Consider the following 144179-nt stretch of genomic DNA (forward strand, 5'->3'; position numbering starts at 1 on the left):
TTTTATTCTCTTTGAAGCAATTGTGAATGGAAGTTCATTCATGATTTGGCTCTCTGTTTGTCTGTTACTGGTGTATAAGAATGCTTGTGATTTTTGCACATTAATTTTGTATCCTGAGACTTTGCTGAAGTTGCTTATCAGCTTAAGGAGATTTTGGGCTGAGACAATGGGGTTTTCTAAATATACAATCATGTTATCTGCAAACAGGGACAATTTGACTTCTTCTTTTCCTAACTGAATACGCTTTATTTCTTTCTCTTGCCTGATTGTCCTAGCCAGAACTTCCAACACTATGTTGAATAGGAGTGGTGAGAGAGGGCATCCCTGTCTTGTGCCAGTTTTCAAAGGGAATTTTTCCAGTTTTTGCCCATTCAGTATGATATTGGCTGTGGGTTTGTCATAAATAGCTCTTGTTATTTTGAGGTACGTTCAATCAATACCGAATTTATGGAGCATTTTTAGCATGAAGGGCTGTTGAATTTTGTCAAAAGCCTTTTCTGCATCTATTGAGATAATCATGTGGTTATTGTCTTTGGTTCTGTTTATATGCTGGATTACGTTTATTGATTTGCGAATGTTAAACCAGTCTTGCATTCCAGGGATGAAGCCCACTTGATCATGGTGGATAAGCTTTTTGATGTGCTGCTGAATCCAGTTTGCCAGTATTTTATTGAGGATTTTTGCATTGATGTTCATCAGGCATATTGGTCTAAAATTTTCTTTTTTTGTTGTGTCTCTGCCAGGCTTTGATATCAGGATGATGTTGGCCTCATAAAATGAGTTAGGGAGGATTCCTCTTTTTCAATTGATTGGAATAGTTTCAGAAGGAATGGTACCAGCTCCTCCTTGTACCTCTGGTAGAATTCAGCTGTGAATCCATCTGGTCCTGGACTTTTTTTGGTGGGTAGGCTATTAATTATTGCCTCAATTTCACAGCCTGCTATTGGTCTATTCAGGGATTCAACTTCTTCCTGGTTTAGTCTTGGAAGAGTGTAAGTGTCCAGGAAATTATCCATTTCTTCTAGATTTTCTAGTTGATTTGCGTAGAGGTGTTTATAGTATTCTCTGATGGTAGTTTGTATTTCTGTGGGGTTCATGGTGACATCCCCTTTATCATTTTTTATTGTGTCTATTTGATTCTTCTCTCTTTTCTTCTTTATTAGTCTTGCTAGCAGTCTGTCAATTTTGTTGATTTTTTCAAAAAACCAACTTCTGGATTCATTGATTTTTTGGAGGGTTTTTTGTGTCTCCATCTCCTTCAGTTCTGCTCTGATCTTAGTTATTTCTTGCCTTCTGCTAGCTTTTGAATGTGTTTGCTCTTGCTTCTCTAGTTCTTTTAATTGTGATGTTAGAGTGTCAATTTTAGATCTTTCCAGCTTTCTCTTGTGGGCATTTAGTGCTATAAGCCCATCAGACTAACAGCAGACCTCTCGGCAGAAACTCTACAAGCCAGAAGAGAGTGGGGGCCAATATTCAACGTTCTTAAAGAAAAGAATTTTAAACCCAGAATTTCATATCCAGCCAAACTAAGTTTCATAAGTGAAGGAGAAATAAAATCCTTTACAGGTCAGCAAATGCTTAGAGATTTTGTCACCACCAGCCCTGTCTTGCAAGAGACCCTAAAGGAAGCCCTAAACATGGAAAGGAACAACTGGTACCAGCCATTGCAAAAACATGCCAAAATGTAAAGACCATCGAGGCTAGGAAGAAACTGCATCAGCTAATGAGCAAAATAACCAGTTAATATCATAATGGCAGGATCAAGTTCACACATAACAATATTAACCTTAAATGTAAATGGACTAAATGCTCCAATTAAAAGACACAGACTGGCAAACTGGATAAAGAGTCAAGACCCATCAGTCTGCTGTATTCAGGAGATCCATCTCACATGCAGAGACACACATAGGCTCAAAATAAAGGGATGGAGGAAGATCTACCAAGCAAATGGAGAACAAAAAAAAGCAGGGGTTGCAATCCTGGTCTCTGATAAAATAGACTTTAAACCATCAAAGATCAAAAGAGACAAAGAAGGCCATTACATAATGGTAAAGGGATCAATTCAACAGCAAGAGCTAACTATCCTAAATATATATGCACCCAATACAGGAGCACCCAAATTCATAAAGCAAGTCCTTAGAGACTTACAAAGGGACTTAGAATCCCATACAATAATAATGGGAGACTTCAACACTCCACTGTCAACATTAGACAGATCAACGAGACAGAAAGTTAACAAGGATATCCAGGAATTGAACTCATCTCTGCACCAAGCAGACCTAATAGACATCTATAGAACTCTCCACCCCAAATCAATAGAATATACATTCTTCTCAGCACCACATTGCACTTATTCCAAAATTGACCACATAATTGGAAGTAAAGCACTCCTCAGCAAATGTAAAAGAACAGAAATTATAACAAACTGTCTCTCAGACCACAGTGCAATCAAACTAGAACTCAGGACTAAGAAACTCAATCAAAACCACTCAACTACATGGAAACTGAACAACCTGCTCCTGAATGACTACTGGGTACATAACAAAATGAAGGCAGAAATAAAGATGTTCTTTGAAACCAATGAGAACAAAGATACAACATACCAGAATCTCTGGGACACATTTAAAGCAGTGTGTAGAGGGAAATTTTGGGGATTCTCTAAGGAAAAACAGAGTTTCTCCTCAAAAGGGAACTCGTGCCTTCTCCATTTTCTTTAAGGAACGCCAGGCAGTTATAAACTATTTTAGGTCCCCCATGCAGCAGAGGGTGCAAGAGAACGGAGAGACAGAAGTAAACAAAGAAAACAGAATTCAGTCAACTGAGGAAAAAAATACTTTTGCTCAAAAAAAAAAAAAAAAAAAAAAAAAAAAAAAAGACTAGGTCCTAGTAGAGAGAAAAAAGTACAAAAACATGAAGGCCTTTTACATACAAACACGTACACATACACACATTAGCTTTTAATTAAGCTGACTTTTAACCATTTGAGCTCCTTTTAAAAAAATTCTTCTTAAATCTCATTACCATATTTCAGCTAGGACAAATTGTTGCTATTTCACTAGTAGCAAGTATCAAATCAGAATGGGCTTGATTTAAGAACCAAACCCAGACTGTTGTGGTAGAAAAAAAGAAGGCAGAACTTGAGCTATCCAACTGCAGCATGGGAGCGACCGCCATTGCTCTTTCAGTTTGACTTGGCTAGCAAAAAAAGAGGCCTAAGCTATGTAAATAAAGTCTCTTTAGTAGTAAAAATCAAAAATTTTTCCTTTCGCTGGTCGTTTTTCTCCCCAACCACAGCACCTTCGCGTGTGTGTATTTGTGAGAATTTAGCCAGTTTAGAGGCCTTGTTTCTCATAATTTGGAACTTTCCAAGTCAAATAAAGTTGTTCAAATCCAACGGGAAAAAGACCGAAGCAACAACAAATACAGAAGCAAACAACAATAGCAACCATAAAAACAGTTAAGCAAAACAAATGATCACATAACTTTTATGATTACTGAGTGCTCCAATGGTAAGGAGAAATTAAGACCAGCTGGTTGATAACCTTTACCCAAGGGAGTTCAGTAAGTTACCTAGGGATAGGTCTCAGGCTGAGGACAACACTCTACCATCCTAGAAGCAGGGGGAAAAAAAAAAAAACCAAACACATCTTTCTTGCTGTGGAAAATGATGGAATGGTAACTTCATAATGGAATTATCTGCCCTCCATCATTATGGAAGCAGGAAATCTTGCCTCTCTTGTTGAAAGTGAGTAAAATTCCAAAAAAGGGGGAATTGTATAGTAAAATAAACTTTACATCTCAACCAAATTTTGAGAGATCAGGGATTCTCTGGAGGGTGTACTCCCAGAGCTCAGCAAATTTTCCTATTTGTTTGAGCCATAAAGTTAGCTAATGCTGGTACCAAGTACTGAAAGGAAATTTGTCAAAGGTCAGGGGCATATCCACTCAGAACCCCATTGTAGTTACCAAAAGGTGAACCTCAAATATCTGAGAGAGGTCTCAGCTATTTTAGAAAGTTTATTTTGCCAAGGTTGAGAGTGCACACTTGTGACATAGCTTCAGGAGGTCGTGACGTATGCCCAAAGTGGTCAGGGCACAGTTTGGTTTTATGCATTTTAGGGGGACATGAGACATCAATCAATATATATAAGATGTACATTGGTTCTGTCCAAAAAGGTGGGAAAACTTAAGCGCTGGGTGGGGGGCGGCGGGGCTTCCATGTCACAGGCCGGTGAGAGACAAACGGTTGCATTCTTTTGAGTTTCTGATTAGTTTTTCCAAAGGAGGCAATCAGATACGCATTTATCTCAGTGAGCAGAGAGATGACTTAGAATAAAATGGGAGGCAAGTTTACCCTAAATAGTTCCCATATTGACTTTTCCCTTAAGCCTAGTGATTTGGGGGCCCTAAGATTTCCAAGATTTATTTTCCTTTCACATATATTATACTCTGTGAATTATAAGAATTTTCTCTCTTTATTTAGGGCCCTGAGTCTCCACGAAGCTATATCAACAATTAGACTTATGATATCAATTGAATATTAATAAATATTTAATATTAATGTATTATCCAATAGTCTTAATTTCAGAGTTCTTATACATGTACAAATTGATCTCATTTAATGTTAATACTAATATATATGTTAATATGGCAATTATTAAAATAGAATTACTAGACTCTTCACTAACAATATAATATTTGTATTTGGAGAGCAATCTCCACATTTTCACCCTAAGAGATTATATTTACCTCCATGTCTTTGAATCACACCTTCAGAGTGATAACTTTCAAGTAGATGCTTCTAGATAATACCATTCCTCTGTGCTTCAGGCTAATCTATCCAATTACCGAAGTGACTTGTCCATTTTAGTACTACATTACATATACTTCTAAAATTATCATTAGTAAAATTGACCTCCACTCCTTTCCAAAACTGCTCCACTGCCATAAATGGTACCCTTCTCACTAAATTGTACCAGTTATTCATGCTAGAAGCTGGAAATCTAGGACCATCCTTGATTGCTCCTTTCCTTAAGTCCCTTACATCTGATCTTGTCAGCAAATCTACCTCAAGACCACATTTCAAATTCATCTCCTTCTTTCCACACCACCTCCAGCACTTTAATCTAAGTAAGCATCACCTCACACCTGGACTTCTGTGTCAAACTGCTAATTCATGTCCCTGTTACCACTCTTGCCTAGAAACATGGCAGGGTATAGAAAATGTTTTATTATTTTATTTTTCCCAAGTAGTCTTGTTTGGGCCTAGTTCTTTCAAAATCCAGTGACATACAACAATTTCATGTTGTGTAGTATAGACTGCCAAGGTAAAAGAGGAAAGACAAATTGAACTAGCATCTCAAATAGCCAAACAATTCCAAAAAGAGAATTTGCTAGGAAACCAATGACCATAGTGAACCATGCCCAATGTCAGGTTCCCTATTTATAAAACCAAGATGTTGGATTAACCCACTTGAAAATCTGCATCACCACTTTAAAAATCATATATTTCAAGCTTTTAAATATTTCTCTTGTTTTTTTCCTCCTATTACTGCTGTATTAATGGCAGAATCATATGGTCATCCCATTATGAATTGAATTCTCACAACTCTGTGTGTAATTTTTTCCTCACATTTTGATGATTTTTAAAACTCAGTATCACCTCTTGCATCTAATATACAGAATAGATATTGTCTACACAAAATAAAGTAAGAACAGAAAAAATGTAACCTCTGTAAGTTTCCCTACTTTCTCAAAAAAAAATTGCAATTCAAATAATCTTATAACTAAACAAAAACATCTTGACTTTTAAATGAGGCAATTTAACTAAATCATTTTAAATAAATCAGCACAAGTCAAAATGCACTTTTCTACTGCTGATGTTATAGATTGATATAAGTTCATAAAATGTTATGATGAAGCTTATTTAAATCATAAAATGTCACAGACACTTCTCAGATTATGAGAGAATAGTTCATCAACATATAATATGCCAAAACTCTGAGAAATGCAATAACCTGATATAAGGAAATAGCTGATGATTTTTCTGATAATAATACAATTATGGTAAAGTGTCATTTTAATGAATTACTTTATCATTGTCATGGATACTGAATTATTTATCTCTAATATACTTAGTTACACATAAATGAAAATGGAAAAGATCCCAAATGGTTGTTGTGTAAATTTTTGCTGAAAATTGGTATAAAACTACATTTTCAAGGATGTTTAAATACGAAACTTTATTATTTCTCATGAAACAGTAGTATTTGTTGAAGTCTCTCTAGGTTTCTAAGTTAGAATTAAATAAGAACATTATTTTTAGGTGTAAATAAAAATCTCTCTCTCAATGTCTATCTAAATATCAGTATATAAACTTACATACATACCTATTCTGGATGTACAATAAAAAATTGTACAGCAAAATTGTAACAATTATTATTAATGCTAATTCTTCTGTTCTAAGCCCCAAATTGTCACTAATGGCCTCTTCTAAAAGATTCTGGACATACAACTTGAGATTTGCAAGATAGGCACATCCCTGATGTCAGTTACTCGATGTGAAATGCCATTTTTTCCCCTCATGTTTAGGAAAGTAAAAAGAAATACCTTTCAAAACATTCATAGCATAGCTTTTGTCTGTTTCTATTGTGAATGTCAAGTTGAAAAGAAAATAATCATGAAAATGCAGGAAATAAAACTTTAAAAATAAGCTATCTTTCTCAGTGTTATTTAAAAATTTTAATCACTTTTTGGGATCATGTTAATAAGAGTGAAAATGAGTTTCAATTTTGACAATTTTTCTAGGTTTCTTTTGCACTGACATATTAAATGTGTTTAATGATCTTCATTTGTGTTGATTTCTCATACCTTTTGTGTTTTATTCCAGTATAAAAAAATCATACGTGGCTGAGTGTGGTGGCTCTCACCTGTAATCCCAGCACTTTGGTAAGCCAATGAAGGAGGATTGCTTGAGTCCAGGGGTTCAAGACCAGCTAGGCAATAGTAAGACACTATTTCTCCAAAAAACAAAAATAAATAAATACAAATTATCTGGGAACAGTAGCATGCACCTGTAATCCCAGCTACTCGGGAGGCTGAGGTTGGAGGATCGCTTGAACCTGGGAGATGAAGGCTACAGTGAGCCATGATCATGCCACTGCACTTCAGCCTAGGTGACAGAGCAAAACCCTGTCTCAAAACCAAAATAAAACAAAGCAAAAAATCATATACTATAGTGTGATACAGTAATGATTAGAATTCACACACATATATACATTTTTTTCCTGAATTGTAATTTATTAAAAAGGATTCAAGATTGTATCAGAAATACATTCAAGAAAATGTGTTGTAGTGCTCAAGAATGTGAGCTCTGAGGCAGCATTATTATCTGACTCCACTTTATCTGACTCCATTTCTTAATAACTGTTTGGCTTTTTACCATTTTTTAATCTTCTCTGTGCCCCCAGCTTCCTAATTTGCACATGGGAGATAATAGTACCATAAAAAGCATGTAGAAGAACTCTGGGCTCTTAATAAGAACCCAATAAATGTACCTATTTTGTTATATAATGTTAAAAACGAATAATCTTAGTAATCCATTCACATTTATATTTGTATCTTTTTGTTTTAGGATGCTATAGAATAAAAAAAGAAAGAAACATTAAAAAAAAAAACAGATTCCATAATATGCTAGTCTCTGATAATCTGTCTTCATTTGATAGAAGCACAATTTTAAATATTTGAATAAAAATATTTACCCGACATAGATAATATAAAATCTATCTGTTGCATTTAAGTGATAAGATCATGAATAGTTAATGTTTAATAGCTAATTTTTTGCTGAGCGTTTTTTAGATGTCAATCACTTGCCTAAGGATTTCACATATTATCTATGTAAATGGCATTATAATTTATTGGAGGTGCTTTTATCCTAATTTTTCAGATGAGAAAACCGAGGCGTGGAAAGTTTGGGGATTCTGTTCACATAGTGGGGGACAAATGTCAGTATAAAAGCTTAATCACTGTGACTCAAGAACTAACAACCTTTGGTCCTCTAATGTGCCACCTCCCAGTAACAGTGACTATGAATACAGTTGTGAGGATATCAACCTCTGTTTAATAATAAAGATTTAAGGGTAAGTTATCCCATGACAAAATATTTGTATCTTGAGACAATAAACATACTTGAGAAGGCCGTTACAAAGTTGTGGATTCTTCAGGGTAAAACTCTAAAACAATGAGATGAATTGCTTTTTAGAGATTTTAAAGTAACGAGATTAATGATTTTTTTTTAAGTAGATAACCTAAACATGTAAATGAATGCTATAGTTTTAAAAACTAAGAAGTCATGATATCTTTCAAGTGATTCTGTCATAGTTGAAAACATTTTGGGAAACTGGTATTTGAGATTGTATCAGAGATACTTTCTGAGCAAATAATGAACATGGATCACAGCATTTTCAAATCCCATACTGGCTCGTGTTTTATAGAATAGTATTACACACTTTGTTCTCTGTGATTTACACATCAGACTTAAATCTGAGTAACATCTTTTATCTTTTCTCTCTCTCTCACACACACACACATGCAAGTGCAACAAAATTACCCACAAATGACCTGGATTTGACATCAAGGATATTTATATGTGGGATGACAATGGTTCCAGACAAGAAGAATTAGAAACACTTTTCCTTATTCATCTAGTAGGTACAGCTAAAAATCCTGGAAATCACATATAAAACAAATACAAGAAGACTCTGAAAGCTAGAGAGAAGTCAGGCTGGTAGGGACCTTTGGAACCAAGGAACGACACTACAATAACTTGCCTACATTTTTTTTTTCAGATTTATTTATCTTAGGATTAGTGCTGGAGAAGTCAACAAACTAGAAATGCCAAGGAACACAAGTTAAAAAGCTGATGAAAAACCTGCTTTCTCTGGCTTAATGACCAAGTAAGGGGCAGCCAAGAAAGACATAAGGCTTTTAGACAACAGCCACCCTATTCCAGGGAATACCACTGTTTCAGGTCCACTCCCCACTCCCACCCCTGTAAGCAAAAGCTGAGTGGGGAGCCTAGACTTCCACCTTCCATCTTCACCAGGCCATAACAAGACACTGTTAAATACAAAATAATATTTAATAATACTTCTTAAAGTATGATTGGGAAGTCTGTATTCAGGATCATTACATGATCCCATTGCATGGCCAAGTTGGAGTAGAGTGGAGTCAGTGGATGGAAAATTACTAAGAGGAAACATGAAGTGTAAGAAGGATTCTTGGCAAACCAACCCAACAGGGCTTACGTTACTTAGAGAATAGTGGAAGATGAGGGACTGGATCAGACATCAAAGATGATCAGATATTGAGGAAAGAGATGTCTTGTTAGCAAAATGTAGATTTTTGCTAAAACTATACTTTACAAGGGAGTGCACATATGGACCTAGGAGAAGGTTCAGGAGCCTGAATAAAGTGTGGTGAAGCAGAGAATCTTGTCAACATGCCTAACTCCCTAGCTCCTTTGTGCAGATGCCAGAAAAGAATAAGTACAAATTGGGATCCATGACTCTTAACCCTGCTGGGCAGTAATTAGCCTCTCCCTTGTTAATGGGGAGTATGTGGGAAACCTAAATTTTACCTCACCCAATACTAACAAAGCAGCCTTCCCTCTCCCCACTGGGGGTGGCAAAGGAGGCATAGAGGAGATTCAGGATTCCTACCACCACACAGCATAATGAATCTGCACCCTATTATTTCAGCAGTGGTAACACATGGAGCTATAATGAGACCTCCCTCCTCCTCCCAGCAAGGATAGTATCAGTGGAGGTCTAGTGTGGAGCCTCAAATCCCAGCTATAATAAGCCACTCCTTCTTTGCTGTCAAAGGAGGTTGAATGAGGAACCTGGACTTTCATCTCCGCCTGGTAATAAAAATGAGGGTTCCCCTGATGCACTGATGCAGTATCCTAGACCTGCTAAAAGACAAGATTTACGTAAGACCCAGCTTTTCATAACATCCCAAAAGTCCAGAATACAATGAAAAATTACTCATCGTACTGTGAAGCAGGACAATACTAAAATGACAGATGGCAATAAACAGATGCTAGCACTGAGATAGCACAGGTGCTAGAATGATTCTAAAAAGAATGTTAAAGCAGCTGGCATTCTTAAATTTGCAATTATGAACATGTTTGAAGCAAATAAAAACATTGAAAATCTCAGAAAGAAATACAAATTCTCAGGAAAGAAATAGAAGATGTAAATAAGAAGGAAATGAACACTTTAGAACTGAAAAATATATACTCAAAATAAAAATCTGAATGAATGTGACTTACAGCAGAATGAAGAGGACAATGGAAAGAACAAGTGAACTCAAAGACAAAACAAAAGAAAACAGCCAACATGAAAGAAAATAGACTTTTATAAGAAATAAGCAGAACTTCAGCAAATTGAAATTTTCAAAAGATTTAACATTTTTATCACTTAAGTATTAGAAGGATAGAAGGATAGGATGGTATTGAAAATTTCCCAACCTTGTAAAAAAGACCAAAACCTACATATTCGAGAAGCTGAGCAAACATAAACAGGATAAACAAATTCTCATCAAGATTTATCATAATTAAACTTCAGAAAACTAATGACAAAGAAAAAGTCTTGAAAGCAGTGAGAAAGAAACTTCACTTTACCCATGAAAGGGGGGGTGGGCATTCAAATAACAGTCAATTTTTAGTCAAAAATTGTGAAAACTTGAAGGAAGTGATGCAAATTTTTCAAGTGCTAAAAGAAAAAAGGCAATCTATAATTCTGTATCTAGAAAAGATACCTCATAGGATGAAAAAAACAAATACATTCTCAGATAAATTAAAAGTAGGGAATTTGTGATTGGAGGATCTACCCTAAACAAATAGCTAAAGGAGGTTTTGAAACAAACAGAAACTGATTTTTAAAAATTTGGAAAATCAGAAAAGAAGAAAGAAGAATATAGGAAAGAGCAAAGCTGTGGGTAAACACAAACTGCCAGATGAAACCACAAAAGACCCAAAATAGCCAAAGTAATCCTGAGCAAAAAGAACAGAGGTGGAGTTATCACAGATTTCAAAATATACCACAAAGCTATAATAAATTACAACAGCATAGTATTGGCATAAGAACAGACATACAGATCAATGGACACAATAGAGAGCTCAGAAATAGATCTGTAAAATTACAATCAACTGATGTTTGACAAAGATATCAAGAACACACAGTGTGCAAAGAACGGTCTCTCCAGTAAGTAGTGTTGGGATAATTAGATATCCACATGCAAAAAAAAAAAAAAAAAAAAAAAAAAAAATGATATTGGGTACTTACCTCAAACTGTATGCAAAAATTCAGCTCAAAGTGAATTGAAGACTTAAATGTTAAACCTGAAAGAGTAAAACTATGAGAAGAAAACAGAGGAGAAAACCTTCTTGTCATTGGTCTGGACAATTACTTTTTTACTATCAACCTAAAAGCACAGACAACAAAAGCATAAACCAACAAATGGGATTGCATTAAACTAAAAAGCTTATGGGAAGCAAGGAAAATGATCAACAGAGTGAAGAAACAATCTGTAGAACAGAAGAAAGAATTTGCAAACTGTACATTTGGTAAGGAGTTAATATCCAAAATACATAAGGAGCTCAAGCTATTTAATAGTGAAAAAAAATAATAACCCAACATTAAAAATTGTCAAAGAACCAAAATAGATATTTCTCAAAGGAAGACATCTAAATGGCCAGAGAATATATGAAAAAAAAAACTATGTTCAACATCACTAATCATGTGGAAAATGCAAATTAAAACCACAGCGAGCTATCACCTCTCACCTGTTGGAATGATTATTATCAAAAACAAAAGAGGGAGGTGGTTCCAAGATGGCCAAATAGGAACAACTCCAGGCTACAGCTCCCAGTGTGAGTGACACAGAAGACGGGTGATTTCTGCATTTCCAACTGAGGTACCAGGTTTATCTCACTGGGGTGTGTTGGACAGTGGGTGCAGGACAGTGGGTATAACCCCCCGAGCAAGAGCCAAAGCAGGGCGAGGCATCACCTCACCTGGGAAGCACAAGGGGTAAGGGAATTCCCTTTCCTAGCCAAGGGAAACTGTGAAAATCGGGTCACTCCCACCCTAATACTACGCTTTTCCAAGGGTCTTAGCAAATGGCACTCCAGGAGATTACATCCCGCGCCTGGCTCAGAGGGTCCCACACCCACAGGGCCTCCCACATTGCTAGCACAGGAGTCTGAGATCTAACTGCAAGGTGACAGCAAGGCTTGGGGAGGGGCGCCCACCATTGCTGAGGCTTGAGTAGGTAAACAAACCAGCCGGGAAGCTCAAACTGGCTGGAGCCCACCCCAGCTCAAGGAGGCCTGACTGACTCTGTGGACTCCACCTCTGGGCACAGGGCATAGCCAATCAAAAGGCAGCAGAAACTTCCGCAGATTTAAATGTCCCTGTCTGACAGCTTTGAAGAGAGTAGTGGTTCTCCCAGCATGGAGTTTGAGATCTGAGAACGGACAGACTGCCTCCTCAAGGGGGTCCCTGACCCATGAGTAGCCTAACTGGGAGATACCACCTGGTAGGGGCAGACTGACACCTCACATGGCTGGGTACCCCTCTGAGACAAGGCTTCCAGAGGAATGATCAGGCAGCAACATTTGCTGTTCAGCAATATTTACTCTTCCGCAGCCTCTGCTGCTGATACCCAGGCAAACAGGATCTGGAGTGGACTTTGAGCAAACTCTAACAGACTTGCAGCTGAATGTCCTGACTGTTAGAAAGAAAAGTAACAAAAAGAAAGGACATCCACACAAAACCCCCATCTGTACGTCACTATTTTCAAAGACCAAAGGTAGATAAAACCACAAAGATAGGGAAAAAACAGAGCAGAAAAGCTGAAAATTGGCTGCATGAATGTCTTCTTTTGAGAAGTGTCTGTTCATATCCTTTGCCCACTTTTTGATTGGTTGGTTGTTTTTTTCTTGTAAATTTGTTTGAGTTCTTTGTAGGTTCTGGATATTAGCCCTTTGCCAAATGAGTAGATTGCAAAAATTTTCTTCCATTCTGTACGTTGCCTGTTCACTATGATGGTAGTTTCTTTTGCTGTGCAGAGGCTCTTTAGTTTAATTAGGTCAGAAGACATTTATGCAACCAACAGACACATGAAAAACTGCTCATTGTCACTAGCCATCAGAGAAATGCAAATCAAAACCACAATGAGATACCATCTCACACCAGTTAGAATGGCAGTCATTAAAAAGTCAAGAAAAAACAGGTGCTAGAGAGGATGTGGAGAAATAGGAACACTTTTACACTGTTGGTGGGATTGTAAACTAGTTCAACCATTGTGGAAGACAGTGTGGCAATTCCTCAAGGATCTAGAACTAGAAATACTATTTGACCCAGCCATCCCATTACTGGGTATATACCCAAAGGATTATAAATCATGCAGCTGTAAAGACACATGCACACATATGTTATTGGGACACTATTACACAATAGCAAAGACTTGGAACCAACCCAAATGTCCATCAATGATAGACTGGATTAAGAAAATGTGGCACATATACACCATGGAATACTATGCAGCCATAAAAAAGGATGAGTTCATGTCCTTTGTAGGGACATGGATGCAGCTAGAAACCATCATTCTCAGCATACTATCACAAGAACAGAAAACCAAACACCACATGTCCTCACTCACAGGTAGGAATTGAACAATGAGATCACCTGGACATAGGAAGGGGAACTTCACAAACTGGAGCCTGTCATGGGATAGGGGGAGGGGGAGGGTGGAGGGATAGCATTAAGAGATATGCTTAATGTATATGACAAGTTAATGGGTGCAGCACACCAACATTGCACATGTATGCATATGTAACAAATCTGCATGTTGTGCACATGTATCCTAGAACATGAAGTATAATACATAAAATGAAATAAAATAAAATGATTAACAAAATGAAAAAAAAAAAAAGAAAGCTGAAAATTCTAAAATCAGAGCTCCTCTCTCCCTCCAAAGGAATGCAACTCCTCGCCAGCAATGGAACAAAGCTGTATGGAGAATAACATTGACGAGTTGAGAGAAGAAGGCTACAGATGATCAAACTTCTCCGAGCTAAAGGAGGAAGCTAGAACCCATTGCAAAGAAGCTAAAAACCTTGAAAAAAGATTAGACGAATGGTTAACTAGAATAACTAATGTAGAGAAGTCCTTAAATGACGTGATAGAGCTGAAAATCATGGCACAAGAGCTACACGACAAATACACAAGCTTCAGTAACCAATTCAATCAATTGGAAGAAAGGGTATCAGTGATTGAAGATCAAATGAAAGAAATGAAGTGAGAAGAGAAGTTTAGAGAAAGAAGAGTGAAAAGAAATGAAAAAAGCCTCCAAGAAATATGGGACTATGTGAAAAGACCAAATCTGCGTTGGATTGGTGTACCTGAAAGTGACGGGGAGAAGGTAACCCAATTGGAAAACACTCTGCAGGATATTATCCAGGAGAACTTCTCCAACCTAGCAAGGCAGGCCAATATTCAAATTCAGGAAATACAGAGAACGTCACAAAGATACTCCTCAAGAAGAGCAACTCCAAGACACATAATTGTCAGACTCACCAAAGTTGAAATGAAGGAAAAAATGTTAAGGGCAGCCAGAGAGAAAGGTAGGGTTACCCACAAAGTAAAGTCCAACAGACTAACAGCAGATGTCTTGGCAGAAACTCTACAAGCCAGAAGAGAGTGGGGACCAATATTCAACATTCTTAAAGAAAAGAATTTTCAACCCAGAATTTCATATCCAGCCAAACTAAGTTTCATAAGTGAAGGAGAAATAAAATCCTTTACAGACAAACAAATCCTGAGAGATTTTGTCACCACCAGGCCTGCCTTACAAGAGCTCCTGAAGGAAACACTAAACAGAGAAAGGAACAACTGGTACCAGCCACTGCAAAAACATGCCAAAATGTGAAGACCATTGATACTACGAAGAAACTGCATCAACTAATGAGCAAAATAACCAGTTAACACCATAATGACAGGATCAAATTCACACATAACAATATTAACCTTAAGTGTAAATGGGATAAAGTCTCCATTAAAAGACACAGACTGGCAAATTGGAAAAAGAATCAAGACCCATCAGCTTGCTGTATTCAGGAGACCCATCTCACATGCAGAGACACACATAGGCTCAAAATAAAGGGATGGAGGAAGATGTACCGAGCAAATGGAAAACAAAAAAAGGCTTGGGTTGCGATCCTAGTCTCTGATAAAACAGACTTTAAATCAACAAAAGATCAAAAGAGACAAAGAAGGCCATTACATAATGGTAAAGGGATCAATTCAACAAGAGGAGTTAACTATCCTAAATATATATGCACCCAATACAGGAGCACCCAGATTCATAAAGCAAGTCCTTACAGACTTACAAAGAGACTTAGACTCCCACACAATAATAATGGGAGACTTTAACACCCCACTGTCAACATTAGACAGATCAACGAGACAGAAAGTTAACAAGGATATCCAGGAATTGAACTCATCTCTGCACCAAGCGGACCTAATAGACATCTACAGAACTCTCCACCCAAATCAACAGAATATACATCCTTCACAGCACCACATCACACTTATTCCAAAATTGACCACATAGGTGGAAGTAAAGCACTCCTCAGCAAATATACAAGAATAGAAATTATAACAAACTGTCTCTCAGACCACAGTGCAATCAAACCAAAACTCAGGATTAAGAAACTCACTCAAAACCAATCAACTACATGGAAACTGAGCAACCTGCTCCTGAATGGCTACTGCATACATAACGGAATGAAGGCAGAAATAAAGATGCTATTTGAAACCAATGAGAACAAAGATACAGCATACCAGAATCTCTGGGACACATTTAAAGCAGTGTGTAGAGGGAAATTTATAGCACTAAATACCCACAAGAGAAAGCAGGAAAGATCTAAAATTGACACCCTACCATCACAATTAAAATAACTAGAGAAGCAAGAGCAAACACATTGAAAAGCTAGCAGAAGGCAAGAAATAACTAAGATCAAAGCAGAAATGAAGGAGATAGAGACACAAAAAACCCTTCAAAAAATCAGCATATCCAGGAGCTGGTTTTTTGAAAAAATCAACAAAATTGATAGACCACTAGCAAGACTAAAACAGAAGAATAGAGAGAAGAATCAAATAGATGCAATAAAAAATGATAAAGGGGATATCACCACCTACCCCACAGAAATACAAACTACCATCAGAGAATACTATAAACACCTCTAGGCAAATAAACTAGAAAACCCAGAAGAAATGAATAAATTCCTGGACACACACACTATCCCAAGACGAAACCAGGAAGAAGTTGAATCCCTGAATAGACTAATAACAGGCTCCGAAATTGAGGCAATAATCAATAGCCTACCAACCAAAAAAAGTCCAGGACCAGATGGATTCACAGCCAAATTCTACAAGAGATAGAAGGAGGAGCTGGTAGCATTCCTTCTGAAACTATTCCAATCAACAGAAAAAGAGGGAATCCTCCCTAACTCATTTTATGAGGCCAACATCATCCTGATACCAAAGCCTGGCAGAGACACAACAAAAAAAGAGAATTTTAGACCAATATCCCTGATGAACATCAATGCAAAAATCCTCAATAAAATACTGGCAAACCAAATCCAGCAGCACATCAAAAAGCGTATCCACCATGATCAAGTGGGCTTCATCCCTGGGATGCAAGGCTGGTTCAACATACGCAAATCAATAAACGTAATCCAACTTATAAACAGAAACAAAGACAAAAACCACATGATTATCTCAATAGATGCAGAAAAGGCCTTTGACAAAATTCAACAGCTCTTCATGCTAAAATCTCTCAATAAATTCGGTATTGATGGAACGTATCTCAAAATAATAAGAGCTACTTATGACAGACCCACAGCCAATATCATATGAATGGGCAAAACCTGGAAACATTCCCCTTGAAAACTGGCACAAGACAGGGATACCCTCTGTCACCACTCCTATTCAACGTAGTGTTGGAAGTTCTGGCTAGGGCAATCAGGCAGGAGAAAGTAATAAAGGATATTCAATTCGGAAAAGAGGAAGTCAAATTGTCCCTGTCTATTTAGAAAACCACCATCATCTCTGCCCAAAATCTCATGAAGCTGATAAGCAACTTCAGCAAAGTCTCAGGATACAAAACCAATATGCAAAAATCACAAGCATTCTTGTACACCAGTAACAGACAAACAGAGAGCCAAATCATGAGTGACCTCCCATTCACAATTGCTTCAAACAGAATAAAATACCTAGGAATCCATCTTACAAGGGACATGAAGGACCTCTTCAAGGAGAACTACAACCCACTGCTCAAAGAAATAAAGGAAGACACAAACAAATGGAAGAACATTCCATGCTCATGGATCGGAAGAATCAATATTGTGAAAATGGCCACACTGTCCAAGGTAATTTATAGATTCAATGCCATATCCATTAAGCTACCAATGACTTTGTTCACAGAATTGGAAAAACTACTTTAAAGTTCATATGGAACCAAAAAAGAGCCCGCATTGCCAAGACAATCCTAAGCCAAAAGAACAAAACTGGAGGCATCATGCTACCTGACTTCAAACTATACTACAAGGCTACAGTAACCAAAACAGCATGATACTGGTACCAAAACAGAGATATAGATCAATGGAACAGAACAGAGCCCTCAGAAATAATACCACACATCTACAACCATCTCATCTTTGACAAGCCTGACAAAAACAAGAAATGGGGAAAGGACTCCCTATTTAATAAATGGTGCTGGGAAAATTGGTCAGTCATATGTAGAAAGCTGAAACTGGATCCCTTCCTTACATCTTATACAAAAAATAATTGAAGATGGATTAAAGACTTAAATGTTAGACCTAAAACCATAAAAACCCTAGAGGAAACCTAGGCAATCCTATTTGGGACATAGACATGGGCAAGGACTTCATGTCTAAAACAGTGAAAGCAATGGCAACAAAAGCCAAAATTGACAAATGGGGTCTAATTGAACTAAAGGGCTTCTGCACAGCAAAAGAAACTACTGTCAGAGTGAACAGGCAACCTACAGAACGGGAGAAAATTTTTGCAATCTACTCATCTGATAAAGGGCTAATATCCAGAACCTACAAAGAACTCAAACAAATTTACAAGAAAAAAATAACTCCATCAAAAAGTGGGTGAAGGATATGAACAGAAACTTCTCAAAATAAGACATTTATGCAGCCAACAGACACATGAAAAAATGCTCATCATCACTCACCATCAGAGAAATGCAAATCAAAACCACAATGAGATACAACTCACACCAGTTAGAATGGCGATCATTAAAAAGTCAGGAAACAACAGGTGCTGGAGAGGATGTGGAGAAATAGGAACATTTTTACACTGTTGGTGGGATTGTAAACTAGTTCAACCATTGTGGAAGACAGTGTGCAATTTCTCAAGGATCTAGAACTAGAAATACCATTTGACCCAGCCATCCCATTACTGGGTATATACCCAAAGGTTTATAAATCATGCAGCTATAAAGACACATGCACACATATATTTATTGCGGCAATATTCACAATAGCAAAGACTTGGAATCAACCCAAATGTCCATCAATGATAGACTGGATTAAGAAAATGTGGCACATATACACCATGGAATACTATGCAGCCATAAAAAAGGATGAGTTTGCGTCCTTTGTAGGGACATGGATGCAGCTGGAAGCCATCATTCTTAGCAAACTACCACAAGAACAGAAAACCAAACACCGCATGTTCTCACTCATAGGTGGGAACTGAACAATGAGATCACTTGGACTCGGGAAGGGGAACATCACACACTGGGGCCTATCATGGGGAGAGGGGAGGGGGGAGAGATTGCACTGGGGAGTTATACATGATATAAATGATGAATTGATGGGTGCTGATGAGTTGATGGGTGCAGCACACCAACATGGCACAAGTATACATATGTAACAATCCTGCACGTTATGCACATGTACCCTAGAACTTAGAGTATCATAAATTTAAAAAAAAAAAAAAAGAAATCTGGAAAAAAAAAAAAAAGAAAATGTGGCACATATACACCATGGAGTACTATGCAGCCATAAAAAGGATAAGTTCATGTCCTTTGTAGGTACATGGATGTAGCTGGAAACCATCATTCTGAGCAAACTATTGAAAGAGCAGAAAACCAAACACTGCATGTTCTCACTCATAGGTGGGAATTGAACAATGAGATCACTTGAACACACGAAGGGGAACATCACACACCGAGGCCTGTTGTAAGGTGGGGGAAGTGGGGAGGTATAGGATTAGGAGATATACCTAATGTAAACGACGAGTTAATGGGTGCAGCACACCAACATGGCACATGTGTACAGAGATAACAAACCTGCACATTGTGCACATGTACCCTAGAACTTAAAGTATAATAAAAAATAAACTAAAAAAAATATATTAGCAGGAACATGGAGAAAAAGGGAATGCTTATACACTATTGGTTGGAATGTAAATTAGTAGAGCCATTACAAAAAACACTGTGAAGATTTCTCAAAAAATTAAATATAGAACTGCCTCGTGATCCAGCAATTATTCTCTGGGTATATATCCAAAGGAAATGAAATTGCTATGTTGAAGAGATATCTGCACTTCCATAGTTACTGCAACACTGTCCACAATAGCAAAGCTATAGAAATAACCTAAGTTTTCATGAATGGATCAATGTATTAATAAATGTGGTACAAGTATTTTTTTATATATAATACAAATATATACAAGTATATATAAAATACAAGTATATATATGTACAAATATATTCAAGTATATATATGTACAAATGTATACAGGTATATATAAAATATACACTTATTTATATAAAATACAAGCCTATTTGGCCATTAGAAAAATTCTTATTTGCAACAACATGGCTGAAACTGAAAGATATTATATTAATCGAAATAAACCAGGCACAGAAAGACATATACTGCATGATCTCAACTACATGTGGAATCTGAAGAGGAGATCAAATAATACAATATATTGAACTTTAAAATAAGAAAATAAAAAGAAAAAAAATAGAGAGGAGACCCAGTAGTATGCTGTGGTGGTGAATATTTAACAATAAGCTCTCCAGAGTTGGGAAACATTGATTTATAGTATTTGCCAATTTCTATGATATGCCAATTTTAAGTTACCTATGTGGAGTAGCAGCAAACACAGAATTGGGAAAAATGTGCATAATTGCCTCTTGAAATGGTGCCATTAGCTCCAGTCCACCACTGGGTAGACACTGAAAGCAATACTAACATAATGCTTTAGCAATGTACCAATATTACTAGAACTGCAACAGAATTGTTTTGCATGTGTAACATTTATTTTTCATATTTTTTATTAAAATCATTTCTATTATTTCATAGTCACTTCAAACAGAAATCCATTTGAGAAAATGGTTGATCAGTGCCTTCAACAAATGCACGTGTAACACATCTAAACTATGTCAGCCATTTGGGTTCCTGATATACTTCACAGAAGGAACATAACTGGCAAATAAGCTGACAAACATGCCTCAGGTTGGACTTCAGGTCTTGGTTTTCCTGCCAGATAATAAACTCAACCAAGGAGCTTTGAAAGAGGTACAGTTGGGGAACATGTCTGTTCTTTGTCAAAATTTGTTATAATTTTCATCACTAAATAACCAGAATAAAGCTTGGTGCTAGTATCTTTTTCAATCTGGAAGAGAAAAATTATGTTGACTGAAGTATCTCCCATTATCACCAAGATTATCATATAAACTGAAATGTAATGACTGTGTATGGATCATAAGTTATAATAATCAGAGTGTAGGTGTTATTACTGGCTACGTAATTGAACCGGGTCCATTCTCAGCTTGTAAGAGCAGCTGGGCATCATCTCCAGTTGAGAAAATAAAAGTCCTATCATAGGAATCTGCAGAATAACTACTAGACTTAGAATCACAATGCGGAAATTACAGCTTATCAAGAAGAAAGATAGAAAGACATAACCCTCTTTCTCTCTTCCCCTCCCTCTTTCTCAACACACACAAACACACGCATACACACACACAAACAAACACAAAATCATTAAAGAGATGTAGTCAGAGATCTTATGTCATAGAAATTGTTTAAATTTTTGCAGAGAGGGATATCATTTCTGAATGCAACTAATGCATTCAGAAATAACTAGTTAGGCTTTTTGAACTCAAGTAAAGAATTCAAGATAAGTATTTAGTCTTCTACATCTCTTCCAAAATAATTTTTAGACTCATTTTCTATATGAAAGTTAATGATCTGGAATTATGCTGTATTTACATGATGTATAATGCAGCCTTTTTTCTAAAATATTATTATTAATTTTCAGAACATGTGCCAGAAATGTCTCTTTCCAAATTCACATTTCTGTAATAAATCTGAAAATATTCACCCCAACATATTATAATATACTTTTAATTTCTTAAATTCTTATATTAAATTTCTAGGTTCGAATTTATCTACACTTCACTACAAGATTAATACATAGTAGTTTTTCCTTTCAGTGTTAGCTTATATATACAGAGTATGACTTTGCTTTATGCAAAAATATACTCAATATTGGATTTGTAATAATAATTTTAATTTTAATATGATCAACTTAAAGTCAATACACCTGTACTACTTGGGCTCAGAAATATAGTTTTTAAAATTTTTGATATATTTACTATTTAAATTGAATTTATTTCTAACAAGCAATATAAATGCCACAATCTTACAATGTATCTTTCTAATCCTATTATTCTACATTATCCATTATTAAAGAACATTTTTTCCTCTTGCATAGAAGACCTAGATCTTATTCCTTAGGCACTGATTGACTTCCCAGTTCATTGGCCTCTGCATCTCCAAGGGAGGAGTTCTTAGTTCATTGCAGTGGTCTGTTCCCTGAGTATAATTCTGCATCAATGTTCTCCATTGCTCTTGGCTCAGACTTCTGCGCCCTTTCATCTAAAAAGAAAATTATCATGATAAACTATGCACAGTGACAGATTTCTATCTGAGGACCAAGATGTTGGAGTAGGACAGGGATCAGTAAGCTATGAAGGACCCCTGTCACAACAGGAAACACATAGCTCACAAAGCCTAAAATATTTACATCCTGGCTCTTTACAGAAAAACATTTACTAACCCATGCAAAACACTCATTTTTTTTGTTACATAGAAAAAGTTATCAAACAGAGAAACATGGATAAATTATTTTACTGGGAGTGGGAAAAATTATTCTAATTATGATTAAGATTTCAGACAATGTAAGATAAGTGAGTAGTAATTTCGATGAAATAAAAATCAAAATGTTTTGCATGAAAAAAGATAATAAATGAGAAAAATACATTTTCAAATGATATCACTGATAAAGAGTTAATATCCCCAATATGTAGACCCCAAAAATAAAGAAGGAAAAAGACCAATACATTCTAAGCAAGAAAAACAGCAAAAGATATAAATAATTTAAGAAACATTTATTATTTCACATGAAAATTATCAACCTTGCATACAATTAAATAGTGCAAATTAAAACTGCACTAAAATATGATGTCTTACTTATCTACCCATTTGTCCCTATACCCTTCTAGGATTTTGGCTAATACTCTTGGTAGGTTCTCAGCGAACAAATACTGTGAACCACCAACCTCAAGATTACTCCAGCCCTCAACATCTTGTATTCTAGCTAAGGGCCCAGGAATTATGAAAAGGGACAAGCTACCCTGCTATCACCTCTCAACTTTCTGTCCCATACAATCCAAGAGCATAATGCTATAGGTCAAATATCGCTTATCTGAAACATTTTGGACCAAAAGTGTTTCCGATTGTGAATTTTTTTCAGACTTTGAAATAATTGCATGTACATAGTGAGATATGTTGGGGATAGCACCTAAGTCTAAACATATAATTTATCTTTTATAGACATCATATACACATAGAGTTAAAGTAATTGTATATGACAAAGTTTGTATCCACTGAACCATCAGAAAGCAAAGGTATCCCTGTCCACTGAACCATCAGAAAGCAAAGGTATCCCTATTTCAGTCACCCATGTGGACAATTTGTGATTGTTGGACATCATCATCATTTCTGACTTGTAGTTTATAAGCTACTAATAAGCAATCATTTTCCTGCACTTCTTCACACATAAGTACTATAAGTAAAAATTACAACACACTATTAGTAAAGTGAAAAATTCAGCAGCACAGCAGCAGCACCAGAACCCCTGTACCAGCTGGTAGACAACAGCCACAACCATCACCAGCAGGTTTTCAGTTCCCACCTACAGTCCTGTGTTTTAATTAAAAGGTTGCTGTATGCTGCATGTTAATTTTTTTTAGGTGATAAGAAATATCAGAAGTAGTTGAGGAAAAAGAAAGTGTGTCCCCTAAGGATAAGAAGGTATTCTATCAGATGACTTTTGAAAATGTGTCTTTTAGGGTCGTCTGCCTCATTAACAATGGTATTTGTCTTAGTAGTCTCTCTTTGATTTCATAAGCTGACATGGTTTCTTGTCCTATCATGCATACTGCTCTAGTGCTTCCTAAGCTCATCACACATTTTTAACCATGTCATCTACAGGCCTGCAGTGTTAATGACATCATCTTCATAGTTGTGTGCCTGCATTTTGACTATGACCCATCCCATGAGGTCAGGTGTGGAGTTTTCCACCTGTGGAGTCATGTCAGTGCTCAAAAAGTTTTGGTTTTTGGAGCATTTTGAATTACAGATTTTTGGATTTAGGGATGCTCAAACTGCAACTGTTTTACATCAATAAGTTTCAAGTAATTTTTTATGAAGTCATAGTAATTGGATATTATATTTCCAAAAATATATCAAGAAAAATCTTGAGGTAAAAACTTTAAAAAAATAAATTAATATAGGCATCTAAAATATAACTACCATATTCTGAATTAGGCTAAAATGGTATTTCCACATAGCAATAATTTTCTAGTGGAACATAAATTGTACACTACTGTAAATGATATATCACTAGAATCTGATACATCACTAGAATCTGATACTATAAAGGTAATATCTTAAAATATGGAAAATAAAGATGAAAGTAATCCTAAGGATTATCTTCCTTTAGATTCCTTTTTTTTAATTAGAAGTCATTTTTTAATAAGAGTAGTTATGCCATCTGCATATCATCATAATTCAGTATACTTTATAAACCTATATATAACACTTTCTGTTTTAAGATTTTTTTTATTTTTTTATTATTATACTTTAAGTTCTAGGGTAGATTCCTTATTTTACTTACAGAACAGTAAAATAAGAAATAGGAAATGTGAAAAAATTATTTCTGAAAAATCCTCTTCTGTTTTATAGAAATAGTTTTTAAATGAAAGCAATATTATCCTGTTTATTTGATATTAAAAATTTTTATAGAAACAGTCACCTAGGCAACAAAACCCCATAAAAGAATAACAATTTGGGATATGTTTTTCATCTTTCTTCTTAAGAATAAGCCAAGAAAAATAGTTTTGATTTTAAGATGTTAGTGGGGTCATTGTTAGAATAATTTGATTTAGAAAATAATAACACAAATATTTAATAGAAATAAGCTTCTGAAAGAAGGTAAGATGCATTTCAAAACATTCCATCTTCGTAGATGGAAAGTCTTGGATAGCCATGATGTGAAAAAAACCAAGGCTAGAAATTTAATTCTTTAGCATGGAGGAAGATCATAAGGATACAAATATAAGCAAGATACCTACTTTTGCATGGTGATAAACACAATTCTCAATAACACATAAAATGTCATAATGAAATTACAGAATTATTTATAATTAAAATAGGATCACGGAATTTATGTTGTTTATTTTAAAAAAGAAAATGATAAATATATTATAACATATACAGAAAAGTTTAATTTACTTTCTCAGCTCAAACTAAGTCAGCAGAGATCAGGATCTTGATAACATTATTCATATGACCTTCAGATGTCTGGCTGCCTTCTAGGTTGATGGGGTAACTGGGCCACATGTTTGCAGATTATTCAGGTTAGTCTGTCTTTTTTTCACGTGGTGGTGGTCTAAGACTTTCTAGTATCATCAAGTTGACAAGTTGTAATATGCATGTACTCTACAAACCTCTGCTCATGTCCCAGTGGTAATGTATCATTGGTCAAAGCAAGTCATATGGCCAACCCAGAGCCATTATTATGTCTTTCTGGGAGATCAAAATTTGTAGTCAATTTTACAACATACAACAGCTGAGTGTTTGGCTACATATAATTATACTTCTCCTGTAAGCAAAGTAGCGCAACACAAAATAACTTAAAATAAATTCCATGCTCCTGTAAGCAACATTCCCTAACACAGGACTCTCTCATTTAATCAAATATGGCATGAGAATTGCAATTTGGATGCATAGGAGGATGCTCTTGATGTGGAGGCCTATGAGAAAGTGACCTTTTATAATATACTCAACAGGCTAGATAGGCACGGAAACACCTGATATGCATTCTTATTCAGATAGAAGAACAAAGGAAGTCACATAGTCACTGGCCATAGCAATTCCAAAGTCTTGTTGGGAGAATATTGCCAGGGCTCTCTATACTGGGGACAAGAAATATTCTATGAGTATGGCCTAGCAATAATCCCTGGAAATAGGTCCCTGTCCACTAACCTCTTTACATTCCTCAGATTATTTTCCAGTGTCATATTTTTCTGTTCCTTGGGAGTGCCTCTCTATTTAAATGTTCACCACGGCCCATGATTTAGGTTTTTGTATTGTGTTCTCTCCCCTCTGAGATATACTTCATATTTCATAAAGCGTAGACCATCTTGGTAACTGTTGCAAATTGAAGAAGGCAGTCAATTCTTTGCCACCTTTTCCACCTATTTGCTTTCTTCTGGAATTTGTGCTGGCTCTTGGGACTAGATTTGATTCATAGAGTGCAGCAGAAGAGATGTTTAACCACTGGGCATGGGCTGTAAGACATACACGGCTTCTGCTTTTTCCCACATGATACAATCCCTCTCAGAAATCAGATGCCATGTAAGAAGTCCAACTATACCGAGATAACCTGTAAGGAAGGCCAAGTTAACCATATGGAGATAGAGGCCACTGTAGGAGCAGCAAGGTGCCCGACATGCAGGGAAAGCTTTATTGGATTTTTCAGGCCACTACAGCTTCCTGCCGAATGCAATCAAATGAATGACCCCAGTTAACAGAACATAGAGCAGAAGAAACATCCAGCTAACCCAGTCCTAAATCTTGACCCACAAAATCAAGGGTTAATTCGAGTAAATTAAGTTTGAGCAATTCATTGCATAGATATAGATAACAACAAGAACAACAGCAAAAACTAGGGTAACATTCTCAAAATGCTTGCTGCTTATGAAGAGTTAGAGGCCCAGAAATTTCTTTTTAAAGAACTATATTCTTTTGTATGCCAAGATTGTGATACTTTAATTAGTACAATTCCTTAAAAGCTTTATCCCCTGTCTATGAATATGATCCAGGTGCATGTTTATTGCTTCAAGGCTAAATCTATCATTTTTTTGAAGACAGGTGGTGCTCTAAAACTTTCTCTACAAGGAATGTATCAATCTTCAGTAGGAAAAAACACACATACAATTCTGAGAAGCCCTCTTTTTAGGGTCTTAGGCACTAACTTAAATCTAATAGAAATTTTTAAAAAGGTCTTGAAATTCGTTCTGCACCCCAGACCTTGTTTTACTTTTTGTTTGGGGAGATTTTTACTGACCAAAGAGTCTGAAGATAACAAACAGATTCATTTGTAAATTTGGTGATTCTCTATTACCTCTAAATTCGCTTGCAAACTGAATAGTTTATTCTTTAGCTATTCTCTTTTTGTATCTTTTCATAGACAACTAAAATAGATCAATTGATATTTCATATATTTATTTGGCCTAGAAATCATCTTTCCAAGGTGGCTACATTTATTGGTCAATTTTATGTCTTTCCTGTTACTGTACTTGACAGTTGCATTTTTCTGCAACTACAAACACAGGTCACCAAACTGCTATAATAGTTTGTGTATTATTATTCTTTCCTCTTTCTAAATGGTTAGTATATCATTTGTATTGCTATACTAACAGTTTTCCAGACACTTTTTTCTGCCTCATCCAACGTGCTCATTCCCAAATCAGTGCTGTTTTATGTTTTTGTTATGACAGTGCCTGATTTCTAAGTACTAACTTCTTCAGCAGTCAAGAAAGCAAGAATACTATGAGCATTATAGAGATACAGTAAATAGTAAAGGAATTAACCTTGAAAAATGATGACTGAAGCTGAGGAAGTAAAGTTCTGGAAGCGGAAATCCGATAGTCACTACTGAATTCAACTGAAACACTCACAAAGGTGGACATGTCAGAGTTTGCAAGGTAATAATGCAAGAAGTCAAGCATATCCAGTTACAAAAGTGGAGCAACAGAAGGGGAATTCATGGAGATGTCTATGTGCCTTTGTAGTTTCTGCTTACAAGTTTCAAAACCCAGTATCTGGTGGTGGGTATGAGACTGCTTCATCCAGCAGGATTGACACCTGGAGCAGAGGAGAATGAAGCAAATCCACTGGGCATCTCTTTGTACATAACCATATGTGACTATGACAAGTTTGCAAGAGTGATTGTTGTTCCACTTACTCTTCTGGATCTTGCCTTAGTCTCTCTTTTGGCCAACACTAATCGACTCCAGGTGAGGAGATTCTGGGGAAAGCGTAGCCCTGTCTCAATCACGTTAAAAGCACAATCCAACACAGACTTGTGTGGCTCCATTTTTAATGTTTAGATCTCTTATCCATTCAGAATATATTTTGGGGTATGATGTGAGGTATTGGATACATTTTATATTTTGATGTAAATATGTACTAGAAAGTATTTATTTTGACCACAAATTTGAGATGCAATTGATATATTATGTATAATATGGTATATCACATATACCATATTTTCATTATTTGGGGATTATTTTATATTTTTCCATTGGCCCATCCTCTATTTATAAGTCAGTGTTACAATGTCTTAATTGTAGAATTTTATTGTTTGCTTTAATATCTAATACAATGAGCTTCTACTTTCAAACACACACACAGCTGCTCTTTGAATCAAGAATTTGTATTCATGTTACTAGATTCTTGGACAGAACTCTTCAGCACTACACACACTATCTATAATCTGACCATGAAGATCCAGGCTTGGAGCAAACTGACAAAAGAAGATCTGATCTCTGTATCTCAAACACCAACAGAGTATTTAGGATAAAAATGAAATAGCGAAAAAGAAGTAGAAATAAAATTTCAGTTATTATTTAGCTTAATGAGTGCCTGTCAATCCTAAAAGAAAAAAAAAAAAAGCAGTGATCAGATTTAAGGGGCATATATGAGACTGATGTCCCTCAGAAAATTCTAGCTCTTTTCATTTAGACTGAAATATTGAGTGACCACTTAACTCCATTGAGCATAGAAGGTGAGTTTCAGAAATAAAGTAGATGATGCTTGTGCTATTTCATTTAATAAAACTAAATCAGACTATATCAATTTGTTGGTGGCTTTTGACAACATACTAATATAGTAAAGTACAGACCACACTGAAATGAAATAAACTCATATATTACCACTAAGAAATACATATTTTCTTGGACTCTAAATATTTCTTCCCTCTGAAAGCACTGAACTAATAATGTCTTTAGTGTAAGACTAAACAAGCATGTCTACTCAGATGATTCTACCAGAATTCTCTTTCTGCTGAATGTGAGCACATCTGATTCTAGGAATAAATGTTTTAAAAAGTGATAAAGAATATGGAAAATAAACATATTTAAACCCAACACAAACTCCAAGGTTTTCCCAACTCTTCTGCAGTTTCTATACTTGCTCCCTTTTCCTGCACATATGGACCTTATTCGATCTAGTGATTAAAGCACATACATGTGACTACCATCTTGGTTTTTCATTATGATATTACTTCCTACTATTGCAGAATCTTCCCAACATGAATTTGAACCATCTTAATCTCAGAGTTGTCTTCAGAACTTTGGACATGACTTTCATGTTCCCAAATCAGATTTTCTGGAAACACTGTGAACTTTATGATTAAGCCCAATATTGGCAAGACCCCTGTTTTCCATCTAACCGTTTAAAATATGTTCTCTGCCCTCACTTTCAAAACCGTTTGAAGTATATAAAACATTCCTGAATGTTCTCTATAATATTTATGTTTCCCATTTCAAAACAACGATTTCCCAGGTTTTGTAAAATTGTTTCATTTCTTAGCTCCTCCTCAGCCTTTGTTTAATCCATATACTCTTAAATCTTTGCTTAGATCAATAAGATTCAGTACCGAATGAAAACAGTCTTCATCCTGGCCAACATAGTGAAACCCCATCTCTACTAAAAACACAAAAAATTAGCCAGGCATAGTGGCAGGCACCTGTAATCCCAGCTACTAGGGAGATTGAGGCAGGAGAATTGCTTGAACTCGGGAGGCGGAGGTTGCAGTGAGCTGAGATTGCACCATTGCACTCCAGCCAGGGTGACAGAGCGAGACACCGTCTCAGCAACAACAACAACAACAACAACAACAAAGCAGTCTTATGTTTATTTTCCAATCAAATATTTTAATGCTTCTCTGAGATATATGTACTTCAGAAAAAGTTGAAGCCATTTTTCTAAGCTTCTAATTTCCTATTTTGAGTAACCTGAGGATCTTGAACAACTGTAGTAAACCGGTTTTCTTAATTCCCTCCATTGCCTTCTTCCTTTCTTCCATGTGATCTAAGTTGTTTTTGATGGAACTGTAATAATTTATGTGATGAAAATGATTTTATGAATTTTGGACACCCTGAGGAACTTGGACATGACCAAAGTTTATCAGAAAAGTTTAGGCATGAATTCAATACTGATTTCCTAAATAAGAGAATATTAAACTGAACATTGATTCCATGTCAGGAATATTTCTCTCTATGTGGAATATGCTGACTCACTCAGTCAGATTCAATCTAACAAAGTACAGGAGGATGCTGCCTGCGTGTATAAGCATGTTGGCAACTTAGAGCTACTGTGTAAGCAGAATTATTTTGAAAGATAATTATTTTCATTGACAGCCTAAACAGGACATAGAGTCATGCCAGATAGAAAATACTGCATTTTTAAACATCTACAGCAAAAACTACATGAGAGACATCAATTGTACTTGACTCATAGTATCCTCAGGAATCTGGGTTTTGTTATCTTTGGTTTGATTTTGATCTTATATAGGGAATGAATGTTACTTGTAACTTGGGCCATTTTTGGAATCCTTGATTAAGGCAGTTCAACAAAATATGCACCAGCAATTATGTTAACATTTAACATGTTTTGATTATAACAGATTGTATAACACCAAAATGTCCTCAAGTATATTTATAGATATGTATTAACTATAGGTTCAACTGTGTGTGTGTGTGTGTGTGTGTGTATGTGTGTGTGTGTGTTCTTAGCAAGTTGAAACGTTAAATAAGTAAATAGAGAAGCAATTATTTAGTGGAATTCTAGAATATGGACCAAAGAGCTAATATTATTGCACTTAGATAATATGGATTTTTGAAAAGAATAACCTTAGAGGAATAGCCTGAATATTTTACTCCGATTTTAAGGCACATGGATGTTAAATGTAAACTAAATACTCCACACATGCACAGTCATGTCTCTGAAAAGATAAAGGAAAACATAATTAAACCACAATTCTCAAAATTGGCATACCCTTTATTTAAGCTAATGATGGTTTAATTCTAATGTAGCAAATATTAAATTAACCATTTTTTTGTGAAACAACACATTTTATCGAAGTAATAGTCATTTTATTAGTTTGCTTAGCTATTGCAAAGTTGCATATACATTAAAACCAGAATTTTAGCTCTAGAATGAGTCTAGGATACTTTCAAAAAGCTGTTCATTTCACATTGCCATTTAAATTTCCACAGCTAGATTTGAGCATTTGGTATTTTTAGAGAGCAATGATCATGTACATTGTAAAAGCTGAAAAGAGAACGTAACAATTACAATTCTAAAGTTATTTCTAACATGTCTCCTACTTTGTTATTTTTGCCCTCAGCAAGCATGACACAATGATGTACAGAGAATATCTCAGAAAATTAATATATAGCCTTCTTAAATAATTTCAGTGCATTTGGCATTTAATTTTTTATTAAATTTATTCTAAACTCATCTACTGCTTATTTTTTATCCCATTTTGTACGCATAATACTATTTTTACCCAATAGTGGTCATATTAACAGGACAGTAATATGAATAACATCATGCTAATGTCATTAAATGAGAGGAGGTATCTGTGAGCACTTGGGGACTGGGATTGAAGCAGGTCTGTAGGAGAAAATGAAGACCTTGTCCTTAGACATGTTAGGTTTTTGATGCTTAGTTAAAGTAGCGAACCAACTTCCTTTACAAAAACAAATCAATGAGGTAATCTCTAGTTCTTTTCATCCTTCATCTCTGCTGAAATGATTCCTTCTCAGTGATGTGACTTCATTACTCTGTCTTCTTTATTTTCATCATAGCAATTAACACTATCTGAAATTACATCATTTGTTTATCTACTTGTTTTTGGTTGCCTCTCACTAGAATACAGTCTCCATGAAGATAATCTATTTTGTCTTCTGCTATATTCTCGGAATCTATAATAGTATTTGAAAGATAGTAAGCATACAATAAATATTTGTTGAATAGATAATGATGAGATGAATTTCAGATGTTGAATAGATAATGAGATGAATTTCAGATGTTACTTCAGTTACCTCCGGCAATTTGTTTGCAGGACACCAAATCTAGAGTTTGCTGGTAAGTCCAATCAACTCTTTAAACAGAACATAGCTATTGCTTTAATAGTTTGTTGTTTGGGATATATATACATATCTAACATATATATGTGTGTATACATACATATCCAACATATATATGTGTGTGCTTGTATATATATGCATATATATATAGTAGAAAATGGGCCACAGATAATACATAATTTTTATTGTTTTATCACTTTGAGGTAGGTTCAATGATTAGTTCTCTGTACTCTAACAGTAACATTCAACAGTGAACAAGCACTATCAGGGGAAAGAGATACTTCTCACAGGTATTTAGTAAGTGTAATATGTCCTATTTTTGCAATGTGTAGATATTGTCTGAGAAAAGATACCTGCAAATTTTAGTTTTGCTTACTTAATAAAATAGACAATATAAAAATTGCATTTAATTTAACTCTCAATGAAAAAGAATAAATTATATGTGGCATGATGAGCTGTTAGGAAGTATTAGGCTTATAAGTGGGAATTTAACTCACTTTGACTTACCTTTCATAATCATGCCTATATGTACACAAAAAGTCTCAGATTGTTGTCCAGCTGAAAAATTACAAACGTGCTTAATCCACAGAGCAAAAACAGTAGCTCTATTACTATTTTAGTAATAGCTTAGTAGTCATGCTGTACTGTTGAAGGAAAAATGACAAGAAGGAAAAGGTTTGTACATGTTCAATACTGGCAAAACCATTCATTTTCCTTTTGTTATGGTCACAAATAGTTAATATTAAAAGAGGATATAATAAAACCATAAGAAGTACAACTTCTTAAAAATGTCTAAATAGTCCCCATTTACTCCAGGGATTTGATAGTTATCTTAAAAACAGAATAGTTTAAGCCAGTTATTTGGACTATAAACATTGTTCTTGTCTACTCCAGTTGTTCCTAGCTTTTTGGCACTCAAAATAATGTTGTCTCTCAATATCTGTAGGGGGTTGGTTTCAAAACCCCCATGATTACCAAAATCTACAGGTGCTCAAATTTCTTATATAAAATGATGTAGTATTTGCATATGACTTATCCACATTTTTCCACTTTCTTAAATAATCATTAGATTAATTTTAATATCTAATACAATGTAAATTCTATAAAAACAGTTGTTATACTATATTGTTTAAGGAACAATGATAAGGAAAAAAGACTATATATGTTTAGCAATGGCAGAACCATCCTTTTTCCATTTGTTTTCCTTTTATATTCCCAAAAAATATATAGTTTATTCTTTCTTACTAAGAGGTAAATGGAATGGGCAAACATTTTCAATCCATGGTTGGTTTAATCCATGGATGTGGAACCCCTGGATAGGGAGGGTTGACTGTATATATTTTACAAAGATATTTAACTCAAGTATAACACACACACACACTACAATATACACACATGTGCATATATTCTACTACAAGTGTTCATACACACATGTTCAGTATATAGAACCATGTATTTTTTACATATGTATAACCCTGTGTTCCACCATATTGAAAGAAGATACAGGGCAATTTTTAGCATCACAGAATCCTCCTTTAGGTTCCTACCCAACAAACACCATCATCCACATACAGTGATTACTACTAATCTTATTTCTCACATAGTAAAAATTTCATTTGCTTTGAGCTTCATATTAATATAAATGCAATAATAAAGAATATACATTAAAAAACAGGTCTATGCAGGTATAATTTACATATAGTAAATCATCCTTTAAAGGTGTACAGTCATATGAATTTCACACACAGTCATGTAATCACCACCACAGAGAGATGAGATATAAAGCATTTCACCGACCACCACAGTTCCCTCGTTTGACTTTACAGGCAATACCCCTCCCTAAAACTTAAGTTCTAAAAAACACTGGCCTGTAGTTTGCTCCTATGAGTTTGACTTTTCAAAATATATAAATGAAATCATATTTAGCCTTCGAATCACATAAGTCATTTGTGATTCATCCCAGTTGGTTGTATCAGTATTCTGTTTCTTTTTGTTATTGAATAGCATTTAATTCTATGGATGCACCAGAGTTTATCCTTTCACCATAGTTGATATACATTTGGATTCTTTCTAATTTGGGGTGATTATGAATAAAACATCTGCAGATATTCACCTACAGAATTGCATGTTGATGTATACTTTCTTTTCTCTTGAGTTAAAACCTAGAAGAGAGCTTGTTAGGTTGTACGGTAAATACATGTGTAATACATATGTATAAATTAAAGACTGTTCTCTGAAGCAATAGACCTTTTTGCATTTTGCATCAATGATGCTTGATAAAGTTGCCCTTCATCCTCACCAGTATATAATTGTATACAATTGTAGTTTCAATTTTATTTTTCCCAATGACTAGGGATGTTAAGGGGCATTTTACATCCTTTACTTCTGTCTTTATATATTACTTAATAAAGTGTCTGTTCAAATTTTTAATTTATTTTAATTGAATTGCTTGTCTTAATGAGGTGTATGTTATCAATTAAGGGTGCTATAAAAATATAACACAAACTGCTTGGCTTAAACAACAAATTATTTACTTCTCACAGTTGTCAAGGCTTGAGAATTTCAAGATCAAAGTGCTAGCAGATACAATCAATGTATGGTGAGGACTCACTTCCTGGGTTGCAGGTGGCCATCTGCTCTTTGCATCTTCATATGGTGGCAAGGAGGGAGTGGGAGAGCACATGGTGGAGGGAGGGGGAGAGTGCATCCTTATATGGTGGCAAGGAAGGAGGAGGAGGAGGAGGAGAGAGAGAGAGAGAAGCCCCTCTTATGAGGGCATTAATCTTATTCACGAAGCTCAATGCTCATGACCTATTTACTTTCCAAAGACCCCACCTCCTAATGCCATCACATTGGTTAGGGTTTTAACAAATAAATTAATTTTGGGTATACACAAACATTCAGCCCATAATTTGTGATAGTTCTTTATATATTCTGGATACAAATCCTTTCTCAGATATGCATTTTATTTTCATTTTCTTACAATTTGTTTCAAAAATGAAACTTGATCAAGTGTAATATATATTTTTTAAAGTTTGTATTGTGTTTTGGTGTGCTAAGAAAGCTTCAGTTTTTCCAAGGTCTCAATAAGTTCTGCAATGTGTTTTCTGGAAATTTTCTTATTTTAGTTTAGTTACAGTTTTAAATCAATGATATGTTTCATGTTAATATGGAACTTGACACAAAGTTTGATTTTTATTTATTTTACATGTAGATGCCCAATTTTTTAGTGACAATTTGTTTTAAAAAATCCTATCCCCATTAAATTCCTTTAGCAAATTGTTAAAAATCAGTTGAACATTTTTTTAACTCTATCTTTACTTTTTACTATTTTTTACTCACTACTCTGGGCCATTGGTCTGTGTGTCTTTCTTTTGTCTTAATTTTTTAAAGGCATTTTTGTTGATAAAATTTTGTTTTTCATTAAGCACCTCAAAATGTCAGTTAAATGACACTCCATTGTTTTCTGGCTTGCTTAATTTTGACGAGAAATTTACCATAATTCTTGTCTTTGTTTTACTATATGAGATCTATCTTTTTTCCGTCTTCAAGATTGTTTCTTTGTATTTGATTTTCAGCAATTGCACTGTGTCTAGAAATTTTTGTTATTAATGCTGTTACTGTTGTTGCACTTGTTTCTTTTGAAACAATCTGCATTTTTTCAGTTCGATGTATTTTATGTATTATTCTTTTGAAAATTATTTGTTGTTATCTCTCCAAATATTCTGCTACCTTCCCTCTTTATTTCTGGATCTTGAATTATGCATATGTTAGATTGTTTGATATTATCCCATAGCTCTTATATGTTCTGTCTTTTTTCTTTATGGTTTAAGCCTTTTTTGGGTGTGTTCTATTTTCTTATTTTTTAATTTTGGTAATTTCTATTAACATGTCTTCAATTTCATCCATTATTTTCTTAACTGTCTTAAGTTCATTTGTGAGCCCAGATAAATAATTATTTTTCATACTTTGCTACAATTTTATAATTTTCACTTGATACTTTTTTTTTTCTCTCTCTCTCTCTTTTTGAGATGGAGTCTTGCTCTGTTACCCAGGCTGGAGTGCAATGGTGTGATCTCTGCTCACTGCAACCTCCACCTCCCAGGCTCAAGTGATTCTTCTGCCTCAGCCTCCTGAGTAGCTGGGATTACAGATGTGAGCCACCACATCCAGCTAATTTTTATATTTTTAAGAGACGGGATTTTACCATGTTGGCCAGGCTGGTTTCAAACTCCTGACCTCAGAGGTTCCACCCACCTCAGCCTCCCAAAGTGCTGGAATTACAGGCATGAGCCACAGTACCAGGTCTTTTCCTTTTTTTTTTTTTTTTTTTAGATTGGGTCTCACTCTGCAACCCAAAGTGGAGTGCAGTTGCACGATCTTGGCTCACTGCAACCTCCGCCTCTGGGGCTCAAATAATTCTCATGACTCAGCCTCCCGAGTAGCTGGGACTATAGGTGTGTGTCACCGCATCCAGCTAATTTTTTATATTTTGGTAGAGACGGGGTTTTACCGTGTTACCCAGGGTGGTCTCAAACTCCTGAGCTCAGGCAATCCACCCTCCTTAGCTTCCCAAAGTGCTGGGATTACAGGTGTGAGCCACTGCGCCTGGCCAATACCTTCTTATAATTTCCTTTTATCCTCTAACATTTTCCCATCTGTTTATGATGTTGTCCTCTTTAACATATTAGTCATTGCTATTTTAAAATACTTTGTCAAATAATTTCAGCACCTTGGTTATCTCTGTGTCTTGTTATATTTATTGTTTTTATCCTCATTATTTTTAAGCCTATTTTCTGTGTGCACTTAAATTTTTTATTAAATCCTGGATATTAGGTGCAGAACAGTAGAAACTGAAGTAAATCATATTAACACCTGAAAATAGGTACATTTCTTCTCTCAGACATTCACCTTGGTGGTTTGGGTGAATCTTGTCAGGATTTTGCTGGGATGATATTTTGTTGTTGCTATGTTTAAATTCTGCCGGCAGTTAGCTGCTATTGCTTTGAATTTGAAGTGAAAACAGGGATGCTGGAATATTTTTCTTAGTGTTTTACACTCAGAGTTTTACTTCTATCTGTGTATCTTTAACATAAAGGGAGTTTCCTTGTATGCCCTTGCCCCTCCGAAAACAATATGCCTTTATTACTTGCTACTTGATGATTATTAGGCTGACGTTAGGTGGCCAACATGGTTGTTCATTGTTTTAGTCAAGTCACAGTCTTAGAGCTTGGGAATGTCATTTATTTATTGTCCCTGTCCTGTTCCCTGTGGTAGAAAAATGCTACCCTTTATCTGTGACAGATCTTGTATATGAGAGAGTTTCTTGCATCTCTCATAGTAGTAGAAGATTTTTAATGGTACTGGTATAAAGTATTGGGTCCAGACCAGGCACCATGGCTCATGCCTGTAATCCCAGCACTTTGGGAGACTGAGGCGAGTGGATCACCTGAGGTCGTGAGTTCAAGACCAACCTGACCAACATGGAAAAACCCCGTCTCTACTAAAAATACAAAATTAGCCAGGCATGCTATCACATACCTGTAATCCCAGCTACTCAGGAGGCTGAGGTAGGAGAATCACTTGAACTTGGGAGGTGTGGAGGTTGTGGTGAGCTGAGATTACGCCATTGCACTCCAGCCTGGGCAACAAGAGCAAAACTCCATCTCAAAAAAAAAAAAAAAAAAAAAAAAAAAAGATATTGGGTCCAGGATTGTTTCCTATTTTGCTTTGTTTTTGACCTGTACTTCTGCTAGCCACGATCAATCTTCTCCTATGCTCTGAGGGCGAGATGGCTTGCTGTCAGTTTCTCAGCATTTTAAGCCTTTTGCTCTGTATGAGAGAGAGTAGGGTCTAGGCAGGTGGCTGAGGTTTTTGTGCCCTTCAACCATCAGCTTCCAATTATCTATTTTACACCACCACCATACACAGAAGTTCTCTCTGGTCTCCTGTACACCTCCCAGTCTTTCTACTGAGCACCTTACAGAGTTTCATAGAAAAGAATCCATAGGTGAATGTGAAGTCTCCCTGCATGGGGGTCTTTGTTAGGATTTTTTGTTTTCATCTCTATTAATATCCTGAATGTGAGCAGATGAGCTCTTGGATCTGAGACAAATTTATTGTTAGCTCTCTTTTAGTAAATAAGTGTGCCAGTCCCTCTCTCTGTAGACATTACCCTTTGTGCAATGAGATAAAAGCAAGAGGTGAAACTCTCCTGCATTACTAGCCAAATACCCCATAGGCAAGGGGTAAAGAGCAATGGACTCTCTCAATTTACAGACAGTAAGAGACACAGGTCCCCTACTCCTCCCCAAAATAGAGAATATAATAATATAAAAACTTTTGCTCCTTAAAATTAAATGGAAAGCATCCTGAATTCTCACCCTTATTTTTGCAAGGTAAAGACATCTTTCCATGGGAGAGTTAACCCCAAGAATCTCTGGCTTTTACAACCTACAATCATATATAAAGTCTTGCTTATAGTATTTGTAATGTGAATATTAATATCTGTATAGGAAGAGAACATTCCAAGCTTCCTGGCACCTTAGGAATTCGTTTAGGAAATGGATCGAGGCTGGAATCATTTGGCTGTATCTGGAAAATAAAAGAAGTTTTATTATCCTTTTAGATCAGAGCAACACACTAGAAAAATGACTACTGATCTAATATGTGAAGAGTAAAATGTTCCCAGGGGAAGTGAAAGCAAGTATTCTCTATTTTTCTATTGTATACATTTCTTTCCTTGTCTCAGGAAAGGGGGGCTTTTTTAGGATCACTAAGATTTCCAGAGAAGTTTTATTTCTCCGCAGGCTCCCATGGGTTCCATATTGTTGCAAGTAGCCCATATCTGACCTTTAGCATTTTTTTTTCAATTTTCATTCATGTTTTCTTACCCACTGTTTGGACAACTGGTGCCTTCTATGTGGTCTGCCACAGGTACATCAGTCAACATCCACCATTTCTTATTAAAAATACCTGTCCTTCTTTAGAATTTAGGCTACTTAGATAGCTCTGTAAACCTGACTCTTTGATGGGTTCAGTCAAAGTTATTATTTTGTACTGTACCCAGATTTTCTCATTGTTAGATCTGGAAGTTACACTGCTAGCTTCCTGTATCCTAGACGAAAATGGAGCACATATTATTTATTATTTGGTGTCTAGTTTCTTTGGCTCAACCCTATGCTTTCAAAATGTGTCTATGTTGTTTTACCTTGTAGAAGTCTATTCTTTTCTACTGCTAGCAGTATTCTGCTGTATGAACATTCTATAACTTAGTTATACATTCTCCAGTTGATGAACATTTAGATAGTATCCAATTTGGGTTTACGATAAACAAAGCACTGTGAACATTTTTATGCAGATATTTTTGTAGAAGCACACTCATACATTTTGGAGTGATACTGCCTTAACTTACACAGATATATATTTAACTTTAGTAGGTAAACTAAATAGATTAAAGAAATGACTAGCAATTTGCACCACCATAGCAAACTATGAGAGTGTTTGATCCTTCACACCCTTGACAACATTGATATTATTGGTGTTTTTAACGTTAATATTACTCAGTAATAATTGTGAATATTCTCAATTTGACCTTCTGCATTGATTATAGAATTTAACACTTGGATAAAATTTTGCTCCAGTTTACAATATTTAGTCATTTTCTTCACTCCTTAAACTAATCAATATCAGGTTTGAGAGAGCACATTGAGGATATTAGTCAACCTGGTTTCTTTTAATGCTTGTTTGTTTTAAAGGTGAGGAAATGTTTGAAATAACAGAATAATACAGAAAATAAAATTTGCAGACTACCTCTGGGTTGCAACTCTTCCTTCATTACTATGGATATAATATAGGAATTATATTTATATTTATGAGTACGATTATAGTTTATGTCATCAAATAACTCTTCCCAAATGATACATACATTTTGACTTAGAGAGAGCTATTGAGAATATCCACATAAATATTCTCCAGCTCCTGTCAAATTATTTAAATCATTGATTTCACAATTCTGTCTGCATACAGTTGAAAGAAAGTCTTTCAAAAGTCAATGCATCAATATTGCACCCACATGCTTTTCCAGAAAGCAGATATAAATTGACTAGCTTTCCCTTCTTAATGGCTTTGTCATGTAACTAAACTATTAGTTTGTGCTTATGTCTGACAGTTACCTCGTTATCAGGTCAAGAGTCATGTGCTAATATTTGAATTTCGTCATATGCAATGATTTTTTATGACTTTATATTCAATGCTAAGGTACAGAGAAAGGAAAAATGCTTTTCTTTAGTTTAGAAGTTGGACAAGGGTACACAGACACACTATGTCATATTTAATAAGAGAAAAAGTCAATTAATACAGAAAAGGAGAATCAGCCTCTAAGTTGAGGTATGTTTGGGTGTTTTCTTCATATTATCAACAGCAAGCTGTTTTTCATGTCTAGGATTCACCAGACAAATGATAAATGCCTGATATTCAGTGAATTTGACATTTGGAATGAAAAAAATAGAGGTTTTGAGGCCTTATTTTAGCTCCTGGAATTGAAAGAGCGTGCATAACCATATCCATCTCCTGGATTAACCATAGCTTGTTATTAACTAACAGTGAAGGATGAAATATTAGATATGTTCTGAGGAGTCAAATAAAGTACACGACATGAAAACAAAAACCAATAAGCCATGTTAGAATACATCTCTTTTCAAGCCTCACCCCATATTCTGTCATTATAAAAAAGAATTTCCTGCTTTCCAAAGTAACAGTGCTTAATGAAGAGGATGTTTTATGTCCCATGTAAAAAGTAAACCTAGCAAACAAGAGTTACCTCTTAAGATTCTGAGTGTATGGATATCACCCTGTTCAATGAAGGGCAAAATGTGAATATATTTTGTCATCGTTTCTGCTATGTTAACAGGTAATCTTGTGCTACTGCAGGCAACGTTCAGTCTCTATTTTACAGTTTTCCCAGAGGCTTTCATAGTCTAATTAATCACTTATCCATTTAAGAGATACATGTGGTCTGTTGAGAGAGAGAGAAAATAAGTATAACATTTCTCTTTGAAATAATTAAGAAAAAAATACGGTTGAAAAATCAACACAAAATGCAGCAGACAATATAACTTTGGGTTATAACATGGTACTCAGGGTCAGTGTTTAGAATATCAATTACTATTGAACAGAAAATATTTAATACTACTGCATAATAATGATTATGATCAAGACAATGCCCAGTAACAGATGACACAGAATATATTTTCACTCTTATTCACTAGTGTGTCAGTAAAAATGTGGTAGTACAGGAAACAAAAAGACAACCTATAATTTACATACAAGTACCAACATTATGTAATTTAATTTACTAAACATAAACTAGAAAATAAGTAATCTGGGATAGATGTGTAGTAACAGTGAACTGAAGGGGATGCCTTCAGAAAGGCCATCAGTGAATGGCAGATTGTTTTAGCATAAAACAACTATTTTGTTTCTAGCTAATGGGACTGTTCTGAGTGATTGGATGGTGATGAACAAGACAGACAAATCGCTGTTTTCCTGGAGTTCATATTCTGTAACAGGGAAGATGTATAATAAATAAGCAAAAAAAAAAAATAATAATACCATATAATCAGGACAGAGACAAAGTATTTCACATCCAGCTGAGGAGTGATAAAAATGTGGATGTCGTACTGGATATCAAAAATACTTTTGGAGTTAAATTGACAGGATTTGTTACATAGATGCAAACTTACATAAACATGGACATAAAATGTGGCAGTTTGTGCATATTACATAGACATAAATATACAGACATTTTTGAGAGCTTAATTTTATGTTGTTTTTAGAAATTATTATTTCATTCCTCCCCAGGCCTAGAGAGGGAAAAAACATGTGGTATGACCTGTGTGTCTCTTTGACTCTCCTTAAGTGTTCTGAAGATTCCTTTACTTGACTTCTCAAATACATTTAATACATTATTCTAGTAAAAGCCTTGATCTTTGTGATCATAACGAATACAGAGTGGAGAGTTTTGTTTATGAAATATCATGAAAAGGAAAATATGAGCTATAACATTCTTTGATGCCCAGCGTGTTCAAATTCACAAAATTAACCACATCATAAATTCTCTGCTGATTTTCCAGCAATGCCAGAATACTTGCTTTTTAAAAAAACGAACTGGGGGAGCATATAATCATCTGAGCAGTGATCAGCATACCAACACATCTTTTCTCTCTCTCGTACTATTGATCATCTCATCATCTACCTCTGCCTCCTTTCCGTCCTTTCACTCACTCTTCTCTCCATATGTCTCTGTTCCCTTTTGTGCTTGTGTGTGTGTGTGTGTGTGTGTGTGTGTGTTTACACGTCTTTTTGGCTCCCTCCTCCATTTCTATCTCTTCTTTTACATCTCTCTCTTTATTCCTCAAAGTCTTCATGAATTTTTGTTGTCCTCTTTTCTGATTTATTTCTCCATTTCCCATCATGCTTTCCTCCAACTCCCATCTCTCACCTACTATGTCCTCCATATGTGGATCTTTGTAAATGCCCCTCTCCTAAAATGACCAATAGCCTTAGCTATATTAATTAATAAAGAACAGGTGTCTGAGCCAAGCTACAATGATATACCCCAATATACAGGTCCTAGTCTATATGCATGCATACACTCCTGTGACTATAGATTTCTGCTCAAGGTAACTGACTGGCAATCCAGGAAGGTCTGAACTGATCACAGTCTTATAGGCCATAGAATGACGACTTTGCTGTTTACTGGAGAGAAGTCCATAGTGCTCTGTCAGCACCATCATGGCATATGTTATATCATTTTAGCACTCTTATATTTTCTTCAACTCAGTCTGCTGCAGCAAACTGTCCCCATGTTGCTCAGAGTCCAGTCAGATAGTCTCATGCCTCTGATTGCACACCTCATTTATGCCATCCATTCCACGCTTACTTACTACTAAGGTTCAAGATACTGTATGACCTTCTCAGAACCCATGATACAGTCCACCTTATCAGATTAATGACATTTTCAGTTTCCAGCCATGAAATAAATAGGGTCAATGGACAGTTTTTCCTCGTGACTCACTGTGCAGTTTACGGCATGTGCGGTGAATGCTGCTGCTACTCTTGCACTGATTCAGCTTTTCCAGGAGCTGCCTTCAGAGGTCAGGGAATAAAACCTGGAAAAGTGGGGATAGTTGATATCCAATGGGGTAAACATTGACTCAAGAGAGATAAGAGATGGAAAGGAGCTGTTGAATAAATTCTCTTCCACTTCTAGTAATTATTCTGAGGTCCTATGTTTTCATAAAGTCTTGTTTGAGAAACGCTTCTTGACAAGAAATCAGCTGTACTTTATGATGATGCTTTGGCTAAATTTATTATTTGCCTTTCTTTCTTTCCTCCCATGCTGCCTTTTCTTTCACTATTACTTTTCTGGGTTTAGAAGCCCCCTAAAATGTTTGCTTCAGATTAGGTCTTCCAGGGAAATAATACTAAAATTTTTTTCCAAAGTTGCAATTACTAATCTCTATGGTGGCCATAAAACCAAGTCAGGCCACTTGAAGTTCAGTCACACTATTTTTTATTGATACATAATATTTATACATATGTAGTTGATACATGTGATTTTTTGTTATATGCATAGAAAGGGTAATGGTTCAACTCAGGGCATTTATGGTACCCATCATCTTGAGTATTTATCATTTATATGTGCTGAACACATTTCAAGTCTTTGAAAGATACAATACTTTCTTGTTTACTATAGACTCCATACTCTACTATTTAACATTACAGCATACTTCTTCTATCTAACTTTGTTTCTACCCATTATCCAACCTCTCTTAATTCCCTCCCACCTCTTTTAATTCCCTCCCAACCCACATTCTTCCCAGTCTCTGGTATGTTTTACTCTAACCTCTATATTCATGAGATGAACTTTCTTCACTCTCACATATAATAAGAATATTAAATATTTTTCTTTCTGTTTCTGGCTGATTTCACTTAACACAATAACCTCCAGTTTTACACATGCTGCTGCAAAGGACAGAATTTGGTTGTCTTATGCTAAATAGCATTCCATTGTGTATATATACCACATTTTCCTTATTCATTTATCTATTGAAGGGCACTTAGGTTCATTTTATATAGTTGCTATTATGAATAGTGCTGCAATAAACATAGAATTGCAAGTAACCTTTTGAAATACTGATTTCCTTTTATATGGATAAATAACCAGTAGTGAGATTGCTGGATCATATTGTTCTATTTTTGGTTCTTTAAAAAATCTCCATATTGTTTTCCATAGTGGCTATGCCAATTTACATTTCTATCAATAGTGTATAAGAGTTTCTTTTTCTCTGTATCCTCACCAGCATCTTTTATTTTTTGTCTTTTTAATAACTGCCATTAGAAAACAGACATTCTAAGTGGAGTAAGATGATACAGAATTGTGATTCTGGTCTGCATTTTCTTGATGATTAATACTTTTGAGCATTTTGTATATGCTTCTTGACAATTTATACATATTCTTTTGAGAAATGTGTATTTATATCCTTTGCCCATTTTTAGTGAAATTATTTGTTTTTACATTGTTGAGTTGTTCAAGTTCCTTGTATCTTCTAGATTTAGTGCCTTGTTGGATGAATCATTTTTGGTTCTAGAGAAATATTAAAATTATTTTTTTCAATTTCTGGGAAGAAAGATGTTGGTGTTTAGATAGGCATTGCATCAAATTTTTAGATTACTTTGGATAGTATTTTTCCATTCCATAAGCACGAGATGCCTTTCCATTTATTTGTGTGTTCAATTTTTTTTCATCAATATTATATAGTTTTGCTTTTGTAGAGGTCTTTTATCACTTTGATTCAATTTATTTCTCATGTTTTTGTAGCTATTGTAAATGTCTTCTTGATTTCTTTTCAGTTAGTTGATTATCTTCTTGATTTCTTTCTCAGGTAGTTCATTATTGGTGTGTAGAAATGATACTGATTTTTATATATCGGTCTTGTATGATGCAACTTCACTACGTTTATTCATCAGATTGAGAGATTTTGGTGAAGTGTTTAGGTTTTCCTAGGTAGAAGTTCATGTTGTCTCTAGAGAGGGGGTAATTTGACTTCCTCTTTTCCAATTTGGAATTCTTTTATTTCTTTTTCTTGCCTGACTGCTCTGGCTAGGACTTCCAGTACTTTCTTGACTAGGAGCAGTAGATGTTTGCAACCTTGTCTTACTCCAATTCTTAAAGGAAAGGCTTTCAACTTTTCCTCATTCAGTATAAGGTTAGCTGTGGGTTTGTCATATATGGCCTTCATTAGTTTCTTTTTATTCCTAGTTTGTTGAGCGTTTTCATCATAAAGGGACACTGAATTTCATCAAATGCTTTTTCTGTGTCTACTAAGATGACCATGTGGGTTTTGTCCTTCATTCTGTTGATGTGATATACCACAATTATTAATTTACATATGCTGAATCAACCTTGCATACCTGGTATAAATATCACTTGATGATGGCTTTTTTTGGTCTGATGTTGGACTCTGTTTACTGCTATTTTGGTGGGAATTTTTGTGTCTATGTTCATCAGGGATAATGACCTTTAGTTTTCTTTGTTGTTGCACCTTGTCTGGTTTTGGCATCATGGTAATGCTGTCCTCATAGAATGAGTATGGTGAATTGCCCTCTCTTTAATTTACTGAAATAGTTTGAGGTGAATTGGTATTAGTTGTTTTTTTGCACTTGGTAGAATTAGGAGTGAAGCCATCGAACCTGGGCTTTTCTTTGTTAGGAGATACTGTTTGAATCTCATTATTCATTATTGCTCTGGTCAAGTTTTGTATTTCTTCTTGATTCAATCTTGGTAGTTTGTATGTGTCCAGTAATTCATCCATTTCCTTTAGATTTTGCAGTTTGCTAGTGCGTAGTTATTCAAAATAGTCTCACAATCTTTTGTGTTTCTGTTGTAATGTCTCTTTGGTCAATTCTAAGTTTGTTTTTTGGGTCTTCTCTCTTTTCTTGTTAGTTAGTCTAGCTAGTGGCCTATCAATTTTGCTTATCTTTCCAAAAAAATTCATTTTATTGATGTTTTTGTTTGTTTTTGTAGTCTCCATGATATGATTTGGCTGTGTCGCCACCCATATCTCACCTCGAATTGTAATAATCCCCATGTATCAAGGGCGGGGCCAGGTGGACATAATTGAATCATGGGGGCAGTTTCTCCCATATGGTTCTTGTGGTAGTGAGTAAGTCTCATGAGATCTGATGGTTTTATAAATGGGAGTTCCCCTGCACAAGCTTACTTGCCTGCCGCCCTATATGATATGACTCTACTTCTCCTTCGCCTTCCTTCATGATTGTGAGGTCTCCCCAGCTGTATGGAACTGTGAGTCCATTAAATCTTTTTACTTTATAAATTACCCAGTCTAGGGTGTGTCTTTATTAGCAATGTGAGAACACACTAATACGCTTTACATCATTTAGTTCTGCTCTGATTTTGTTATTTCTGTCCTTCTACTAATTTTGGTTTTGGTTGAGTTTGGTTTCACATTTCTTGTTCTTGAGATACACTGTTAGATTGTTTATTTGAAATCTCTTTACTTTTTTGATGGGGGTGTTTATTCCTATAAACTTTCCTCTTAACACTGCTTTCACTGTATCTCGTAAGTTTCAGTGTGCTGTTTCGATTTTCATTTGTTTAAAAAGTTGTTCATTTCTGTTTTAATTTCTTTATTCATTCAATCTTCACTCAGGAACATACTGTTTAATTTCCATGTATTTGTACAGTTTGCAAAGTTCCTCTCAGTATTGATTTCTACTTTTATTCCATTGCTGTTCAAGAAAATACTTGATAGGATTTTGATTTTTTTAAAATTTGTTGAGACTTTTTTTGTAGCCTAAGGTATGGTCTCTCCTGGAGAATATTTCATCTGCTGATGAGAAGAAGGTATATTATGCAGTTGTAGGATGAAATGTTCTGTATATGTCTGTTGGATCCATTTGGCCTAAATCCAGTTTAAATCCAATGTTTCTTTGTTGATGTTCTTTCTAGAGGATCTATCTAATGCTGCGAGGTGTTACAGTCTCCCATATGATTTACTTTTGGTTGTGAACGGTGTCATGATTTCCTCACAGGCTTGGATATGGTTGTTAGTGGAGTCTCTGGTAAGGCTTTACTGGACTTAGGGATGCCAGGTAGGCCATTTCTCAAGCCCCACTGGTGACAGTGGTGTGCCAAATGTACCTCTCTTTGGGCCCCCAAGTAGTGTATGCAGGCTCCTGTATTAGTGGGTTCAGGGAGGTTAATTCTTAGGATCCCAGGTGGCCAGAAGTGGCCATGGTCAGCTGGATAGGTGGGCAGGTTCTTGGGCCCCTGAGCATGGGCGATGGTAGTAGCTGTGGTTGAACAACCTTCTGGGTCACAAGCAGCACTCGCTAATGATTGCTGTGGCTATGATGGGCGTGGTGAGTCAGTTCCCAGGTGCTCAGGTGGCATGTGCTATTGGTTGCCAGCAGTGGTGTTGGCAGCAACCTGAGGGATCCTATTTTCAGATCTCTGGAAGAATGATAGCTGTAGCTACGAATGGTTTGGTGAGCCAGTCTCCAGGTACTCAGGTGGCACATGTTGTTGCGTGCCAGCAATGGTGTTGGCAACAAGCTGGGTGGTCACATCTTTAGATCGCTGGGAGATGCTAGTGGTGCCAGACTGGGTAGGCTGTTCCCTACTCTCCTGGGTGGCATTCTTGGGCCTTGGTTGGGAGTTTGTGCCAAGCCAGGTAGACCCACGCTTTGGCTGCCAAGTGGTGCAAATAAGCATAGGCTGTGGTATGTAGGATAGATCAATACACAGTAATATGTATGACAGCCTGACCTCAGGGTGCCTGCAATTGTACAGGGGATCTGTTGTTTGTAGGATTGCTGTGAGAGTGAGCAGGCCCAGGTAGGCAGATGACTTCTAGGTCCTAGGGAGAAAGCACTTTGAACCTCAGCAACAGTAACCACAGCAGTGTGAAGGGAGAGCCTGTTCTCAGGGTGAATGCAGGGGCACAGGGCCCTGCTGCTAGTGAAGGTAGAGTTGCTGTCAGCCTTCACAAGCAGGCAACCCTGTGCTCTCTCTGGAGAGCACAGGCTGTGATTCCCTTTGTCCTTGGGGAAGCTACCACAGCATGATGCACCACCCTTTCCCCGGGCGTAGGACTCTGTGTGGGGTACAATGCTGGGCACCCTGCCACACTGCCTGATCTAGCTGGCATCTAGCCAGTGCAATTCTCTAGGTATATCCACATTATTTTTCAAACATGGGCTGGGGGAAGAAGAGGTTGTGAGCTAATACAGTCTCTCAGAGAAAGATGGTGATAAAGTCATAATAAATGTTCCGAATTAAACCATGAAATCAACAAATAGGGAGGGGCACAGGCATGTGATTATTTTGGTTTCTGTCTTACTAAGACTTAGTTTCTTAGCTGCACTCTCTGTTTTGTTTGCTATCCCAGATTTCCACCAACAGATCTACTATTTAGCTTAGGCTAGTTTGATTAGATATCAGACACTTGTAAACAAATGTCTTGAGCTGTAGCCAAACTCATAAGATTCCATTATGTGTCCTTCTCAACTAGTCTTTCAAAGGCCATGTTTTGACATATGTCATCCCACAGCTATTAGGTCTATTGTAGCATCACTTTCTGCCATATGAATCTCTGTTTCTCCTCATTCTGATGTCTTGGATGGCATTTATCTTTTTCTTTCTTCTAAATCTCTGGTTAAATTTTGGAAAATGAAACAAAGTTAATAGATTTGAAGGTGAGTGAGCATCAACAGCAATAAAATTCTGTTAAATTATAAGCTATTTCTAAAAAATGTGGCACCCCATACAAGGCAAAATAAAAAAATGAAAGGATAGAAAATGTATTTTGAAAGTGAATACATTTAAAATTTGATCTGAATTTGAAATTCTTCAGTTATTAGCTGCAATTGGACCCATTTCTTATCATCTCTGAGCTTCAATTTCTCCAGAATACAGTAAAGATTGAGTTACGATACTAAGGGCATTAGTTGGTTTTCACGCTACTGATAAAGACATACCCTAGACTGGGCATTTATACAGGAAAGAGGTTTAATGGACTTACAGTTCCACATGGCTGGGGAGGCGTTGCAATCACGGCATAAGGTGAAAGGCTCATCTCACATGACGGCAGACAAGAGAAGAGAGCTTGTGCAGAGAACCCCCCCTCATAAAACAATTAGCTCTCGTGAGACTTACTCACTATCATGAGAATAGCACAGAAAAAAGTCCTGCCCCCATGATTCAGTTACCTCCCACCGGGTCCCTCCCACAACACGTGGGAATTCAAGATAAGATTTGGGTGGGGACACAGACAAACTGTATCACTAAGATACTATGTAAACTGTGTAATAATTCCTGAAAGGTAATATATACGCTCAGCAATTTACAAACTTTATACTTGGGAGATTTAAGCAATCTATGCAAAATGTTGAATTGTGTCCTTTCTCATGATGCCAATGAATTAGCATATTTGCCTCGTTTTTGAGTAAATTTTGAATGTATCATCACAAAAAAGTTTGTGAGGTGACAGATATGTATTGATTGATTTACTCACTCCACGTATATGTAGATATACATCTAAATATCACATTGTACACCATAAACATATATAAGTATTCTTTGTAAATTAAAACAATATAGCATAAAAGATTTGCTCTTTGTTTCTCGAAAACGTTTTCTAATTTTATTTTATTTTATTTTATTTTATTTTATTTTATTTTATTTTATTTTATTTTACTTGGAGACAGAGTCTTACTTTGCCACCCAGGCTGGAGTACAGTGGCGTGATGAATCCCAGGTTCAAGTGATTCTCATGCCTCAGTTATCCGAGTAGCTGGGATTGCAGGCGTGCACCACCACCTCCCTCACACCTCGGCTAACTTTTATTTTCATAGAGACAGGATTTCACCATGTTGGTCAGGCTTGTCTCAAACTCCTAGCTTCAAGTGATCCACCCGCCTCAGCCTCCCAAAGTGCTTGGATTACAGGCATGAGCCATGGTGCCCAGCCACTTTTTCCTAATTTCAAATATTAAATATATATGTATTTATATATATATATATCAACTTCCCAGAAAGTTCCACTCATCCTTTATACTTTCTACTAATATCTAATCTCAATACTACTTTGTTTGTGCATTTTTTATGGTGGTTTTGCAATATTGCATGCTAACGAACAATGAAAAGCAAGCTACGTATGTGAAGTAGGTATTTTGCCATTTCCAGAACGTGAGGGCTCCCTTCTTTTCCAATATCACATCTACCAGTTTGTTTTCCACTCAGGTGTTTATGCAAAGCGCTATGCAGTTTTTCTTTTGGCTGGGTGTATCTCACTATCTGACTTGCCTCCATGACTCATTCCACAGCACTGTAGTTCTGTTTCTCTACTAAGAATTCTGTTCTATGTTTGTTGAGTCACACTGAATTTGCCAGAGGAATTTTGTTAAGAATGTTTCTATGGAGAGAAGAGTACCTCAGTTTCCTTCCCAGATATATACGGTATCTATCAAAGGCCCTGACCGGGGAGCCGCTCTAGGCTGCCCTCTGGTGGGCAGACATGGAGGTAAGGAGACGGAAAGAAGTTCGAACAATCAGACTGAACTTGTATCACGTGGGCTAGCAGAGAAGAAAATTCAGGCATTCATGAGCTTACCATAGCCAGAGCCTGGTCTATAGATTTCGCTAGGCAAAGATCTCAGAGAGCAGGCCTGAAGCCACTGGAGGAGGAGTGCTGCATCTGAAATCTCATTTGCAGCTGTTTAGGACCCTGTGATTCCCTTACCTGTGAATGGGCAGGTAAGAATAGGAAGCTTATTTGAATGAATTTTGAAGGCACTAGTAAGACAAAGAGATGATAAAAGTATCCTTTGCAATATCTACGAGCCTCACATCACTGTGAGTTGTAGAGGGGACAGAAAAAGATGTTGCTACCACCGGAACATGAAACCTAGCATCAAAGTGCAAGTACTGCAGGAGAAACGGAGCGCTTACAAGTAAACACAAGTTGTCATCAGTTGCCAGTTCAAATTCCAAAAAAATACCTACTGCCAAATATCTAGTATCCATGAAGTTAATGAAAACACTGTGATTCATATGGCATGGACTTTTGATACCAAATATTTGAAGTCTTTATTTTGGAATCGAGTGGAGAGTAAATTCCATCTGAGTGTACTTTGTAGCGATGACCACCAAGAGAATTCTGCATTCTTACCTAAACTTTTAGACCTCAGAAAGTAGTAGATAAATTATATTTGAAAATAACTAACTGCTAACTGAATTTTTAACTTGCATTTTTCAACATGAATGTAAAAATGCAAGTTAAAAAAGTATGTACCTGATACCTACCTAGATGTAGATGAAAAAAATCTGACCTCACTTAATTGTTATTATAGCCACTATTTCTGTGATCAACTGTTAATTATAACATTTAACTTAATTTTCTTTTAAGAACGTACATTATTTTTCCTTGTTTATTTCCTAACATTTACATCAAAGAAGAGAAAACAATTATAAATAGCATCAGGGACTGACCAGATATAATTTGTCTAACAACGGGACCTGGATACCTGCCTGCAGAAGAGTAGATGGAATTCTACAAATGACTTTTTCTGCAGGATCCCTTGACACACATTATGAGCCAAAGAAATAGTGTGACACCCAATCCAATGAGTATCCCTGAGCACTACTGATGTACACTTTTATGAGTATACAAATTGCACACTGATGAACAATACCTGGCATGTGGAAACCTCATTTAGACCACTGGGCACTTAGACACCTGTGTCCTGAAAGCAAAAATTACCTTGTAATTGCTACTAGAAAAGCTACCGCCTACATTTTAAGTAGAATTGATTCACCAAAGTACAAAACAGTCTCATTTCAAGTTATCTATCTGTGTACAATTTAAGAAGTTTAAATCTTAAGTGTTTTAGGACAAAATCCTCATTTTTTTTATTTCAGCAATTCTAAATGCACAGACCATGTCTTTTGCTCACTGTAAATCTAGGTAGGCATTGAGACCACTATTCAAGGTATAGTTAGCACATGGTAGTTGATGATAAAACTAGATCTTCCTGTAGCTAGGACCTGATAAAAGTTTCAGGCTCTTGATTTTTGGAATTACCAGGAGAGGTTGACTAATAAAGAACTGTAGCTCTGGGTAATTGTTAGAGCCTGGGATTGATGTTCATCAGGAAACAGTGTAAAACTTGATAACAGTTGGTTAATTTGATTTGAAGAAGTTGTTGAAACAGTGTGCGAATGTTCTTAATAGGCCCAAGGATAGAGTTAGAAATAACATTATATTGCTGTTTTTTCTCCTAATTTATTTATTTATTTATTTATTTCTATTTATTTCAGATGCAGCACTCCTCCTCCAGAGATCATAGCTAGAATATGATTTACTGCAGTAGAAGAACCTATAGTCAGACTTTGTAGAGAAAACATTCACAGTTGTATTAGTAGATATGCAGACAGGAAAAAATTAATGGAAAGATAGTTACTTCTCTGTTTCTCATTCTTAGACCTTAATACTTTCTTCCATCATTCATAACAGATTATTTCTTTTTAATTCACAGAGAATACAAAACCCATGAGACTAGAACTTTGAAAATTTGCTGCTGACACAAATCTAAAATATTTTTAAGATATTTTAATTGTGGTAAAATGCACATAAACACAACATTTGCCATCTTTCCCATTTTAAGTGTATATTTTAGTAATGTTAGTACTTTTACATTATTGAAAAAGCATCACCACCATCCACCTCCAGAATCCTTTGCATTTCAGAAAACTGAAACTCAATACCCATTGAACAGTACTCCAGCAATATGTCCATAACTCATGATGTGTCTTTCCTTATATTTCAATAGAAGACAAGTTTTTGCTCCTGTCCCAGCCAATATCTTCACCAATTCTCTGTACCTCATTTCTTCTCACCTGAACAAAGGCATATTTTCTATGACTTTTCCATTGTTTTCTACCCTACCTTCTCATTTTTAATTTTTTAAAAATTATTTTGCATTGTCAAATTCTGTCTAACTCCATGCATAATGCTACTAATTAGCTACCTCGGCCATCTAAAAATTTATTCCATCGTCCCCTTATGTATCGCTCAACATTCTTCTTTCCCCTGCGACACATTTCCTAAATAGAATTATTCACACTTCTAGTCTATTTTTTCTCAATTCCAATTAGCTTCATGCTCCACTCCTATCAAACTTACACCTCCTCATTCTATACAAACAATTTTCTTTAAGGTCAACAATATCAACCTTTTGCTAAATTCAATGGTTAGTTCTCTTTCTTCTTCCTTCACTCCTCTGTGGCAGCTGATACACATGTTTTGTAAACCACATGTTTTGTTCTCTCAAATATTTTTCTCTTTATGCGTCTGCAATGCCATACTCTTCCTGGTGCTTTATTAGATGTTTCTTCTTAATCTCATTGCTGGTTGCTTATTCCTTTCACAAACTCTTATTGTCAAAGTTCCCCAACTCTAACTCTTTTCATCAGTGATATTTTTATGCCTCAGATTACATGCCACTGAATCCCAAACCTTTATGCTCAGTTCTGACCTCTTCCCTGGGTTCCAGTTTTATATTCAACTGTGCACTCAACAACTCCACCTTGATTCCAAAATGTAACAAATTCAAAGCAGACTTGATGATTCATTCACCACTGTTCAATTACTGTTCCCTTAGTTTCCTTTATTTCCATTTATGGCACCATTAGCTACCCAGTGGCTTAGGCCATTAACTCAGAACTCATCTTGGAAACTTTCTTCCTCCTCACATTCCATATCCAATCCATCAGCAAATCCTCTGGTATCACTTCCAAAATGTGTTTTGGAACCTAGAGGTTTCCACCATTACCACTGATAAAACCCTTGTCCAATTATCTGTAGATGGTGGTGATGATTGACAACATTGTGAATTTAATTGATGTCACTGCATTGTGTACTTAAAAATAGTTAAAATGACAAATTTTATTTTATACATCTCTTTCACCCAGATGATGGCAGGGTCTTCCCAAGTTGCCTCCCGGCTTTGTTCCTGTCTTTTCTACAATGCATTTCTCCCTGTAGCAGCGAATTTAAACACTTCAAAATGTAAGTTAGATATGTCAGTCCCTGTTTCAGATATCTCAACAGTTTCTCATTGCTTTGAAAATAAAATGGAAACTTCTTACCTGTTCTACAATGCCCTACATGTTCCTATCTTGGCCTAAATGTCCTACCTCATCTTTTACAACTCACATTCCACTCACTCTGTTCTACTTGTACTAGCCTGTTTGCCAGGTCTTGAATACACCAAGCTGGTTCCATGCTTGAGGCTTTATCAGTAGCTGCTTCTGCTCCAAATATGTTTATCTCTTATCTCATGGAGTGTTTTCTTTTCAAAATCCCCTTTTAAAGATATTTAATTTTAACCTTTCTTTTTATTTTCAATACAACTTAGAACGACTTCTAAAATATTTATTTCAGTCATGTCTCTCTTGTCAATTATTTCTTTGACTCAAATATAATCTACGAAACTATAAAAATGGTTTCTTTTGAAGATGGTCCCAATGGAAATTCAATGTATTAGATGACATGGATTCATTAAACCTTCTTTATATTATCGGATACAAATGCCAGTGCCCGATAGATGTGTCTTCATATATCACTAACAGAACTGAGTACTTTTCCCAAAGTTACGTATTTTTTCCAAGCATTCTTTGTTTGTGATTTCTAAAATATGCAAGAGATATTTTTATTTTTATGACAGATGTTACCTAAGTATTAATTTTCCTTTTGGTGTTCCATCATAAAAATTATAAAACATAATTTAACTTAGTAGAATGTCTTTATATCTTATATATAAAAGATACATCTTTGTAAGACATATATAAAAGGTAATCTTTACATCTATTAGAAAACACAAAACAAAATCTGAGATAGTTTTTCTACCAGTAAAACCTAAATAATGTTTTTTCAGTCCTACCAAAAATTGTAAATTGTTTCCTTTGTTAAAGTTTATTCCTCATGCAATAAAAAGAGAATATTAAAAAGTAATATATTTTAACGATTATAAACTAGTTTAAACACAAAATAAATGGAAGATGGGAATATATATATGTGAATATATATATTTGTTTATATTATGTATAAATATAATTTGTTTGTTTGCCAGGCTGGTCTCAAACTCCTGGCCTCAAGTGATCCACCCACCTCAGCCCCTCAAAGTGCTGGAATTACAGGTGTGAGCCACTGTGCCTAGCAGTGGAAGATGAGGTATAATATATTAAAATCCCAATACACAATATAGTAGAAAATACATTAGTTACAAACTGAAAAAAAAATGGTTTTCAGAGGCAATAAATTGTACTTATTTTTGGAACGTTTATTTAGATTTGGTCATATTAAATGTAAACACTTTTTCTCATAGATAATTATTTTTTAAATACTATTTCCTTAGCTAAGAAGAATAAAAATAAACTGAAAGTAAAATATTAACCACTCTATGATCTATTTTCAAGAGAGTAATAAAGACTTTGTAATCATTAAAAATAGAAATATTGAACTCTACTGCATCTTATTAAGAAAAACACCTTTCATATGTTAAGTAGGTCTAATCCTTTGACGCTTTGGTTGGTCGTAATGTTTATATAAATTCTAGGAAATGATTTCTGCATATTTATTCACAGAGTAAAAGGTGTTATTTCTTCCTACCACCCTCCCAAGGAAAATTTAGAAAGGACAATGCAGTAACATCAACCTGAATTTTAACAGGTCTTTTTGGTAGCAAGTAGTGCACAGAATTTTCACATATAGCTGCTCCAGTTTGCTTTTCCAGATTTCTAAGAGAATTTAGAGCTTCTTTGAAACCTGCAGTATGTGACTGCTGTGTAATATCTTGATTGATTTTCTGCTTAAATTGGGCATAAGTAAAGTATGTTGAGAATCAGAAAAAGCAAGGTGGGGGAATGTGATTCTCACTGACTCCACACAAAACCCTGTGGAGTTCAGATGGTGCACCGGATTCAGGATCCTACTGGGCACACTTGGATTCATAGATTTAATTCTCCAGCCCTGACAAAAAAAAAAAAAAAAAAAAAAAAAAAAAAAAAAAAAAAAAAAAAATTCCATCTAGTGATTGCTCTTATTGACCCATGAAGAAAGACCTACATTGATTTATATATTCTGTACATGTTAGGATGTTAGGCACTAAATGTGTGGGGGCAATCAACATTTCAAGGACTCACTTTTTGTAAATTATCTAAATTAGTCTTTCATTATTGAGGGCTTAAAAGACAATAGGGACAGCAGGGCACAGTGGCCCATCCATGTAGTCCTAGGAAGTGAGACGAGAGGACCCCTTGAGCCCAGGAGCTGGAGTGTAGCCTGGGCAATGTAGTGAGACTCTGTCTCCAAACCAAAAAAAAAAAAAAAAGAAGAGAGAGAAAAGGAGAGAAATAGGTAAAGGGACAACATCAGGGAGATTTTTACCTTCTGTTTAAGAATTCTTGCCACATGTCTAGGTATAATCTGTTTGAATTGATGAATGCTTTTCAAAAAATAATGCATGGCAATTTGTTTGAAAAGTAATGTCTATTCTCATGATTGTATTGATCTTTAAAATGGCTTCAATTGGTAGAATGTGAATAAACCAGTAACTTGCTTTCCAAGTAAAGTTTGCTCTTTACAGAACGGAATGATCTTTTCCCCAATACTAATGAAACTTATTTAAACGATACATGAGCAATGAAGGCTGTTGATCAGAAGGTTCCTGCTCACTGGAGATATTATGAGGGCTGATATTTTAGACCCTGCCTAATTCATTCTGAACACTCAACCAGGCATGTCTGTCCATAAAATTGACTTAGAAAGTAGATTTGCTGAGTTAACCAATGTAATATGAAATGTTTCCTAATTGCTTATATGGTGTGTGTCTGTGTGTGGGAAGGTTAAATATGAAAAAAATCATAGTATATCTAATTACAGAGTTAAGAGGAATGATTCTTAGCATCTCTAATCACAAAGTATAATTCAATCATCATTATTGGCGGACTGCCTGCCACTCATGCTCAGCATATACTCTCAGAGTATATTTTCTCAGACTTTCATATTTATTTGCTTGTCATGATTGTTTTGATATTCAGCTGACAAACTATGCCAAATGACTGACATGAGCAAATGCCAGGGAATATCAGGAGCGAAATAAGACGACAATTGAGTATATTATCATTTTAAATGGTCTGTCTCACTCTGCTGAGGGTTGTGATTTTGTTGTGTTCCTACCTATCATGCTTGATTAACTAGATCCCGCTTTAGGTGTGTGATGTTTCAAGTTATACTCAGTCCTCTCAGTTTAGCAAAATTCAGTTTTAGTTTTTGTGATCACAAAAACATTGAACTTCACTTGCCTTTCTGTCTCTGTCTCCAGTATTAAAGAGGGCTGATGTGAATATGGCCCCTTTAATTAAAGAGGGGATATGTGAAATGAACTCTAATTTGATGAAATTTGAGAAGTTATTTTTTTCATAAACTGTGTATTAATTAGGGAAATAGCACATTTAAAGCTGTTCATAAACTGGAATTGTTTTCAAATAGCATACAGAAAATCATATTATTTTATGTCGTCAGAATAGAATGGGATTGTATTAGCATAACATTTTCAGATAACTGAAGCATAAATCATCAGGCAATGTGACTTTAAAAATAATGATTGTATATTTAGAAAAACCCGTTGTCTCAGCTCAAAATCTCCTTAAGCTGATAAGCAACTTCAGCAAAGTCTCAGGATACAAAATCAATCTGCAAAAATCACAAGTATTCCTATACACCAATAACAGACAGAGAGCTAAATCATGAGTGAACTCCCATTCACAATTGCTACAAAGAGAACAAAATACCTAGGAATCCAACTTACAAAGGGTGTGAAGAACCTCTTCAAGGAGAACTACAAACCACTGCTCAAACAAATAAAAGAGGACATAAACAAATGGAAGAACATTCCATGCTCATGGACAGGAAGAATCAATATCATGAAAATGGCCATACTGCCCACAGTAATGTATAGATTCAATGCTATCCCCATCAAGCTACCACTGACTTTCTTCGCGGAATTAGAAAAAACTACTTTAAATTTCATATGGAACCAAAAAAAAAAAAAAAAAAAAAAAAAAAAAAAAAAAAAAAAAAAAAAAAAAAAAGCCCACATAGCCAAGACCATCCCAAGCAAGAAGAACAAAGTTGGAGGCATCATGCTACCTGACTTCAAACTATACTACAAGGCTACAGTAACCAAAACAGCATGATACTGGTACGAAAACAGATATACAGACCAATGGAACAGAACAGAGGTCTCAGAAATAATACCACACCTCTACAACCATCTGATCTTTGACAAACCTGACAAAAACAAACAATGGAGAAAGGATTCCCTATTTAATAAATGATGCTGGGAATAAGGGCTAGCCATATGATGAAAGCTGAAACTGGATCCCTTCCTTACACCTTATACAAAAATTAACTCAAGATGGATTAAAGGCTTAAATATAAGATCTAAAACCATAAAAACCCTAGAAGAAAACCTAGGCAATACCATTTAGGACATAGGCATGGGCAAAGACTTCATGCCTAAAACAGCAAAAGCAATGGCAACAAAAGCCAAAATAGACAAATAGGATCTAATTAAACTAAAGAGCTTCTGCACAGCAAAAGAAACTATCAGTAGAGTGAACAGGCAACCTACAGAATGGGAGAAAATTTTTGCAATCTACTCATCTGACAAAGGACTAATATCCAGAATCTACAAAGGACTTAAACAAATTTTCCAAAAAAAACCACACAACCCCATTCAAAAAATGGACAAACGATAGGAACAGACACTTCTCAAAAGATGACATTTATGCAGTCAACAAACTTATGAAACAGTGCTCTTCATCACTGGTCATTAGAGAAATGTAAATCAAAACCACAGCAAGATTTCGTCTCACGCCAGTAAGAATGATGATCATTAAAAAGTCAGGAAACAACAGATACTGGAGAGGATGTGGAGAAATAGGAATGCTTTTACACTGTTGGTGGGAGTGTAAATTAGTTCAACCATTGTGGAAGAGACTGTGGGGATTGCTCAAGGATCTAGAACTAGAAATACCATTTGCCCCAGCAATACCATTACTGGGTATATACCTAAAGGATTATAAATCACTCTACTATAAAGACACATGCACACATATGTTTACTGCAGCACTGTTCACAGTAGCAAAGACTCCGAACCAACCCAGATGACCATCAGTGATAGACTGGATAAAGAAAATGTGGCACATATACACTGTGGAATACTATGCAGCCATAAAAAAGGTTGAGTTCATGTCCTTTGCAGGGACATGGATGAAACTGGAAACCATCATTCTCAGCAAAGTAACACAAGAAAAGAAAAACCAAACACCACATGGTCTCACTCATAACTGAGAACTGAACAATGAGAACACATGGACATAGGAAGAGGAACATCATACACTGGGGCCTGTTGGGGGATGGGAGACTAGGAGAGGGATAGCATTAGGAGAAATACCTAATGTGAATGACGAGTTGATGGGTACAGCAAACCAACATGGCACATGTGTACCTATGTAACAAACCTGCACGTTCTGCACATGTACCCCAGAACTTAAAGTATAATGATAAAAAATAAAAAAATAAAAAAATATTTAGCTCTTGTGTTGTGTTTTTCAGCTCCATTAGGCAGAAATAAGACTGCACATTTGCAAGCATCTGATATTCAACAAACCTGACAAAAGCAAGCAATGGGGAAAGGATTTCCTGTTCAATAAATGGTGCTGGGAGGCCTGGCTAGCCGTTTGCAGAAAATTGAAACTTCCTTAAGCCTTATGCAAAAATTAACTCAGGATTAATTAAAAACTTAAGTGTAAAACCCCAGTTTATAAAAACCCTAGAAAAAAATATAGGCAATCCCTTTCAGGACATATGCACGGGCAAAGATTTTATGATGAAAACAGCAAATGCAATCGCAACAAAAGCAAAAATTGACAAAAGGGATCTAATTAAACCAAAAGCTTCTGCACAGCAAAAGACACTATCAACAGAGTGAAGAGACAGCCTATGGAATGGGAGAAAATTTTTGCAATCTATCCATCTGACAATGGTCTAATATCCAGAATTCACAAGGAACTTCAACAAATTTACAAGAAAAAAAAACCTCATTAAAAGGTGAGCAAAGGACATGAACAGACACTTCTCAAAAGAAGACATTTTTTTTGTGGCCAACAAACATATGAAACAAAGCTCAACATCACGGATCATTACAGAAATGCAAATCAAAACCACAATGAGATACCATCTCCTAACAGTCAGATGGCAATTATTAAGAAGTCAAGAAACATCAGATGCTGGCAAGGCTATGGAGAAATAGGAATACTTTTACACTGTTGGTGGGGATGTAAATTAATTCAACCATGTGGAAGACAGTGTGGCAATTCCTCAAAGACCTAGAACTAGAAATACCACTAGACCCAGGAAACCCATTACTAAGTATATACCTAAAGGAATAGAAATCATTATATCGTAAAGACACAGGCATGCATATGTTCATGACAGCACTATTCACGATAGCAATGACATGGAATAAGCCCAAAAGTCCATAAATGATAGGCTGAATAAAGAAAATGTGGTACATATACTCCATAGAATATTATGCAGTCATGAAAAGGAATGAGACAATGTCTTTGCAGGAACATGGATAGAACTGGAAGCCATTATCCTCAGCAAAGTAACACAAGAACAGAAAACCGAACACCTCATGTTCTCACTTCTCATTGGAGGTGAACAATGAAAACACAGGGATGCAGGGAGGGTAACAACATGCAATGGGGCTTGTCGGGGGTAGGTGTGGGAAGAGGGAGAGGATCAGAAAAAAATAGTTAATTCATGCTGGACTTGATACCTAAGTGATGTATTGATAGGTGCAGCAAACCACCATGGCACACCTTTACCTATGTAACAAACCTGCACATCCTGCACATGTATCCCAAACTTAAAGTAAAACAAATAATAATTTTAAAAAAGGTCTAAAAATGTCTATTCCTTTATTGTTAAACTACAAAAACAAAATCTAATTTTGACAAACTCTTGAGACCTTAAAATGTTTACTTTTTTAATTTGAGCTGTTAAATTTTACATCTACTTTAATTTGACTTTTAGTCTTTTCTGTTATGGTACCTGAGGTTTTCTATTTTGCCCTCCCTAAACTGATATGTAACTTCTAGAATAAACTAAAAGGAAATATGTATTTGCATGATACAGAAAATTAAGCCCTAGTGATAAAACAAATACAGGTGTGTGTGTGTGTGTGTGTGTCTGTGTGTGTGTCTGTGTGTGTGTGTGTGTGTGTGTGTGTGTGTGTGTGTGTGTGTTTGGGGGCCTTTGGATAGCTATTTCTGATCGTGCCTCTGCTGACTTTTGGGTCTTTTGGCTGTGTTTGAAAGGTAGTGTTTGCCTTAAGGCATAGTTCCTAATAAGTGGGATATTATTATTACAAAGTTTGCTTTTTATTCCTCAAATAATTTCCTAAATAAGAAACAAGCGACAGTAAAGATACACAATAGTTCTCATCAGGTTTAGATACCAGTGTGGCAAATCAAAATATTGCCTGCAGCAATAGCAAGGATATTCCCTCTCTTTGCATTTAAAATTCATGAAGTGACAGAAAAATTAAATAGCACCATAAATCAAATAATATATAAACATAGTTTAAACCCACACTCTGTCTGACTTTATGAGTCTTTTAAAGTTTAAGTGATTTTATAATAGCTGATTTTTGGCAAAGTTATTTCAAGGTGGCAGTTTAATATATAACTTGGAAAAAAAAGTGAAAAACTGAATCTATAGGAGTTTGGGGAGACTAAAGATCAGTGCAGACTCAAGTTATTTAAACATGGTTGGTGTTTCAAATATATATGTACATGACAGTCACATAGGCACTTGTTTAAAATGCAGATTCTTTTATAACTCAATAGGTCTTAGACTCTGGAATGTAAACTTTAATGGCTACTCCAGGCATTTCTAATGTAGGCTATTCTTAGACTACACTTTTAAAAATTTGGTTAAGCTACTTACTTTAGAAATGTAGTCCACTTATTGGTGGCACCAGCTTTTGGAAATTCAGAATCTCAGGCTCAACACCAGAGTCTGTAAAATCTTCACCTGATTGATAAGCATAGTAAAGCACTGGTTGTAGCCTATTACTTATGAAGTCAAATAACTTTGTAAGTAATTTTTAAAGTAACTTTGAAATCTATATTAAGGGCACAAAATACATTTAGATCCAGGAAGTGAAGAACTTTACATTAATCATAGGGACATGCTGTGATTTTAGTTGTTTGTGTCATTACAAATACTGGAAGAAAAGCCAAACACAAATCCTACTGTTGGTATATCTCCTCAGGGAAATGTTTAAGATGTGAGTTCTGGCAACGGAAACTTTCACTCTTTGAGTGGAAATATTGATGTCTCAATAGTGTTTGTATGGCCATGTGTGGTGGCTCACGCCTGTAATCCCAGTACTTTGGGAGGCTGAGGTGGGTGGATCACCTGAGGTCAGGAGTTTGAGACCAGCCTGGCCAACATGGCGAAACCCCATGTCTACTAAAAACAACAATTTTAGCCAGGCGTGGTGGTGGGTGCCTGTAATCCCAGCTACTCGGGAGGCTGAGGCAGGAGAATTGCTTGAACCCAGGAGCCAGGGGTTGCAGTGAGCCTAGATGGTGCCACTGCACTCCCGCATGGGTGACAGAGCAAGACTCTGTCCCTCGCCCCCCCCAAAAAATAGTGTTTGTAACTTATTCCCTTTGAAGCAATTATTATGGCTCTCATATATGGGAAAGGATATTACTTAACGCAGGTAACTGCACTTTGCTTTCCTTTTAAAAGATGGTAGTTGTTTAATTTTTTAATTAGTATGCTTTATTTTTTAAGAGTGACTCTAGTGTTACAACAACATTGAGTGGAAAATGCTAAGAGTTTCTGGGTATGCCCTCTCCCTACACATGCACAAGCTCCTGCACTATCAAGACGTCATGCACAGTGGTATATTTGTTGCAGTCAATGAAAATCCATTGACACATCATCATCCAGAGATCATAATTTTCATTAGGGTTCACTTTTGGTGTTGCACATTATACGGGTTTTGAAAATGTATAATGACATGTATGCATCATGGTGGTAACATACAAGATAGTTTCAATGTCCAAAATATAATCCGTATTCTGCCTACTCATCCTTCTTTCCCTGCTAACTCCTGGCAACCACTGATACTTGCACAGTCTCCATTGTTTTGCCTTTTCCTGGATGTCATATTGGGAAGCAAACAGTATGTAGCTTTTGCAGAATGGCTTCTTCCACTTAGTAATATGAATTATAGTTTCCTCCAAGTCTTTTCATGTCTTGATAGCTCATCTCTTTTCAGCACTAAATAATATTCCGTTGTCTGGGTGTACTAGTTTATTTATCTGTTCACCTACCAAAGGATAACTTGGTTGCCTTTAAGTATTAACAATTATAATGAATGCTACTATAAATATCTATGTGCAGCTATTTTTTGTGTGTGGGTACAGTTTTCACTTATTAATTTGAGTAAATATCTAAGAGTATAATTTCTGGATCATATTGTAAGTGTACGTTTAGTTTTGTAAGTAATTGCCAAAGTGTCTTATAAAGTGGTTGTACCAATTTCCATTCCCATGGGCAATAAATAAGAATTTCTATTGCTCCACATCCTCACTAGAATTTGGAGTTATCATTGTTTTAAATTTTGACCATTCTAACAAGGTTGTAGCAGTAACTCACTGTTGTTTTAATTTGCTATTCCATAAAGACATTTATACATTGTTGGATTCAACTTACTAATATTTTGTTGAGAATTTCTGCAACTATATTTATGGAAGATGTTAGGGCATAGTTCGTTTTTCTTAAAATATACTTGTCTACTTTTGGTACAAAAGTAATGATGGCCTCAGAGAATGACTTAGAAAAAGTTATTAGTACCTGTATCTTCTGAAAGAGATTGTAGAGAATCAGTAGAATGTATTCCTTAAATATTTGGTAGAATTCACCAGTAAGCCCATCTGGGCTTGGTGCTTTCTTTTTTGGAAGGTTGTTGAGTTTTGATTCAATTTCTTTAATAGATATAGACCTATTCAGATTGTCTACTTCTTGTGTGAGTTTTGGGAGAGTGTATTTCAAGGAATTGGTTCATTTGATTCAAATTATCAAATTTGTAAGCATAATGTTGTTCATAAGAGTCTTTCATTGTTGTTTTAAAGTCCATGGTATTTCAAAGATTTCCTTTATCTTATTTATGATAATAGTAATTTGTGTCTTCTCTCTTTTTTTTCTTGGTTAGCCTAGCTAGAGGCTACATGAGTTTATTCACCTTTTCAAAGATCCAGCTTTTAGTTCTTGATTTGCTCTATTTATTTCCTTGTTTCATTTTCACTTATTTATGCCGTATTTTTTTTTATTTCTCTTCTTTTGCTGACTTTGAATTTACTTTCTCTTCTTTCTCAAGTTTTCTAATGTGCAAGCTCAGATTGTTGATTTTCAGATCTTTTTTCTTTTGTAGTGTATTCTTTTGCTGCATCCCACACATTTTGATGTTGTATTTTCATTTTCATGATTTCAAAATATTTAAAAATTGTTCCTGAAATTTCTTCTTTAACTTATGTGTTATTTAGAAGTCTGTTGTTTAATCCTCAAGTGTTTAGGGGGATTTTCCAGCTCTCTTTCAGTTATTAATTTTTAACTTAATTCCACTGTGGTTTAAGAGCAGATGTTGTATGATTTTTATACTTTTAAATTTGTTAAAGTCTGTTTCATGGCCCAGAATGTGCTCTATTTTAGCGAATGTTATGTGCGAGCTTGAAAAAAAATTATAATCTGCTACTGTTGGATAAAGTAGTTGTCAGTTATATCCAGCTGAATGATGAGCTCAACTGTGTTCTCACTGATTTTCTGTTTGCTGGCTCTGTGCATTTCTGATAGAGGAGTGTTAACGTCTCCAACTATAACAGTGAATTTTTCTATTTATCATGCACCTCTATCTGTTTTACCTCATATATTTTGACACTCTCTTTTCAGGCACATATACATATGAATATATCTATCTCCATCCCTTTCCTTTTAATGTATATGTAGCTTTATATTTAAAGTGAATTGCTTCTACTCAACATATAGTTGAGTCTTGCTGTTTTGATCCATTCAGACAGTCTCTAAGTGGTATATTCAGGTCATTAATGTTTAAAATGATTATTGATATAGTTTGATTTTTTTTTTTTTTTTTTTTTGAGACAGAATCTTGCTCTGTCGCCCAGGCTGGAGTGCAGTGGTGCGATCTCCACTCACTGCAAGCTCCGCTTCCCGGGTTCACACCATTCTCCTGCCTCAGCCTCCCTTGTAGCTGGGACTACAGGCGCCCGCCACTGTGCCCGGCTAATTTTTTTAAATGTATTTTTAGTAAAGACGAAATTTCACCATGTTAGCCAGAATGGTCTCGATCTCCTGACCTCATGATCCACCCATCTCAGCCTCCCAAAGTGCTGGGATTACAGGCATGAGCCACCGCGCCCAAGTATAGTTTGATTATTGTCTACCATATTTGTTAGTTTTCTATTTGGTGTCACTGCTCTTTGTTTACATTTTTTGCCCAGTTTCTCTGCCTTTTGTGATCTTAATTGACAATTTTATATGATTGTATTTTTTCTCCTTTCTAAGCATAACAATTACAATTCCTTTTTCATGGTATCCCTAGAGCTTGCAGTATATATTTGCAACTAACCCAAGTCTACTTTCAAATAATGCTCTATGGCTTCATGGGTAGTAAAATAAATTAATATTAGAAAAAAATTCTAATTACTTTCCCCACATCCCTTGTATCATGATTGTCATATATTTCACTCAGTTATTTATATACATATAAATATATTACATATTATATATAAAACATTTATGTATATATATTTGTATGTATGTATTTAAGCCCACATAATTGAATATATTATTGCTATTTACTGTCTTAACAATTATTTATTAGATCTAACAAGATTAAGGAAATTATGTTTTAATTTTACCTTCACTTTTTTCCTTCTCTAATGCTCTTCCTTTCTTTATGTAGACTCAAGTTTTTGATCTATATCATTTTCCTTCTCTCTGAGAAAGCTTTTTTCTGCTTAAATTGTTATTTTTTTATTAATAATATTTTCAATTGACAAACGATAATCAGAAATATTTAAGAGTTACAATGTGATGTTTTGATATACATAAACAGTGTGGAATGATTAAATCAGCTAATTATCCATCATCTCTCTTATCTATCCTTTTTTTGTGGTGAGATATTTGAAATTTACTCTTAGCTATTTTGAAATATATAATACATTATTATTAAGCATAGTCAACCTTACTGTGCAATAGTTCTCAAAACCAATTTCTCCTGTGTAACTAAAACTTTTTCCCCCTGGAAAATATCTCTTCATTTCCTCCTCCTTCTCCAGTCTCTGGGAACCACCATTCTACTCAATACTTCCATGAGTTCAACTTTTTTATTTGCCTTTCTCTGCATGGCTTATTTCACTTAACTCAAGGCCTTCCAGCTCTATCAAAGAACTTGTTTTAACATTTTTCTAAAGCAAGTCTACTGCCAACAAACTCTGTTTTTTAAAAAATTTTTGTTCAATGAAGTCTTTAGTTTTCCTTTGCTTTTGAAGGATAATTTTGCTGGGTACAGAATTTTAGATTGGTGGTGTCTCTATCTTAAAGATTAAATTATTGAACTCCACTCTCTTCTTACTGGCATGGTTTCTGATAGGTCAAATATAATCTTACCTTAACTCTGCTACACACAAGATGTTTCTTTTCTCTGTCTTCTTTCCATATGTTTTATTTGTCATTACCTTTCTGAAGTTTTAATATGATATACCTAGGTATAGGTTTTTTCAGTTTTCTTCTTATCATTTATGCTGATTTATACTCTCTGAGCTCCTGGATTTGTTGTTTGTTGTTTGGCATTAATTTGAGAAAATCCTCAGTCATTACTGCTTCAAATATCTCTCCCATTTTGCATAGGTTAGAGCTTTTGTAGTTGTACCACAGTTCATAGATAATCTGGTTTTATTTATTCAGTGTTTTTTTTTTTTTTTTTCTGTGACTTTTAGTCTTGGAAGTTTCTCTTGTCATATCCTGAAGTCAGGTATTCTTTCTTAAGCATGTCCACTCTACTAATGAGTCCATCAAAGGCAATGTTTATCTTTATAGTGTTTTTGATATCTAGCATTTCTTTTTTAGTTTTTCTTAGAATTTCCATCTTTGTTTATATTATTATTTTCTGTATGTTTTCATTTTATCCATTAAATCCCCCAGCATACTATTCATAGTTGATTTAAATTCCTGGTCATTAAATTGAATATGCCTGCTTTATCTGAATATTCTAATGCTTGTTCAGTCTCTTCACACTATGCTTTTTGTCTCTTTGTAATTCTTGCGTGAAAAGTAGACATAATGTACTGGATAAAATAAGGTGCAGAAAATAGGCCTGTATAGTTTGTTTTCATGCTGCTGATAAAGACATACCCAAGAATGGGAATAAGAAGAGGTTTAATTGGACTTACAGTTCCACATGGCTGGAAGGCCTCAGATTCATGGCAGGAAGCAAAAGGCACTTCTTACCTGTCTATGGCAAGAGAAAATGAGAGAAAAGCAAAAGTGGAAAACTCTTTTAAACCCACTGACTCTCCTGAGACTTATTCACTATCACAACAATAGCATGGGAAAGATCAGGCCCCACGATTCAATTACCTCTCCCTGGTCCCTCCTGCAACACATGGCAATTCTGGGAGACACAATTCAAGTTGAGATTTGGGTGGGGACACAGTCAAACCATACCAAGGCCTTTAGAAATGAAGTGGTGAGGTGTGGGCAGAGGAAAGTATTCTATAGTCCTGTGATTTGATCTCTGGGCACATGATATCATTTTTGGCCTTTTTTTTTTTTTTTTTGAGATGAAGTTTTACTCTTGTTGCCCAGGCTGGAGTGCAATAGCGCAATCTTGGCCAATCACCATAACCTACACCTCCTGGGTTCAAGCAATTCTCCTGACTCAGTCTCCCAAGTATATGGGATTACAGGCATGCACCACCACGCCCCGCTACTTTTGTATTTTTTGTAGAGATAGGATTTCTCCACATTGGTCAGGCTGGTCTCGAACTCCCAACCTCAGGTGATCTGTCTGTCTCGGCCTGCAAAAATGCTGGGATTACAGGCATGAGCCCCCATGCCTGGCCTAATTTTTGGCTTTTAAGAGACATTAAAACAAAATATTCTTTCATGATGTATATTTTGGTATTACTGGTAATTTTATTTTTGAAAATGGTAAGAAAACCTTAAATTAAAATTTTAATTTCACCAAAGCGCCTATTATTATATACTTCAGTCTAATAATTTACTTATCACTCACTAATGCCTGATGCTCAAAAACAAGTCTCTGAAATAAAAGCAAAATATATGGTAAATGTGGATAAAATATTTTCACAAAAATGTATTTTTCCTAATAAAAATAAGGAATGAATAAAACAGAAGCAAATTTTATTTAAGTTGCTTTTAGGAACACTTTGATTTCTTCCAAATCCTGAAAAAGCAATTAATTTTACAACTGGATTTTTAATAGCAAGTTTATATTGAGATGTGAATTAATTGTTGTGTATGGCTTCTTATCAGGTTCAAAAATACCTCAAAATTGTAAGGATCTATCATTCAGTATCATAAAGACAAAGAACAGACAATAAATATTCTATAAAGTTGAGCACTTCTATAGCTATATTTCAACACACAGACTAGGAGACATAATACATTATTTTATTTCAACACACAGACTAGGAGACATAATACATTATTTTTTCTGTATTTTAATCTAATGTCTGGTAAAGAAAATAAAGTCTACAAATCTAGTATTGTACTAATAATTAGGATTCAAAATAAGTGAAAAATATATATGTATTTTTATAGAATAATATTTTTTCAATTATGCAAACAATATATATTTATTATAAACATTTGGAAAATTGTCCATGTATAAGGAAGAAAATGATTTTTATCTATAAAAGTTATTCCACTATGATAGAGGAGAAGTTCTATGCTCATGGATAACTACGAATTCTTTTTTCTTGATGGGGTGTAGGGGGGCTGTGTGTTGTGGGAGGTGAACTTATGATTCACCCAGCCTTTGAAAGCAGAATAGGAACAACTCATTAGAAGGTCATATAAAAGACCTTCAGAAGAGGAAAGTATCCTCAGGATATTATTTTGCTTTCAGGCAGAAATCCTGGCTACGATTTGCCTACATGGAGTATTGATTACATAGCAAACCTTGGGGCAATATTCTTTGTCTAATTCATGCACCTTCACTTAACCAACGAGAAAAGATTGAGAACTTAAGTATATTTTTCTGAGATTATAAACCTGCAAATAGCACATACAACATGTAAATGAAGGTTGCTATGATTCCAAAGATGATCATTCAAAAAAGACACTATTTCCTTCACGTGTCAGGACATTAAAAATTATCATATACTTACACGTCTCTGTCCCTCCTGAGATCTCTACTAAACTATTGAGAAAAAAAAAAAAAAAAAAACCCTTAGAAACAAAATCTTGGAGATGAAATATAATTTATTTAAATATCTTACTAATAGTTTTGGGTAACTGAATGGGAGGAAGGCTACCAATTGGTAGTTAAACTGTACTGTATATTTTTAAAATAATAACAATTAAAAGCAACATGAAGATGGAGAAGTGAGGAGTTTAGATAAGGAAAAGCAACATAGAAGAAGGTTGAGGTTCTAATGGTTGAAAGGATCAAAGAGCTTTCTAAGAGTAGACATGTTGAATCATTTATTTTTCATAAGTGAATTCATATCTCTGTATTGCTTGAGCTCTGAAAACTGATCTGGGCCACTCTAGCCCCTCTCCATCTGGAGTCATAGCTGATTTTGTTCAAAATAACTAATGTATTTATAACTAGACTTTCTGGGAGGAGAAGGGAGAAGTGTAGGAGTCTGAATTTCTGAATGACCTCTTTAACCACCCCCACCATCACCAAACTAGATTAGAATACAATATGAATAGGAAACAATTGTTAGCTGGGCTAAGCCACTGATTGTTTAGAGTTGTGTGTTAGAGCAGTTAGCTTATCTAATTCTGCTGTTCAGTATTCATCTAAAACACAAAAATGTTCTAAATAGAATTATTCATTTCTATATCCCAAATTTACTGTCTCTGAATGTTCCCATCTTATTAAATAGTACTATCAATCATCCAGGTTTCCCAGCCTTAAAGCTGAAATCATTTTTTACTCTTTTCTATTATTCATATGTTACATACAGTCTGTGAACAAATCCTTCCCAAAATGATTTCAATTCTGACTATTTCTTACTACTTCCACTTTTAGTTTATTCTACCACTGACTCTTGCCTGGTTGTTCATAATAGCTTACTAATCCTTCTCCCTGTTTCACTTCCTGCGCCCCTATAGTCTATTCTCAACAGCAACTAGAACAATGAGTTTTAAATATATATGTGATTACATCAGTCCGGCACATGGCTGTAATCCCAGCACTTTGGGATTACTTGAGGCTGGATCACTTGAGGTCAGAAGTTCAAGACTGAAGTGGCCAACATAGCAAAACCCCATCTCTACTAAAAATACAAAATTAGCCGTGTGTGGTGCCAGGTGCCTGTAGTCCCAGCTACTTGGGAGGCTGAGGCAGTGGAATCCCTTGAACTCAGGAGGCAGAGGTTGTGATGAGCTGAGATTGTGCCACTGTACTCCAGCCTGGGCAACAGAGCAAGACTCTGTCAAAAAACAAAACAAAACAAGCAAATAAAACCTTCCAAAGACTCCCTAACACAGAATAAAGTTCTGAATCCTAGAAGTCTCTGCATGACCTGACCTTTTGCCACCTCTCTCCCTATGACTCTTCTTCTTGCTCAGATATGCTACATTTGTTACAGGGCCTTCCTTGCTTTCCTGGAACATTCTGTCTGAAACACTTTCTGTTACCCATATGGTTTCTTTCTTCATAACATTTGGATCACTGCTCAATGGGTACTTTCTCAAAATGATCTTTTCTTACTCCCACTAAGAGAGGAATAATTTATCTCCCCCTTACTCTACCTTGTTTGTTCTTTACTGCTTATATCATTATTTGCTATTATATTGTGTTTCTACTTAATGCCATTAAAATATGATAAGTTTCCTGTTCAATATCCCTAGTGATCGTAAGAACAGGCATTTATTTGTTGAGTGAGGGAATAAGGTGGCAAATTAAATCAATCTCCTCCCATAAGTAAAAAAATCTTACTCTTCAATTAATCCTGCAACTTTTATGGAGGGCATCTGCACATGCAAAGCAGTGGGAGATTTGAGAAATCCTGAGATTTATTAGAGAGCTTCTCTAACCACAAATAATTCAAAATCTAACTGGGCAATATGACAATATTTACATTCTGTTAAGAATTAAATATGTATATAGGTCAAGAAGAAAAATAATTTGTACATTGAGGCAGTAAATGATTAACTGTTTTAATTGTTCCATTAAATATGCACTATATAATTGCCATAATAGTTTAAGGGAGGAACAAAGTATTTCAATTTGAGGTGTTAAAGGAATATTTTATAGTGAAATTGTAACTGGAAAAAAAAAAAAAAAACCTGAGAATGAGAAATATTTACACAAAACAAACTCCAAGCATTTTTTTTCCCCAACTACTTTACTGAAATTAACAAAACTCTAAGTTAAGCTGTACTGGGGGAAACCACCCCTAATATTTCAACATAGCCTCTTTCTATTTTCCATAAATGTTGGCTGGCTGAGAAATAAAGAGAGACAGTACAAAGAGAGGAATTTTACAGCTGGACCTCCAGGGGTGACATCACATATCAGTCGGACTGTGATGCCTGCCTGAGTCTCAGACCAGCAAGTTTTTATTAAGGGTTTCAAAAGGGGAGGGGGTGTAAGAACAGGGAGTAGGTACAAAGATCACATGCTTCAAAGGGCAAAAAGCAGAACTACTAATAAGGGTCTAACAAAGATCACATGCTTTTGAGGGAACAGGACAAAGGGCAAAAGCAGAACCACTGATAAGAGTTCAACAAAGATCACAAGGCAAAGGGCAAAAGCAGAACCACTGATAAGGGTCTATGTTCAGCAGTGCACATATTGTCTTGATAAATATCTTAAACAACAGAAAACAGGGTTTGAGAGCAGAGAACTGGTCTGACCACAAATTTACTAGGGTGGAGTTTTCCGAACCCTAGTAAGCCTGAGGGTTCTTCAGGAGACCAGAGCTTATCTCAGTCCTTTTCTCAACTGCACAAGACAGACATTCCCAGAGTGGCCATTTATAGAATGTATTCCTTTCCCAGGGTATTAATATTAATATTCTTTGCTAGGAAAATAATTTAGCAATATCTTTCCTACTTGCACATCCATTTATAGGCTCTCTGCAAGAAGAAAAATTTGGCTCTTTTTGCCCAACCCCGCAGGCAGTCAGACCTTATGGTTGTCTTCCCTTGTTCCCTAAAAATCGCTGTTATTCTACTCTTTTCCAAGGTGCACTGATTTCATATGGTTTGAACACACATGCTTTACAATCAATTTGTACAGTTAACAAATTATCACAGTGGTCCTGAAGTGACATACATACTCAGCTTACAAAGATAACAGGACTAAGAGATTAAAGAGAGGCATAAGAAATTATAAAAGTATTATTTGGAAACTGATAAATGTCCATATTAAGATGAAATCTTCACAATTTATGTTCCTTTGCCATGGCTCCAGCCAGTCCCTCTGTTCGGGGTCCCTGACTTCCCGTAACAAAGTTGGATCACAATTTCAAGTCAAAATCAAATTAATGATTTCATTTATCCTTTTTGCCTTCTAGTCTTTGTATATATACAGTGTTTGCATATTTACAGTATTGTCATAGATAGAAGCTTGTATTTCTTTTCTATTAACATATACCATACATATTTTCTTTCTTATTTTTTTAACAGGTTTTATTTCCCACACTGCAACCCTTTCTACAACAAAATAGGTTAGAAGCCTGGCATGCATCTTTCCACAGCATTCTTCATGTTTCTATAATTACGTGCAAACATAAAAGGAATTATCTTCTTGTTGCTGTTCATGTTAAAAAGTAGGATCACACTCCAAATATCTTCATATCTTTCTTTTATCATTTCAAATATATTATAAAAGTATTTCAGTTATTGATCTATGTATTGTATAGCAGCAAAATACTTTATTCTGCCAAATCACAATTTAGTCAACTATGCTTCAATTTAAAAAATTCAGATAATTTCCAATTTGAATTTTAAAAATATTGCCATACCATTGAATATCTGACATTATAAATTGGTGTTTTTATTTTATGCAATAATTGAGTCAAAATATGTTTGTGTGTAACTAGATGAGTGAGATTTTTATTTTGTGTTGATGTTTGACTGAGCTCCCAATATTGAAAAATTGTAGTTGATAAGTGCACTTATTTGCTTTAGAGAGTGTGTAGGAATTTTCAGCCGTCCCCTCCAGGGCCTGCCAAAAGATAGCAAAACTCCAGTGCTGTGATACTCACTCCATCATTCTAAAATTGTTAATATAAGAAGAAAGCTAAAAATTTTGCAGTTTGAAGGAGTCTTGGCAGGGGTGAGAAGTATTGTGAGTTTACCTCTTCCATTCCATCCTTCATGGGTCACTGTTTCCCACTAAGCCAAACAAGGAACTTCCTAGTTTAGTGGAGCCCTCAGGAAGGGGAAAATCAACCTCTTGGCATCTGGCTTCTTCCTGTTTGGCACAACCATATATGACCACCCTGGTGTGGCCACTGAAATAAAATGTGGTGATGGTGATTCTTGGGAGAACTTGCAAAGAATTTCTGGGTGTTGTGGGGAATATGCCACGATAGAGAATGCTGCCTGGTGCCTGGGCCTGTCCTCCTGTGGAGAGTTTTGAACATAAAAGGCTAGTGGGAGCAATCTGGATAAAGGGTGATTGCCAATAATGTAAGCCTACACCATTACAGTTTAGCATGTCATAAATGTGTGAAATCTCCAAGGAATATATAGACACCAAATGAGTCTGAGCTATTTCAAAACTAACCTTCTGGAGGAGAGATCCCAATAGTGGTAAGCAGCAGAGTGTAAATCTAGGAGCAAATCTATGGTCAAAGAGGGCATCACCTAACCTTTGTTGTGTACAAATGCCACAGGTTACCAGGAGGACCCATGGATATATTTTCCTAGAAGGCAAGCATTTGAATATCTGCCATGCAAAAGGTATCAAAGGCTGAATTGCAAAGCATCAGTGATATAAAACTGTCCCCACTTTTCTCTAACATTCCTTTTGTCCATGTTTCCTAGGTAAGAGAGCAGAAGGAGAGAGTGGAGAGAGAAAAGATAAATGGATAGATCATGCCTCCTTTCTTCATAGCAGTCCACATAACAGAGTCAGGACTGATCTGGGGAATGTTCCAAAACTGATCAAAGATGGAGGTTTTAAATTGGACTTGACTTTATTATCTGAAAAAAGGTTGTAGTTTTCTTTTAGTTCAAGGTGACTGAAAGACTTTAACATATTTCTAAAATATCAACAAGCAAAGAATGATGATCTAAGCAAATACGTATGAAGATAATGATGAAAGAAATAGACACTTGTTTATAGTTTTTACCCCATCCAATAATGACCTTAATTATTTTTATTCGTGTATTTAAATATGTATGTATATGTGTGTATAGGTAGATGCGTATATATGTAAATACACAAACACACATATGTTTATACAGGTATTCAGCTCCTTAATGTCAAGAGCTTCATCATGTATACACACACGTGCAAACACACACTTATACACACATATTTTTAGTGTTATTACCATACTAATTTCCAAAATATCCCATTAATAACATGTAACAGTAACTTTTTTACTGCATATTCACAGCACCAGACATTACCTCTTTATTTTCTTTTTCAAAAATGTTTGCTAGCAAGGGAGGTAAAATTAGGGCCTCTTTATTCATTTCACTATTTTTATTGTCTACTAGCGAAGTTGAGAATCATCTTACATGTTTTTTATTTTAAGTTGTTTTGAGTTTCTCATCTGAGGACTATTTATTCCTGTTAGGTGATTTTTTTTATATTGAATTGTTTTCTTCTTAATATAAATTTGGAGAATATTGGAACTCTTTTTGAAGAATAACTCAATATGCTGTATGACATAAAAATCCTAATCTATTTTTTGTGTTCATTAATGAAAATTTATCAGGCAAAACATTTATACTTTTTGTAGTGTAATACTTCTACTTTGCTTTTTGTTAAAAAAAATGTAAAGGTTAATATATATTTGACTATATATTATTATATAATATATAAATATTAGATACATAATTATATATTTAATATTTTCTAAATGCTCTATTTTTTAATATCCAAATTATACCCTGAAATTCATTTTGTTTTATATGAGACATTTTTTGTTTTCTCAGCTCCTAGAGTCAAGATTGTCCTTCTTCACTGTTTATTCCTCTACCATGAATCTATTGCTTTTCAGCTAAACTAATTATTCCAATTTTCTGTTTGTTTGTTTATCATTATTTTTATTTTTTGTGTATTTTTATCAACCTTACCCTCCTATGTCTTCTCTCACTCTGACACGTGAATGAGATCTTATGTATGAATGGGGTTTTGAATTACACTCTTGCTTTTCTATGGTAGATAAAAGGTGTTTAACTGTCTCAATGTTGCAAATAAAAGACATGCTTTTTTGTGCTTTGTAAATAATTCGTATATCTGCATTGAAATTTTAAGATTTCATCTCTATCTTTTTTTTATTTCAAAGTAAATAATTTTTACCAGAATTATTTAATGCATTTCTTTTATCATTAAACTCTTCCTAGAATAAAAAACTTCTTTTTTTAGATATTATTGCCCCTCCCTTTTCTTTATTCTCCCACCAATTCTGTTTCTCCTGTAACTGAATTGAACTTGTATACAAGTTTGACCTTCTTCATATATTCTCCATTTTTAGAACTCTTTTTTCTAATTTGAATCACTTTGTTGTTTCATTTTGAATTGTGATCTATTTCTCTCACTTGATCTTCCAGACAGATCTTATTTTTCTGAGATGATTAATAGTTTCTTGTTAGAAGTGAGGTAAGAGATTTTATCATATCTTCCTCCATGGTATGTTGAAAAATTGTTTTACATTTTTCTTTTCTTTAGTGTCTTTACCCATGAAGATGTCTGTCTATTATGCATGGTCTCTGTGACGTTTCCCAAGCCTTAGGAATCCAAAATTAAACCTCAGCTTCTTCCTTTACGTTCCTTACATGCTACTAGTTGATTCTTGAATAGTACCTCAAAAAAAAAATTTCTTTCGCTTCCTTTGTAGCCCTTGTCATTGGGCCATAGGAAGTATTCACACATCAGCCTCATTTATTGTACAGCCACACTTCTCTTTTTCTTCCTTAAACACACCCTAGGTAAATATGTTAGACTCCTTTGAGACTCAAGACACCAAAGCTAGTGGGAGGCAGACTCCTCCTTTGTGTGGTAGGAAATCTCTATGTTCCCAAGCTTTCCTAGGCAATAGATTAATGATGGAGGGCCTGGAAGTAATTGGGAACTATTTCAGGTTGACTCCTGTTTTCCTTTGACATACCCCTGTCATTTAACCTTTTGAATATTTCCTTACACTCTGGCACTCAGACTCTCACAGATTCTGAGAATATGGAAGACTAAACCACTGCACTATAGCACTCCTATAGTTAGTTTGCTGTAGTTTCTTTGAGGTCAGTAGAATACAGCAAGCCTTCCTAGAACTATGTGTTACTCTTTACTGAAAGTTTTCACAGATTTCTCAGGGTCAGATTCCCTCTGAGAACCTAAAGAGATTACTGCTCTCTTGACTTCTACCAGTCAAAGAAGAGGTCAAAGTCCTGTATTTTCTTTTCTTCTGTGGAATTTCGAACTGTGGTGTTTCAAGAGATTTTTAGGCACAGTGTGGGGACAATAGTTTAGACCTCCACATTTTTAGAATCTGTAAGATTCTGAGTGCCAGAGTGAAATGTTCAAAAGATAAAATGACAGGAGTATGTCCAAGGAAAACAGGAGTCAAGTCGAAACAGCTCCCAAAGGCTAAAAGTGGAACAATTTGAGCAAAACCTTAGATTTGGATTATAACTCACATCGTAAAATAAATATCCTGAGCACCTACTGATATAAACGACGAGTGACTGCATTAACAAATTAATGGAGAGAAGAGTCATCTCTCCTGCAGAAAAATTCCAAATAATTTATTTAAATACTCCCCACTCAAAAAGGTGGTGCCTATCTCTCTACCCCTTAAATTAGGGTTGTACTTGCTTAAATTAGTGTTGTACTTGGTAACTTGCTTCTGAAGACTAAAGTATGAAAAAGGGGTTTTAAAAGTAATTTTAAAAGGGGTTAGGAAATTGATGTGGAGGTCAGAGTGGAAGCAGGTGTAAGAGGTTCCAGCCTGGTTGCCAAAGTGTTTGAATTCATCTGCAAGCTCTGCCTGCCCTTAGCTATTGCAGGAAGCGTGGTGAACTCTGCCGTATGTAATGTGGATGCTGAACACAGAGTTGTCATCTTCGACCTATTCCATGGAGTACAGGACATTGTGGTAGGAGAAGGGACTCACTTTCTCTTCTCATGGGTACAGAAAGAAACCAGGTATCTTTGACTGTGGCTCTCGACCATGCAACGTGCCACTCATCACTGGTAGCAAAGGAAACAGAATGTCAGCATCGCTGCACATCCTCTTCCCACCTGTCACAGGCCAGCTTCTTGACATCCTCACCAGCGCTGGAAAGGACTGTGATGAGCGTGTGCTGCCGTCCATATGATTCAATTATCTCCCACTGGGTTCCTCCCACAATACATGGGAATTATGGGAGCTACAATTCGATATGAGATCTGGGTGGGGACACAGCCAACCCATATCACTATCTTTGCAACTTTTCTGTAAATCTAAAACAACTGAATTTTTAAAAAATACGTATTTAAAAGAAAATTATCACCTTTCACAAAGAACAAATGGGATAGAAAAATGAAATATAGAATAGATTTTCCTTAAACTAAAAAAAGACATAGACATATGACTTGAAAGATTCATTGTCATTTTAGCCAAAAGTTTGAAATGAAATCAACCACTACACTGTAAGGGTTTCATTTTTATTTTATTTTAAAAATTAACAATTACTTTAAAACTTCTTGGGGTTAAAAAAGTATATCTGAGAAGGAATAATAATTAAATTAGTTTTCCCATTGTAGTAATAAAAATATTAATAAAAGCATAAATGATAGTGTTAATGACAACAATAATAATAACAGCTAGCAGCATTTATTTCATTCATTAAAAAACCCTATATCAGGCAATTTCTTTTTGCCAAGTATAATTTCAGGCACTACAGCTTTAATAGTTAATGAAATAGACAAATATCTCTGTCCATATGAAGCTTATATTTTGCTGAAATATTTACATAATGCTTACTATGTTCCAAGTGTTCTCCCACTTACCATACATATATACATTATATATATTGACTCATTTAATTCTTTTAAATCGCTCTAAGATTTGGCACTACTTTTATTTTAATTTTATAATTGAAGAAAATGAGTTATAATAAGTTTAAGAAATTTGAACAGGGTCACAGAGCTTTAATTGTAACTGAATTTCAAATCCAAACAGCCTGACTCTATAGATCATCGTTTCAGCCTCTAGACTCCCCTCATGCATTTCGTTTCTCCTCGTTAGGTTGTTCTCCTATTATCACCTCATGCTGATATATGACAGTGGCATTTGGCTACTTCGGTGGTGAGGACACTGAAGCCTAGCAAGGTCACGTGTTCCAGGGTCTCACTGATGCCTGGGAACAAGGGAGATGAGAGATTTGGGGAGCAGTGGTCACAACTCCAGAAGATTACATCTAATAAAGTGTTTTATTTGTGAAGGCAACGAGAGACCTTAACAGCAGATGCAAAGATCCAGCATAAAGATAGGCTGAAGAGCACTGGCTGGCCATGGGAACGTAAAAGTTCCAACAGGGAGCTGTCTGCAGTTTCTGCCTCCAGCTTCATGTTCAGAAGTGGGACCCATAGATTATTTGGATAGAACAAAATTCTTATATAAATACTAACAAAAAAGTACTCAACTTATAGGTCCAGTGAAAATAAGAATGTAAAAGTAGGTAATTCAGAGGAAAATGCATTGCAAGTAAATACCTTATTTTAAATAACAGTGGGCTAAAATAGTGTGTAGCATATTGTAAAGCTTACTTGGAATTTTCAACACTATTTTTGAAAGAAAGTATATATGATGTAAAAACAATAACATGACAATATACTGGTAAGAAATGTCACATTATCCTAGTTAAGGCCAAAAGGTGTGTGGGTTAGCAGAAGAGATACAAGTAATAATATTTTGAACTCTATTAGGTAAAGTAAAAATATTATATTTTATTCTTTACTTGACTAACTTCTGAAATAGAGACTATAAAAAGTATTGTAAACATTTACGTTTACCATATTAGTAGCAAAAATCAAAAAACAAATAAATATGTTCTAGAAGAATTAACGAAAGATAAGAAAACGTAATCAGTATGGCAAAAGTCAAAAATAAACTACAAAGGTAGTAAAAGTAAAAGAGCAAAATATTAGGAAAAAATATGAAAATACAGAGCACTAAACAAATTCATCTATTTGAAAATCAAAGATTCTCACACGTGGCTCACACCTGTCATCCCAGCACTTTGGGAGGCCGAGGTGGGTGGATTACAAGGTCAAGAGATCAAAACCATCCTAGCCAACATGGTGAAATCCCATCTCTACTAAAAATATAAAAATTAGCTGGGCATGGTGGCACATGCCTGTAGTCCCAACCTCTGAGAGGCTGAGGCAGGAGAATCACTTGAACCCAGGAGGCAGAGGCTGCAGTGAGCTGAGATTGCACCACTGCACTCTAGCCTGGTGACAGAGTGAGACTGCCTCCAAAAAAAAAAAAAAAAAAAAAAAAGCCAATTATAATTCATACACTAAAAAATATCTATGAGATAATTTTTCACAAGTGAATAAACGCAATTATAAAGAAATTAGAGTTTCTGATTTTAAAAAAAATTACACAAATTAGAAAAAAAGTCAAAAATTGACAAGGACTATTATTTCCAATGAAAATATAACTATTTAAAACCACTCTTTTGAATTACTATGCATTAAAAGGGTTATTCTCATTATTGACTATAGAAGTGCAATAAATTTTGAAATATTACTGATATATTAAGTAAAAAAAGCATATTACAAGGCAGTGTGGTCTGAATTTCAAATATTTTACATGGAGTACAATCTTTATAAGCACATATTAAATAATCTTTGTTGAGCTAGAGATGATTTTCATTGCTTTATGTGTCTATGTATTTTTACAACTTTCATCTATGTTGATGCATTAAATCAGAAAAAATATTAAATTAATTTTTTTATTGTTTGGATTAGCAAATGTGATTCAGAAAGTCATTCTATATGATTTAACTACAATAGTGGAGGTTGAAATTAAGGATATACTAGTGGAAGGAGATATGAATAACCCAGTGCTTTAGTTTTATTCTTTTGTCTACTCCAAAATTCCAAGTCTTAATTTACCTAAATATAATGTTCTTTTAAACAGATGTTTCTAATCTGTCAGGGAAATAAATTTGTGTTTATGTGGATCAATTGCACTGTGTAGCTGATAGGATGAACTCTGCTTTTGAGGAATTAAATAGTAAAAAAGTTGGAGATAAAAGAGTTTACTTAATTATTCTTTGTTTTAAAACTAAGCAGATATTTATTTTACATTATTTACTCTTATATCTACAAAAGTGATCTTACTGAGAAAGGAGCTACCTTCTTTGCTAAGAGGTTAACACTCATCAGGACACCCTGGCTATGGAGAGGAGCTACCCTCTACGGGTCTCCACTGAGCTGTTCTATTGCTCAGTAAAGCTCCTCTTCATCTTGCTCACCCTCTACTTGTCTGTGTACCTCATTCTTCCTGGTCACAGGACAAGAACTTGGGAACCACTGAAAGGTGGGGCTAAAAGAGCTGTAACATAAATAAAAGAGCTGTTCCAGCAAAAAAAGGGCTGGAACACACCCCTTGCCCTCCACATTACAGTCAACAAGAAGGAGAGAAGAGTGAAGGAGAGAAGAGTTGCAGCCCTTCAGGGACCCCATCCTAGGAGCTCCCTGAGCCACGGTTGTGACACCCTCTTTAGGGCTCTGCAGTTCCTGGTGTCTCCAAGATTCTGGGCAAAACTGTATTCCCCACATTCCCTGGTGTCAGCTGTGGAAGCTGCTTATGGTATGCCTGGTCCAGCCACAGTGTCACAGGTAGCTAGTGACTGTGCCACCTTGGAGCTGCCCACCCCACCACAACTGGCATGCCTGGCTGTGCACTGTGGCTGCACCCCATGCTCTTTCACACATCCCTTGCTGCCACATGCCTGGCTTGCCTTTGGTAGGCATGGGATCCATGCCAGTAGCATAAGCCAAATGCAGCCCAGGTCTGGTGGGCGAAAGAAGTCCAGTGAGCCAGAGCAAAACTCAGGCAGAGGCGCCACTGGCCACAGAGGTTTCTGGCTGGCAAAGCACCATCCAAGGATCTCATAACAAAACTACACATATATGCCACTTAGGCAAATTTTAATCCTTCTTTTTTTTTTTCTTTCTTTTTGTTAACAAACTAAGGGGAAATGGAGAACAAGCAAGAGAAGTTAGGACGTTTCTTTCTTGGAGAGTTCCCTCAGGTTCTCTCTAATGAAAAATTGCAGAAATTTAACTCAGGATTAGGCTAGGAAGACATGCAACTTTGGACCAAATTGATAGATTCACCTCAAATATCAGATAGGAGAAGAGGAGAACTCACAAGTTAGTTTTTTAATAATACCAGTTTTTGAGATGGGGGCTGTGAACATCTAAGAATACAGATGGATAAATTCAGAAATAACTGAATAAATATAAATAAATTGCAAATAAAGCTATGAACTTCAATTGGCATGCAGTGCCAGATGATAATACAATTAACTAAAGAATTAGCAAATAGAATAATATGTTAATATGTTATAACTCTGCATTCTGGTCTTGTTCTCCAGGCTTCGGAGACCTAACTTTATATCCTATTTTGTATATATGAAGTAAATATGTATAATAGATGACCATGACATTGTATTCCTGCAATCTCTATGTCCTGCATATTTTTTGTATCATATTTTAATACATATAACCATAGCTTAATCTTATTTAGACTTTATTTGTTCTACTAAGTAATGCTTTGTGAGAGTGGCCTGATCTCTAGAGTATTTGTGTTTATTATTAAACCCAATTTCTATTTCTTGTTTCTCCAAGTATATGTGTCTGTTTTTCTACCTTTTATGTTATTTGCATTCAAAACCTTTCTAGGTCAGTTTCATATATTTCTTAACATCAACTTAAATTTCAAACACTGGACACATAATAATCTTCCAATCTGGAAAGTACTAGAAGTCATAAGATATTCTTTTAAACAATTTTCATTCAGATCAGGGACAAGATTATTTCACTATGCTGCTCTAAAGTTGTAAATTTCAGTCCCATACAAAGTGTTTTATATATATATATATATATATATTTTTTTTTTTTTTTTTTTTTTTTTTTTTTTGGAGACGGAGTCTTGCTCTGTCGCCCGGGCTGGAGTGCAGTGGCCGGATCTCAGCTCACTGCAAGCTCCGCCTCCCGGGTTTACGCCATTCTCCTGCCTCAGCCTCCCGAGTAGCTGGGATTACAGGCGCCCGCCACCTCGCCCGGCTAGTTTTTTGTATTTTTTTAGTAAAGACGGGGTTTCACCGTGTTCGCCAGGATGGTCTCGATCTCCTGACCTCGCGATCTGCCCGTCTCGGTCTCCCAAAGTGCTGGGATTACAGGCTTGAGCCACCGCGCCCGGCCCCAAAGTGTTTTATATTTTAACTCATAAATATATATAGAAATTTCTGAGTCATAACTATTATTTGACAGTAGCTATTCCTACTCATGATTAAATGTTGTTACATATGGTCCTTTTATTTTATTGGTGAGATGTATCTAAGTATTCAATACTAATTTTCAGCTATTTATGATATTTACAGCTACAATTACTACTACAATCTGTGATTTACTAGTCAGTTTCTATTATTTAGGATGTGAATATCAATCCTTTAGAATTTTCTGTCTTGTTTTCATTGTTTGTATTTTTTCCCCACTCTAAATCACTTGTAGTAAATACTATGTTGTATTTCTTCATCAAGGCTGTTGTATTGTGCGGTATGGAGTCGCGGTTCAGAAGTGCCTATTAGGCTCCCTTCTATTAAAAAAAATAGAAAAGGCTGGGTGCGGTGGCTCAAGCCTGTAATCCCAGCACTTTGGGAGGCCGAGACGGGCGGATCACGAGGTCAGGAGATCCAGACCATCCTGGCTAACACGGTGAAACCCCGTCTCTACTAAAAAATACAAAAAAAACTACCCGGCGAGGTGGCGGGCGCCTGTAATCCCAGCTACTCGGGAGGCTGAGGCAGGAGAATGGCGTAAACCCGGGAGGCGGAGCTTGCCGTGAGCTGAGATCCGGCCACTGCACTCCAGCCCGGGGGACAGAGCGAGACTCCGTCTCAAAAAAAAATAAAAAATTAAAATTAAAATTAAATAATAAAATAAAATAAAATAAAAGAAACCTAATGAAGGATGCAAGGATGGAAAATTCTATGACATCAAAAGTCCAAGTTGTGTTGCTTCTAGGTGCCTCTCACATTCCTTCCAAATTTTTCAGGGACTTTTCTTAAGGTAGTGTTATCACAGTTGCTCTTAACTTACGTATTCTAAAGATTGATAATTATCAAACTTATCACTATTATCCTTAGGAATTACTGCAGACTCATTTAAATCAACCTATTCTTCCATGTAATTCAAAGAACTTTAAATGAGCCCTGGCCTACTTTCACAGTTTATGTTTGCATCCTGCCTTTAAACACTGTTTACCTCATAAAAAGTCAGTATCATACTTTACGTTCTAGGGTACATGTGCACAACGTGCAGGTTTGTTACATATGTATACGTGTGCCATGTTGGTGTGCTGCACCCATTAACTCATCATTTACATTAAGTATATCTCCTAATAAAAATAAAAATAAATAAAAATAAAATACAATACTTTATAAATAAAATTCACTTGCTCTGTGTAGATAAAAAGGAAGCAAATAAATTTTTATCAACTTAAAACAAGTCAACGTCTATTTCGGTTGTGCTCCTACAATATATCCTCTAACTTATTACACCCCCTTAAGAGTTATGTGTGGTCTTCCCTAAGTATTTTGTTTCTGTGATTCATAGAGCAGTTAACCTTTAAAATTTTCTACACAGAGTCCATACCAAACTATTTCGATATATCTACATTTGTTCAAACCCTTCAATCTCCACAGAAATAGTTTAAGATGAACTCGTATTAATAGCATTCTAAGTTCATGCATGAAAAAAGTCACAACTTTGTATTAAGAGTTTTAATAGTCACTTCTTTTTTATAAAGTCACATCTAGTCTCATCTTTTTAAATTCCATAGTCATACCTTTTTATAAAGAGCTACCTACCAGTATCAACAATGGTATACATCTCTAGGTATGTGCTATGGTTTGAATATGTCCCCCTTCAAAATTCAGATGTTGCCAATATCATAGTATTAAGAGGTGAGGCCTTCAATAAATGATTAGGCCATGTGAACTGCCCCCTTGCAAATGTGATTAAGACTCTTATAAAAGAAGTTTCACTCCATATTTAGCTCTCTTGTCCTTCCATCTTCAATATGTGGGGATACAACATATGTTCCTGCTGTTGAACACAATAAGAAAACTCTCACCTGACCACAAAATATTTGCAGCTTGGTCTTGGACTTCCCAGTTCCAGAACTGTAAAATTAATTTCTCTTCTTAATAAATGAGCCAGTTTCAAGTATTCTGTTGTAGCAGAACAAATGTACTAGAACACAATGCATGATATAAGAGTGTCAGGTATGGTCTTTGCCATTATTCAAGCCTGGATTTGAAGTCAGGCTTCATCTCATGGCTTAATGACTCTAAACCTCAATTTTACAATCTGTATGATAGAGGCAATAATGCCAACCCACAGGTTTGCAATGCCAATTAAACTAGATTACAGAAGGGAAAAGCTAACTTTATACTCAACACATATTAGGCCCTCAGTAAATGGTAATTCCATTTCTTCTTTCTCCCTTATTTCCAACCATTTTTTCACTTCCTAAGGCTGCATTAGGATCACTTCATGAAAAATCACATATTTTGAATCATATTACTTTATTAAGAAATGCCTTGTATTCCTGGGGTTTCTGCTTCGGACATTGTATCAAATTTACAACTTTAGAACAGCATAGTGAAACCATTGGAAATGGTTTCCATGTCTGGCTACTTTCTGCTGCCTCGTAGCTCAAGAGATTGCACACTGGTTTGGGTGCAAAACTTTTAAGGATTTTCGTTGTAAAAACAACATGTTCCTAGGAAAATAAGCTAAAATTAATTTACAGGGTTGACCAATATGGTAGACTAGAATCAGTTACTGTGTGCTATTCTCACAGAAAGGAACAGAAGGGGTGAGTAAATACAGCACCTTCAACTAAAATATCCGGGAACATACACTGAGACTAATCAAGAAAACGACTCGACCCACAAAGAATGGAGAAAAGCAAAGCAGGGCAATAGCCGACCCCAGAGCAACGTGGAGCCAGGAGAACCTCCCTAACCCAGAAAAGCAGTGAGGGAATGTGAGACTTGAGAACCCACACTTCTCCCATGGATCTTTGCAACCCTTGAGTAGGAGATCCCCTCATAAACCCGCTCCACCAGGGCTTTCAGTCTGACACACAGAGAGCTACATGGAGTCTCAGCAGAGTAGCCACTCCGGCACCCATGGAGACCCAGACACCTGGGCTTCCTGGCAAAAGCAGCTGCAACTCTGGCAAAGCAGGAGATTAGACCCCAGTACATAACTTTAGGAAAGAGGTTGGATCCAGGGGACTGAGCAGCAACAGTCTGCAGGCTTCACTTCCACATTACCTCACAGATAAGATCTGCTGGCTTGGAGCTCCAACCTTCCACCAATAGTAGCATTACACCTCTCTGAAACGGAGCTCCCAGAGGAGGGGTGGGCCACCGTATTTTCTGCTTGGGTGACTTAACCATTCCAGCTTTCAGGCTTCGGAGAGTACAGGATGACCAGGGACTGGAGCAGACCCCCAGCACAGTACTGCTGCTCTATAAAAACATGGGCAGACAACCTTTTCACAAACAATGGGAAACATAGTGGTCCCACATGCTCAGGCAATAAGCCTAGCTGTCACTTAAAGGGTCACACTCCAAACTTTCAACACCAAAAATATCTCGTTAACATGCTCCCCTGTGAAACCAAAGTCAGTTTCAAATAAAGACTCTACACAAAGCCTCAGTCCTGTGAAAACTTCCGGAAAATAATCTATTGACAATACTCAGTCTCCACTGCAGTTAGAGGAATATCCACACACAGAAATGAGAAAAAACCAATGCAAGAACTCTAGTAACTCAAATGGTCAGAGTGTCATATGTCCTCCAAATGAGTCCACTAGTTCTCCAAAAAGAGTTCTTAACCAGGCTGCGCAGACTGAACTAACAGAAATAGAATTCAGAATATGGATAGGAAGGAAGATCCTTGAGATTCAGGAGAATGGCAAAACCCAATCCAAGGAAATTAGGAACCACAATAAAATGATACAGGCTCTGAAGCATGAAGTAGCTGGTGTCAAAAAGAACCTAACAGATCTGACAGAGCTGAAAAACACAACACAAGCATTCCACAATGCAATCGCAAGTGTTAACAGCAGAATAGATCAAGCTGAGGAAAGAATTTCAGAACTTGAAGACTGGCTGTCTGAAATAAGATAGTCAGACAAAAGTAAAGAAAAAATAATAAAAAGGAATGAACAACCCTCCAAGAAGTATGGGATTATGTAAAGAGGCCAAATTTAAGAATCATTGGCATCCCTAAAAGGGAGGAGGAGAAAACAAATAACTGGGAAAATGTATTTCAGAATATCGTGCATGATAACATTCCCAACATTGCTAGAGAGACCAAGAGTCAAATTCAGGAAATACAGAGAACTCCTGAAAGATTCTATGAAAGATGATCATCCCTAAGACACATAAGCATCAGATTTTCCAAGGTCAAAATGAAAGAAAGAATATCAAATGCTCTTGATTTGTTTGCTAATATTTTCTTAAGGATTTTTTAATCTATATTTTTAAAAGGGATATTGGTCTGTAAATTTTTTTTGTTTCGTTTTGTTTTGTTTTGTTTTGCTTTTGAGATGGAGTTTCACTCTGTCATCTAGGCTGGAGTGTAGTGCCATGATCTCAGCTTACTGCAACCACTGCCTCCCAGGTTCAAGCAATTCTCCTGCCTCAGCCTCCCGAGTAGCTGGGACTACAGGCATGTGCCACCATGCTCAGCTGATTTTTTATATATTTAGTAGAGACAGGTTTCATCATGTTAGCTGGGATGTTCTTGATCTCCTGACCTCATGATCTGCCCACCTCAGCTTCCCAAAGTGCTGGGATGCACGCCTGGCTAGTCTTTAATATTCTTATGATACTTTTATCTGTCTTTGGTATCATGATAATTCTGGCCTCATAGCATTAGTTTGGAATTGTTTTCTTCCCCTCAATTTTTGTGGAAGAGTTTAAGAAATATCAGTGTTAATTATTTAAATGTTTGGTAGAATTTACTGATGAAATTATCTAGTCCAGCACACACATTTTATGAGAGATTTTTGATAACTTACTTAATTTCTTTACTTGCTTTTTTTTGATATATTTTGTATTTCTTGCTGTGTTATTTTAAATAATTTGCATGTTTCAAGGGATTTTTCCAGTTCTTCTAGGTTATATAATGTGTCAACCTTCATAGTCTTCCCTTATAATCCTCTTCATCTTTGTAAGTTCAGTAGTAACGTTCCTGTTTTCATTTCTGATTTTAGTTATGTGAATATTCTCTAATTCTTCATTGTCAAGGTAGCCAAAGATTTGTCAATTTTGTCAATCTTTACAAAGAATCAAATTTTGGTTTCATGAATTTTCTTTATTTCTCTATTCTCTAACCTTTATCACTTCCTTTCTTCCGTTAATGTTGGTTTCAGTGTGCTTTTATTCCCTAGATTTTTTTTTTTTTTTTTTTGAGACAGAGTCTTGCTCTGTCGCCCAGGCTGGAGTGCAGTGGCCGGATCTCAGCTCACTGCAACCTCCGCCTCCTGGGTTCATGCCATTCTCCCGCCTCAGCCTCCTGAGTAGCTGGGACCACAGGCGCCCGCCACCTCGCCCGGCTAATTTTTTGTATTTTTAGTAGAGATGGGGTTTCGCCGTGTTAGCCAGGATGGTCTCGATCTCCTGACCTCGTGATCCGCCCGTCTCGGCCTCCCAAAGTGCTGGGATTACAGGCTTGAGCCACCGCGCCCGGCCTATTCCCTAGATTTTTAAGGTATAGATTAGGTTATTAATTTGAGAGTTTCTTCTTTTCAAATGTAGGAATTTATAGCTATAAATTTCTCTCTGAGCAAAGCTTGCACTGCATCCCATAAATTCTGAGGTGTTGTGTTTTCAATTTCATTCATTCTGAATATATTAGAATTTCACACATGCTTTCTTCTTTAATATATTGATTGTATGAATGTATAAATATCCACATATTTTTTCCAGCTTTTCTCCTGTTATTTCTTTTAAAGATTGTCACCTTGTGGTCAGAGAAGATACATTACATGATGTATACCTTTTAAAATGTATACAGACTTGTTTTTTTATCTAATATATGGTCTACTACAGATAATACAACATGTGTGCTTGAGAAAAAAATAGACTTAGAGTTCAGAGTTTCAAAATAATCACTTCAGATAATTTTTGCCATACAATTGTTACCTACATGGAGAGACAGATTCCTGGTACATCCTGCTTCCACCATATTATCTGATATCACTGTTGACATATTAGTCCATTTTCACACTGCTGATAAAGACATATCTGAGACTGAGTAATTTACAAAGGAAAGAGATTGGAGAACTCACAGTTCTACGTGGCTGAGGAAGCCTCACAATCATTGCAGAAGGCAAAGAGGAGCAAGTCATATCTTATGTGGATGGTGGTAGGCAAAGAGAGACCATGTTTAGGGAAATTCCAATTTTTACAGCCATCAGATTTCCTGAGACTTATTCACTATCACAAGAACAGCATGGAAACACCTGCCCCCATGATCCAATTACCTCCCGCCAACTCCCCCTCCCACACCACCTGGGAATTCGAGATGAGATTTGGGTGGGGACACATCCAAACCATGTCATTTCACCCTGGGGCCCTCCCAAGTCTCATGTACTCGTATTTCAAAACAATTCTGCCTTCCCAAAAGTCCCCCAAGGTCTTAACTCATTTCAGCATTAACTCAAAAATCCAGAGTCCATAGTCTCATCCAAGACAAGGCAAGTCCTTTCTGCATATGAGCCTGTAAAATCAAAAATAAGTTAGTTACTTCCTAGATACAATGGAGATACAGGCATTGGGTAAATACAGCCATTCCAAATAGGAGAAGTTGGCCATAACAAAGGGGCTACTGACCCCACGCAAGTCTGAAATCCAGTAGAGCAGCCAAATCTTAAAGCTCGTAAATGATCTGCTTTGACTCTATTTCTCACATCCAGGTCATGCCAATGCAAGAGGTGGGTTCCCATAGCCTTGGGCATCTCTATCCCTCTGGCTTTGCAGGTTACAGCCTCCCTCCTGGCTGTTTCACAGGCTGGCATTGAATGTCTGTGGCTTTTCCAGGTGCACGGTGCAAGCTGTCAGTGGCTCTACCTTTCTGGGGTCAAGAGGATGGTGGCCCTCTTCTCACAGCGCCACTAGGCAGTACCCCAGTAGTGACTCTGTGTGGGGGCTCAGACTCCACATTTCCCTTCTGCACTGCCCTAGCAGAGGTTCTCCATCAAGGCCCCACCCCTGCAGCAAACTTCTGCCTGGGCATCCAGGCATTTTCACACATCCTATGAAATCTAGATGGAGGTTCCCAAAAGTCAATTCTTGACTTCTGTGGACTCAGAGGCTCAACACCACATGGAAGCTGCCAAGGCTTGGGGCTTGCACCCTCTGAAGTCACAGCTCAAGTTCTACATTGGCCCCTTTCAACCATGGCTAGAATGGCTGGGATGCAGGACACCAAGTCCATAGGCTGCACACAGCACTGGGATCCTGGGCCAGCCCATAAAACCCCTTTTTTTCTGCTAGACCTCTGGGCCTGTGATGGGATAGGCTGCTGTGAAGTCCTCTGGCATGCACAGAAGACATTTTCCCCACTGTCTTGGGGATTAACATTCAGCTCCTTGTTACTTATGCAAATATCTGCAGCTGGCTTGAATTTTTCCTTAGAAAATGGAATTTTTTTTTCCTATCACATTGTCTGGCTGCAAATTTTCCAAACTTTTATGCTCTCCTTCCTTTATAAAACTGAATACCTTTAACAGCACCCAAGTCACATCTTGAATACTCTGCTGCTTATAAATTTCTTTTGCCAGATACCCTAAATTATCTCTCTCAAGTTCACATCTCTCTCAAGTTCCACAAAACTCTAAGGCAGAGGCAAAATGCACTCAGAGTCTTTGCTAAAACATAACAAAAGTCACTTTTGCTCCTATTCCCAGCAGGTTCCTTATTTGAATCAGAGACCAGCTCAGCCTGGGCTTTATGGTTCATATAGCTATCAGCATTTTGGCAAAGCCATTCAGCAAGTCTCTAGGAAGTTCCAAACTTTCTCACTTTTTCCAGTCTTCTTCTGACCCCTCCAAACTGTTCCAACCTCTGCCTGTTACTCAGTTCCAAAGTCACTTTCACTTTTTCAGGCATCCTTTCAGTAGCGCCCCACTCTACTGGTACTAATTTACTGTATTAGTCTATTTTCGGGTTGCTGATAAAGACACACCTGAGACCATGCAATTTACAAAGGAATGGGGTTTAATGGAGAACTCACAGTTCCACGTGACTGGGGAAGCCTCACATCTTACGTGGATGGCGGCAGGCAAAGAGCGAGATTGTGTAGGGAAATTTCCATTTTTAAAACCGTCAGATCTCCTGGGACTTATAAGCTATCAGGAGAACAGCATGGGAAAGACCTGCCCCCATGATTCAATTACCTCCCGGCAGGTAATAGTCATCTAGGGAGAGAAAATGCTGTGTACAATCTGGAAGAACACTTAATTTATAAAATATGCTGGAATGTTTGCTCACATTGTCCCTTTATTTTATACATAATGTAATCAACTTGGAGGAGTTCAATGATTTGCCCAGACTAATAGGACAAGTGGGTGGTTAAATATGATAAAGATAAATTACTAGAACACCTCCTCATTTCACAAATAAAATACACCGAGTCTCAAATAGTATATAGCTTAAATCCCGGGTAGTATTCCAGCTCGTTTTCAGAAAGTAAAAATGAATTTTGGACAAATGCAGCAACTTATTTTGTTATTATAATTACATAATTTGTCGTATTTTATGTCTAAAGACGAAAAGGAGCTGCTAAAATGAATGTCTGCATGTTTTTGAAAGAAAATTTACTTTTAGTAGATACTAAATATTTATAAACATTAGGCTAAATGTAATTTTAAATTCTGGTAGTTTGCAGTAACACATTTTTACCTCATGGAATTATAAAACCTTAAAATATTGCAGTTTTCTGCAAGGATATTTTTAAAATCTCTAAAGAACCATACATAATGTGATGAAGAAGTTGCCATGGAAATTAGGTATTAAAAACAACAAGTTATCTATTATGTATTCATAAGACTTACATAATTACATGTACATTTTATTTCAATGTTTTTAGTTTTAGAATTGTTTTCAGAAACAATTATGTGTTTCTGTACAACTGATAAGCAGAAGTTACATATATATGAAAAAAATTATATTCCATGGGCAAGGAAAAATGAAAGTAAATTTTCTGAAAATTTGATTTAAGCAAAAAGTAAAAACAATCAGTATTTGTAGTTATATTGTATTAATAAAAACTTCTGGCCGGGCGCGGTGGCTCAAGCCTGTAATCCCAGCACTTTGGGAGGCCGAGACGGGCGGATCACGAGGTCAGGAGATCGAGACCATCCTGGCTAACACGGTGAAACCCCGTCTCTACTAAAAAATACAAAAAACTAGCCGGTTAAGGTGGCGGGCGCCTGTTGTCCCAGCTACTCGGGAGGCTGAGGCAGGAGAATGGCGTGAACCCGGGAGGCGGAGCTTGCAGTGAGCTGAGATCCGGCCACAGCACTCCAGCCTGGGTGACAGAGCGAGACTCCGTCTCAAAAAAAAAAAAAAAAAAAAAAAAAAAAAACTTCTTTGTATATTGCTTCCTTACATGAACTGAAGTACTTTCATAGCTGTTTTTCTAATACCAGAATCTACCAAATAAGAAAACCATTGCTTTGTCTTTTACCATAGCAATCGATAATTATTTCCATGTACATGCACTAACACAATAAAATATTCCTGGCTTATTACATCATAAGGGGTCCTAATACAGTCCAAAAATATGCTTTGTCCTACCATAAAATACCTGGTACAACATATATATTTGCATATTAAATATATTAATATTTATACAATATATTTAAATTATATCAAGTTATTCTATAAATAGGTGACAGAAAAAATTGGTAAGAAAAATGTTTTGGGTTACCGAAATCTGTGATGATGATTCATTGATCACTGTAATAAAATTAATAAGCCAACTACTAAAATGTTACTTGACCTGTGTAACAGAATGTACCCTGGTTTAGATTATCTGAATCACCACAATAGAAATTAATGAAGTCTCACTCATTTGTTAACTCTCGGCCCATTCACAGATTAGAATTGTTTCATGATAAAGCCAAGTCCCTCTGTTTAAGTTCCTGTAGTTACTTTGAAAAGTATACACCTGGGGATAGCCTCCTTCAACAAATGAAACTGTGGAAATTTTCTAGGGTGACAACACTTTAGAAAAAATAGAATATCCCCAAATAACAGATTAATAGATCCTGGATCTGAATTTACATAGGCTAAGTTGGAGTACCACTAGAACACTCATGATATTAATCCTTAAAAGTCTTTAGATATATTTAATGGGCCTTAAAGATACCTCCCCAGAACCATAAGAAGCAACTGGAGGAAGTGTTGCATTTAAATGGAGGAATAGTCGAAGAATCTGAAAGACAAGTGTCCAGGTAACAGAAGATCTGATAAAGGAGAGAAAAAAAAGGATATTGCTAGGACAGCCTAGAGACCAATCAGTATGGATAAGAGCAGAAGGACAATGCATTCCTAGGACAAATGCCACATGCACAAAAGTAAAACTGATTTTCATATTTAAAGGAGATTCATGGCTTAAGAGTTTGGGAGCAAATTAGTGATAAGTACTTACAAAGTAAGCAAATAATTTTTTAAAGAAATTATTGGCCGGGCATAGTGGCTTATGCCTGTAATCCCAGCACTTTGGGAGGCCAAGGCGGGTGGATCATGAGGTCAGGAGTTTGAGACCAGCCTGACCAACACGATGAAAATCCATCTCTACTAAAAATACAAAACAAATTAGCCAGGCATGGTGGCACATGCCTGTAATCCCAGCTACTCAGGAGGCTGAGGCAGGAGAATCGCTTAAACCCAGGAGGCAGAGGTTGCAATGAGCTGTGATTGCACCACTGCACTCCAACCTGGGTGACAGAGCTAGACTCCGTCTCCAAAAAAAAATAAATAAATGAAAGAAAGAAGAAAGGAAGGAAGGAAAGAAGGAAGGAAGGAAGGAAGGAAGGAAGGAAGGAAGGAAGGAAGGAAGGAAGGAAGGAAGGAAGGAAGGAAGGAAGGAAGGAAAAGAAAGAAAGAAAGAAAGAAAGAAAGGAAGGAAGGAAGGAAGGAAGGAAGGAAGGAAGGAAGGAAGGAAGGAAGGAAGGAAGGAAGGAAAAGAAAGAGAAAGAAAGAAAGAAAGAAAGAGAAAGAAAGAAAGAAAGAAAAAGAAAGAAAGAAAGAAAGAAAGAGATTATTAACTGTAGGGGGAAAATATGTCATAGAAAGAACATTTAGTTATGAAATATATTATGGCTCAGCAATATTTATGAGACTATAAACGAAGAATACTGATTTAACCCAAAATTTTGTTAGTCCTATGGTTTTGAGATTAATGAGCAGAAGAGTGTGTGTGTGTGTGTGTGTGTGTGTGTGTGTGTGTGATAAATGCTGCGATATAAATGGGTGAAACACCCATTTTCCCATTAAAAATATAACATATAAAATGTATATATTGAGAAATATCAATATAAGCAGGTATTTAGAAGAACAAAAGTAAGTACCATGATAAATAAGTAACATAATTGAAAATAATTTTCTCCGGCAAGTAGAATTTGTTGTGAAGAGAAATGTCAGAGACAAACACTGCCAGACACTAAGTGACAAAAACAGATTTTAAACAGGAATATCCTATTGCAATAGGGGAAAAAAAAACAGCGTGAACAGAACTCAGCTTTGAATTGTATAGGAGTGACTGGTTGTATTAAAGGGAGATAAGGGAATTGGAAGTGAAAAATTACAAAACGCAGGAAGGGGCGTTGGGTCCATGTGAACTCATCTGGGTTTGCGAACTGGGACATACAGAATTCAGGCTCTGTACTCTCACAGGGACTGGAAGACAGTGGCCTGTGTTCAGGGGATGACTGGAACAAACTGAATTCTTTTGGCAGCCTTGAGATTTTTTGTTGTTGTTGTTTTCAGTAAGGCACTTTAAGTGGGGGCTACTGTCATCCTAGGGATGTGGTTTTGAGCTTAGAAATAGTGTCAGTGTGTGTTCAAGTCTTTCTAGACCAAAGTTGACATGTCTATTCAAGAACCAGGATCAGGGGAGTCTGGCTAGAGTGAAATCAGGGAGAATCTTTGTCTGAGGTGACGAAGCAGATGCGTTTTGTTTTTATTGGCATTCTAATACTATCTAGATTTATCATTGTAAACGTGTACTTTTAATACAAATTAAATTCAAGAAATCAGTAAGAAAAGTGAAGCTTTTCACCATAAGACATAGAAAGAACAAAAAAGAAAAAAAAAGTGAAGCTTTAGCTGCACTCAAAAGTTTGAAGGTATGATCCCATTATTTCACATTTACCTTCCATCTCTCCTAGCCCCAATCTATGAGAAGTTGCAAGCTTAATTGAGCAGAATCTGATCTATTAAGAGACCTTATCTTGAGTACAAGTTCAACTCCCATTATTTCACATTTACCTTCCATCTCTACTAGCCCCCATCTACGAGAAGTTGCAAGCTTAATTGAGCAGAATCTGAGATATTGATTGCACACTGTTTTCCTACTGGTCATAGGCACTGAGAACTAAGATTTTTATTTTACTTCACACTCCAATGTTATAAACACTTGGGCAAGACCGGACAAGAGTCATTCCCTGAGTGTCTGAGGCAGGCTCTCAAAATTTTTCTATGTTGATAGTTCAGTTTACAGACGGCTCCAGAGTTTCTAAGGGGTCTGAATATGAAGACACTCTTAAGGACGTACAATTTAGCTTCTTTTTTCTTTTTTAAATGCCTTAAAATTGGTGAGTATTAAGTATTTTCACTGTTGTTCTTTGAAACCCCATTCTGCTATTATTATTTGCATACATAGCTCTCTTAAGAAAAAATCCCAGAGACCTGGAGAAGTGAACACATCTTTTAGGCAGCAATACCCATCTTAAACCCGTATACATGGCCATTATTTTTAGTGTGATGTCAGCCTCAGGAGCTGACCTGTTTCTTTATTTTCTTTTGTTGCATAGAGGTGAGAAAATTCTTTACTTATACAGATAAAGCTAAAAATGATACTAATCTCTCTCTTGCTGTCTCTCTGGGTCTCTATTTCTTTCTGTCTCCGTTTCCCTTCCTCCCAGTTCTCTTCACACTTTCAAAAGACACTTCAACCCAAAACATTTGGAAGTTTGAAGAATAATGGTAAGTTTTTATTTTAAAAACATACTAGAATCCTTAGCTCTCAAATAATGGCTGCTATTTATTTTTTCACCAATTGAGTGTTAGGTGAGAAGAATACTTAGCTTTTAATATTAAAACTACTATATGATTTAATCATCAGGTAATGTGTTATTTTGCAACCTTGTATTTTGCTTTGATGACATCAAGAACAACAGAGTAGATTCATGTGCCTAAAATTTATGTAAATATGTTACATGTGTATTGACAACAGTATGCTTGCTTGTACAATTTTCACTGAGCAGATTTGCAGGTCTGATTTTTTAAAAGGAAAATTTTTACATCTCTACTTCCAAAAATAAGGACACATTTGTAAAAACCATATGCACTAGGTTGCCTTTACTCTGCAGTCTATCCTATAGGCTTATGTGTGTGTGTGTGTTATTCTGCAATTGCTTAATTAAGTATTAGTTGATGTAGTTCAATTTCATCTGAAATGCAAAAAAAGTGAAATGCTTCATGCACTTCTGCCACATTCTAAGTTTTATGAGGACCCAGTTTAAAATCACTAAGCTAGTCCTATTGCCAGATTAAACTTTGATATTAAAAAAACTACATAAGAGAGAATACATTTAAGGAGAGCTATGATCTATATTTTAATTCACCTTTCATTTAAAAATATGTACTTTTTCCTTAATTTTTTCAAGACTCTTACCAGATTTTACCTTTATTTCAGGCTGCCCAAAACATAAAAATTTCATAATTATATTTTTCTTTCTCCCGGGAAAGCAAATGGTCTAAAATGAACATAATAATCCTTTTTCATGGCTCATGTCAAAATTAAAGCAATATGTGTAAAAACAGACACTCTGTGAAATGATAATCTTTTGTTGGAATTCCCATGAGGAAGAAGCAGAGAGATAGAGGGAGGCACAAATATTATTTTCTAGAAGATGTGTTTAGTTGAAAGGCTCAATTGCGAGTGAGCTCCCAGGTTTCACTGCCTTTTTCTTTCTTATTATGTATGCTTACATGTCATTTCACATGACTGTAACCTATATGCATACATATACACATGCATGTATACCTGTGTGTATATGTATGTGCATGTATATATATGTGCATATGTGTGTATATTTATGTGTATGTGTGTGTGTATGTGTATATATGTGTGTATAAGTTGCCAAGCAGTGAGCAATTAGCATTAACAGTTCTTTAGTAAATTCGCCTGCCCACTCTATGAGTTAACTAATTAGGCTATTTTTTAGAATGCATAAATGAATGTAATTGAGTGCTCAGGCTTAAGAAAATATAATTATTTTCAACGAAGAAGCAACAGAACACACCATAAAGGTAGATGGGTGATCTCATGAGTTTTCAGGCTTCAGAAGATGTAATTATTTTCAATCAAGAAGCAACAGAGCACTCCATAAAGGTGAATGGGGAGATCTCATAGTTTACATAGTTTAAAGGTTAAGAGGACCAGGTGTCTCAAAGTGAAACTGGGAAAAAATTGAAAAATAGGTAAGGTGAGAGTCAAAAAAGAAAAACAGTTTGTGCAGAAAAAAATGGAAGTTACAATGGAATCTTTATAAGGCCAAAATTGTAGAACTTAATATAGATGAGAAGGCAAATATCAGTTTCAAACACTTTAAAATGGTAATGATATGCATATGTACATTTCAGTTATGGCAGACTTAGAGAGTTCTGGAAATATTTCCCATAAATTGCAGAACATGTATTAACATATCTAAATTCTAGCATATATGGAATGGACAGATTTGTGGACCTGGTTATGTTAATAAATTGTTTAAAAAAAAAACAAACAACAACAAAAATCTCTTAACACAGGCAAGTGTAGAAGTCACCATAAATTTGACAGTTTTTTTTTTTGTAAGTCAAGAGTCCAGCTAGACCCTCTGAAAAAATTTTAGGTAGCAGACATTAAACTGATAATTTCTTAAGTAAATATATTAATGTTGTTTGCAGAATTACTTCAAAAAATAGCAATGTATTAGACTGATTTATTTTATATATTATAAATTAATTTATTAAAATCCTGCAAAATATGTGGCATCCAGGCATCAACAAGAGAAGCAAAAATCAGGAGGAGATTATATTTTTATAAAAAGTTATATCTTGTTTTATTCCAAGGTTTTTATTCAGGCAATTATTGGGAGCAAATCTGAATTTCAAAAGCCACATGGTCAGGAAGGAAGGATCAGAGGCAGTGTGGAATTCCATGGCCACAGGATGAAGGAGATTGCTCACGGATGGAATTTCTTTTGTCTGCCTCAGGGAGGTACAGTTCTATAGGATCAGGAGTGTTTCTGAACTGAGAAATATGAGCAAAATTTCTGTATGACGCTTCTAGGTTTAGCACACAAAAGCCTCCCTCACAATTGTTTCTGGAAACAAGTAAGAATCTTAAAGCATTTGAGAAAGGAAGCAGTAAAATTCTCCTTTTTCAAAGACAGCAGAATTTTGCATAGAAAATCACAAAGAATGTAGAAACATCTCTTTGAACTAATGTGTTATTTTAGCAAGGGTGTTGAATTACAATCAATTTTAAAAAGCAAATGGGGTAAAAGACTTAGATCCTGTTAAAAAGCCAATATGCAAACACCAAAAATAAAAAGCTCGATGCGTCAGTTAACAGGATAATGCATATTAAAGCCGTAATGACCACTTTAATGACAAACATGACCAAATGTTGGCAAGGGACACTCAAATCCCACTCCTCCAATTGTTTGAAAATGTATAATAAATTGCTGTTAATTATAGTCACCCCTTAGTGTTGTAGAACATTAGAACTTATTATAACTCATTCTTCCTATTTAGCTGTACTTCTATATCCATTAATCAATATTTAACCATCCCTCCCTCCCACTCCCATATTACTCCACCTCTAGTAACTATTATTCTATTCGGTACGTCCTTGAGGTCAACTTTTTTTAAGCTTCCTTATATGAGTGAGAACAGGCAGTATTTATTTTTCTGTGCCAGGCTTATATCACTTAGCATAGTGTTCTCCAAGCTCATTCATTTTTGCCACAAATAACAGAGTTTTATTCTTTTTATGACTAAATTGTATTCCATTGTGTATATATACATTTTCTTTATCAATTTAATCTACTCATCTGTTAATGGACATTTACGTTGATTCCATATCTTGACTATATTGAATACTGTTACAATATACATCTCTGAGTGTCTGTTCATGATGTACACCTCCAGTATTGGAAATCATGCAAATGTGAAATACATAGCATAGAGAATTGGTGCGATATGTGAAGGCCCAGAACTTGTGCATGACTTAATTGTCAGGGAAAATGTCTTGCATTTTTCATCTATGTTTTCACTTCTATGATCTTCAAAACACTCATTGCGCTTTTATTTGGAGAGTGGTTGTTTTCTAGAAAGTTTGCAAGTACATGCTGTCTGTGTGAAAGTTTGGTTATTGCTGGACCATTGCAATTAAATGATTTTCTGCTTTCAGGGCATCAATAACAATTGGGTTTTAAATTATTATCTTTCACCATTAAGTAGCCTCATATAATAAACTTATCACAGACTTTTTATGAAGAAACAATTTCACAGATCTCTTCCATTGTGTTGTAAATAATAAAGTAAGAAGAAATATTTGGCATTCCTGATACCAAATCTGTATTAGTCAACGTTCTCCAGAAAGACAGAAACAAAAAAGATATATGTTTAGATATAGGTGGGGGAATTTATTAGGGGAATTGGCTCATGTGCTGAAGTCCCATGATAGGCCATCTGCAAGCTGGGGTCCCTGGGATGCTAATAGCCAAGTCTGAAGCCCTCAGATCCAGGAATGTCGATAGTATAACTCTCATCCCGAGGGAGAAAGCCTTGGGATCTGGAGGGTTGCTTGTGCAAGTTCTGGAGTCCAAAGGCTGGCGAGTCTGGAGTTCTGATGTCCAAAGTAACAGAAGTAGAGTGTGTCCCAGCCCTCAAAGAAAGAATAATTTGCCTTCTGTATTCATTCTCCCTGAACCCCCATCTGATTAGAAGGTGCCCATCAATGTTGAGGGTAGATCCCCGCTCATCCACTCAGACTCACACACTCATCTCCCCTGGAAACACCCTCACAGACACGCACATAATAATGCTTTACCAGGTTTCTGGGTATTACCTTAATTCAGTCAAGTTGACACTTAGTTTTAAGTCCACAAGTCCATCCCTTGTCAACGTGGCACCCATACAAGTCTTTTAAAACCATACTTAATTTCCAAATAAAACAATAGCAAGGTAATATTTCTGCCTAACACCATGTACCTTAACTAATGCAACTATCCTGCATACAAATGAAAACCCATTAGTCCCTTCCCCCAAATTTTGGCATTCAGGATTTCAATATTCATCTTTCAAAATTGTGATTTTCAGGAGTTTAAACATTAAGAACTTTGGACTTCAGGGATTTTCATGTTTCTGGATTTCAACATTAAGGGATTATGGTGTTCAGAATTGTCCTTCTCAAGAGGCACCACATGAATAAATGTATCTGATTTTTACCCCTCTATTGGGATTACTTTGTGATATTTTCTTCACTGTTTGAATGAGTTTTCCTGAGAGACTGAGCTTCCACTGCCAACAAGATTAGCAAAACATCTTTCAGTGGCTTTTTTTCCTTTGCTTTTAACCCCCTTACTTTTTTTTTTTTTTTTTTTTTTTTGTGAGACAGACTCACTGTTGCCCAGGATGGAGTGCAGTGGTGTGATCTCAGCTCACTGCAACCTCTACCTTCCAGGTTCAGGCGATTCTCCTGCCTCAGCCTCCCAAGTAGCTGGGATTACAGATGCCCACAACCACACTCAGCTAATTTTTGTATTTTTAGTAGAGACAGGGTTTCACCATGTTCGCCAGGATGGTCTCGATCTCTTGACCTTGTGATCCACCTGCCTTGGCCTCCCAAAGTGCTGGGATTACAGGTGTGATCCACCGCGCCTGGCACCTTGCTTTCTTATTTATGTTTACTTCAAAATAAGCTACATCTGCATTCAATTTTTTATCACAGAGAGTGCCTCTGTAGTGACCCCGACCAAAGCAGCACATATTTCTTACATCTTTACCAACTTGTCATACTAGAAGATGTAATGTGAACATCATTAACTAATTGTGAAACCTTAGAGAAAAATTTAATTTGAGATGTACCTCTGGTCTTGATAAGTGGAGAATTTAGTCCAAAAGGAGGTAATACTCTGGACTTTAAACAATGCGGTTTATTGATATGTCTAATGAGCGCATAAATGCATTATTCAGATGTCTCAGAATTTAACCTGAAATTGAACTTTTTTTTTCCAGGCTCTATCATGCAATGGTTTATATGTAACTAAAATTTGTCTCTTCTTTAGTTAAGATTTCAAACAGAAAACTTTATTTCCTAACTTGATCATAATACTATATAAGTGCTCAAAAATTGGAACAAATTCTTGAGAATATTCAGTCCAATATAATTTATTATCTGGTTAAGCCATGTACATTTTCTAGAGTTTGAATCAGAAAAACTCGGAAAATCCCTTCTCCCATGAATGCCAGCCTTTGGTTTACTGATTCCGTGTTCATTACTCTCATGTACTAATGGCTAACGATGGCCTCCTCAATTGAACCAAGAATTAGCTGTAGCCAATGAAATGACTGCATCAAAATTAAGAACATTAATTAGGTGGTGCTGATAGACACAAGGCAGGGACAGCAACTTCCTTTCGATTTCATAAACACTTGCAAATGGCAAGATTTACTAGCCAGTGCCATATTTTCTTTAAATAACATATTATAGTGTTAAGATTTGGGAGGATTTGAATTTCATCTGATTTGTTGATAACCTGTAGTTGATAACCCTGGAACAGATTGTTGGAATTGTAATCATTAAGAGTACATGTGCTGAAGAGAATTTCTGGGTTTCATTCCCAGGTGACATGTCTGCGTTTCACCTTTACTGTCTTGGGCAGTGTATTTACCTTATGATAACTCATTTTTTAATAATCGAGTTGTGTAAGGATTAAAGAAATGTTGACTATTAAGTATTTAAAATAGTACCTTATTTCTGCAGGGTGGGCCAGCAGGCTGGAGATTTAGGGAAGATGCAATATTGCAGGATTTTAAGGTCAGTCTTTGTTTCATCCAGGCCTTCAACTGATTGGATGAGGTCCACTCACTTTAGGGAGGGCCATCTGCTTTACTCAAAGTCTACTGATTTAAACGTTAATCTCATCCAAAAACCTGCTTAAAGAAACCCAGAATAATGCTTGACTTCACATCTCTGCTCAGCCAAGCTGACACAAAATTAATCATCACAACTACTTACATTCATGTTGTTGAAACTGCAAGGAAGGCGGAGCCTGATGCATACATTATAATAGTTGTGATTTTATTGAGTGTGTTCCTCATGTCATTTAAGCTTCGTGAAACAGAGATTTTTCTCTTTTTTTTATCATTTCTATATTTCCAGTGCCTACCACATATGACAGGTTCAATAAAATAAAAATATTTTTACCAAAATAAATAAATCAATGGAAATAAAATAGCACCTGACTGTAGTGAATTCTTATAATTTTATGTTGCTTTTATACCCATTTCAAATACAACTTTAACTATCTCATACCAGAAGCAAGGGTCAGTTACCCTTGACACACTTTCCAGTTCTATACCACACCCAAATAGCTCAAGCCGGTGGCCAGGGCTAAGAAATTAGAGGCATCTCTCCCATCTAGCAGACTGGATTCTTTGTATTCCCATCACTCACTTTAAATGGAACATTCAGCCAGCCCTTAAACATAAAATGACCCACACTCTAACCCTTATCTATACTGCTAATTGCCATGGGACTCTTTCTCTCTCTGCCAGACTCTTCATTCTTGCCTTGTGTGACCTGTGGCAGAGGAGTGTTCCCATGACTAAATATGCCCTCCTTGCCCAGGATCTGTAAGTAAAAACCTTTGAACTTGCTTCCTATTGTGATGGTATATTGAATTTACACCTTTTATCTGAAGAACCGGAGGCTAGCCTAGGTGGAGTTTTCCCTGGATGTGAGGTGGAGGGGCAGACAAGGTCAAGGTCCCCATGCCAGAGCTTGGTCAGGTAGGCATAAACTGGACATGGGTCAGACAAAAGCCACAAGGTGTCTGCCAGTATAAACAAGTTTTCAGAGTGAGGGACACCTGGCCATAGTCATGTATCAGGAAACTAAATATGAGGCCATCTGCCAAGTAAAAGGAGTATCCCAGGAAAGCATACTATAAACACTCAAGTCCAACACCCCTTCATTTGCCCTTAGGACAGGGTTGCTGGCTTATTTGGAACTAGAACCGTAATTTAGCTGGGAGCTTTTGAAACACTAACGTATAGTACCGTTTAATATTTCAACATTGAAATAACAGAAAATTGTAAAAGAGAGATAAAAGAACATATCATCTAAAAATGTGCAAAGTTATAAAGAAAATTAATAGTTATATTTATATTTAGCAGTGATAGAAGAGATATTTTAGTAATTATAAAATTTGCAAAAAAAAATCTACACTGAAGTAGGGCTTAGCAAATGCTTAATAATAATTTCAGTACTATTTGTAAACATTTCCAAGATCTTTCTAAAATAATTAAGTAAAAGTAAGCTCAAGGCAAATTAAAATGGATAAAATTAATGATTCATGTGAAGAAAGTAAAATTTTAAATTTACCATATTTGTTGTTTATACATCCTTTTAAATGTCATAATGAAAACTGTTGCAGTCCATTTAGGCTGCTATAATAAAATACCATAAACTGCATGGTTTATAAACAACAGAAATTTATTTCTTACAGTTCTGTAGACTGGCGTGTCTAAGGTCAAGGAGCAGGCAGATGTGCTGTGTGGTAAGGGCCTGCTTCCTGGTTCATAGAAGGGTACCTTCTTGCTGTGTCCTCATACAGTAGAAGGGGCAAGACAGCTCTCTGAGGCCTTTTTTCTTTTTAAATAAAGGCACTAATTCCATTCATTTGGGCTTAGCTTTCCTAATTAAATCACCCCCCAAAAGCTCCAGCCACTAAAACTATCACTTTGGTGATTAGATTTCAACATCTGAATTTTTGGGAGGACATAAAAACATTCAGACCATAGCAATAATTATCTTTTAAATTTTATTTAGATCCATTTTGAGTTGGGATTCTATTCATCCTAGTTAGTCTAGGGGAGCTCATTAATTGCATGTGAGGACTAAAGAGAGGGAGAATTCTAGGGTGATTTCCATGTTTCTTGTTGGGTAGCTAGTTGAACGTAATGACGTTGACAATATAGGGAATGCAGATGTTGCAAGAAAGAAAATGCATTCAGTTTTTCATCTGTTGAAGGTGAAATACTTTTAAAGATAACCACATTGAAAAAGTCCATCTGGCTGTTAAATAAATGTTCAAAAATTGTTGTATAGCATTTAATTAAATAAAATAAATATCAAAGCTATTCCAAAATAATGGAATAGAGGTTCTAGAAATGAAAGGATTCATAGCAAAAAAAGTGTTGGAATGCATTGGATATAACAAATCCCCCTTAGGTCCAGATGTCACACCAGCATACTAAAGGCACTGAGAAACCCTGTACTAAAATAATCATATGTGGGGCAAGCATAGCGGCTTATGCTTGTATATTTGTCACTTTGAGAGGATTGCTTGAACCCAGGAAATCAAGAGCCTGGGCAACATAGGGAGATCTCTTTATTTACAAAAAAAAAAAAAAAAGGTGAGAGGATCACTTGAGCTTGTGAGGTCAGGGCTGCAGTGAGCCATGATCATGCCACTGCACTCCAGCTTGGATGACAGAGGGAGACACTATCTTAAAAAATAATAACAATAAAACAACACCTATTTGTGGGGTTACACAAGTTATATTACTATGTTTACCTTATGAAATAAGAACTTGACCAGACCAAAGCGGATTTAATTTTCTGGGACAGATTCATTCTGTGATTTTAATATAAGCCACGAGTGCAGTAAAAAAAAAAAAAAATGTTTTACTACTGCCTGCCTATTCCCTTCTCAAGACAATACTACCAAACAGGCATATTTCATAATAGTCATTTCAGTCCTTGGCTTATGAGAGCTTTTCCTCAAGTATTCAAGACTACGGAGACCTCCCATCCTCATTGCAACTCTTTGAATTTTAATCAAAATGTACAAAATGAGTATTTTTCACAACTTAAATTCAGCTTCATATAGGGAGTAGTGTGGCTTTTTTAATAACCTATCTTTGGACAAAATTACTGTCGAGGTTCATTCCTCACTGGAAGCCTGTTAAATGAGCAGGGGCAGTATTGTTCTTTAGCAGCAAGACTGAAGCTCCAGCAGCACACCAGTACAAAATTTATGGTCTAAGATTTCTCACAGAAATTATGCAAACATTGCCTGCTCCCTTTATATCTGCAAAGTGAAATCTACATTTCTTAGAATGGTGCACACAGAATTTTGTGGCATTTAGTTTGGAAAAAAAACTGAACAGTCACAATTCATTACTTTCTAACTTTTCCTGAGATGGGATACAAAGTTCATGAAATATATTGTGTCAAACTCCTTCAGTCCTATGAAGGGAAGTTTGAACAAGTGTTTTCTGGTGTAAATCCATGCTACTATTTTCATCATAAAATATATTTAGTCAACAACTTTAAAGGCAAATACCTCTCTTTGTTTTACAGGTATGATTTGGGAATGACAAATAATAGAAAGTCGGAGTGAGGGCTATGATTTGAATGTGTTCGCTCCAAGACTCAGATGTTGAAACCTAATCACCAAGGTGATGTTATTGGACATTGAAGTCTCTGGGAGGTAATTGACTTAAGAGGGTTCTGCCTTCATGAATTGTATGAGGACTCCTATAAAAGGACTTTGTGGGGAGAGTCTGTTCCCTTTTGCTCTTTCCCCTTCTGCCATGTGAGGACATAGAGTTCACCCCCTTCAGAGGATATAGCATCAAAATTTCATCTTGAAAGCATAAAGCAACCTCCATCTTGGACTTCCCAGCTTCCAGAACTGTGAGATAACAAATTCCTGTTATTTACAAAATTCCCAGTCTGTGATATTTTGTTACAGCAGCACAAATAGACTATACCATTCAGCAAGAGTTTAACCTTTTAAAATATCAGTGCTACAGGATTCATTTATGTGCTTTATTGAAATAGTAAAAGCTGATAAGGCATAAATTGTATTAAAATGGACTACACTATAAATAATTTTAAACTGTCTAGGGAAAATGAGAACCAGCATGTTTATTTTCTGTTCATATTATTTGACCTTCAGAGAGTCTATTCAGCTTATGAATTCTGCAGCAACAATTTAACTATAAACTCCTTTTCCTAAGTTTAGAAAATGTTTTGCATGAGATTTGAAAATATAACACCTTAAACCATCTATCTACTATCATTAGGATTGAAAATATTCCACAGATAAAAAGGCAGGGAAAGTTAGGAAAGTGTGAAGCTCATTTTAGGGCTGGGCTGATGTGAACATAACACCAAGAGTAGAAAATAAATTTGAAAAATATGAAAGTTTGTAAAATTTGTGAAAGTTCCCAAGAAATGAATAAGCTTTTAATGTTCAACTGAATTCATAGAATGGAAAAGAAATGCCTAGGCCATACATATGGAGCAGCAGTAGATTTCACCATTGATTTCATGTGGTCTAAAACATTTATTGAAATAATGACAGCTATCTGAGCATGAAAAATAGGGAGTGATGCACCAAAACATGGCTTCAGATAACTTGCAACAAAAGGTATGAAGTTATATTAGAATACTCCATACTGATATTTAATAAAGAGAAATGTAGGGATTAATCTTTGTTTTTCTCAATTCCACAGGTTAGGAGCCCAGTATTATGGAAATATATTAAAAACAATGGGAGATACAGGTTTCTCTCAAAAGTAAGATACTATAAAAATGCAAACATAGTTTTTAAATATTTTGTCTAAATCACAGAAATATGTAAACTGGAAAAGAAAAAAGAAAAATAAAAGCATCTTCATTGGACAAAAGCAATCATAATAAAGAATTTGGTTTTTGTAAGCTATTTCAGTCTTTATGTAATGCATTTTAAATTAGAAACCAAAATCCCCCAAAGTATTCATACTTTTGAAAAATGTAATAAAATATATGAATTAAGATGCACTTATTTGGATGTCCATTAAAACATTTTATAATAGCACATTTGCAAACATTTTAAACATTTGTTGTCTAAAGGTACAACAGAAGGATATTGAATTATAGAATAAAATGGTCAAACAATGGAATATTTGGTCAAAAAAAGCTTCAAATGAGTTTCAAAGATCAGAAAAGTTCTCTTTTCATAAAGTTCCAAAGCAACATAAAGACCTGTGTACATGGTGCCATTCATACAAAGTAGTATATCTGCAATACATCAGAAGTTGGCAAAAATTTTCTATACAGAGCCAGATAGCAAATATTTTAGACTTTGTGGTCATGTACTATCTGTTTTATATAATCAATTTTGCAACTTTACCATTGTAGTGTGAAAGTAGACTTATAAAATGCATAGAAAGTACATGTGGCTGAGTTTCAATGTTTTATTTACAAACCGGTGATAAATTAGTGTGGCCCTTGGTCTGTAGTTCGCTAAACATTTGTTGTATGCATGAATGCTAGTTTGAGAGGGTAAAATGATATATGACTTAGGTCAAAATTGGTACCAAAATACTAAAGGCAAATGAAAATAAGATACTACCTTATCCTTAATATTACGCTTGCACCCCACCCCTCCCCAAGTATGGTTCTCCTAAGTAAGCCAAATCAGAACAGGAGACAAATTTCAGACGAAATCTCTTCCTTCTCTTCAACTACCATTCCACATAATGCTAATGAATGGTAAGGAGGAAATGATATGGAAAATGCTCATTCTGTTATTGAATACTAAAAAAGAAATCAAATAATTCATTCTAAATGACTGCAAACTTATTTCATCTTTCAGTGTGGGAGCTGCAACAGGAATAAGTTGGAATCTTGAAAACATCCTTAAGGAAAAACTATACATGAAAGGGATTCCTTTATGAAAGACTTAGCAAGTGGGTGAAGTATGAAAGCATGATACCAAAAGCTGAAATTGGGGATTGAGAGAGGAATAGACAGATATAAAGTCCCTACAATAGAAAACTTACATATTTCACATTGCATGTATTTAGTCAGAATATTTTTCATGATTGATGAAGAATTAACAATTCAATCTATCCTAAGCAAAGAATGACTTTCCTCATGTACATTTCTAAACAACAAGATGCATAGATCATACATTAGCTCAAGTGAGAACTGAAACCAAGGGCTGAGATGCGCTAGAATTAATTTTCTTTATACCACCTTTCCACTGCTTTCATGCATATCTGCTTCACTCTTTTATGCCAACTTTTCCATGAACTAGAATAATGTTTGGCAGTTTCTCTGCAGTATTTATCTTCAGCCACACATCTTTATTCACAGGACCAGCCCTGTGGGTACAGACAGAAGAATTATAACTCTGATATCCACATACCATCACTTAATTGGATAGAAGGAGAAACAGTTCTATTTAAAAAATGGATATTGCTTCCTGTAGTTGAGAGGGAATCTTGGCAGAGAAAATGAAATCATTAGCACTTTAATATATTCAAAATTGTAATTGTTAAATAAGAAAGAAATATGCAACTGGGAAAAAATGAATACGCATTTCACAAAACAGCATATCTGCATACCCTATAATTGGAAAGTGTATTTTAAAAGGTCATTGATAAAAAATAAATAAGAAAAAAATTCTTTTTACAATGAACTTGTCAACTAAACAAATGTACACAACTCAGTGTAGCTCGGTGAGAATTTTGGTAGGTTTATAAAATTGGGTCAATATCTTAGTGAGCAACTTAAAAATTGTATCAAGAAATGTTAAAACATAGATACCCTTAAATTTTGTAATCAGGTATATTTGTCATTAATCGTATCATTTAAATAGTAATCCTTAAAGTGCCTTCTAAACTATTTAAGAAATAGCTCACTACAGATAACTTCATAGCTACCATGGGCTCCTCCTCAACCTTTCCCCGTTCCTCTCAATTTCTTCATACACATGAAATTGACCTCTCACTTGGTTTTATGTAAACACTGACTTGCTTTTATTTATAAATTCATCATTCATTAAAGATAAAGATAACACTCTTGCACGAATTTGGGCTTAATATAAATGAGAACATATTGGAAGTATATTTTGAAACCTGCTTTATTTCTTTTTGTAGATTTATTTCTTTTTGTAGATGTCCCTGTGCACACGTGCACGCACATGGTGCACACACGGGAACACCCGTGTTTTAGGGAGAAGGATGGTGTTCATTCCTTGTCACTGCTAGGTAGTAGTCCATTCAATGAAAATGGTTCAAACTATCCAGTCTCTTGTAAATCAATATTTGGTTCTTTTCTACTTTTGTGCTGTTTGAAATAATTATGCTATAAATATATTGCATGTGGCTGATAGTATACACGTGAAAGATTTTCTTTAGGGAATAGAAATGAATTTCCTACATTATGAGGTACAGATGGCTTTACATTCATATAATGAAAAATTTGTTTTGCAATGTGATTTTACCAGTTTGCACTTTTGTCAGAGACATTTTCCATTGGTCTACCGTCTTGCCACCATTTTGGTGTTTTCAGAGATTTCCTATATTTATTTTAATTTAAGGGAGTGGAGAAAGATAATAGTTGTCTTCTTCTGGCTATCTGATATCCTGGGAGTTATCTGCTTGTGCTTATTGGCATTTATGCCTTCTCTAATAAAAGCTTTTTGTTATTTTTTCTCATTTCTTCTGTTGCCCTGCTTATCTTTTTCTTGTTGATTTGTAAGAGGTTCAGCATTTTCTGGACATAAATGTGTTGTTTGCTATCTGCAACAAACTCTTCCCCAGGTTTTTGTGGCTGTATTCATTTGCTTTGTGATATCTTTTGATGTCCAGAAGTTCTTAGATTTAATGAAGTGAGATTTATTGGGGTTAGACTCTGTGGTTGAGCATTTGGTGTGTAAGACATCATTCCATACCATAAGATCATGAAGACGTTCTAAACTTTTTCTAAAATTTAAATCATGTTTTTAACATTTAAGTCTAAATTCTCTCTGGAATTGATATTGTATATGGCAGCAGTCCCCATCCTTTTTGACACTGGGGACTGGTTTCATGGAAGATAATTTTTCCACAGACAGGTTTTGAGTGGAATGGTTTTGGGATGATTCAAATGCATTACATTTATTGTGCACTTTATTTCTATTATTATTACATTGTAATACATAATGAAATAATTATACAACTCACCATAATGTAGACTCAGTGGGAGCCCTGAGCTTGTTTTCATGCAACTAGATTATCCCATCTGGGGGCGATGGGAGACACTGACAGGTCATCAGGCATTAGATTCTCATAAGGAGTGTGCAACCTAGACCCCTTGCACATGTAGTTCACAATAGGATTCATGCTCCTATGAGAATCTAATGCCACCGCTGATCTGACAGGAGGTGGAGCTCAGGCAGTAAAGTGATTAATGGAGAGCAGCTGTAAATACAGATGAAACTTCGCTTGCTCGCCCACCACTCAGCTCCTGCTGTGTGGCGTGGCCCACTTCTTAACAAGCCTGGGACCTACCCTGGCCTGTGATACACCTACCCTGGTATATGGGGGGTATGATGTAAAAATATAATTTTATCTCCACAACAAATTATTGTAGTAACACTTACTGAATAATTGATCCTTTCACCATTCTTCTATGGCATCATCTGTGTTATAAGGTATTATAATTGTTCCTTACCTGCATGGCCCTGTTTCTCTACTGCCCACTTTTCTCTCCCTCTGTTACATATTTTTCTATCTTACTTACATATCACCCTATATTCAATACAATAGCTTTCTAAAAGTCGTAATATTAGCGGGAAGTCACATTTCTTCGATTTTGCTACTTTGAGATTCTTCTAAGTTTTCACTACTGTACTTTTTACAGCAAACAAATTTACAGAGCTGGTTAAATTTTACATACCACAACAGGTTGGAATTTTTAAAATATTTAATTAAAACTATAAGATCAATTTGAGGAATATTGGCAAATTTAAATATTGACACGACTTATCTCTTCACATATGATATCTCTGCATTCTTTAGGTTTTCTTTAATGTTGATATATTGAGACTTTCAGCTCTACATATATGAACTCATGTTAAGGCACAGACTCTGCCAGTAGTGTGCCAAAGTGTGTAAATATATGTATTCATATGGGAAATGGATAGATAGGCAAGTAGATAACCAGATAGACAGACAAACAGTTCTCTATGACAGTGTTTTTCATAGCTACAAATTAGAAGCAACCTATATGTTTAAGAAGAGTAAAATAGTTCAATAAAAAGTATGATTCTTGCTGATAGTAAATTATGTGGAAATTTAAATCATGTTTCTGAAGCATAAAGCTAGGAAAAAATTAATAATTACACTTAAGTAAACAATAATTTTAAAATTACAGGTATATAAATTTACATGTATGTGTATGTTAACATAAATATGCATTCATAAATATATGTGTTATTATCACCTCTTTAGAATTTGAATACAATTGAACATGAATATACAAAGTTGTAACTTATTTTTATGTTGAATTGAGTACCCCCACCAAATTCATGTTGAAGTCCTAATTCCCCAGTGGCTAAGAATATGAGTTTATTTGACAATAAGGTCTTTACAGAGCTAATCAAGTTAAAATAAGATTGCTAGGGTCAGCCCTAATCCAATAAGACTGGGGTCTTTATAAAAAGGGAAAATTTGGAGACAGACAAGCACACAGGGAGAACCCATGTGAAGATTAGAGTTATGTTGTCATAAACCAAGGCGTTACCAGTAGAAGAGGGGCCTGGAACAGATTCACCCTCACCACACTCAGAAGGAACCAACCCTGTCAACACCTTGATTTGGGGCTTCTAGACTCCAGAACTGTGGGAAATACACTTCTGTTTAAACCACTCAATCTGTGGTACTTAGTTATGGCAGTCCTAATAGACAATACACCAGTCAACGGGCGACCTTTGGTGCTGACGTGCATATGTAACTTCTACATGTATTAGTCTGTTTTCACGATGCTGAGAAAGGCATATGGGAGACTGGGCAATTTACAAAACAAAGATGTTTAAGAAACTTACAGTTCCATGTGGCTGAGGAGGTCTCATAATCATGGCGGAAGACAAAGAAGAGCAAGTCACATTTACGTGGGTGGCAGCAGGCAAAAAGAGATGGTGCAGGGAAACTCTCATTTTTAAAACTATCAGATCTCGTGAGACTCATTCACTATTATGAGAACAGCGCAGGAAAGACCCACGCCCATAATTCAAACACTTTCCACCAGATTCTTCTCGCCACATGTGGGAATTGTGGGAGTTACAATTCAAGATGAGATGTGGGTGGGGACACAGCCAAACCATAGCACTATGCTTCTCAATTCATCTGTGAGGCTTTGGTAGCATATTTGTAAAAATAAAAATGTAAAATACTTAAAAGCTCAAACACTTTACGTATTAATTTTATTTCATAGGAGAATAGTTTTTTTTTTCTTTTTAATAAAAGGTAAATGAAGGCTCACAGTAATTTAATAAGATTTTGCTTGTATACAGACTTAGGTGATGGTATCAACAGAGATGGAGAGATTGTGAAATATTGAATATAGGAAGTTGCAGTGAACAGTGGTCCAGACGCACCCAGTGGCCAGCAGCCTCTCCCTGCAGAGTATTTCCAGTGATCAGCTTTCCCAAGCACCCTAGAGGGCAGATTTCAGGTAATTTCCACCAACAGAGCATCACAGCAACTTTGCTATTTATTGAGACACAGCTGTTCCCTCCCTGACAAGTGGGGCTCTTCCATTCAAGTGCCATCTCAGACCTAGGGATAGTGGCTGTCCTTTATATCCACTATTTCTATATTCTTTAGGGTTATCTTTCTTTCTTACTCAACTATTCCCTCCTTACTTTGATCCTATGTGTTAGAGCTGTGAATAATTCTATTAAACTTTCTATGTTCAAATTCCTTCATGGTTTTTCTCTCCCAACATCTGAGTCAACTTATGCCGGATACTCATTTTTTTTTTACTAACATTTTAAATAGACACAAAAGTCATGTAAAATTTTCTTCTGAAAATCACTCCCTGCCCATTTCATGACAAATGCTGCACTGCGGGTCACGTCACTTATAAGGTATACAGTGTCTTACTTCAGGCTGTTATAAGAAATTACCGTAGTCTGGGTGTCTCATAAACCAAAAAACGAAATTTTATTTCTCAGAGCTCAGGAAGTTAGAATTTTGAGATCAGAGTGGCTAAGCTGGCACTGTCTGGGTTCCAGGGAGAGTCCTCCTCTGGGTTGCAGAGGACAACTTCCCATTGTATCCTCATATAGCGGAAAGGCAGTGAGAGAGCCCTCTAGAGTTCCTTTTACACAGGAATCAATCATACTCATGAGCCTCCACATTCATGAAATAATGACCTCCCAAAGGCCCCACCTCTTAATAACATTGCATTGGGGGATAAGATTTCAATACATGAATTCTGAGGAGACACAAACATTCAGTCCACTGCAGACAACAAAATGTTTCAACTTTTCAGAGAGATCAGTAAACAAATCCTCAATCTACAATTAAGTGCTTGCATTATGATCTTCAAAGTATTTTTGTGTGTGTTTTTTTTAGCTCTACTTAGCTTTTAAATCTCCAACAATACGTTTTCAATTGCTTTCTCTAAAAATAGCACATAAATTGTTGAAAAAATCAAACTGTGAGTAATCAAGCAGTTTCCGCTCAAATTTAGTTTCACCAACTTTAAAAGTGATGGCATCTTGGCCTTGAACTTGGGGATCAGTTGTTAGGGTGACAAAGATCACCAGTGCTTTGAAGTCTATACTTTGACAAATGCTGCTATGAGCAGTAAAAATGAGAAAGGATTGAAGATAGAAATGTCCAAGGCATGACCTTCAAAATTAGAAAGGCTTTGATAAAAGGATGAAGGGTAATAGTTTGGAACTAGTGATGATTGGCCAGAAGAATGCAGTAACAAGCTTCTTGGGTTATAAGGTATGGGAGGATAGCCAATTCCTTTGGAGTTACCTGTAAGAGAAGCAATGTTGGCAGCTAAGTTTCAATTACATCTTGGAGAACAAAATTCTGTAAAAAATACTACGATGAGAGGCAAATTAACTTATGTTGAGACTGAAAGTGGGAAACATTGGTGTATTGAAAAGACAAAAGAAAAACAATAAATGAATTTGAAAAACAGATGTTTGATCATTTTACATGGGATGTTTGCTTTTCTCTTTTTCACTAAATTTAGGTTGGAAGTTGTTTCTTCCTTACCTATTCCACCACAGTCAACATTTGGTTCTGCTTTGATCACAATTACTTTCTATCTGGCCCCTCTACTTCCAGGTTTATCTCCATCAATCCCTCTCTCCTAAGAGCAAATAATAATCTATATTAAATGTGAACGCGGATACTTCATTCTCCTAGTTGCCCTTTTTCCAGTTCTTTACCAGCTTCACTATTAAGTGAAAGGCACCAAGGATTAAGAGGACTTCTATGATCATTCCTTCTCTCCCTGTCCACTGTCATTTCTAGTGAAATGTACAGAGCATCCTATCTAATACATGATGTCTCATACCTTTAGTTGTGGCTCATGCTGCTTCTTCAGTCATCAGGGAAGTGTTTGTTGGCAATGAAAGTTTGGGGTACTATATGACATAGGAGAACAGAGTAGGAGCAAGACAATGTATTTAAAACTATATTTTTAAAATGCTGCAAGATATATTATTTAAATCTGCAAATTAGTGTGAAAATAGATGGCGACTATAATTTCTTCTTAGAAAACTATGATTTTGCCTTTGATCCAGAAACCAGTATCATCTGTCTAAATTTAAATCAGCCACCTTACCTTTTCTTAATGCCAGTTTCCACAAATATAAGTTGGAAATAATACTTTAATACACATTTGCCAGAGTAATTAATATAATTGTATAAAGTAAAGCACATTCAGAAGTTAAATATAAGTTTAAAACTCAGGGAACAATAGCAGCAGTGTGGCAGATACTTGTGAAGTCACAGTTTTTATTTCTCTGTTAGTCAGAGTTCTCTTTTATTTTTTATTTATGTATTACTCTGAAATGCAATAATCCCAAAAGAGTTGCATAAAGTAAACAAAGAATGTATTTTCATCTCGCTTTTAGGTCATTTCTCAATATACTTTGCTGTCATACTTAGAATTTTCTTAACAGGCCAGGAAATAACTTCCATATATCTACAAGCTTTCTAAGGATCAATCATCTTGCTCTTCAGAGTTTTAGTAGCCTGACATTTATCAATGTGGACAACCAAGAACAAGACTTTCACACAGAGTCACATTACACAAATAGATACAAACGCCCATGGTGGGGGACAGCCTGAATGATAATGTTGAGCATTCCTGATACAGCGTTCTGCCAGCAAATTAGCTTCCTTGAGAACGTGGAAATTCACACACAGACTGATGCAGTACAGTGTTTTAAAGTAAAATATTCTCAGTTGTGGCATAGAACACCAACACTGAAAAGAGAAATGTTCAATGTGTTTTGTGTAACTGATGATTTGGCAACCTTATACCTGAAATTTTCCATTCACTGAATGCTAAAATTGAATGGCATATTCTTGAGAGCAAAAACAGTGCTTCTGAAAAAACTCATATTTATAATGTGAATAAACCATTAAATATATTAAACTTAAGCAGAGCTGGCAATAAGAAACAAAGGACATAGAATTTATTTACATAAAATGAATTTTTAAAATTTCCCTAAGAGGAAAAATGAGATATTACTGCTTTTGATGTTCTGATAATTTCACATCAAAGTTTTAAAACTGCACATTTGTAAATCACAGATGAGGATAATTTAGTCATCTTGTATCAGCTATATGGTCCCATTTCTCTGTGTAGAAAAAACTACTGTCATAGGTCAGAAATCTCAGTGTTCTGACAGTCTTTTGAAGAAGCAAGTAGCTTCTCCTGCATTTGGAATCAGACAACTATGACAATGGTTACTTGAATCAATTATAACAAAACATGTTACACACTTCTATTTATTTACACCAAAATTATTTATTGCTAGGCATCTTTTAAAAAGATAATATATCACTTTATTTTCATTAATATTTGTAAAATAGAATCAATCTCATCTTATTAATGAATTTACTAGTATCAAGTTCCTTATTCATTTAAGGGGCATAGTATTTCTTAGCAATCCTGGGAATCTAAAAGTCCATTCCCGATCATCCAATCATCCATATTTAAAAACATATGTATTTCTAATATTACTTTTCAAGGCTAAATCATGTAAATTCAAGGATTTTATTTCCTCACTAATTTCTAATGTCACAAAAAGCATAATTTACTTTACTGCCATTGTGGGTCTTTGCTATCTCAAAGTAAAAATAAAATTATTGGCTATAGGGTGCCATTTATATGTAGAATACATAGAATGAAATGTAAAACTATTACAAAGCTAAAGGGAAAAATATTAGTTCTAATGGACTTTTGATTGCCAGTTGCAATATTCTAGCTCTACATATTCCTTCTGAAATAAGTGCTACTTTCTCAATAGGACACATGCATAGCTGTGAGCAATAACAGTAATATTACATCCAATAATTACTTGCCACAAGTTCCCCGACTAGCAGAATTGAATTTTGATTTCTAATATGACTTATGTATGCTAATATGATTTAAATTGCAGAAAACTGAAAAATAGCTGCTCTAATGCCTTTAGAAAAACTGTATTAATTTCATAGAATGAGTGATTCCCATGTTCTAAAAATTCCATGCTTTGGGTGCTTATGTGCGGAATAGATTTTGAGAGGTAACTATTTAAACACAAAATTTTAAGCTAATAATTTAAGACATACTTTCTATATCTATAAAATACAATCCCTCACATTTTGCTGATTTTGTATTCAAAATGAAGAATTGGGGAATTCATTCTATTTGAAAATGAATTTATTTTGTATACTCCACTCATAGCTGACATTTTCCATCTTAAAATATCAACCTTAAATAAATCAATGCTTATTAAATATTTATTAAAACTTGTCTAGTTTATCCTTTAAACACAATTTTCCTGAATTATATTAGTAAGGGGGAAAAAACTGCTTTGTTTTATTTAGGCCTCCAAAGTAAATCACAAAGCCTCCCTTGACAGCCCATCCTGGGATTTAATAGCGCTACTCACAGGAAAGTCTTACCTAGATTATGTATAAGCCCTTCATGCTCCAGCCTACACGTTTGTCCCCTGGTTATATCCTCTGCAGAGAACAGAAACAGCTGGCCACCAGCCTTTCTGATAATAACCTCCCAGTACTTGAATTTCATTGCTAAATTTCTTCTTAGTCAATAAAAGAATCTATTTGTAAAAGTTCCCTGTTGGAGCCTCTTAGGCTGCCCAATATTATTAAAATAAAATGTCCTGTACATACAGCAAAATATATGCTTCGTTTCAAGACATGAATGAAAGACTGTGTTTTTACTATAGTTAAGAAAGCTTGTTAGATATGCCCATTAATTTTATTTTAAAAGTAATAACTTTATTTCTTTTCTTTTCTTTTCTTTTCTTTTCTTTTCTTTTCTTTTTTGAGACAGAGTCTCACTGTGTCTCCCAGGCTGGGGTGCAGTGGCGCCATCTCGGCTCACTGCAAGCTCCGCCTCCCGGATTCACGCCATTCTCCTGCCTCAGCCTCCGGAGTAGCTGGGACTACAGGCCCCCGCTACCACGCCCCGCTAATTTTTTTTTTTTTTGCATTTTTTACTAATGACGGGGTTTTCACAATGTTAGCCAGGAAGGTCTCGATCTCCTGACCTAGTGATCAGCCCGCCTGGGCCTTTGTTGTGGCCGTTTGTTCCTTCTGCATCAACCACTTTTCCTATCTCTTGATTATATCAATTACACGTTTCTTTGGGAATTCCCTCCTTCCCCTTCTCAGCCACATCTTTTGAGTCAAATGAACTCCATTGTAAGCTCAGGGGTGGACCCTGAAGTTCTCAAGTCAATTATTACATTTCACTCTCTACTATCTCACCCTAACACCATGACCATAGCTAATTGATAAAAATTTGACCTCATGCTCAGGCTAGTGACACACGAGTGTGTGTTTGCCTGGGGCTTTTGTAAAAAGAGTGCTTTATCTCTCTCTTCTGATAGGACCGGAACCGATGCTCTCTTTCCTCAAACAGATGTAGTAGAGTCCTTCACTATTGCTACCAGGAGAGCAGCACTCTGGAAATGAAGTTGATAGAAAGAGCAGAGCCCAGAAGAAAGTATTAGGAATCTCTTGATAGAACTGTTCTTAAATTCAGGCCTGCTGCTGAACTGTTCTGCTTTATTAATATATACATATATAGCTTTATTTATATAAATTATTGCATGCATTTATATTTCTATTTCTTCAGGTCAAGTGCGATTTTCTGTAACTTGAAAAAATAAGATTATTAATTCATAAAATTTTCTAGTTAAACTTTTCTTTCTAAAAATGTGATTGGCTAACAAGACCCACATAATAAATTTTTGCAGGGATGACATTTGAAATGTATGTATTCTTAAGATTAACTTCTCTCTAATAGTACTCATTATTACTAGTAAAGACTTCTTTATTCTAGCCACAAAATGTCTTAAAAATGTGAATAATTATGATTGAATTCTTCAAAAGAACAAACTTTAATCTCCCAAATATGCCAATCTCAAATTATTGAATGTGCTAAAGACCTTTGTATGATTAGATGCAAATAAGGAAGCAATTAAGTCATTATTAATTAGTACAAATGAGCATGTTATTCAGGCTTATGTCTCAAGTAAAGAAAATAAGTGACAAATCCATAAGAAAGGGTGACTACAGGGACAGAATCATAAGCACCCGTGAGATTGTAGTACAGCCTGGTGTGAACATCTTTCCAACACAGCTTCCCAAATTCTCTCCATGGCAAGGATACCCCTGTAAAAATCACTGGCTAATTGACATCCTTTTTAGGAAAAAAATTAGTCAAATTTTACATTTTTCTAATTTAATGCACTCTTCGTATCACTTTAGGCTTATTTGTTCTTGTTCTCTCTAAAGGATCCTACTATGTCTAAAAATATTTTGAATTGTTTTCTTAACTTTTCCATTTATATGACAATTCTTTATCCCAGGAATATTCTTTTGCTGTAAGCACTGTCTGCCCCTACTGCAGCTTCCCTTTTCTTTGTAAAGTCTAGAGATATTTTCATGTTTTAACCTCTCTCAAGTCTTCCCACACACCCATCCAATACCAATACATACATATATACCACTTCTTTGCAACCGCTAAAATAGTGTCCCATACCCCTGGAACTAGCCAGTCTGTTGATGGACTTACTAACCAGCATTCATGTGATTGCCTTTACATCATATATTACTAATGTGAATCATTCAATCACTTATTTATTTATTTAGCAAACATTTCTCATCTCATTTGTCATAAGCAGTGTTTTTGGCATCTCAATGGCAAGCAAACTTCAACTAGTTTATAGCCCAATGATTTTGTTAAAACTTAATTAGTTTATACTACATGGAAATATTCTGAAGAGGTTTTGATGTGTTATGTAAAACTAGGTTATGTGATCCTTGAACTACAGTGATAATATCTTTATTTCATTTGTATCCTTATGGCAAAATCTAGAGGGCTATTAGAAAAATAGTCAGGAAAGGAAGGCATCCGAATATAAGTTGTGGTTGAATTTGCAGTTGCTTTAAAAATGCTGCATAAGAAACATCATTATGTTACATAATGGGAGTCATGCTTTTCAGCTTGACTTTTGAGCAATAAGTTGTAACAGTGGAATTGTTCTTGCAAGAAAGTGCTCCATCCCATTGACTTATCTTCCCAAGAGAGGGTTTTTGTCTTTAAAATGGAGACACCAAGGAAAACATGTTTTCATGGTAGATAAAGAGAAACTCAATGGTGTATCAAACTTAGCTTGATCATAATTTTCACCTGGTATGTGTGTAGGTAATAGAGAGTCATCAAGCACCCTACTTGATTATTATGACCAAACTCATTTAGGAAATATTACACTGGAGAATCACAGTAAGATTGACTAGATAAGACCTGACTTCCATCAGTGTTTTACTGAATTGATCAACTAGAAATCTACCTTTACAAGTAGAAATCATATCTTTCAAGATTCTCCCACCTTTTACATTTCTGTAGCTCCATTTCAAATATGAAGGTGAAATCATATGCCTTGCTGTGCATCTTAAGTCATAATCAATTCCCATGTAAGAGAAAATCCAAGATTCCAAATACTACTTTATAGACAGAACTTAATTTTTTTATTTGTTACTTTTATTTCAGGTTCAGGAATACAAGTGCAGATTTGTTATACAGGTAAACTTGTGTCATGGGGATTAGTTGTACAGATTATTTCATCACCCAGATGCTAAGCCTAGTAACCAATAGTTATTTTTTCTGATCCTCTCCCTCCTCTCATCCTCACTCCCAAGTAGGCCCCAGTGCCTGCTGTTACCCTCTTTGGGTCAATGTGTTCTCATCATTTACCTCCCACTTATAGGTGAGAACATGTGGTATTTGGTTTTCTGTTACTGTGTTAGTTTGCTAAGGAGAATGGCCTCCAATTCCATACATGTTCTTGCAAAAGACATATGCTCATCCTTTTTTATGGCTGCATAGTATTTCACGGTGTGCAAGTACCATATTTTCTTTATCTATTCTGTCATTGATGGGCATTTAGATTGATTTCATGTCTTTGCTATTGTGAAAAATGCTGTAATGAACATCCACATGCATGTGTCTTTAGGGTAGAATAATTTATATTCCTTTGGCTAATGGGATTTCTGGATTGAATGGTAGTTCTGTTTTTAGCCCTTTGACGAATTGTCACACTGTGTTTCACAGACGTTGAACTGATATACACCCCACCAAGAGTGTATAAGTGTTACCTTTTCTCTACAACCTCTCCAGCATCCGTTATTTTTTAACTTTCTAAAAATAGTCATTCTGACTGGTATAAGATTGCGTCTCATTGAGGTTTTTTATTTTTTATTTTTTTGCACTTATCTAATGGCCAGTGATAGTAAGGTTTTTTGTTTGTTTGTTTGTTTTTTGTTTTGTTTTGTTTTGCTTTTTTGGTATGCTTCTTGGCCGCATGTCTGTTTTCTGCTGAAAAGTGTCCATTCATATCATTTGTCTACTTTTCAATGTGGTAGTTTGTTTTTCCCTTGTAAACTTATTTAAGTTCCTTATAGATGTTGAATATTAGACCTTTGTCAAATGCATCATTTGCAAATTTTATCTCCCATCCTGTAGGTTGTCTGTTTATTCTGTTGATAGTTTCTTTTGCTGTGTAGAAGCTCTTAAGTTTAATTAGATTATACTTGTCTTTTTTTTTTTTTTTTTATAGCTCTGTAGTATAGTTTGAGGTTGGGTAACACGATGCCACCAGCTTGGTTTTTGTTTTGTTTTGTTTTGTTTTGTTTTGTTTGCTTAGGATTGACTTGGCTATTTGGGCTCTTTTTGGTTCTATGTGAATTTTAAAATTGTTTTTTTTTCTAATTCTCTGAAGAATGTCATTGGTAGTTTCATAGGAATAGCATTGATTCTGTTGATTGCTTTTGGGAGAATGGCCATTTTAACGATATTGATTCTTCCTATCCATGAGCATGGAATGTTTTTCCATTTGTTTGTGTCATCTCTAATTTCTTTGTGTAGTGTTTTGCAATTCTCATTGTAGAAATATTTCAGCTCCCTGATTTAGCTGAATTTCTAATTGCAGAATCTCAGATAGAAATGAATTTAGTCCTTATGCTCAGTGCATTTGTAGAAGCACCTATCAACTTTTTTGTTATACTTTCTGGACTCAAATATCTTTTGTAATTATGTTTCTTGAGAGTATTTTTCACATTATCTTATCAAGCTCCTACACATACCAATGTTCCCAATTGTCATAATATACATTTCCATAATATCTTACATTAATATTAGCTTAGTGTGTCTCACTGCACTTTTATTCTATGGAACCAAGTGTATATTATCTGACACATTTCCACTTGTTCCTACATTCTACAGGGTATAAGTTCTTATTTTTTAAATTAAGGCTACTTCAAATTTTTATGATCTTCTGCTTTTCTATGTCCAGGGCTGTGCTTTTCTATCTATAGTAGAACTTTCACTTTCTCTCCTGGCCCTGTGTTCAACAGTTCCTTCTGAACTTCTCGGGAAAAATCTGACAAATAAACTAATAAATTCTGTAAAACAAAATATGAAAATAAATATCACCATTTCCATAGCCAAATTAAATTTTCATTTTTTTTTACGTAGTAGCTATAAATAGGTCTATATAATATCAGTATCATGTCTCATTCTTTCATATTTCTCCCGTTAAGTTTCACTCTATCAGTGAATAATAACCGGCCCTATTTTATTTTAATTATTTTAATTCTTATTTTAATTCTATTTTATTTTAATTCTTTTCTGGTTAACTACTCCTATTTTCCTGATACCTTGACTTTTAGTTTATTTGGAAGAACTTGTTCTCTACTGTGAACAAAAATTGTGTGATAGATTTACTTTGAAAATTTTAACTGGATATTATAATTTTGTTAAATAAATTTTATGATATACTTTGAAGATTTATGATAAATAATTCAAGTGCCTCTAATTTTCTCAATTTTCTCACGTAAATGGAGCTAATTTTTCAGATTATGTAATATATGGAAGGCATTTTTTAACACTTTCCACAATGCAGGTACTCAAGAAGTGTTAAATATAATCATTGAATGAACTTATCTTTGGTTTACAAAAATGAGCAACCATTGCCTTATTCAACAAATATGTTTTGAGTATGCAATGATAGCAAGATATTGAGACATTGGAAAGGTGATACACTAAGTGTTCGGAGTTTGTAATATAATCCATACAAAAGGCAAGGAGTGATTCAAGGTGCAGACTATATTTGTTTCTTACTTAGTGTCTCTATAGACTTTGATTTTGTTATTTGTATTAGGCTATTCTTGTATTGCTATAAAGAAAGATTTTACAAATTGTATTGCTATAAAGAAATGCTTTACTATAAAGAAAGTAATTTACAAAGAAAAGAGGTTTAATTGGCTTATGGATCTGAAGGCTATGCATAAAGCATAGCAGCAGGCATCTGCTTGGCTTCTGATGAGGCCTCAGGAAGCTTAGGACCATGGCAGAAGGCAAAGGCGGAAATGGCATGTCACACGGCCAAAGCAGGTGCAAGAGAGAGAGAGGGTGTGTGTTGAGGGGGAGGTGTCATGTACTTTTAAATGACCAAATCTCACGAAAACTCACTATCATGAAGACAGCACCAACTCATGAAGGATCTGCCCTCAGGATTCGAACATCTCCCATAGCGCCCCCACTGCAGCACTGGACATTTCATTTCAAGATGAGATTTGGGTGGTACAAAACTATATCATTGTTTAACTTGCGCATACTAACCATTGTTCTTCATCAGATATGCTAAAGAATCCAGACTTGTGATACTTTTTCCACATAGACGTCAAGACCTAAACCCATGCCAGTCAATGTCTACTATATATTCCAGACCATGAATTCCATGCCATTTTTTTTTCTGATAGCTTTGTAGTGAATTTTGATTCCTATGAAATCAAGAAAAGGAAAAGACTGAATCTCTTTTCATTGAAGATAATCACCTCCTCCTAGAGCATTTGTGATCCTCCATCTGAAGGCTTTGTGGTGATTCATGTGAGATGCAGGCAGGAAGTGCAAAAAAAAACTGTGTTCCCAGGGGTAGCTGTCAGCCAATTTCAAGTGAGAGTAAGAGGATACATATATGTTTGCTTTCTTATCCCTTCTTGAGACCAGTTCTGAGGCAAGTTTGACATAATCTCCCAGGTCTTGCAGGACGACATTGCTACTTGTTCATGGTAATAACTGGATCGATAACACCCTTTTGTCATTTTTCGAACTTCTCTATTTTACCTCCCACATAGATTCCTGGAACTTAAATCCTTGCTTTTGGTTTGCTTCTGGGGGGTGCCCAGGCCAAGGTAATTAATACTAAACTGGTAAACAGTAGAGACACTGTAATTTATGGGCAGCATTGAAGTAGCTCTGTTGAGGTTAAAGGATATGACTTTATAGTGGCATCGATTCGTAAAGACACATTGAAGAATTTCCATTTTAAATTTGATGTCAATAGCTAAATTTAGTAGTATATTTTTTGTGTTCACGTGTCTCTTATGTGATTATAAACCTTCCCTCTATAGTTTAGGTGAGGTTAACTCAAATGGTATTAACTGAGATACTATTTGTAAAAAGCCAATCAAAATTTTTAGCAATTATAGAAATATACATTTAAAACATTTTTACTCTATTATTTTATGATTATGGTTAGCTTATTTCCTTTTTATGTCAACTTAGAAAATGCATGTGTTGATGAAGGAAGTACAAGCATAACAACAACCTTGATCATATTTTATGCTGGGATTTTTTTGCATTTTATATTTAAATGTTATACACTGATTTACTATGTGGTTATAAATTCATTTTTGCTTTTAGAAGTTGTGCTACATATATTGTTCAAATAAAAAAAGTTAATTTTTTTCAACATTTCAATGATGTGTTGTGGCAAATTAAAATATTGCAGAAATATTTGTATTCTTGGATGAGACAGAAAAATATTGTGGAGGATGCTTCTCTGAAAAATTACATTTAAAATTAATTTTAAGATATTTTATTGGTTATGTGACCTTACAACCAGTTAACCTGAGTGTTCTTCATTATGGTGCTGCTGTCTGAATTGGCTTTTACTTTAGAATGATCTAATTCTGCACATTTACATGATTAAAACAAAACTCCTTAACAGTGCATTCTGAATTAAAATTTTGAGTGTAAGTGTTGCATGCTAAGTACAAACATTGAGTAATGAATCAAAATGCTGAGTCTGGAAGTATTATGATGCCATGGTGGGGCCCAGTAGACTTATGCCCGAATCATTGCCAGGTGCCACAAAATTGCCTCTCACATAAAGTTGATTATTCCAAAATATCTAATTTTATTCTTGACTGATTTCTTTCGGTTACCTCCACGCCCCATCCATTAGCAGATTCCAGTGACTGTATATCCCAAGTGTATCATGAATCTGTTTACCTGTTTCCATTGCAGGTTCTACCATCCTAGTGAGAATCAGTCTTCTTCTGATAAGACAATAGCTTCACAATTTTTCATATTGCCTTTATTAATCATCTATTCTCTATTCATGTATTCTCTATACAACAGTTTGAATGTCACCTTTTCAAAGTCTTCAGTGGATTTTTATCACACTTAGATGCAAATGCAACGGCCTTCCCTCAGATTACAGTGCCTTAAATGATCTGTTCCATCCTGACCTGGGCAATCTTTTCTTGTACTTCTCCCGGGCTTACCTATTACATGTCAGCCACTTCGTTTTTCTTGCTATTCTGTGAATGCACCTTGTTTGCTTCTGCCTTAAAGCCTTTTCTCCTCCTGTAATGTTTTTTTCTTTTCTTGACATACATCGTCAGTCTTACCATTCAGATATCAAATGCTACCCCCTAAAACAAGATTTATTTCTTGACCTCTGAATCCAAAGTAGCCACCAAAGTAGTCAATCTCTAATATATCACCTAATTTTATTGTCCTGTGTATTACTTATTATCACATGATAATTTTCTTATTACTTGTTTAATAGGTTTTTTTTTTTTTTTTTTTTTTTGTCTCTATTCACCAACCAGAATATGCTACACTCCATGAAGGAATGGAACTAGCATGTCCTCCTCATTACTATGTTGTCAGCATCTAAATTATTAGTAGAGAAGGGGACTCACCATGTTGGCCAGGCTGACCTCGAACTTCTGACCTCAGGTGATCTGCCTGCCTCGGCCTACCAAAGTGCTGGGATTACAGGTGTGAGCCATTGCGCCCGGCTTTTTTCTGTAAGAATTCTTTCATTGACTCTTAACCCTCTAAGTTAGCTCTCTCTTAGAAATATAATTGTCTACCTGGAATTGTGAAGTAAATGAATATGTGTGTATGTATGCGTGTGTGTGTGGAAATATGAATGTCTAAGATATACATACCATGGCAAATTTTGATTTAATCTAATCTTATTCATTGCAATATGTATACCCCTTGTCAGACTCACCACTTTTTGTGTCTGATTCAGTTGCTTTATACTTTTTAGTTTTGATATGAGGATAAACAATGTTAGTCAAATAGATAAAGATAGAGCAAACAGAAATACAAAATCTCTGTGAGTGAGAGTCAGATACATACGTGTGCGATAAGAACAAAAGAATACGAAGACTGAAGATGGGCAAATATAAACTACCTTATCTAGAGCTAATTGAATAGACTACTCTCTTATATACAGTTTCACAGCTAGCCCCACCCCACTACCACCTTGAATAGTAATTATATACACTTCTTCCATTTTTTTATTATATATGAAAATATTCAACCAAATGTGTGGTTTCATGATCTGTGCAGCATTAAAAAAATATGTGACGGTTGATAGGGAAACCCTGCCTATCTTTTTGACATTTTACTCTCATCTATGTATACTCTTGAGGAAACTGAGAGGTAAAAACATTTACCCAAAGTTACACAAGTTGTAAATGGTAAAGCCAGAATTTCCTCCAGTCCTTTTATGTCACCATAGAGGATCTCTGCTCCCCACTGATCACATGGTGGAAACTTGATAAACATTTGTTAGTTTACAGGAAGATAGAAGAGACATAAAAATGGTTTCATCCACTTGGGAAATAAAGTTTACATGTAGCTATCCCTAAATAATGTTGCTAAAAAATGTTAACATGTAGCTATTACCTTTTATGAAGAAAATCACAGTGATATCTTTCCAATATTATATTATAAATCTTAAGGGAAGAGAGGCGATACACATTAGCATCCTCATCTTTCTGATGGCTAAGCTGAAGCATCTTTCTCAAGGGCAATCTAATTGCCTCTCCAAGATAAGCTGCTGAGCCTGGGACTTTCACTGTTGTTGTCTAAGCTGGGTCTTTTCTATGCCACTTTCAGTGCTGTTTTATGTACTGTGAATCTATAGCCTGATCTTCTATTTACTAGGTTCATATAAAATCAATATTTATTTTATATAGCACCTTGTACTTCAAAAGATCCAAGGTAAATCAATATGTAGGATTCATTCCATAAGAAGAGTAATTAGATAGCCCCTCAAACATTGCAGTTACTGCAAATTTGAAATCTGTAAGTTGTCTGAATCAAAGGAAAAGTCACCTAGCTTATACTAGCACCTTTCTGAAATACAACTAAAGATGCTTTTATTTATGGCTAAACAGCGACAATAAAGAAAAACAGAGTTGCTGAAAAGATCCCAGTTTTGAGGGTTTTTCAAATGTGATTCTAGGTGAACAGAAAATATAAACAAAGAATATCTAAAATAATCACTCAAAATTACTTGAGATAACCAAGGGATGTAATGTCAAAAGGTTGTTGGAAGTGAAATTGTGAAATAGAATGTTAATTTTTATTTAGCTTTTTGAGTGTAGGATTCTTAGGATGTAATTTGATAAAGCTAATATTCACATTGACAAATCAACCGAGGCATCATTAATGCATTTTGTAAGGAATACATCTGAGAACAGATTAGACATTACAATAACAACTGACACAAATTGAGAGAATTACTGAAGAAATTGTAGCCTTGGCATGAAGCAGATGACACATCAAGGATATCACTACTTCATACTCTTAAGACAAATATGTCAGCTTCTACCCTTGGAGGGATACAGCCCTTCCTGCAATGGTTTCATATTTTCCTGAACAAACTACCATCAGATTATCAGCATCTGATCTAGTCCTTCTATCTTGTCATCTGCAAAGGTCTTTCTGTTCCAACATCTGCCCCTCTGGATCTCTAGAATCTGACATTGCCTGTGTTCTATATTTTACTTCCTAATCCTTTATTTCTGATTTCCTGTATGTATATTCCTCAGGTTTATATTCAGAAATCAGAAACTATAATTTCTAATTTGTAAAGGTTCACAACATTTTCTTCAAAAAGTGTGTGATCCAACCTTTTTGGGGGTTGTTTTCGGATTTTAGAAAAGCTATATGATATATAGGCTATTATTATTAAAATCAAACAAATTATATACAGAAAAGTAAGATTGTATGAGTAGAATGAATAAAGAATAGTAAGTAGCCCCATGTCAAGTCAGGACAAGTTTTGCTGACAACTGCCAACTTAGTTCAGAACAGGTTTGTTCTCAAACGTTTTTGGATTTTGAAGTGGAAATAAGACATGATGAGTCTCTGAATAAATGGTTATACACAGGATAGCACTGCAGATTATTTTATTTCAGTTATTGTCTTACTCCTAACTGTTTTGTCCCAACCTCAGTCATTTATCCTCTTGGCTTTCCCACATCTATGATATTTGGTTGACCGTAACAAAATGCTAAGAAAAATCACAAGAAGAAATTATGAGGAAAACTATCTAGGAACAAAGTCTTCTAATAATGGAGAATACCTCAGTTCCAAGTTACAATTCCCCACGGTATAGGGAAGAGAGTGTGGAAATACTTAAGTAAGTAGTAACTGCTATGTGTCCTCCGAAGTTTAATTATTCCTGAATAGGTTCACTAGATTTTACCTGAAGGGTAAATTCATCGACTCACTCAAAATCGTTTCCTTGACTGTCTATTGTATAGAACCCAGTGTGCACCTTACTGTGTAGAATTAGTATGAGAATTAAATACTATAATGCAGAATTTCATAAAATAAAATTTACTAAGTTTTAGCAAGGCTAACAGATATGTCTTCCAATTTGAAAGATATGGGAAAGTTTAACATGGAAAGAAAAGTAAACACTTAAAGCATATCTTATTGAATTTGAGAAAAATAAATCAAGTCCTTCTACCTTGTCAGATGTAATTATTTATTGCCTTGATGAAGGCAAGGAAATGTTTTATTAGAAACCTGTAACTGGCCAGCATTCAGAGTAGGAGAAGAAAAAAAGGATATATAGAGATATGTATATATCTACATATATGACTTTAGATTAAAAATAATAATAACTAGAGGCCTTTAAATCATGTCTAACATGGGTAACTTGCCTAATTTGATATCAGTTTAGTTACCTTAAGTTATTCAATGAAAAAATAACAATAAAAGTTGTTACAAAAATGAAGTTTATAATAAACAACAACAATAAAAGATTGATAATGACACATAAAATTTTGGCACTTAAAAATAAAATGTGCTAGTTCCACTTCCAGTATTAATGAATTTAGATCCTTCAGCTCAAAATTTTATCTGAAAACATCTGGAAAAAGTATGTGTGAAGACATTGGATTATTATCAATGAAGATAGAGGGTTGGTAGCACAAGGGTAACAGAAAAAAAAGAAGCCTAGAAATGTCAGCCCAGAATGTCGTACTTCTTTTTTTCTTTTTCTGGAAGCTTACTTTGAAAGCTGTGTGTAAGAAGATGAGCAGAACACACTTGACATCCATAGCATTGTGTCATGGATTTCAGGGGTGTTCAAAGAGCATGAGTCTTGTTTATATCCCAGGCATTTATCTGAGACCCCAAATGTCTATACCTTAAAATAAACCATTTACCAACCATGACAAATCCCAGGTTTTTAGCATTTCAGACCCTGATTAGAATAAGGTTATCTTAGCTGCTAAGAGCTACAAGCCTCGCTGCCTGCCAGGAAAAAAAAATGTACACTCTCTCTAGAGAAACATAATATTAGAATTGATTTTAAATATAAAATACATGACACCGAATCAAAAATAACTGACATAAAAAAGTAAAATTTTCACAGAAAACCAAAAGAAAGAAAGAAAGAAAATGAGTAGAGAAAAATGTATGAGATGTAAATAATGAAGTTATTACTCATGGGCTTTAGTATATTTAATATTAGTATATTTAATATTAAAGAGGTGAAAGAAGCTAATTAATATCTTGAGCAGATGTTAAGCAAAAATGAAGAGAGAAGTTATAAAGTCAAACTAGAAGAAAATACCCAGAATGAAGCATGGAGAAGCAAAATATTAAAAGTTCAGGGAAGAAAAGCACATTAGATACTAAAAAAAGGTATTATATATACCATCTTAAATTATCAGAAGAAAGGAAGAATAAAACAGTATTATTATATGAAGAGTTAATGAAATATACACTATTTATGGACAGAAACCAAAATAAAGCTAGTGTAGCTATCCTGGTGACAGACAAAAGTTTCAAAAGTAGAGCAATTACAAGAGTGGAAGATATTCAATACCATAAAATGTGAAACATAAAAATGATACAATTCTAAATGTGAATGTGTCTGATAACATAGTCTCACAATATATTTTAACCAAAATCAGCAGAGGTAAATAGAGGAATATAAATATAATCACGAACTTGATAGGAATATTTTAACGTAAACAGAAATCCAATAACTATATAAGAGATTTGAACATCAGAATGATCAAACTTGATCTTATTAACATACAAAGCACACTGTACCCAAAAGCCACAGAACACATTTTTTAAAAGTGTTCAAGAATGAGTTTGTGTCCTTTGTAGGGACATGGATGCAGCTGAAAACCATCGTTCTCAGCAAACTATCGCAAGAACAGAAAACCAAACACCGCATGTTCTCACTCATAGGTGGGAACTGAACAATGAGATCACTTGGACTCAGAAGGGGAACATCACACACCGGGGCCTATCATGGGGAGGGGGGAGGGGGGAGGGATTGCATTGGGAGTTATACCTGATGTAAATGACGAGTTGATGGGTGCTGACGAGTTGATAGGTGCAGCACACCAACATGGCACAAGTATACATATGTAACAAACCTGCACGTTATGCACATGTACCCTAGAACTTAAAGTACAATAATAATAAAAAAAAAAAGTGTTCATGGACTGTTTTTCCAAAATGATCATATGCTTGTTCATAAAACAGATTTTAACAAATCTCAAAATATTTTAAGCTCTACAGAGAACATTCAATGACTACCATTGAACTATTGAACTGAGCTGGAAAATAACAACTAAATGATAACCGAAAAATCCCCAGGTGTTTGAAGATTCCATAATATGCTTTTATTTAATACATACAGAACAAACTGAAGAAAATATTACAATGTAAATTGGAGAATAGGTTGTACTAATTGATAATAAAAATTATCTCTCTCTTTGTGTGTATGTGTGTATGAATTACATATATACACATATATATAGCATGAGGTTCAACTAATAGCATTCTTATTTATTGCTTTAATTATCTATATATTTATATGTATACATAAAAAAGGGTAAAATCAATGGGATAAAATAAATATGAAATTGATTTAAAAACAAAAACAATTCACTTGCCACAAGTAGGGTATGACAATAAAAATGGAGAAAAGCTCAGATCTTATTTAAATCAATTTTATTTTTATTATTAAATTTGACAAATACTTATTGACATCTTCTATGTACCAGACACTTTTCTAGAGTCAGTTGCAGAGATGGGAGATATAGCAGTGAACAAAACAGACAAAAATATTTTTATTGAGATGAAGTGAGGTCAGGTTACCTGCATGAACTGGCTCCTGCAGCAATGTCTTGAGCCCTGGTAGGCAAGAGGATGAAAAGCAGGATGAAGGGTGTCTAATACATGGGGTAACAAGACTTGGCTTTTTTTCCGAGGTACATAGAAGGAGAGATCATAGAAAAAATATTTTACAGAGATTTACAGAGTTGACTCCTCAATTCACATCTTTGAATGAAAGAGTTTTGAAAAATTCAATTTCACAGATCCTTCGTGACTCCCACAATTTTACTTTTTTATTATTTGAACATTCTGAACATGAGACTATAGATAGCAAGAGTATTGGAGATTTTTTAAAGTAGAGATATTAAACTCAAACTGTGCATGTGGATTGAGTCTAGAGGACCTGAATATCGCCCTAATTCCTTATTTCAGAAATGCCTAGATTTCAACAGATTTAGAGTTGAAAATAAAAACAGATTCTTTGGCGGACATATGAGTACGCTTTCTGAGAAATTCCGTAGACTGTGAACCATATGAGCCATTATTTGCGTTGTAAGTCTGATTTTTGGTACCTAATCTAATTTACTGTCTGAATCATAAATAACTTTCCCTGTCATGAGAGTGATCTTTCAAAAGGAAAATTTGGAGCTGAAAATGAACTGTGACCATAATAAGAGACAGTATTTCTAGAATTGTGGAAGTAAACATATGACTTTCAAAGCTATGCTCTTCTGTATTTTGTGGCTAAACACTGAAGAAGTTTGGACTTAACTAGGTTTGTAAGAATGTGTCTTTTTTTAAGTAAATTCTGTAATTACAGATGTAATTACGATTCAGAATTAAATATGCTTCTCACTGAATCTTCTCCATGACTCTAAAAGAAAGTCTCATTGGTCCAAGAGCAGTATTCCCATTTAGTTGACAAAAACCTAGAAGTGATGTTACTGTATCCATAACTGTACATATAGATTAAAAGGTAAAATACAACTTTATTAAAATACTAAATTAAAATTCTTTTAGCTGAATTTATTTACTGATTGCTAACAAGTTAGCCACAGTCACCTATGAAAAATATCTTATGTCCCTCATGCTTACATTTGTAGCAATTTATTCCATGAATTATTTTAGTCCAAATAAATTGATAGCTGAATCAATCTATTCTTTGTTAAACATTTTAATCTGAGTATATAAGAGTAGACAGTGAAATAGCAAAGTTTAAACCAACGATACGTTTTTCTAGGTAGTGAAATGTCAAGATGATAATGATGAACTATAGGGCAATATTTTAATATTCACTGTCATCTGGAAAATGGCAGATGAACTTCAATGTAGATAAGAAAGTTTGAAAAATAACCTAAACTAAATGTACAAGGACACAGGACTTGAACTTTTAGTTACAACTATAACCCACACACATACACAGAGAGAGAGAGATTTAAAAATCACTGCAAATTATTGTTGGAAAATATTAATCCTATTTATTGTTGTAGAGAGATCAAGATGATACCATAGGTAAGTGAAATTTATTGAAAGTAAGATGTAATTATTTTATTTTCCCTATACATGCAGGAAACTAGGATGCTTTTATACATAAAACAGGATGAATTGTAGCCAGTCCTTAAACTTGAAAGAAAGCTGTTGAAGACCTAGAGAAAAAAAAATAAGTCTGAAGCATCTGGGAAATATTATTTTAATCAAATCTTGAATAGGATAAATTGATTAGCGCATTTCTTTTTAAAAAGATGAAATAATTAAGGATTATAAAATTCCAAAGGATATGAATAAAGTGAACATGGTATTATCCTCTGGATTTTGATGAACAAGAAATAAAAAGTACTACCATGTGTTGAGAGCTGTTTAAGATCAACTAAAAACTATAAAATGCTTTACATCACAGGGAGTAACAAGATTTTTTTAATGCTGATAGAGACCAAAAATATACAAAGGCATAGGAAAATTTCTGATAAATGTATATATAATGACAATTCACTTGTTTAGGGAAAAAAATGACATGTACTGAATTATGGGTTAGACAATAGGCCAAGTAGCATACAGTTTATTAGTAGAAACAATAAAATAATCAAATACCAATCCAGGCCTATAGATGTAATGCTACATATAGAGACTGGTGGTGTGGTATCTTGCATGTGTGTGTGTGTGTATGTGTGTGTGTGTGTATGTGTGTGTGTGTGTGTGTATGTGTGTGTGTCTGTATGAGGAGGAGAATACTGAAACTACCGCATGGGTATAGCAACTAAACTGAATCTCGACAAATATTTAGGAGGCAAAGGAGCAAGAAGGAAGAAGGCAGTAGAGTTTCTAAGGCAGGAAGTTGAAAGGAAATAATGGTATATAAAGGAACTGCAACAATGTCACTAGGAATTGTAACACTAAGACTTAGGTATTAAGAGTAAGAGATGAGACTGGAGACATAAACAGGCACTCTTTTGCCATTTTAGGAACTTGGCCTGTATCTGAAGGGGAAAGAAGGGCTTTTGAAGAACACAAAATGATGGGGTATGAGATAGAAGTACAATTATCTTTGTCTTTTACCATTCTTTATCTTTGTCTGAGTTAAAACCAGTAGCATAAAAATGAATTTATCCACTGAAATATTTTTAATGGTGAGTAAGAGACAAAAGTTCAAAAGCATATAGATTAGAGGATTATTACAAACTTTAAAAATTATTTCTTGAAAACAATACAGTTAGGATTAAAGTAAAATAAGATTGGAAATTGACGTGAAATTTCCTTTCCCATACCATGGGAAAGGTTTTTAAGGTATTTGTAAAGGACATGATAGAAAACTCACTTATCAACATCCCTAGGTTTGTGGGGACAGAAAGTACAAGGGTGATTATACGATGCATTGATTTAGATGGCTCTAATGTGAATACCTATTTACCTGCCAAGCAACAAGAGTAGTAGCAGGATTTATAAACATTGACATCATGCCATGCCACTTTTTTTTCTTAGACATAGGTAATTAATGGCATGATTTTGTTCTGACATGAAATAGAAGAAAATCACCCAAGATCGAGAGGCTATGGTGGATGTCAAAGTGATGGAGAATAATCTCTAAAAGTCATTTTTATACATTTGGACAAATAGCAGAAAATGTGACCAGAGGAGGGAAAGATATATTTGACCCTATTTCATCAAACACAGTGGATAATTCCACTTCCAATGAAAGTTGGTAAAACATCTCAAAGTAGAATTGGAACTGAAAACTAAAGAACTTCTGTCTTCCAACTTTAGCAGAGAATGTGGTTGAGTTTTTTAAATAAATATCAGTACAAAATATTATGAGACAAAATGTCCTTACCATGATGGATAATTTTCTGGTTACTTTCCACACCGCCTTTCCCTTTCTATTTCTACTCTAAGCTTTGTCAGGAAGACAAAAGAATGAATATTCACTACCATGTACTCACCTTTTCAAGCCCAGTTTAAAATCTATGGGTTAAGAATTGTAACAACGCTTACAGAGTCAGATGGAGAAAGAGGAAGAGAGAAAGGAAAGGGCAAACAAACACGACCATTTGGAAAAGATCATCCTAAGTAAAGAGGAAACAAAATAAAATCATTTGTGGGACTTAAGCAATATTTTCTCAATGATAAGAAAAAAAAAATCAACATAAATGAAAGAAATACAGAAGTAATACAGTCTTTATAAAGATAGACTTTAAAAAACTTTTGGAAAAAAGCTCACAACTGCAAAAAATTAAACAAAAAGTTATGAAATGATTCAGTAAGATAAGGAAGAAACAAAAAAATTTAGATAAAATTGAAGATGGCAAAACTCAGGAAAGAATTTAAGGTGGCAAATAATGCTATTGTGCATTATTAAGATGGTATTGGAAAAGCAAAGCTAACAATCAACAATTTAACATCTTGTACCTGTGATATGAAGAACAGGCTGCAAAAAAAGAATCCCTAAAGTGGAGTGAAGAGGCATGAAAAGAGGAAAGCAGGTATAGAAAAAAATGAGAGATACAGGCTTGCATACCACAGTGAGTCAACATGATCATAACTGATATTTCTATGAAAAGTAAAATTTTAAAAAGCAGGCAAAAATGGAGCAGATATTTTATTTAAAGATATAATAGAAATTAAGGATGTGAATCTGTGGAATAAAAAGAGTTACTGCATATACAGTATTGTGATTGAAAATTAACTAACATTGATAAATAAATTGGTGAAGTTATTAAAAGTCAATTTTAAAATTCTCCATATTCTCAGATAACAAGTATTATTCACTATACACACACACACACACACACACACACACACACACACACACACACCAGGCCAATTTCAGACTTTGTACTTATGAGCTGTAAACATGCCAGAAAATATGAGAGTAATGTCTACAAAATGTTGATAGGAAAAAGCATGAAAGTAAAATATCTCTACCCAGCTATGTTGATGTACACATGTAAACCAGGACAAAGAGTTTCATCCATAGATCCTGACTGTCATCTGCTTGTGCATGTTACAAACGTTGCATGACGATGTGCTCCCACCAATAGAGAGATGAGGAAAGGTGGGATATACATAGCACTTTAGACAAGTTATCGGTGCTAATCTACTGATTTCTTCTTTCAAAGGACACAGTCCTTCTCCTGCTCCACCACTGATTTGGTAGTGAAGGCAACCAAGTTAAAGAAAGGATTTTAAAGTGGAAGAATGTCATTGTTTCAATGGGCGACCTCAATATTGATCTCTTCTCCTTCCTCCCAATTTTTTTCAAGGAGGTATAGGGATAAAAGACAGTCCATACTGAAGGAGCGTTGCGTGGCACAAATTTGAGGATGCTGATTATCTACGTTTACTAGGAGCATCACTTGCTAAAAAGTTGATATTGTGTATGAGAATTCCCCTTTCTCTTCCATTTTCTGCTATACAAATTAGAAAAACAGAAAGACAAGTATAGATCCCTTGCAATCTCACTGTCTCCTCTTGTTCTCAATTTTGTATTTCTTTATTTCCCTCTAGTTTTTAATGTTATCCTCCCTTCCTCTACCACCCAGGAGGCATTCTCATCACTGAAAGACCTCTGTTAAAAGCTTTACACGAGTGAAGATAATGTAAAGTAATTGACTTTTGCATGTGACTTTCAAAATCAGTATAATTTAATACATTTAAGAGCTATCTAGTATACCTTACTACTTTAAATAGAAAATAAAAATGATTCAATTTGTAGAGGCAGGATGATTACATCTATATGCAGAAAGTTGAGGTATCAAAAAAAATTAAAAGTAGTGTACCAAATTTAAGAGTAGTTTTGCTAGACAAAATAATAATAAATGAGCTTTTAAAAAAATAAGAAAGAGATAGGTTCGTGCTCTCTCACCCAAACTGAGGTGCAGTGGCTTTATCATAGTTCACTGCAGATTGAACTCCTGGGCTCATGTGATGCTTCTCCTTCAGTTTCTCAAGTAGCTAAGAACACAAACACACACCACCACTTTCTGCTCATTTTTAATTTTTTTTACAGATAAGGTTTTGCTATGTTGCCCAGGAGGCTGATCTTAGACTTTTGACCTCAAGCAATTCTCCTGCATTGGCTTCCCAATGTGCTGGGATTATAGGCACCCAGAAATAAACAAAATTTTAAGACAGACAGTCCTTGTTTTGCACAGTGCCAAATATGCTTACATATCAATTGCCATGGTTTAATTAAAGGGAATCCTCCACAACATGGTTATAATTTCAATTGCTACAGTGTATCAACGGTATGTGCATAAAGCACAAACTTCACCGCTGCTCTTCAATGAACGAATTACTACCTAACTAAAGGAGGCACATCCCGATCGATGACCAGTCGCTGCATTTATTTCTAAGCTTGTTGTTGATTGGTCACTGCCTAGGTGTTCACGCTCTGACAGCAAAGCATACAGTTGTCTAACTGCGTTGTCTCCCAGTCATCAATCAATGTGATAATTTTCAAAAGTAGATAATTTGAATGAGTGAATTCACCAATCAAGATGAAATTGCAGCAAAGAGACAAAAAAAAAATGATAATACTGAAAGTAAAATCCACGTTGAATATAAATGGATTTGTAGGAAAAAAATAGCTGACTGTGGAAATAACACTACTGCCATTTGAGAGACTCAAGATATGCAGCCAGAGAAATTTCCTGAAGGTGAATGAGGAAAATGACTGTGATAAAAACGAGTGAACATATGCCAGAGGAAGTAACGTCCCAAACACATTAACCTTGAAGGAACTCAAAGAAATCTCACGATACTCAAAGTGCAGAGGATAAAATATTGGAAGCTGGTCTACATTTTAAAAGGATTGTAGTGATTCACCAAGGCATAGAAAAAATGTCCACTCAGTATCCTATGTGACACCAGGAGAATGGAACAATGTTTAAACTACCCATGACACTCTTTTTTAATAGAACACTTTCATTATAAATGTTTCTTATGTTTTAAATTATGGTGTCTAAATATTAGACTTGCTATTTTGGTTCCTTTCTTTAAACTTTTAGAACTGACAATAAGAGATATTTTAATATTAGGTCATGTGACAATCACCATTTTTCCTATATCTTATTATAATCACTTTTTAAGGGACATTTTTAGGGCTACTTGCTATTCTCCAAAGTGAGAACTGTCTGTCCTTATTTTCCAAAATTTCTATAATATGTTAAATATATGACATTATATATTTAACACAGTTTCATATATTAACATAATAATAACATATACATATAGCAACATAATAATATATACATATATCAACATATTATTAATGATAATATATACATATATCAACAATATATTGAATATATTATTTTGCAATGAGATCATAATTTGAGGAAAAAATAAAGGAAAATATCAAAATGTTTAAAACTAGACATCAAATTTGAGCATTCAATACACATCATTTTGGTGGCACTAGGGTGGATTGAGAGAAATATTCTACGCAAAATCTTAACTTAAGCATGCTGTCTTTCAGAAAGTTAATTATCTAAGTCTAGACTTTTAAAAGTCCCTACATCTCTAGAAAATCAAATAGAATATTTAATGTGTTCTAAACATTACCAAATTATTTAATCATTCACAAGAAATTTACTTTCCAAGTATTGCCCCTTCAGTACTACACTGCCAAGAAACGTAAGTTCATCTGAAACCCAGAGACCCAGTGACATGCAAAATGATGTTTAAGTGCCATTAATTTACTCTATGACTCCAGTGCTTCACTCTGATGTCAAACAAAGGAGAACAGCAAACATTTGAACTTGTAGAAGTAGAAGAAATGGTTCTTTTGTCACCTCCTTGGATTTCTCTATCAACTGAAAGCAAGTATAATATTATGATAAGGAAACTTTATCACATCCTACTGAAAGGCTCTTTGTGTCTTTCAATTAAGGCTCTGAGAGGTGGGTGGAGATGGGTCCCAGATACTGATAAGATACGAGCTCTGTACTCAGAGTTCACCGTCTGTGTTGGGCACTTTCTGTCCCTCTCATTCCTCTCAGAGCAGTTCTCCACATTTGCCTGCCCTGTTCCTTGCTCAGGAAGCTTCCCCCAACAGACTTCACCAAGCTCCTCTTTGCAGTTATGTTTGTCTTATTTGTTTCACGGGATGCAGAACTGAGAAGATAGATGTGGATTTTTTTTTCTTTTGACCTCAGTTCCACAATTTAGCAGTGACTACTTCCTCCTATGGTTAAAGATGCTCTTAGATGGTCTTTAATCTGAGTTCCAGCTCTCACGATGTTCTGGTAATGCATTTTCCTCCTTGTTTACTCAGATCTAGAGGTAGTAAAGCCTTCCTACTATTGTTCCCTGGGTGCTTCAATATCCCTTTTTAGTTCTAGGAACCCTATTCATACCTCTGGAGATAGTCCCTTTATTCAATTATCTTACAAATCCCTCCTGTTTCCTGCCAAACTATGGAATAAAAGGTAGAATGAACACTATGAGAATGTAAACAGAGAAGCTATTAATCTGTTTTGGATAGATTCATAAATACATGTAAACTGGCAGTTTACAAAGATAAATTCTGTCTGTGCGCAATACCCATAGACATTAGCTTTTTTGACTCCTCGTCTCCTGCTGGAAGGACATAGATCCCTTTGACAAGAGTAAAGGGCTTTCGGAGAGCAGGAAAACTCCTGGCTAAAATTTTTTCATACCAGTCCTTTATAACAGTGTGCTTTTTCATTCTGTCCTTGTTCTTATGTCAGAATTCCCTAAGACTCCCAGAGCACTCCCTAGGGAAATCTGGGCTGCCTCTACCCCAAACCAGTCAAGAGCAATGGTTTGTCAAGACAGCTGTGCAGAACCAAATCTCCACCTGTGCTAAAGCTTCCCTAAACAATTTACTGCCACCAGTGGAAACTATTTTTCATACCCATAGTGAAAGTTTGTCAACCATCCAAGAGGGAAATCAATTGCCAAATATTTCTATGCCATGAATGAGACAAATGTGGTGTCTAAATGCAAGTGCCTTGTGAACAAGTCACATCTAAAAGGGACTAAGATAAACTCTCGACTGGGAATGCAGACAAGAAAATCTTCTGCCTTCTGTGAAACCAACAGACACTTAAGATGACATGGAATTTCCCAAATTTTCGCAGTCAATGAACTTTACTTGACTTTGGGGATAATATTCTTTTACAAAGTTAATGGTGAAAGATTTAGTTATAGATATCCTCATGTGGCGTAACATTAATCAAATCCCTTTTCTCCATATTTAAGTATGAGTAGGATTTCTCATCAGAAAAAAAGGATAATTAGATTCTGTGTCTATTTTATTTTCTAGGGGCAGAATCTTGCAATAGAATAGTCTATTTTTTAAAAAGCAATATTTTGCCAATTTAGTTTTTAAAAACCATATTTATGACTATTTTTTTCCTAGGGGTATCATGATTTTTATCTGTCCAGTAAATATCACAGAGCCTTAGCATCCAAAGAAAACTTCTAAAATATTCTCCCAGAAAGTTTTCTGGTCCTCCTTAATAATAAAATATACCATTGTTAAAGTCATTAAAAATGTTAAAAATTTTATTTAGATATGTGTAATTATCATGTTAAATAACAATATATACATTAAAATAATTTTTAAAAATGATTTCCAAAAATATTTACCTTGAAAGAAGAAATGAGGTAAAAAAAATTAGCAAACTTTTTGGAGCAAATTATAATTGTAACTATTATAAAGATATATCTTGCAACATTTCTGCACTGGGGGATATAAACAATGAATTTATTAGGGTAGGGACAAAATATCTTCTTAAACATGGATCAAGATACAGTTCTGTTATCACAGGAGTTAGAGACAAGGGAATTAAATTGAGCCATTATAAAATGTCTTCTGTCTTCACAAAGGCTAATTATTGGTAATAAATCCAAAATACACTTTAAAATCACTTGCCAATTTAATTTAATAAACATGCTGTTATCTTGAATTAATAATAATGGCAGCAGCCATATTTTATATAAAGTTAGTATTGTGTACAAATCTTTTAACTGCGCTAAATGTTTAATTCCGTACTACGAATAATATTCTTTCTACTACGTCAAACATTTTCTACTACTACCCTGATGAGAAATGCATCGTCTTCATTTTGTATAGTGGAATAAAGAGGATCAAAGGGGCTAAATAATGTGCTCTCATTCCTTCCTCTGTTAAAGCTATTCTCTCTGACCCTGTAGTCCTCATGCAGCCATGTTCACTGACCCAACCTAAAATGAGCAGCCCTCAGACAACTGGGTCAAGAAAAACTTTCTGTGGAGTCATTTCACTCTTAAAATAGTCTCTATATATTGAAATAGTTCGATATTATATAAAGTAAAAAGTCTGAGTCATGGGGCAAGATTTTACAAAACCATTTGCTTCTTGTAAAAGAAACACATGCACACACACACACACACACACACACACACACACACACACATTCTGCCTTTACAGTAGTACCACTACTCTACTGAAACAAAAACCAGAGAAATTAAACTTAAGAAATGTGAATAAAGTAGGAAGACTGATCTTCTCTGATTTTCAGTCTCTTTTTCAGCAGCATTTAACAAGAGGACTGTGACAAGTACGCCTCCTGTGAGCCCAAACGGATGTAACAGATAAGAAACCAGATGAATAAATAGCCAAGAAAGCAAGTGATTTAAAATAATATTCAACATCTAATGTCAAGTGAAACCATTAGGGAGAACTTAAACATTTTTAACACTTTAGAATCTTTACCAAATCTCACCACTGAGTCCCAGTTTGCTCAGCTAATGAATGTTTTTGTGCCCTCAGTGTGGAAAGTGTACAAAGCCCTCTGTTGTCTCTCATTAAAATATCTATAAAACGTACTGCAGATGCCCCTGAAATGAGGCTCATCTAACTGACCCTTTTATAAGATTTATGACATCAGAGTCACATATCCAATTCCAGCTGATTAAGAAAGTTTTATGGAAGCAGAACTAGAAGAAAATGGAACTGAGACGTGGCTATAAATACGGTGTGCAGCGACAAGTCTTTCAGAAGTGTTTATTAAATGAAAAATGGTTTTTCCACCCTGACTGCTGTATTTCATCAGAGGCCCCCGAGCTCTCTGTCAATACCCTTTCACACATATAATGAACACAGGATAGGCACTGGAACCAGCAAAGGCACCTTAGCCTCAATGATTCCTTCTCCTTAAAACTTGGTGGGAAACTATGAATCAATAATATATTCGTAGTAGGAGAGGGAGGTTTACTAGTGATAATCACCTTGATCTTTAACTGCATAGAGGAGAAAAGAGAAAGAAAAGAAAGTTTATAAGATCCATGACCCATTCAACTATGAGTCCAACCTGGATGGATGATTTATTATGACTCAATTTATTGTTTCTCCTCTAAAGCCAGTCACAATAAAGAACACTTATTCTAAAACTGCTCAGTTTGTGGTGTTCTTTTAGCCTCCTTTTTGGAAGTTGCTTAGCAGAAGTGCATTTTGTTTTATACTCTGAAAATTTTGTTTTAAGATTTTCACATAATAAAGGATTTGAGCATTATTCAATCCCTTTAAAGAGATAATAGAGTTATATTAAATATAGCTTGGACTATTAACGTTTTTTAACACTTTTTGAATATTTCACCTTTTACATCGCAGGTTTTATGGCCTCAATCTCTTCACTCTGTGTTTTAAATTTCTTGCAAATGTTTGTAACTAGAAGCTAAATGCCATTTAGAAGTCAGAATTGGCCGGGCGCGGTGGCTCAAGCCTGTAATCCCAGCACTTTGGGAGGCCGAGACGGGCGGATCACGAGGTCAGGAGATCAAGACCATCCTGGCTAAGACGGTGAAACCCCGTCTCTACTAAAAAATACAAAAATCTAGCCGGGCGAGGTGGCGGGCGCCTGTAGTCCCAGCTACTCGGGAGGCGGAGCTTGCAGTGAGCTGAGATCCGGCCACTGCACTCCAGCCCGGGTGACAGAGCGAGACTCCCTCTCAAAAAAAAAAAAAAAAGAAAAGAAAAAAGAAGTCAGAATTAATATGATAAAGAATACGATTGATTTCTTATTCACATTTCCATGTCCAAATCAACATTGGTATTTGATGCTTGAATTTTTGTTCACCTGTTCTTTTTGAGCATCATGCAACTATCAATTTGCATACTTTTCTCAGCATAGAGCAATGAGTTCCAACACTGTTCTTGCCATATGTATGTTAGTGCTGTTGTAATGTAACTAATAACAGTTGTAACTTGATGAAGAAAATGGAGTGCACCTATGTTGCGCTTGTTTAGCTCTGAAATATATTCCTGAGCAATAATTAATCAGTAATAAACAATTTTTCTTTTGAAAAGGAGTCTCGCTCTGTTGCCTAGGCTGGAATGCAGTGGCACAATCTCGGTTCACTGCAACCTCCGCCTCCCTGGTTCAAGTGATTCTCCTGCTTCAGTCTTTGGAGTAGCTGGGACTACAGGCATGTGCCACCATGCCTGGTTAATTTTTTGCATTTTTAGTACAGACAGGTTTCCTCATGTTAGCCAGGATGGTCTCAATCTCCTGACCTCGTGATCTACCCACCTCAGCTTCCCGAAGTGCTGGGATTTCAGGTGTGAGCAACGGCGCCCTGCCTATAAACAAATCTTTTTAAGGAATCATAGAATATTTGAGCTGAAAATCTTAGCAGTTGTATTTCTTTCCCAGGGCTGCTATAACAAAGAACTGCACATCAGGTAGCTTAAAAAGAGCAGAAGTGTATTGTTTCACAGTCGTGGAGGCTAGAAGTCCAAAATTGAGGTGTCTGCAGGTAATGCATCTTCTGAATCCTATCAGGGAAAATTCTTCCATGCCTTTTCCTAGCTTTGGGTGGTTCACTGCAATCCCTGAAGTTCTTGGATTACAGCTACTGCACTTTAATCTCTGTCTCACCCTCACCTGCTGTTCACGTGTACATGTCTCTTTGTCTTTCTTTCTCTACTTACAAGGACAACAGTCACATCAGATTCAGGGCCCACTCTCCTCT

The 144179-nt window shown here is 35.6% G+C and overlaps 1 pseudogene; it reads left to right on the plus strand.

The window, feature by feature from the left end:
* Positions 1–20623: 20623 nt before the first annotated feature.
* Positions 20624–77923, plus strand: LOC115892672 (annotated as a pseudogene).
* The last annotated feature ends 66256 nt before the right edge of the window (positions 77924–144179 follow it).

Source organism: Rhinopithecus roxellana, chromosome 2 (genome assembly GCF_007565055.1).
Source record: "Rhinopithecus roxellana isolate Shanxi Qingling chromosome 2, ASM756505v1, whole genome shotgun sequence".
NCBI classification, from domain to species: Eukaryota; Metazoa; Chordata; class Mammalia; order Primates; family Cercopithecidae; genus Rhinopithecus; species Rhinopithecus roxellana.